Raw genomic sequence first — 144,179 nt, 5'->3', positions numbered from 1 at the left:
AGCTGCTTTCGGGAGAACGTCCTTGATCGCCAGCTCAATGCTTCCTGCCAGTTGAGTAAGTTGGACCCAGTGCTGCCCAGTATTGGACCTTGATGACCAAATGGAGACTGTCTCGGTGAAGAGTCATCAGGAGTGGTGATCATTCTGATGTATGGTTTAGGTCGGATATGGAGAAGGATCAGCACAACAATATTGTGGATGAATAAAGCAGGATTGCAGGATCTCAACAGATTTAGGAGTCACCTGGCCCAGGTATTATGATCACGAGACATGGGAGCAGAATTAGCGTGTAGAACGCACTGCCACAGGTGGTGCTAGAGACAGATACTTTAGGGACATTCAAGGGACTCTCAGATAGGCTCATGGATCATAGGAAAATGGAGCGTTTTGGCCTGCGTAGGAAGGAAGGTTTGACTGATCATTGAGTAAGTTAAAAGCTCGGCACCAGTTGTTGGTTGAATGGTCTGTATTTTGCTGTAGAGTTGGATGTTCTATGTGCTTAATTTAGACCATACAGTCCATCAAGTCTGCTGCGGTATTCGATCATGCCTGACTTATTTTCACTCTTAATTCCATTCTCCTGTCTTCTTCCCATAATGTTTGACACTATTATTAATCAAGAACCTATCAACCTCTGCTTAAAACCCAATATGATCCCAACAGAATACGATAGCTAAAGGCTATCTGGGTGATGAGGTGGAGATACTACTGAAGGTGGTGTAAGGCGCTTCTTCCCTCCGTTAGCCTGCAGTAACCCTTGGGCAAGGTGCAGCACTATTACAGCGCCAGTGACCTGCGTTCAATTCCCACCACAGCATGCTGACCCTGCAACTGCGTGGGTTTCCTCCCACGTTCCAAAGACGTTCCGGTTAGTTGGCCACGTGGGCGTAATGGGGTGTTGTGGTCACATGGGCATAATGGGGTGTTGTGGTCACATGGGCATAATGGGGTGCTGTGGGCTTGTTGGACGTAATGGGGTGCTGTGGGCCCGTGGATGTAACGGGGTGCTGTGGGCCCGTGGACGTAACGGGGTGCTGTGGGCTCATTGGGTGTAACGGGGTGCGGAGGGCTCGTGGGTGTAATGGGGTGCTGTGCACACGTTGGGCGTAACGGGGTCCTGTGGGCTCATTGGGCCTGAAAGGCTGTTACTGGGCTGTATCTCTAAAAAAACTGAGACATACAGTGAAATGCGTTGTTTGCGACCAACACAAAGCAAGGCACTGCTGGGGGCAGCCCACGAGTATCGCATGCTTCCTGCGCTAAAGTCGTGTGCAGACAATTTACTAACCCCAGCTGAATGTGTTTGGAATGTGAAGGAAACTGGAGCACCCGGAGGGATCCCACGTAGCCACAGGGAGAACCCACAAGACAGCAGTGTGAACCCAACAAAGGTCACTGCCACTCTAGTAGTGTTACAGCAACCGCTGAGCTACTGTGTCGGAGGCACTGAGAATGCTGCAGTGTTACTGCTCTTGCCTGTTAGATCAGACGTTAACTACTCCCTCTTTCAGATGAATAACTGTCAAAGGAAGGGCAGCTGAGTTCACCGGGGGCTTGATGAATTAGAGAGCCCGACCAACACCATGAAATCAAAATACCTGGTCACCTCATAGGTTTATAGAGTCATAGAGCACTACAGCACAGAAATCGGCCATTCAGCCTATCTAATCTGTGCTAAACTATTCATCTTCCTAGTCCCATTGACCCATACCTGAACCATAATGCTCCATCCCTCCCATCCATGTACCTATCCAAACTTCTCTCCAATGTTGAAATCAAACCCTCACCCATCAGTTCCATTGACAGCCCTGTTCCACACTCTCACCACCCTCTGAGTGAAGAGATTGCCCATAACCTCTCTCCTCTCACCTTTAACCTATGATCTCTAGTGTCACCCAACCTCAGTGGAAAAAGCCTGCTTGCATTTACCCTATCTATACCCTCTGTAATTTTGTATACTTCTATCACATCTCCCCTCATTCTCCTGTGCTCCAGGAAATGAAGTCTGAACCTAATCAACTCAGGTCCCTGTAACTCAGGTCCTCAAGTCCTGGCAACATCCTCGTGAACCTTCACTGAACTCTTTCAATCTTATTGATACCTTTCCTGTAGGTAGATGACCAGAACTGAACACAATCCTCCAAGTTAGGCCTCTCCAACATCTTGTACTACTTCAACATAACGTCCCATCTCCTGCACTCAATACTTTGACTTAAGAAGGCCAATGTGCCAAAAGTTCTCTTTATGCCCCTATCTACCTGTCAAGAAATTATGGATCTGTAGTCCAATAATATGTGGAAACTTTCCATGAACAAATTGTTGCTTACATTTCAACAGTGACGATATTTGGAAAGCTTAGCTTGGCACTGAGATTTGGAGGTTGTGGAAGGCACAGTACCCAGACCTCTCCTTCATTTGGCTGAGATGTCTGAGATGGGCTCTCCTTGTAGTTGGTGTCAGGACATTTTTGGCCAGTGAGTGGGACAGCTGCCTGGAAATGTTCTAAATGAGAGCGGCTCATTATCCTGTGACTGTCACAAGAATATGTGGTGGGGCAGGTGCTGGGTCAGCCCTTGCCACACACACAAGTCCCTGGTTTAGCGACAGTCTGGCTGAAAGCCTTGAAGCTGGGAGGTTGTGTTGCACAGTATTCCCTTGCTCTGTAGACGGCAAGAGTCAGGGGTTGGATGAATTCTATTCATCCAAGTGGAATGTGCACGTCACCCTGATGCACTTTCACTGCATTCAGCAGCAAGGAGGCTGGGGTGGGGGACACGTTGAATTTGGACGTTTAGTTTGAAACTGATGAGCTTACACTGGCTAAGGGTGACACCTACTGGCTCAGTAGAAACAGGAGTCAGAATTTTGTGGAGGTGTCCAGTTCTCCTGCGGACAGTTCACCCCTCAACAAAAACCTCGGGCCATTTATCATATTGCTGTTTGTGGGAGTTGCCTGCATATTCCCTACTTCATAACACAATGGAACAGCACAATGTCTGTGGTACAAACTCAGGAAATGTAAAAAAAATACTTAAGTGCCAACACCGGACACAATAGAATTTAGGGGTCAACAACCTCTGGGAAGTGTATGTGAAAGAGGGAGCTGGTGGCAGTGAGAAACGAAGTGGTTTGTCTGGGCTTTCAGCTCCTTTATCAGGGGTTTCCAACCTTTTTATGTCATGGACTCCTACCATTAACCGAGAGACCACTGGAACCCAGGATGGGAACTCCTGTCCTACAAGGTAAAGGAGACAGTAGGAGCATCACACACAAAATGCTGGAGGAACTCAGCAGCACAGGCAGCATCAGCTGGCGTTTTGGGCCCAGACCTTTCATCAGGACATGGGTCTTGGTGTGGAATGGTCCAGCATTTTGTGTGTGTTGTGCTGGATTTCCGGTGGCTGCAGAATTGCTTATGTTTCAGAGAAGAGAGAATGGCCAGGGAGCGGGGGCATTCATTCTGCTGATCGTTGGATTGCTCATAATGCACAGGGGAAAGGACAAGCAAATAGACCTCGAGCAGTTCTAACTTGGAATGGAAACACAGTGCACTCGAGGTTTAAAAATTCATTGACAATGAAAGTATCTTGTTAATGAATCAGAGAATATCACAACCAAGTAACAGAGCTTTAAATAATTTTAATTATCTTTGTTAAAAAGTTATTGTGATGTTGCAATTTCTGTTAAGTATGTGCTACTAATAGTTCCAGAGGTACAACAAGCAAGAGTGGAGAATGTGAGCAAGATGCTTGATTGTACACCCTGTGCCCCAGTTTGCCATACAACTCCTCAAAATCCCATATCAGCCACTCTCCCCCCGGCAAACTGTTCACTACAGCAAACACTCTCCATAACTCTCGACAACATTTGCATCTTTAAGTGGCTATGCAAGCATTAATGATTTAATTCTGAAATGTTATTATTGGGAATATATAATTACAAAGCACTGCAGAACGTATTTACGGTTGTTACATCTAAAGCAGATCTTTGGTGGATTGGTCATGAGGATTTGTGAGGTTTTTGAGGGGACAACGGGCAGTGGGCGCTGCAGCTGGGGGACACAGAGACCCAGTGTTTGATCCCAGCCCTGCCCTGCTGATGGAGACATGGGAGGAGAGGCCTGGAACGAGACGTAGATATTCTTGCCCAAATCTCTGGATGTTCCCTGAGTTTTGTGCTGGAACAACTGTTGCTGTTAGACAGCGAATGGGTGAGTGGTCCCTCCGGTTCTTACACACACAGAATGGCTCTCAAACGTCCCAGACTGGCCTGGCCCAAAGTCCAAGCCCCTCTTCAAGGGGAGGCACTGAAGGTAATGGGACAGTGAGGGGGGGGGGCAGATTTTATTGCTGCCCTGCTGCGCTATGCTATGGATCTGTAACCTATATAGGGCCACTGTGAGGCGGTTGAATCGGTTATTGTAATGAGAGAGTAACTGCCTTCTGCACTGAGAGTGCTATGGGACTTGCTCGAGGGCTGTGCACTGTTTTTTTCTGCCAAACGGAGGTGTATTGCACGTTGATTGCAGTGCAATGCGTCTTTGTAAATATTATGAAGAACGCCAAGACTTGGGGAGGAAGGGGTGTGGAATGTGACCTGCCATCTCTGGGGGCAACTCCCATCGCCTGCAAACCACAAGCCTTCCCCATGAAAGGGGCTTTGTGCTCTGCTCAAGTCGGTCAGGTTTGCACACTGTATCATTGTGGGTTGGTGTTTAGCAGGTAGCTGTTTTTCAGATGGGGCAGGGTGGCAGGTTAGATCACGGCAACCCTATCGAGGAGACAGGGAGGCCGGGGGCTTTCTCTGCAGGCTAACGCAGCCTCTGCAATGTCTTCCTTCTGCTGGCAAGTTATCTGAGAAGTGGCTGTAGACAGCTACCTACAACAGGGAGTACAGGTGATGGTGTTCCAGTAACTGTTCACACATCTCTCTTGTGATTTCAATTTCCTTCCCACTGCAGGGCTGTCGCAGCCAGTGGGCCTGATCTCATCCAAAAGCACAGATCCTCCGGCACAGTTAATCAGATGGTTGCTCTTCCACATGGAAGAAACTGGAGTCCTCGGCTTTGTGGCTCAAGTGAAATGTAAGCACAGCTAAACCAGTGAGCAGAAAGCACGGATAACACTGCACTTAACCGTGATAAGCAGTTGCTGATCACTGCTTTTCCTTGACTATAGGCAGGTTGGCAAAATAACTTGCTGCCCTGACCCAGCTTGAGCATACACTCTGGTAAACCTGTGCCCCACAAGAATATACAGACCTCCTCAAAGCTCAGATTCAATGTCTCAATCTTTCAGCCACTGGTAATATTTGACTGGCATTGTTTGGTTTCTTGTCACTGCATTTGTTTCTTGTTATCCCTGCTGCCCACCACACAACTAGAGGACATCCCTGTGTTTTCCTTCCCCACTCACCCTTTTCCTCAGTGTCTCATTACATGATAAAGCTGTAACTTCTCCAAGTCCTGGTGAAAGACTGATGCTCAGAAAGTCCAATTTGGGCCTGCCTTCACCTGCTGAATGTTTCTAGCAGCCAGGAATCCTGAGAGACCTTGAGAACTGTGTCTTTCCTCTCCACCACAATGTCCCTGAATGAAACGCATCCTCGTGTACCATGCAACCTTACATTCTATTACCAGGCAGAGCCTTCTTGCTTCTTCCGTGTGTAGTTTTGGACTGAAGATGACTGGCTTCCTTTGATGGTTTTTCTTTCAGAATGTCCAAACGCAACTCCTCAAAGTATTGGTATTGTTTCTTGTCAAGTGCGGGAAGCACTCTCCAATTCCTGTTCTGCTTAGAATACATTTTGCAGTAGCTGACAAAGAGTGAGATGCAATTATGTGTTAGACAGGAAGGGTAAAAGCCTCCAATGTGAAACCCTGCACTGTCACTGTCAATTAGACAGGAAGCAAACTTCTCCACTGACGTCAGGTTGGACTACAACTAGAGGTCATGAGTTAAAGGTGAAAAGTGAAAGGTTTAAGGGGAAACCGTCACTCAGAGGATGCTGGGAGTGTGGAACAAGCTGCCAGAGCAGGTAGTGGATACAAGCTTGATTTCAAGGTTTGAGAGAAGTTTGGATAGGTACATGGATGGAAGGGGTATGGAGGGCTATGGTCCAGGTCTAGGTTGATGGGAATAGGCAGTTTAAATGGAGTAGATTGGCGGATGGGCCTGTTTCTGTGCTGTACTTTTCTATGACTCCAGTTCTGAAACCCTGCAATGTCAATGCTGAGGAACCCCTGACAGTCCATCCAATGCACTACTGACCACTACTCCATGGCCACAGATCTCTCAGCGCTGCTCAAGCTGACAGTGTGGGTAAGGAGGAGTATGGAGTGTTGGCCTTCATTAATCGGCCGACTGAGTTCAAGAGCTGTGAGTTAATGTTGCAGTTCTATAAAACTCAAAGCAGCGAGAGAGAGAGAGAGAGAGATCATTGCAGGGCAGGAGCCATTTGAAAAGAACAAATCTCATCAGGAGTAAGTTTTCTTTGAGACAATAAAATGAAAGGAGGTGTAAGTGGAGCAGCCATTGCTGGAGTGGGTCAATGTTAGAGTGGGAGGCGTTGGCTCAAGCCACTTGGGGAAGCAGATGTGGCCATTCTAAGGAAGTTTCTAGTAAGTTTTTCTTCTCTTTCTTTGTCCATAAGGACATAGCTAGTACACTGAGAATGGGCCCAGAGTTAGTGGTACATTCTCTGTGTGAGATGTCGGAACTCTGGGAGACCTCCAGTTTCCCTGATAACTACATCTACAGCTCCTTAGAGACCGTGTTAGGGAACTGGAGCTACAGCTTAATGACCGTCAGTTCATATGGAAGACTGAGGCGATAATAGATAGGAGATAGCGAGGTAGTCACACCTAAGTTAGAGGCTGACTTATTATCCCTCTCGACCCCATTCTCCTCACTTCTCTTCGCAAACTTTGACAACCAGACTATTCAAGAACCTATCAAGCCCTGATTTAAATGTACTCGATGATTTGGCCTCCAAAACCATCTGTGGCAATGAATTCCACAGATTCCCTACAAACTGGCCAATGAAATTCTTCTCATCTCTGTTCTAAATGGACATCACTCTATCCTGAGGCTGTGCCCTCTGGTCCTAGACTCATCCACTATCAGAAATATCCTCTCAACATCCATTCTGTCTAGGTTTTTTAATATTTGATAGGTTTCAATGAACTCCAGCAAGTACAGGCCCAGAGTAATCAAACACTCCTCATACATTAACCCTTTCATTCCCAAAATCATTCTCACATATCTCCTCTGGACCTTCCCCAATGTCAGGATATATTTTCTCAGATAAGGGACCCAAAACTGCTCACAATACTCCAATTGCAGTCTGACTAATGCCTCATAAAGCCTCAGCATTTCATCTTTGCTTTTATGTTCTAGTCCTCTCACAATGAATGCTAACAGTGGATTTGCCTTCTTTACAACTGACTTAACCTGCAAGTTATCTTTGGAAAAATCTGGTCAAGAACTTCTAAGTCACTTTACATGTCTGATTTTTGAATTTTCTCTCCACTTAGAAAATACTGTACACCTTTATTCCTTCTAACAAAGTGCATGACCATATACTCCCAACACTACATTCCATCTGTCAATTCTTTGCCCATTCTCCCAATCTGTCTACGGCCTTCTACAGATTCCCTGCTTCCTCAACACTACCTGTCCCTCACCTATCTACGTACCGTCCCCAAACTTGACAACAACTCTATCAATCCAGTCATCCAAATCATTGACATATAACCTGAAAAGAAGCACTTCCAACACCGACACCTACGAAACAGGGGCAGCCAGCCAGAATATGACCCCTTTATTCCAATTCTTTGTCTCCTGCCAAATCAGCCAATTTTCTATCCATGCTAGTATTTTTCCTGTAATACCATGGCCTCTTATCTTGCTTAGGAGCTTCATATGTGTCAGCTTATCAAAGGCCTTCTGAAAATCCAATTACAAAACATCCACCGACTCTCCTTTGTCTATCCAGTTTGTTATTTCCTTAAAGAATCCCAACAGATTACTCAGATAAGATTTCTCCTTATGGAAACCACTCCAACCTAAGCTTATTTTATGATGTGTTCCAAGTACCCTGAACTCTCCTTGTAAATAATGGACTCCAACATCTTACCAACCATTGAGGTCAGTCTAACTGGCCTATAATTTCCTTTCTTCCGCCACCCTCCCTTCTTAAAGAGTGCAGTGACATTTACAATTTTCCAGTCCTCCAGAACCATTCCAGAAGTTAAGAAATCTTGGAAGATCATTACTAATGTTTCCACAATCTCTTCAGCCACCTCTTTCAGAATGCTGGGGTGCAGTCCAGGTAATTCAGACCTTTCAGTTTCCCGAGCACCCTCTTCCTCGTAATAGCAACTACACTCACCTCTCTCCTGACACTCACAAATTTCTGGCAAACTGCTAGAGTCTTCCACAGCGAAGACTGATGCTAAATACTTATTAAGTTCATCCACTATTTCTTTGTCCCTCATTACTACCTCTCAAGTGCCATCTTCCAGTGGTCTGATATCTACTCTTACCTCTCTTTTTCTCTTTATACTGTATATCTGAAAAAACTTCTGGGAACCCCTTTTATAATATTGGCTAGATTAACTTTATATTTCATCTTATCTCTCCTTATGGCTTTTTTTTAGTTTCCTTAGTTGGTATTTAAGATATTTAAGACCTTCCCAATCCTCTAACTTCCCACTAGTTTTTGCTCTATTATATGGCCTCTCTTTTCCTTTTATGTCGTCTTTGCCTTCCCTTGTCTGCCACAGTTGTATCATCCTCCCTTTAAAATACTTCTTCATCTTTTGGATGAATCTATCTTGTACTTTCTGATACAATGCATATCTTTGGATGTTAAGCTCCAAACTGTGTTCTTCTTTCAGTCGTGACTCAGTGATGCCCACAACGTCATAGTACCTGCCAATCTCTAACTGCGCTACAAGATCATCTGCCGTATTCCATATACTGCACACATTCAAATACAACACCTTCAGTCCTGTATCCATCACCCTTGTCGATGTTGCCCCATCATCTGCCTGTCCTTCCTCACAGTCTCACTGCGATGTTGCCCTAACATCCGCCTGTCCTTCCTCACAGTCTCACTGCGATGTTGCCCCATCATCCGCCTGTCCTTCCTCACAGTCTCACTGCGATGTTGCCCCATCATCTGCCTGTCCTTCCTCACAGTCTCACTGCGATGTTGCCCCATCATCTGCCTGTCCTTCCTCACAGTCTCACTGCGATGTTGCCCTAACATCTGCCTGTCCTTCCTCACAGTCTCACTGCGATGTTGCCCCATCATCTGCCTGTCCTTCCTCACAGTCTCACTGCGATGTTGCCCTAACATCTGCCTGTCCTTCCTCACAGTCTCACTGCGATGTTGCCCTAACATCCGCCTGTCCTTCCTCACAGTCTCACTGCGATGTTACCCCATCATCCGCCTGTCCTTCCTCACAGTCTCACTGCAAGCTGCATCTTAGTTGTATACCAACTGCCCCATCCTCAGCCCTATCACTCCGATTCTCATCCTGCTGCCAAATTAGTTTAAACCCTCCCCAACAGCACTAGAAAACCTGTCGACGAGGATATTGGTTCCCCTTGGGTTCAGGTGTAACTCGTCCTTTTTATACTGGTCATACCTCCCCCAGAAGAGATCCCAATGATCCAGAAATCTCAACCCCTGCCCACTGCACCAATTCCTTAGACACACATTCATCTGTCAAATCATCCTATCCTTAACCTCACTAGTACATGGCACAGGCAGCAATGCAGATATTACTACCCTGGAAGTCCTGGAAAGCATGACTTCCTCACTTTTCATACCTATGTTGTTGGTGCCAATATGTACAAAACTTCTGGCTACTCACCCTCCTCATTTAGAATGCCGTGAACAAAATACGAGACAACTCTGACCCTGGCACCTAGGAGGCAAAATACCATCCGGGTGTCTTTTTCACATCCACAGAATCTCCTGTCTGCTCCCTGAACTAGTATTCCTTTTAACTTCTCTTCTTCACCCCCCCCCCCACCCCGCCTTCCATTCTGAGCCACAGATTGTTATGGCTTCACCCAGTAGGTCAATCCCCCAACAATATACAAAGCAGCGTACGTATTATTGCGGGGAACAGCCACAGGGGTATTCTGCACTGACTGACTACTCCCTTTCCCTTACCTAATCAAGAAACTATCGAAGTTCAAAGTTCAAGCTCCATTTTAAATGCACCCAATGACTTGGCCTCTGCAGCCATCTTTGGCATTGAATTCGACAGATTCACCACCCTCTGGCTAAAGAATTTCCTCCCGATCTCTGTTCTAAGAGGATGTTCTTCTTTTTTGAGAAGATGAGAAAATTAAGAGCTTTAATTGAGCTTTGCACGTTTAAGACAGAGGTGAGGTGATTTTTTTTGTTTTGGAATTCTCAAAGTGGAAGCAGAGTTTAAGGCGTAGCTGGGAATGGAGGATTACTGGGCATTGGTGGAATGTAGAGGTGAGGTTCCAGTCATCATATCTAATTTCAATCCTGGTCCTTATCTGTATGTCTGGTTACTGGTCTGGAGGAATGATATGCTCATATAACTGCTTATAACAGGATCCCAACCCACCCAGCTCCCTCCCAGACTGTTACCCACTTACATGATTTCGCCAGTGGCACTTCGCTGAAAAGCACGATCTATGTGCGAGTTGTGATCAATTGCAGCAAGTAAGGTGCGTACGTAGTAATCCTTGTACCTGCAGAACGAGATCAACGAGGGAATTAACCAGCTGAGCCAGAAGGGAATCAGCTTGGTGTCACTGAACACAACTTGCATACAAAAATCACAGTTAACAAATATCAAAAGCAGAAAGTTCAAATTCAAGTTTATTATCAATTACACCATACACATGTACACTGTCAAACAACGTTCCTCCAAACACAACACAGTACACATAACTCACACACAACACATAAAGTAATATTATCACAATTAACAAAAAGTAAAATAAAATGTATTTCAGAAGATATATCTTATTTATAGAAATGTATACAGCCTATATTCATAATCATAAAGCACTACAGAATAGAAAAAGGGCCTTCAGCCCATCTAGTCTGTGCCAAACTGCTATTCTGGCTAGTCCCATAGTCCTCTAAACCCGTCCCATCCACGTACCTACCAAACTTCTCTTAAATGCTCAAAATGAACCTGCATATACAGTACCCCTTTTGCTGACAGCTTGTTCCCCTGTCTCACCGCCAAAAGTCCATAAAACGTAGGAGTAGAATTAGGCCATTCAGCCCATCGAGTCTGCTCCGCTATTCCCTCTCAACCCCATTTGATGCCCTGGCTAATCAAGAACCTATCAACCTCCACTTTAACTATATCCAATAACTTCAAAGTTCAAAGGAAATTTATTATCAAAGTATATATATGTCACCATATACAACCACAAGATTCATAAGATTCATTTTCTTGTAGGCATTCACAGTAAATACAAAGAAACAGCATAGATTCAATGAAAAACCACACACAAACAACCAGTGTACAAAAGACAACAGAATGTGCAAATACAAAAAGAAAAAATAAATAAATAAGCAATAAGTATCGAGAATATACGATGAAGAATCCTTGAAAGTGAGTCCATTGGTTGAGGGAACAGTTCAGTGATGGGGTGAATGTGTGATTGTCACAGCCGTCTGTGGCAATGAATTCCAGAGATTCACCACCCTCTGGCTAAAGAAATTCTCCTCATCTCTGTTCTAAATGGATGTCCCTCTAGTCTGAGGTTGTGACTTCTGGTCCCAGACTCCTCCACTATAGGAAACATTTTCTCAACATCCACTTTATCAAGGCCTTTTAAAATTCAATGGGCTTCACTAACATCCCCCCTCATTCTTCTAAACTCCAGCAAGTACAGGCCCAGAGCCATCAAATGGTCCCCATGCATTAACCCTTTCTTTTCCAGAGTCGTTGTTGTGAACCTGCTAACAACACTCCAAGTGCAGTCTGACCATTGCCTTATAAAACATCAGCATTACGTCCTTGCTTTTATATTCTAGTCCTCTCAAAATAAATGCTACTTCCTCACTACTGACTCAACCTGCAAGTTATCCTTTAGGGAATCCTGCACAAGGACTCCAAAATCCCTTTGTACCTCTGATTTTTGAATTGTCTCCCTGTTTAGAAAATAGTCTACACCTTTATTCCTTCTAGCAAAGTGCATGACCACACATTTCCCTACACTATATTCCATCTGCCATTTCATTGCCCATTGTTCTAATCTGTCCACATCCTTCTGCAAACTCCCTGCTTCTTCAATACGAACTGCCCCTCCACCCATTTTCACATCTTGTCAAACCCAGCCACAAACCCATCAATTCCATCATCCAAATTGCTGACACGTAACTTGAAAAGACTAGGTCCCAACACCGACCACTGTGGAACACCACCAGTCACTGGCAGCCAACCAGAAAAGGCCCCCTTGTTTCCCACTCTTTGCTCAGGTCCTCAAGTCCTGGCAACATCCTTGCCAATTTTCTCTATCTCTTTCAATCTATCCTGTATACAGGTTTACAATAGAACAGTCCAGGTCACTTGGCCCAACGTGTCTGTGCAGGCCATGATGCCTGTTTAATCTATTCCATCAGCTTCGACTCCCTCTCATGACAGCTCACATCAGGTTCCCACCACTCTCTGCGTAAAAACGCTAACTCCTCAAAACCCCTTTAAACGATTTGCCTCTCCTCTTGAATCCGTTCCCCCTCGTATTTGACGTTTCCACACTGTGAAGAAATTCTGATCGTCTATCTATCCATGCCTCAATATTTAATAAACTTCTGTCAGATTTTCCTTCAGTCTCCAATGCTCCAGAGACAAAGTTGCTGTAACCTTTTGGAACCTAGAACATAGAACAATACAGCGCAGGAAGACCATAAGGCCATTAGACATAGGAGCAGAATTAGGCCATTCAGCTCATCGAGTCTGCTCCACCATTTCATCGTGGCTGATCCCAGATCCCACTCAACCCCATACACCTGCCTTCTTGCCAACAGGCCCTTCGGCCCAAAATGTTATGCCAAACCAATTAAATTAGCAATTAAACAGCCAACTAAACTAATCTTGTCTCCCTACACACTGTCCATATCCCTCCATTTTCCTCACATTCATGTGCCTATCCAAATATCTGTTAGAAGTCCCTAATGTCTACTTCTACCACCACCCCAGTCAGCTCATTCCAGGCACCCACCACTTTCTGATGAAAAAACTCACTCCTCACATCTCCCTTGAAATTACCTCTCCCCCTCACCTTAAATGCATGCCCCCTGGTATTAGATATTTCAACCCTGGGAAACAGACACCCTACCCGTCTCTCTCATACTCTTATAAACCTCTATCAGGTCTTCCCTCAGCCTCCACCACTCCAGAGAAAACAACCCAAATTTGTCCAACCTCGTGTTATAGCACATGTCCTGCAATCCAGGCAGCATCCTGGTCAACCTCTTCTGCACCCTCTCCAAATCCTTGACACCCTTCCTGTAACGGGGCAGCCAGAACTCCAAATGCAACCTAACTAGTTTGATAAAGCTACAACACAACTTCCTGACCTTTGAACTCAATGCCTCAACTAATAAAGGCAAGTGTGCCATACGCCTTCTTAACCCCCCTACTGACGAGTCGGACGCCTTCCCAGTGACAAATGGCGTCAAACAAGGCTGTGTTCTTGCCCCGACTCTGTTCAGTATGGTATTCTCTGCCATGCTGACAGATGCCTTCCATAACTACGAAGAAGGAATCCACATCAGGTACAGGACTGACGGCAGGTTGTTCAACCTTAGGCGCCTGCAGACAGTTACAAAGGTGCGAGAGACTGTCATCAGAGACTTGTTGTTTGCTGCTGACTGCGCACTCAATGCCAGCACAGAGCAGGAGATGCAGCGTGAAATGGACTGCTTCTCACAAGCCTGCGACAACTTCAGTCTCACTATCAGCACCAAAAAGACCGAAGTTATGTACCAGCCTGCCCCAGGAAAGTCATACCAGGAGCCGCACATCACGGTGAAGGGCCAGAACCTCCAGGCAGTCGACAACTTCACCTACCTGGGCAGCATACTCTCTCGCACAGTGAACATAGACGCTGAGGTCAACAACAGGATTGCCAAGCCAGCGCCGCCTTTGGGAGACTCCGTGAGAACATCTGGGAGCGGAGAGGACTCAGCCTTACCACCAAGCTGAAGGTCTACTGTGCAGTGGTCCTTACCACCCTCCTTTACGCCAGCGAGACCTGGACTGTCTACAGCAGACACGCCAAACAGCTCAACCTCTTTCACCTGAGCTGTCTCCGCAGACTCTTCCACATCAGGTGGCAGGACAAAGTCCCCGACACGGAAATCCTGGAACGAGCTGGGCTCTGCAGCGTCTACACCCTCCTGCTGAAAGCCCAAGCCAGGTGGGCTGGACATGTGGTCAGAATGCCAGACAGCCGATTGCCTGAGCAGTTGCTGTACGGAGAACTGTGTCAGGGCAAGCACTCAGTCGGGGGGGCAGAAGAAACGTTACAAAGGCTGCCTCAAAGCGTCCCTCAAAGGCCTGGGTGTTGACATCAACACCTGGGAGACGCTTGCCCTCGACCGTCCAGCTTGGCGCAGCAAGATCCCCACAGGAGCCCGTGCAGCTGAAGTCAGGCGCATCATCGAGGCGCAACGAAAGCGTGCTGTGCGCAAGGCCCGAGCAGCACCCACTGCCACGACAGCTCCCACCCACTTGTGTCCCACATGTGGGCGAGCCTTCAGGGCCCGGACTGGCCTCATCAGTCACCTCCGGACCCACAGCCACCAATCTCCCATTTGACTTTGAAACCATGGTCATCTTCGACTACGAAGGACGAACAACACTAACCTGTGTAGTAGCCACTTTCAGGGCGTGATGAACCCAGACCCCTTTTTACAGCTCGAGCCATTTAATCCAGGTAAACATTGTATGAACCCTCTACATTGCCTCCGCATCTTCTCTGTACTGCAGACGTGCTACAGAAAAGGAGTGTTCAGCCATCAGTGGTAACCTGGTTTATCATTGTCACATGTGTAGCAGTCCGGTGAAAAACTTCCTTTTACATCACATCCATCCAGATCATTTCATCACATTGGTACATCCAGGTATGTAACGACCTGGTCACGATTTCTACTGCTATGCTGTGAGCTATTCTTACTTGAGCAGGTTTCTGCAAAAGCAGAGTGTCCTGTCGGTTTCACCTATCACCTTGTGGGTCTTCCTCCCCTTTCTTACTCTAACTCCTCAATTTTTTCTCCAGTCCTGATGAAGGTTCTCGGCCCAAAATTCAACTATACTCTTTTTCATAGATGCTGCCTGGCCTGCTGAGTTCCTTCAGTATTTTGTGTGTGTTGTCCTCTTAGTAAGAGTGCTTTTGGCTTCAGGTAAAGATGTTGTACAACTTAGGAATGTTGTGTCAGCCAATCAGGATTGTCTTGGTAAGTGTTGTAACTTTTTGCCCAGTGGGATGGCATGGAACATACTGGAGAATTGGGCAAGAAGAGTTTTCTGAAGGCTGGTAGCCTGGTTTGAGGCTGTTGGCGGGCGCAGCAGAGCAGGGCACAAGAGAAGGTGCTTCTAAATGCCATTCAAAGAGGAGACCCCGTTGTAAGAAGTGCTTTGTGCAGACGAATGGTCAAAGGAGGGCGTGCCAATACTCCTCAGTTAGCCAGTTCATTCGAGATGGTCTTCAAGGGAAGTTCCATCTGTGGCTGGTGTCCTTCCTGCAGAATGTGGTTTCAGCGTTTGAGTAATCAAAGCATCCCAACTGCTTCAGAAATGAGCTCCAACGTTTATGTGCACATTTGGACTGGTAATGGGCCCTTTTCTCTTTCTTTTCTTTTCCTGTTAACTGTTTGATTGGTAAATATACTTTCTTCATAATTTTATGCTGGTGTATGGTCATTAACTGTGTATTTACACAGCACTTGCTACAATCGATGTTCGTTAATCAGAATACCCCAACTGTCCTAGACGTATATTGTTTATGAAAGGTGGCCTTCTCACCGCTGTCAGCTAACGAGCCAAGTTTGTATATGAGACAGTGAGAGGGTTACAGGTACTACAAGGGAAAAGCTATAACAAAATGCAGAATATACTGTTATATTTAGGGTAAGTACAATGCTGGAGGACTTGAAGACTACTGTAGAAATACGTTATTCTTCCAATCATCATCGTCATATGCTGTATCGTTTGATGTAAGCAATCATGGTCTTTCCATGACCATGATTGTTCTTGGGAAATCTTTCTACAGAAGTGGTTTGCCATTGCCTTCTTCTGGGCGGTGTCTTTACAAGACGGGTGACCTCAGCCATAATCAATACTCTTCAGAGATTGTCTGCCTGGCGTCAATGATCACATAACCAGGTGATCTGCACCGGCTGCTCGTACGACCATCCACCACCTGCTCCCATGGCTTCACGTGACCCTGATCAGGGGCTAAGCAGGTGCTACACCTTGCCCAAGGGTGGCCTGCAGGCTAGCTGGGGGTAGGACACCTTACACGTCCTTTGGTAGAAATGTATCTCCACCCTGCCACACATCCTCTTTGACACTGATTCTTCCAAAGTCAGTGTAAAAGAGAGGCAATGGATGAGGGATTAAAACTGAGACAGTGATGGGGGGTGGGGCAGAGTTTACCGTCTCTGGTGGATCGTGCTGCATTGCTGAAAGTGCACAGTACAAGTGGGTGGTACACACAGACCCATGAGCAAAGTTGTGTGAAAAGCATCTACTGCATTGCTCTTACACACTGCCGGCTCAGAGGACCAGATAGGCCAGTCTGTGTCTGTGTGCTACTTTGACAAGCTACCCATCAAGTCCCATCAACTTGCTCTTTCCCTGGATCTCTGCAAACTTTCCCTTGTCAAAATCTTCAGGATTTTGAACCCTCTATTAGACCTTCACTCTGAGAACTATCTCACCTTCTCTCACTTACCCCAACCCCAGGAGAAGCAACATTTCTTCTGCTTCAGTCCTTTAACTTTTCCACCAATCCCCTCTCAGCTTCTTACTTCATCCCTCCTCCCCCACCGGCCCACCTTCTCCCTTGCTTGGTCTCACCTATCGCCTGCCAACTTGTACTCCTCTCCCTCCCCTCCACTTTCTTATTCTGGCTGACCCCTTCCGCTCCAGTCCTGATGAAGGGTCTGGGCCCAAAACATCGACTGTTTATTGCCCTCCATAGATGCTGCCTGGCCTGCTGGGTTCCTCCAGCATCTTGTGCTCGAGATTTTTGGCACCTGCACAATCTCTAGTGAATATAAAGCTACGAGCTTTAAACTGGTCTTTACTTACTCGTAAGTGAAGTTTTTTGTAGCATATATTTTAATATGTTTGTTAAATATCTCCAGTTCATCGGTTACCCTACAAGAGGATTGGATGAAATAAGAAGATGAGCTTTATTTCTCACAAGTACAATGAGGCATCAAAACATAGAGTGAAATTCATCAATGACCAGCACAATTCGAGGATGTGCTGGGGGCAGCCTGCATGTGTCGCCATGCTTACAGTACCAGCATAGCATGACCACAACTTACTAAACATTCCTAACCCCTCTACCTTTGGAACGTGGGAAGAAACCAGAGCACCCAAAGGAAACCCACGTGGTGACGGGGAGACAATACAAGATTCTTACAGACCACGGCAGGAATAGACCCCCCAATATCTAGTTCCTGGCTTGTAAAGTGTTGTGCTAACTGCTACACTACTCTGCTGTGCTGTTGGAAAGTAACAGACTGGCAGGCCAAAGCATTGAGGATGCAGCCGTTCGGCCAAAAGAGTGAAGTTTACTAACCTGGCGTGGACGAAGTAGTCGAGGTGAGAGGTGAGCCATTTGTCGTAGACCACTTCCCGCAGGGCACAGTGGGCAGGGGAGCCCACCCTCACCCATTTGCAGTCGGCGATTTCCTTTTCTGTGAGAGGGCCGTGCTCACACGCAGCTGAAGTGCAGCCGTCACTAAGCAGCCACTCGTGCACGTTCACTGTGTGATGCAGGATACTACGCCAGCGAGACTTCAACAATAAACACTCATTTTAGATCTCTGGATCTCTGGAGAAACCAGAATTGTTTTATAGTACAGTGTAAAAGTCTCAGGCACATATATAGCTAGGGTGCCTAAGACTTTTGCACAGTACTGTATTTGTCAACATGGAGCGGAGAACGAGTTTTTAAATCTGGTGGGAGCGACAGAATTTGGGAATGGCGAGGGTGGAGCGCCGTGGGAGGGGTGTGGGACAGGTGGCGGAGAAGGAGTGCCGGGGGCAGGATGTGGCACGGGTGCAGACACACCCAGTCCTGAGACACCAGGCATGGTCATTTGATTCTAAACCACTGGCTTATTGATCAGTACAGGGTGTCTCTCTGGTGCTTCCTGCTCCCTCCCCTCTCCCCAGCCATGATTCCCCTCTCCCTGTCCCCTTCCCACTCTCAGTCCACAGTAGAGACCCATATCAGAATTGGGTTTATCATCACTCACATATGTCATGAAATTTATTTTTTTATGGCAGCAGAACAGTTAGATACATAAAATTACTACAGTACTGAGCAAAAGTCAGAAGGCACCCTAGCTATATACAGTACCTATAAAAAGTATTCAGCCCCCTTGGAAGTTTTCATGTTTTATTGTTTTACAACATTGATTCACAATGGATTTAATTTGGCTTTTTTTAACACTGATCGACAGAAAAAGACTCTTTTGTGTCAAAGTGAAAACAGATCTCTACAAAGTGATCTAATTACAAATATAAAACACAAATTGCAGAAGTATTCACCCCCTTTAATATGACACAACAAATCATCACTGGAGTAGCCAATTGGTTTTAGAAGTCACATAATTAGTGAACTGGGGATCACCAGTGTGTAGTCAAGGTGTTTCAATTGATTGTAGTAAAAATACACCTGTATCTGGAAGGTCCAACTGCTGGTGAGTCAGTATCCTGGAAAAAACTACACCATGAAGACAAAAGAATACTCCAAGCAACTCTGCGGAAAGGTTATTGAAAAGCACAAGTCAGGAGATGGATACAAGAAAATTTCCAAGTCACTGGATATCCCTTGGAGTACAGTTAAGTCAATCATCAAGAAATGGAAAGAATATGACACAGCTGTAAATCTGCCTAGAGCAGGCTGTCCTCAAAAACTGAGTGACCGTGCAAGAAGGGGACGAGTGAGGGAGGCCACCAAGAGACCGATGACAACTCTGGAGGAGTTACAAGCTTCAGTGGCTGAGATGGGAGAGATTGCACATACAACTGTTGCCCGGGTGCTTCACAAGTCACAGATTAATGTTAGAGTGGCAAAGAGTAAGCCATAGTTGAAAAAAACTCTCATGAAATCTCAGCTAGAGTTTGCCAGAGGCATGTGGGAGACTCTGAAGTCAGCTGGAAGAAGGTTCTATGGTCTGATGAAACCAAAATTGAGCTTTCTGGCTATCAGACTAAACGCTATGTTTGACATAAGCCAAACAACACATATCGTCAAAAACACACCATCCCTACCCTGAAGCATGGTGGTGGCTGCATCATGCTGTGGGGATGCTTCACTGCAGCAGGCCCTGGAAGGCTTGTGAAGGCAGAGGGTAAAATGAATGCAGCAAAATACAGGGAAATCCTGATGCAGTCTGCAAGAGAGTTGCAACTGATCCCAAGCATAAATCTAAAGCTACACAGGAATGGCTTAACAACAACAAAGTTAATGTCCTGGAGTGGCCGAGTCGGAGTCCAGACCTCAGTCCAATCGAGAATTTGTGGGTGGACTTGAAAAGGGCTGTTCACTCACGATCCCCATGCAGTCTGACAGAACTTGAGCAGTTTTGTAAAGAAGAATGAGGAAAAATTGCAGTGTCCTGGTGTACAAAGCTGATAGAGACCATAGAAACATAGAAAACATACAGCACAATACAGGCCCTTCGGCCCACGATGCTGTGCCGAACATATACTTATTTTAGAAATTACCTAGGCTTACCCATAGCCCTCTATTTTTCTAAACTCCATGTTCCCATCCAGGAGCCTCTTTAAAAAACCAATCCACACAGATTCAGAGCTGTAATTGTTGCCAAATGTGCATCTACTAAATACTGACTTGAAGGGGGTGAGTAATTATGCAATCAATTATTTTGTGTTTAATAATTGTAATAAATATAGAACAATTTGTAGAAATTTGTTTTCACTTTGACATGAAAGAATCCTTTCTGTTGATCAGTGTCAAAGAAAGGCAAATTAAATTCACTGTGATTCAAGGGTGTAAAACAATAAAACATGAAAACTTGCAAGGTGGGTGAATACTTTCTATAGGCACAGTACATTTGCCTAAGAGTTTGCACAGTACTGCATTGTCACAAAACCTCTCCTATTTCCCTTCTGCTCCCGGAGGCACAGGCACATGCCTGAAGGAGCCATTTATCCGATGCTCCTTTCTCTGGCATCTCAAGCAAAGGGCCTTGGGAAAAACCTTTGGAGTTTGATTGGCCACACGCAAAGAAAAAAATGTAAGCAAAGCTCACTTCATTCAGAGAGACGCCACTGCGCTGGGCTGAGAAGTGGCAGATGGAATGAGTCACTGTGGAAGGTCAAACTTGGAGGCAGAGTCCAAGGTTAACGGCAGGATTCTCAGCAGTGTGGAGTGACAGAGGGATCTTGGGGTCCACATCCATGGATTCCTCAAAGCTGTCCGACAAGGTGATAGGCTGGTTAAGAAGGTGTATGTTGCATTGGCATCCATTAGTCGGGGGATCGAGTTCAAGAGCCATGAGGTAATGTTGCAGCTCTATAAAACTCTGGCTAGACCACACTTGGAATATCGTGTTCCGTTCTGGTCGCCTCATTATAGAAAGGATGTAGAAGCTTCAGAGAGAGTACAGAGTAGGTTTACCGGTCTGCTGCCTGGGATTAGACAGCAGGTCTCATAAAGATAGGTTGAGCATGCCATGCCTTCCCCTTTGGAGCGAAGAACGATGAGAGGTGTTTAAAATGATGAGGCTTTGATAGAGCTGACAGTCAGAGACCTTTTCCCAGGGTAGAAATGGCTAATACAACAGGGCACAATTTTAAGGTGATTGGAGGAAAGTATCGGGGGATGTCAGAGGTAGGTTTTTTTAACAGAGAGTGGTGGGTGTGTGGAACACCTCCCAGGAGTGGTGTTAGAGGCAGGTACCATACATTAGTAAGAGGCTCTTAGATAGGTACATGGATTTATGTAAGAGGGTAGGGCTAGGTTGGTCTTAATAAAGATTACGAGGTCAACACAACATGGTGCAGTGAAGGGTCTGTGCTATGCTGGGTTCTACGTTCTTCAATATATTGGATACAAAACACATTCACTGCTAATACCAGGTTACTGGACTTTCCACTTGTAAGGACAGAGAGATTTCAATTTACATTTCTCTGTTAGCTGTAATCACTGGATCCACCTGGCAGGGAACGGAAATAATGTTTGTTTAAGTGTTAGTCCAGGGCTCTATTGTACCTTTGTGCTCATATAGAGCTAAAACTCACCATCAAGGTGTTTGCGTCACCTCCACAGCGCAGGCAGCAGGAGATGAAGTGTCTTACTATGTCTTTAATCCATGGTTGTAGATCTCTGCTATCAGTGGAAGCTGCTGCCTACAGCACAACACAAGAAGCTTTGTAATGATTAGCAAGGAAGAGTGAGGAGGTCCTGAACAGTGAGTATAGACAGCTTGGTAGGAAGTTGAAAAGCAGGACCTCGAGGGTGGTAATCTCAGGATTGCTACCTGTGCTAGGTGCCAGTGAGGGTAGGAATAGGATGCTCTGGAGGAGGAACAAGTGGCTGAGGAACTGGTGTAGGGGGCAGGGTTTCAGATTTCAGGATCATTGGGACCTCTTCTGGGGCAGGTGGGACCTGTACAAGAGAGATGGATTACACTTGAACTACAGGGGGACCAATATCCTTTCAGGGAGGTTTGTTAGTGCTATTGGAGAGGCCTTAAACTAGATTTGCAGGGGGATGGGAACCAGAGTGCCACAGCTGACAGTGTGGCTGGGGTGAAAATAAATGATGTTGAAAGCTTAAGCAAATCCGCTGATAGAAAGGTTGTGAGTGGTGGTAAAAATCTTCTGAGGTGTATATATTTCAATGCTAGGAGTATTGCGGGGAAGGCGGATGAGTTGAGGGTGTGGATTGACACGTGGAATTATGATGTTGTAGCAATTAGTGAAACTTGGCTACAGGAGGGGCAGGACTGGCAGCTTAATATTCCAGGGTTCCGATGTTCCAGATGTGATCGAGGCAGAGGAATGAAAGGTGGGGGAGTAGCATTGCTTGTTAGGGAAAATATTACAGCAGTGCTCAGGCAGGACAGATTAGAGGGCTTGTCTACTAAGTCCTTGTGGGTGGAGCTGAAAAACAGGAAAGGTATGGCCACATTAGTGGGATTGTATTACAGACCACCCAATAGTCAACGAGACTTGGAAGAGCAAATCTGCAGAGAGATAGCAGGCAACTGCAGGAAACATAAAGTTGTGGTGGTAGGGGATTTTAATTTTCCAGACATTGATTGGGACTCCCATACTGTTAGAGGTCTAGATGGTTTAGAGTTTGTAAAATGTGTTCAGGAAAGTTTTCTAAATCAATATATAGAGGGACCAACTAGAGGGGATGCAATATTGGATCTCCTGTTAGGAAACGAATTAGGGCAAGTGACAGAAGTCTGCGTAGGGGAGCACTTTGGTTCCAGTGATCATAACACCATTAGTTTCAATTTGATCATGGACAAGGATAGATCTGGTCCTAGGGTTGAGGTTCTGAACTGGAAGAAGGCCAAATTTGAAGAAATGAGAAAGGATCTAAAAAGCGTGGATTGGGACAGGTTGTTCTCTGGCAAAGATGTGATTGGTAGGTGGGAAGCCTTCAAAGGGGAAATTTTGAGAGTGCAGAGTTTGTATGTTCCTGTCAGGATTAAAGGCAAATTGAATAGGAATAAGGAACCTTGGTTTTCAAGGGATATTGCAACTCTGATAAAGAAGAAGAGGGAGTTGTATGAAATGTATAGGAAACAGGGGGTAAATCAGGTGCTTGAGGAGTATAAGAAGTGCAAGAAAATACTTAAGAAAGAAATCAGGAGGGCTAAAAGAAGACATGAGGTTGCCTTGGCAGACAAAGTGAAGGATAATCCAAAGAGCTTTTACAAGTATATTAAGAGCAAAAGGATTGTAAGGGATAAATTTGGTCCTCTTGAAGATCAGAGTGGACGGCTTTGTGCGGAACCAAAGGAAATGGGGGAGATCTTAAATAGGTTTTTTGCGTCTGTATTTACTAAGGAAGCTGGCATGAAATCTATAGAATTTAGGGAATCAAGTAGTGAGACCATGGAAACTGTACAGATTGAAAAGGAGGAGGTGCTTGCTGTCTTGAGGAAAATTAAAGTGGATAAATCCCTGGGACCTGACAGGGTGTTCCCTCGGACCTTGAAGGAGACTAGTGTTGAAATTGCAGGGGCCCTGGCAGAAATATTTAAAATGTCGCTGTCTACGGGTGAAGTGCCGGAGGATTGGAGAGTGGCTCATGTTGTTCCATTGTTTAAAAAAGGATCGAAATGTAATCCGGGAAATTATAGGCCGGTGAGTTTAACGTCAGTAGTAGGTAAGTTATTGGAGGGAGTACTAAGAGACAGAATCTACAAGCATTTGGATAGACAGGGGCTTATTAGGGAGAGTCAACGTGGCTTTGTGCGTGGTAGGTCATGTTTGACCAATCTGTTGGAGTTTTTCGAGGAGGTTACCAGGAAAGTGGATGAAGGGAAGGCAGTGGATATTGTCTACATGGACTCCAGTAAGGCTTTGACAAGGTCCCGCATGGGAGGTTAGTCAGGAAAATTCAGTCGCTAGGTATACATGGAGAGGTGGTAAATTGGATTAGACATTGGCTCGATGGAAGAAGCCAGAGAGTGGTGGTAGAAAATTGCTTCTCTGAGTGGAGGCCTGTGACTAGTGGTGTGCCACAGGGATCAGTGCTGGGTCCATTGTTATTTGTCATCTATATCCATGATCTGGATGATAATGTGGTAAATTGGATCAGCAAGTTTGCTGATGATACAAAGATTGGAGGTGTAGTAGACAGTGAGGAAGGTTTTCAGAGCCTGCAGAGGGACTTGGACCAGCTGGAAAAATGGGCTGAAAAATGGCAGATGGAGTTTAATACTGACAAGTGTGAGGTATTGCACGTTGGAAGGACAAACCAACGTAGAACATACAGGGTTAATGGTAAGGCACTGAGGAGTGCAGTGGAACAGAGGGATCTGGGAATACATATACAAAATTCTCTAAAAGTGTCGTCACAGGTAGATAGGGTCGTAAAGGGAGCTTTTGGTACATTGGCCTTTATTAATCGAAGTACTGAGTATAAGAGCTGGAATGTTATGATGAGGTTGTATAAGGCATTGGTGAGGCCGAATCTGAAGTATTGTGTTCAGTTTTGGTCACTAAATTACAGGAAGAATATAAATAAGGTTGAAAGAGTGCAGAGAAGGTTTACAAGGATGTTGCCGGGACTTGAGAAACTCAGTTACAGAGAAAGGTTGAATAGGTTAGGACTTTATTCCCTGGAGCGTAGAAGAATGAGGGGAGATTTGATAGAGGTATATAAAATTATGATGGGTATAGATAGAGTGAATGCAAGCGGGCTTTTTCCACTGAGGCAAGGGGAGAAAAAAACCAGAGGACATGGGTTAAGGGTGAGGGGGGAAAAGTTTAAAGGGAACATTAGGGGGGGCTTCTTCACACAGAGAGTGGTGGGAGTATGGAATAAGCTGCCAGACGAGGTGGTAATTGCAGGTTCTTTTTTAACATTTAAGAATAAATTGGACAGATACATGGATGGGAGGTGTACGGAGGGATATGGTCCGTGTGCAGGTCAGTGGGACTAGGCAGAAAATGGTTTGGCACAGCCAAGAAGGGCCAAAGGGCCTGTTTCTGTGCTGTAGTTTCTATGGTAAACCGAATGAACCAGGCTTCCTCATCTTGCATAGGCTTCGATGGGAAATGTCCAGAAACAGAAACAAAACTCAGTATCATCATACCTGACCATTTCTAACTGCGCTGTATGATCCTTTATTCATTATGTGCTGTGTCGTATGACCTGGGCAATCATGGTCCATGGTCTCGATGACCCCGATTGTTCTTGGCAAATTTTTCTGTAGAAATGGTTTGCCATCGCCTTTTTCTGGGCAGTGTCTTTACAAGACGGGTGACCCCAGCCAATATCAATACTCCTCGGAGATTGTCTGCCTGGTGTCAGTGGTTGCATAACCAGGACTTGTGATATGCACCAGCTGCTCATACGGCCATCCACCACCTGCTCCCACGGCTTCACATGACCTTGATCGGGGGTTGGGGACTAGTCAGGTGCTACACCTTGCCTAAGGGTGACCTGCAGGCTAGCAGAGGGAAGCAGCACCTTACACCTCCTTTGGTAGAGACGTATCTCCACCCCGCCACCCAGGCTTCAGGCTTCAAGATCATCTACCTGATTTTGTATAATGCGTACATATTCAAATATTGCACCTTCACTTCTGTATTCACACCATTTCATTTTTTAACAATGGTCAGTACCTACCTACCAACCCACCACATTAGGTGTAAGGGCACTGGAGGTGTGGTCAGGATTGAGTCTGGGTCACTGGAACTATGAGGAAGAAGTTGTATTACCCGTGCCTCATAACAACAGTGACCCACCGTGCCACCCATTAACATGCCCACATCTGAATGTGTGCTGACACTTGTGGGCAGCCCCCAGCACATCCTTGGCTGTGCTAGTCGTTATTAGTCTTAGTTATTAGTCATTATTACTAGTCCAAATTACTGGTCTTTCAACTGAAGCTACAAGTATTCTTCAAATCCTTCCCCATCTTTCATTCTTCAGTCCTGACGAAGGGTTCCGGCCGAAACATCGACTCATCGTTTCTGACTGATGCTGCCCGACCTGCTGAGTTCATCCAGCGTACTGAAAGTGTTGCTGTGCTAGTCGTTAACACAAACAAAGCATTTCACTCTATATTTCCATGTACATGGGATAAATTAATGAATGAACCTATGGCTTTGGTCTTGCACAAACTGAGCACTGGGTAAAGAGCCAGCTCCATCAGGGGAACTAGCATCAAGGGCACCTTCAAAAGGTGATGCCCCAAAAAGGCCACAAGGACCCCACCACCCAGGACATGTCCTCTTCTCATTACATAGAAATCAGGGAGCAGGTACAGGAGCCTGAAGACACACACTCAATGATTCAGGAACAGCTTCTTCCCCTTTGCCATCAGATTTCTGATTGAACAACGAAATCCACCTCACTTCTTCTCTGCTCTCTTTTTGCATGACTTATTGAATATATCTGTATAGTATTTCTTATTGTAACTCATAGTGTTATATTATGTACTGCTGCTTGAAAATAACACATTTCACAACATATGCTGGTGATATTAAACCTGATTCTGATTCAGAAACAGTTCAGTTAAAGACAGTGTAGTACAGCAATAAGAGGAGATTTTCATTCACCCAGAGGCTGGAAAGGGATCTCTATACCAAAGGTGAAGCAGTAGTGTGCAGATCCCCTGTTGCTCTACACACCGTTTCAAAATATTCATTCTCCCTTCATCTTCATCCAGCTTCCCCAACAAGGAACCAAGCAGTATTTACAAACATGCCCGACGATGACCACCAGAGCCGGTATTGGACAATGTTAGAAAATCTCACAGTAGTTGTCCCATCTTCTCTAAACAAAATGACAAGCTGGCACTGAGACACTGATTCGTAATGGCTCCCTTTAGGGAGCGATCCAGGATGGCACATTAGCATAGCGCTAAGCAATTTGGGTCAATTCCGCTGCTGCTTGCCAGGGCCATGTAGGTTTCTCCCGAGTGCTCTGGTTTCCTCCCATAGTCCAGAGATAGACGAGTTCGGGTTAGTAAGTTGTGGGCATGCTGTATCGGTTCTAGAAGCATGGTGACACTTGCGGGCAGACCCCAGCACATCCTCAGACTATAAGTCACAGTTCACTGTGTGTTTTGATGTTTCGATGTACATGTGATAAATAAAGCTAATCTTCATCTGTATTTGTAAAATGTGCTACCCAAGTTGGGTGGCGGGGTGGAGATATGTCTCTACCGAAGGAGGTGTAAGGTGCTCCTTCCCTCCGCTAGCCTGCAGGTCACCCTTGGGCAAGGTGTAGCACCTGCTTAGCCACCCCTACCCCTGAACAGTATTGACAATGGCTGGGGTCACCAATCTTGTAAAGACACTGCCCAGAAGAAGGCAATGGCAAACCACTTCTGTAGAAAAAATTGCCAAGAACAATCATGGTCAAAGACCACAATCGCTCACGTCATACCACGTGACACATAATGATGATGATGATACCTAAGGACATCACATTTGGCAAAGAATTCCACAGATTCACCACTCTCTGGCTAAAGAAATACCTCCTCACCTCTGTTCTAAAAGGATGCCCCTCTATTCTGAGGTTGTGTCCTCTGGTCTTAGACTCTCCCACCATAGCATACATCCTCTCCATATCCACTCTATCAAGGCCTTTCACCATTCATTGAGGTCACCACTCATCCTTCTGCATTCCAGTGAATAGAGGGCCGGACCCATCAAACACTCTTCAGATGACAAGCCTTTCAATCCTGGAATCATTTTTGTGAACCTCCTTTGAACCCTCTCCCGTTTCAGCACATCCTTTCTAAGATAAGGGGCCCAAACCTGCTCACAATACTCTAAGTGAGGCCTCACCAGCGCTTTATAAAGTCCCAACATTACATCCTTGCTTTTATATTCTAGTCCTCTTGAAATGAATACTAACATTACATTTGCCTTTCCTACCACAGACTCGACCTGCAAATTAACCTTCAGGGAATCCTGCACAAGGACTCCCAAAATGCCTATGCATCTCAATTTTTTGTATTTTCTCTCCATTTAGAAAATAGTCAATCATTTCATTTCTTTTACCAAAGTGTATGCCCATACACCTCCCGACACTGCATTCCATCTGCCATTTCTTTGCCCATTCTGCTAATCTGCTAACTTCCTCAAAATTACCTGCCCCTCCACCTATCTTCATATTGTCTGCAAACTTTCCATCGAAGCTACCAATTCCATTATCCAAATCATTGACATATAATGTAAAAAGATTCGGTCCCAACACAGACCCCTGTGGAGCACCACTAGTCACCAGCAGCCAACCAGAAAAGACTCCATCTATTCCCACTCTTTGATTTCTGCCAATCAGCCACTGCTTTATCCATGCTAGAATCTTTCCTGTAATACCATGGCCCCCTAGCTTGTGAAACAGCCTCATGTGTGGCATCTTGTCAAAGGCTTTCTGAAAATCCCAGTGCACAACATCCACCAATTCTCCTTTCTCCATCCTGCTTGTTATTTCTTCAAAGAATTCCAACAGATCTGTCAGGCAAGATTTCCCCTTGAGGAAACCATGTTGACTATGGCCTATTTTATCATGAGCCTCCAAGTACCCCGAGACCTCATCCTTAATAATTGACTCCAATACCTTCTCAACCAATGAGGTCAGACTAACTGGCCTATAGTCTCTCACTTCTTGAAGAACGGAGTGACATTTGCAATTTTCCAATCTTCCAGAACCATTCCCAAATCTAGTGATTCTTTAAAGATCGTTAGTAACGTCTCCACAATCTCTTCAGCCACCTCTTTCAGAACCCTGGGTCTAGACCACCTGGTTTAGGTGACTTATCTACCTTCAGACCTTGCGGTTTCCCAAGAACCTTCTCTTTAGTTATGATAACTTCACACACTTCATGCCCCCTGACACCTGCAACTTCCACCATACTGCTCGTGTCTTCCACAGTGAAGACTGATGCAAAATATTTATTCAGTTCATCTGCCATTTTCTTGTCCCTCATTACTACCTCTCCAGCATCGTTTTCCAGTGGTTTGATATCCACTTTCACCACTCTTTTACACGTTATGTATCTGAAGAAACTTTCATGACTTTTTAGTTGCCTTCTGCGAGTTTTTAAATGCTTCCCTAGAAGGGAGACCAATGATCCAACAATATTATGTCCTCCTTCCTACACCAACTCCTTAGCCACATACTAAACTGTATAATCTTCCCAGTTCTGGCCTCACGAGCACATGGCATGGATAGCAATCCTGAGATCACAACCCTGGAGGTCCTGCCCTTTAACTTAACACCTCAAAGTCTGAGATCTATATCAGTGGTTACAGAGCCAATGGGTGTAGGATGCTGTATCACTGGTAGCTCCAAGGCATCAGATCACGCAACCCTGCAGAGGATAGTGAAACAGCCTAGAGGTTCACTGAGACCTCCCTCCCTTCTATCTTGGACATTTACTGGGTGTGTTGCAGATGAAGGTCCTCAAGCATTGTTGAGGATCCTATCCCACAATCTCTTTGACCCACCACCACCAGGAAGGAAGTATGGGATCATCACGAGTAGGGCTGGCAGACTGGGTAACAGCTTCTTCCCTTAGGCTGTAAAACAAATGCATATCCTGCCACCACTGAGGACTCATAACTAGGACTGTGAGTTTTTACTGCTTACGGGTGCTGTGCACTACATGCAATTTGAATTATAAATTTCTTAACTTACTGATGGTAATATTTTGTTTTACGTGCTGTGTGTGATGTTTTGTGGGTGCACCATGGTCCGGATGAACACTGTTCTGCTTGGTTTTATATACGTCCAGTCAGGTGACAATAAACTTGAACTTGAGATACACATCAGCCTCATTATTGTATTTTCCCAATTTTGTGAAATTATGTAAATTGAGTTCATTTCAGATTACCTTCCTTAACCTCTCCTGAACAGCTCGGATCCCATGCCAGAGATTTATCTGGTGAAGAACATTTGGATATCTGAACTCTAAATAAAAAGAGGAAGAGAATCAGCTGTAAATACAAGGCAGCACTGCAGAACATCCTGCATCGTTGACCATTGTGATTGATCACTGTATTGAGATCCCATTTTAATTTGTTCTCGATTCTTTTCTTTCTATGAATTGGCATAGAGTCATGGAGCACTACAGCACAGAAACAGGCCCTTCAGCCCATCTAGTCTATGCTAAACTTATTCTATCTAGTCCATTGACTCATCCTGGACTACAGCCCTCCATCCCCCTCCTATCCATGTAATTATCCAAGATCCTCTTAAATATTGCAACCGAATCCAGATGCACAACTCCCGCTGGCTGCTTGTTCCACACTCACACTGCTCTCTGAGTAAAGAAGTTCCCATTCAGGTTCCCCTTAAATATTGTACCTTTCACCCTTAACCTAAGACCTCCTGTTCTAGCCTCACTCAAACGCAATGGAAAACAACTGCTTGCATTTAGCATATTTATAATCTTTAAAATTTTGTATACCTCTGTCAGATCTCCCCTCATTCTCCTACGCTCCAGGGAATAAAGTCCTAACTTATTTAACCCTTCCCTATCACTCAGTTCCTCCAGTCCCAGCAAACATCTTTGTAAATTTTCTCTACACTCTTTCAATCTTATTGATATTTTTCCTGTAAGTAGCTGACCAGAACCTTCACTCTAACTAAGTGTGTTGGCATTTTATAAGTGCAGGTGCTTCTATTTGTGAAAATGAGCGAGGCGAATTGTAAAAAGCTCTTTATCACAAGCCTTAATCAGCAGGAGATGAGAACTTTGCCACCTCTTTATTTCCATACCCTCTCTTAACCCAAGACAATTCCCAAGAATTGGTCATCTCCCAGCAATACTCATTACGCTGGAACCAAGGGCAAAGTACACCAGCATAATCCTACATTTGCCCCTACACTTCCTCCCTTACTACCATTCAGGGCACCAAACAGTCCTTCCAGGTGAAGTGACACTTCACCTGTGAGTCTGTTAGGGTCATATATTGTGTCTGGTGCTCCCAGCGTGGCCTCCTGTATATCAGTGAGACCCAACACAGATTGGGAGACCACTTCACTGAGCACTACGCTCCGCCCACCAGAAGAGGCAGGATCTCCCAGCGTCACCCATTTTAATTCCGCATCCCATTCCCATTCCAATATGTCAATCCATGGCCTCCTCTATTGTCGCAATGAAGCTGAACTCAGGTTGGAGGAACAACACCTTAAATTTTGTCTGTGTAGCCTCCAACCTGATGGCATGAACATCGACTTCTCAAACTTCTGGTAATGTCCCTCCTTCGCCATTCCCCATCCCCTATTCCCTCCCTCACACTATCTCCTTGCCCACCCATCACCTCCCTCTGGTAACACACATCAAAGTTGCTGGTGAACGCAGCAGGCCAGGCAGCAAATAGGAAGAGGTACAGTCGACGTTTCGGGTCGAGACCCTTCATCAGGACTCCTGACGAAGGGTCTCGGTCTGAAACGTCGACTGTACCTCTTCCTAGAGATGCTGCCTGGCCTGCTGCGTTCACCAGCAACTTTGATGTGTGTTGCTTGAATTTCCAGCATCTGCAGAATTCCTCGTGTTTACATCCCTCTAGTGCTCCTCACCCCTTTTCTTTCCTCCATGGTCTTCTGTCCTTTTCAGACTCCCCCTTCTCCAGCCCTGCATCTCTTTCCAATCAACTTCTCAGCGCCCTCCCCCTCTCCTAGTTTCACCTGTCACCTTCTGCTTCTCTCTCCTCTCCACTCCCACCTTTTAATCTACTCCTCAGCTTTCTTTCTCCAGTCCTGCTGAAGGGTCTCAGCCCAAAATGTCAGCTGTACTCTTTTCCACAGAGGCTGCCTGGCCTGCTGAGTTCCTCCAGCCTAGAATGAGGTGTGTGAGGTGTTGCTGGATCGCACCTACCCATGATGGCTTTTGTGCTTGCTAATGCAAGGGTAAGCACAGTGAGGGCTCTACAGTGAGGAGTTAAAACCTCCCCATGCATCACCACACTGGCTTACCTGCCATCGAGCACCACAGTGACGCAGCAGTTAGAGTGTCCGAGTTGGGAGTACAATCCCAACATCCTCTGCAAGGCGTGTGTATGCATGGTTCCCTCCAGGTGCTCCGGTTTCGTCCCAGGTTCCTACGATGTACGGGTTGGGGTAGGAAATTGTGAGCATGTTATGTTGGTGTCAGTAGCACAGCAACACTTGTGGGCTGTCACCAGCACATCCTCGGACTGTAATGGTCACTGATGCATTTGACACATTTCACTATATGTTTCAATGTGCATGACAAAAGAAGCCAATCTAATCTTTAGACTTTAAAACTGGACACAAACACAATCAAGAAGATACAGTACAAGGAGGTATAAACAAAACCCTAAACTCTGAAAAGAGAAACAGGGAGGAAAGCAGAGGGTTTCTGGAAGGAGTTTTAGAATGTGGGATTTTGATGCCCAGAGCGAAGACTGATTCCACAGCAGTCAGAGAGGAGGAACAGAATTCCGAGAGTGGGCGAGGGGAGGAAATGCTGTAAGGCTGAAGCAAGTTGGAGAAAGGAAAGCACAAAGACCTAGTGGACTTAAACAAAAATGAGAATTTAAAAATCTGAGGGACTGGGCGGTTATGGAATCACAGAGCACTATAGTGCACAAACAGGCCCTTTGGCCCATCTAGCTCATGCCGATCTGTTACTTTGCCTAGTCCCATTAACCTGCACCTGGGCCATACCCCTCCCCTCCATATACCTATCCAAACTGCTCTTACAGGGATGGTTTATTTTTAATATCGCTCTAGATCATTAATACTTACTCATCAATGACAAGATCTGGGGATCTGCATCAGTCACAATCTCGGAAACAGTGAGGTCATTCTGCATCAGGCACCGAAGTGCATGCTGGAATCCTGAGCTTTCCATAGTTCGTAGCTTCCTGGCATTACTTTGGACATTAACAACCTGAACATCAAGAATCTTGTGAGTGCAATTGTCCATCATTGCACAGGTGAGATATTTCATTGAAGCATCACGGCTGCTCCTGTACTGATCCACCAACACTACAACAGGACCCCCAAGCTCCTGAAATTGTTCTGCTTGCATCTTTTTCCAGTAGTTCACCACTGATGGCTGGATATGCGTCGTTTGGATTTTGAGGAATGGTTGATGACCAATGGGAAGCATATTCAGAAATTTCATCATCAGAGCAACTTTCTCATAATTGTTCCCAGACAAAACAATACTTGATGCCAATTGGATGTTGCCAGCTGGGACGTTCTGCACCAATGGCTGAGACCACCACATTGATTCATGTCCGTAGCCGCAGTGGCTTATAACTTTCATTGCTGTCGCTACAATATGCAGCTGTAAATCTACTTCACCTTCGCAGTCAGGACGCTCACAAGTCGAGAAGGCTTTTCTGGCCAGGGACATGAGGCACGAATCAAAGACAATGCCAGTCCTCATCTTATGTATAGGCTTATGTTTGGTAGAAGCGACGAGGATCGGGACGGATTCTTGCTGTCCAGATATTATGTCATCATCAACAAAGTTTAGTACTTGCTCTTCGATTGTGTAGTCATTTAGACTGCTGTGCTCAAAGCTGTTTATAAATCAAAAGGCAGAGTTACATCTCTAATTTCCATGCCAATAATAAACGATCAAAAATGTTCTCTACTATGTATCAACTTATCATGATAATTTATGAAAACTTTCTGTCATGCTTGGCAAGTTTCAAAGTACAACAGAGAAAAGGCTGGCACAGTGACCCTATTGTAACTCTGGACTACAAAGGCTGACATGGTGAGTATACCGCCTGTTACTCTGGACTACACTGCAGTAAATGCAAAAAGGCTTGATGGAAAATTCAAGCAAGATACTTCCACGTCCAAAACTGAGGACCACCAATGCTGGAGAAACTCAGCAGGTCAGGCAGCATTTGTGGAGAGGAACAAACAGTTGACATTTTGGGCCGTGACCCTTTATCAGGGCCGGAAAGGAAGGGAACAGAAGCCAGAATAAACTGGTGGGAGGGGAAGTAGAACCATCTGACAGATGATAGATGAGATTGGGTGGTTGGGGAGGGGACGAAGTGGGGATAGGTGGTAAAAGTAAAGAACTGAAGAAGAAACAAATAGAATAGGAATTGGATAGGAATATAGGTCAAGGATCAGGGATGCCACACTCATTTAATGTAATAGGAATTTGCTGTGATGTGTTGCTCTGGGCAATCCATGCAACAAAAAAAACAGCATTCAACAAATGCAATACTAAAATGTATATAAAAATAACATTAGAATTACAGATATGGAATAAAATGTGCAAAAATACATAAATCCCAGCATGTATTTACAATGTAAACAGCATTATAAAAGATGGTTTGAAGTGTTTACAGTGTGGTGCAGTGACAGGGGCAATAGATTTGGGGGGGGGGGGTAAATAGAATGATTGATCAGATTAACTGCCTGGGGCAAGATGGTGTGAAGTTTTTGTTTTAATAGTCTGATAGTACTTTCCAGACAGGAGCTTTTAGAAACGGTGATTGGCAGGGTGGGTGGTGCCCACATTAATTTTTCCTGCCCATTTCTTTATCCTGGGCAGATACAAGCCCTGCAGACAATGACCTTTTCTGCTGACCCGACAGTTCACTGTAGTGTTTGTACACTGTGAGAGGGTGTTGCACCAGACCGGACAGTAATGGCTGACGTGAGGATGCTCTCTATGATGGCAGAGTAGAATCACACCAGGATGTTCTGGGGAAAAGGGAACTTTACCAACTGCCGCAAATTCATCCTCTGCCAAACCTTTTTGTTGTTGAAGGAGATATGATGAGGTCCTGTGAAGTAATGCTGACCAGGAAGCTGAATGTTGGACCAGTGCTGTTGATGGTGACTGGGTAGAGAGACATTTCTCCTGAGGTTGATATGCACCTCCACGGTTTTGAGCACATTCAGCTCCAAGTTGCTGGGGTCACACCAGGATTTTTTTTATCACATGGATGAATAAATTTGCAAGAGGGTGCTTTGGAGTCCGGTTTTTAATGCAAAGTATTTAAATAATAGAATGAAATTCCCAAGCTACCATGTTGGAATTCAAATCTATCCCGCCAGGCCATGAATGCACTGCAGCTTGTACACAGCATGGAACTGGCCAGTGCGGGGAGGCACCGGAGGCCAACCTGAGTTGCTAAATCTAAGCACATGTGAAGCAACAATGAAACTGAAAATTACCATATATAAACAGTATACCTCTGTAAACCTGGAACAGTAAGACGGAATCTACCTACTTGTCTGGGAAAATGTATTCAGTCTCATCTGCAGAATCTTCCATGAACTTTAAACTGCCTTCATCATTATCACTGTCCTCCCCTGTGTCACTGGTGCATAAAATGGGGAAAAAACAGATAGACCTTGTATGTGGGAAGATATTCTGTCAGGTCAGATACATCACATCTAGATTGCCATCAGCTATAATTTCCTTATTAACTCTTGGATTCTGCTGCTCAGTTTTAAATTTCCCATCCTTACAAATTCCTCCATGGTCACACAGTTTTCCTGTCTCAGTAGTTCCCTCCACCACCACCTCTATAACTCTCCGAGACTTTTTCCCCTGCCCTGCCCAGTGGCATCTACCCACTGAAGTTGGATGAGACTAGAACTACAGGGCACAAGGGTGAAAGGTGAACTATTTAAGGGGAACATGAGAGAGAGCTTCTTCACTCGGAGGGTGGTGAGTGGGAAACGATCTGCCAGCTGAAGTGGTGGATGTGGGATCGATTGCAACAGTTAAGAGAAGTTTGGGTAAGTACATGGATGGGAAGGGTATGGAGGGCTATGGACCTGGTGTGGGTTGATGAGACTAGGTAGAATAACTGTTCAGCACAGGCCAGGTAGGCCAAAGAGTTTGTTTCTGTGCTGTCGTGCTCTATTTTATGACTTCACCACGAGCAGACAAGACTACAGTTGCTTGGTCTCCAAGCTCACAAAGTCGCTTCTCAGACTACCCCACCTCTTTGCCTCCATCTCCTCTTCTAACACATTCACAGAGAAATCAGCATCCATGAACTTTACATGACTAATTCTTGTTGCGATTTGGAGAGAAACATACCCAACAGCTGACAGTAGATGAGGAGTGCTTCTTTGAGGAATTTTCCCTATGGCTGAAGATTGGAAAGCCTGTTCACTCTGGCCTCCTGCAGAGGATGTGGGCGACTCGCTGCTGATTTTATCTTATTATAAACAAGATAAAACATCATACCCTTTATTAGTTTACATATACGTGTAATGTGTATAAAATTAGAGAGAGAATCTGGGTGAAAGCCTTATCCACTTTCCTGCACAAACTCATATCTTCTGACGTTCTTGCTGTTAAAAGCTCTTTTCTGGGCAGCCTTAAATATACTCAACAGTTTCAGATATGAATCAAAGAGCACCCACTGCTGTGTGATGAAGTTGTGCAGAATCACGTCACAATATGCACGGTCTGCTATCCTGTGCATGATCACGCCTTCTCTCAGCTTTCCCCTTTCCAGAAACCAGAGTCACAGACTGAAATGTGCACCCTCTCAATTCTGAATCTTTGCTACCTCTTTTTCAAAGAGATTTCAGAAGAAGAGAGCACGGGTAGTTGGGCCATTTACGCACCACACATCACTAGGAGATAGAACCATAGAAACTACAGCACAGAAACAGGTCCTTTGGCCCTTCTTGGCTGTGCAGAACCATTTTCTGCCTAGTCCCACTGACCTGCACACGGACCATATCCCTCCATACACCTCCCATCCATGTATCTGTCCGATTTATTTTTAAATGTTAAAAAAGAACCCGCATTTACCACCTCATCTGGCAGCTCATTCCATACTCCCACCACTCTCTGTGTGAAGAAGCCCCCCCTAATGTTCCCTTTAAACTTTTCCCCCCTCACCCTTAACCCATGTCCTCTGGTTTTTTTCTCCCATTGCCTCAGTGGAAAAAGCCTGCTTGCATTCACTCTATCTATACCCATCATAATTTTATATACCTCTATCAAATCTCCCTTCATTCTTCTACGCTCCAGGGAATAAAGTCCTAACCTATTCAACCTTTCTCTGTAACTGAGTTTCTCAAGTCCCGGCAACATCCTTGTAAACCTTCTCTGCACTCTTCAACCTTATTTATATCCTTCCTGTAATTTGGTGACCAAAACTGAACACAATACTCCAGATTCGGCCTCACCAATGCCTTATACAACCTCATGATGTTGGCGTGTGCTTCGCGGTTGGGCATCGAGAGCAGTAGAGCTCTGATCTGGGAATAAACATCCATAATTCCTTAAATCTGGCATCATAAGTAGATAAGCTTGCAAGGAGAGCTTTTGGCCCATTGGCCTTCGTAAATCAAAGTACTGAATACAGGAATTGCAATGCTCTGTTGAAATTGCATAAGGCATCGGTGAGGCCTAATTTGGAGTATTGTGAGCAGTCCTGGTCACCTACCTGCAAAAGAGATATCAATAATACTGAAAGAGTGCAGAGAAGATTTACAAGGATGTTGTCAGGACTTGAGGACGGAGTTACAATGAAAGTTTGAGTAGGTTAGCACTTCATTTCTGAGAGCATAGGAGAATGAGGGGAAATTTGATGGAGATATACAAAATTATGAAGGCTTTAGATAGGGCAAATGCAAGGAAGTTTTTTGCATTGATATTGGGTGAGACTGGAACTCGAGGTCACGGGTTAAGGATGAAAGGTGAATGTTCCAAGAAGAAAGTGAGTGTGGTGAGAGTGTGGAACGAGCCACCAGCAGAAGTGGTGGATGCAGGTTCATTTTCAACATTTAAGAGAAATTTGGATAGGTAGATGGATGGGAGGGGCACATGATTGGCATGGACTAGATGGGATGAAGGACCTGTTTCTGTGCTGTAGTGTTCTAAGACTCTATAACTCTCCAGTGATTAAAGGATTTTTTCCCACAACATCAGGGCACAATACTTAATCAGCATCAAATCACAAATCAGTATTAATTCAGCATTACATAGAGTTGAGGCAATTAACAACACACAAGTGTGTTCTAGTCTAACTTGGCCAAATTTGCCATGAAGCCTCTCAACTCTAATCCCAATTCCCTAATTCCCTACATTATGCTTCTTTTCCACTATTCCTATCTCAGCAGCTGTCCACACACCTTCTCAAAGCAATTATACCTGCCTACAGTACTTCCTCTTGCAGCTTGTTCCACATACCCACCACTCTCATGCACCGTAGATCTCCTTACCTTCCTTCCAGAGTGTTTGATCCAGACAGAAAGAACTTGTGGCCAAATCAAATCATTCCTGCAAGCCCCCCCCCCCCTTAAACTGAAGGATCTTTTGTACTCTTGCTCTATCAACTTCCACAGTTGCTTTTAGCCATGAACTTATCTACATGAACAGTAGCTCGCCATTCCTTTTAGCTTGCAATATTTATTTGCTATTGTTTACAGTGTTTATTTAGTATAGTCTTTATGGTATTAATGTAATACTGCTACAAAACAATCAATTTCACATCAAATACAGTAAGTCAGTGATAATAAACCTGATTCTGATTCTATTTCTAATTACTTTATCCCATTGTGCAATTTGTTCTTTTCCCACATGTTGGGTGTTTGATGCTTTCCTGAACAGGTCCCGTGGTGTCTTTTTGTTTTGTAGCTGCCTGTGGAAGGGTGAAGCTCAGAATCTCAGGGTACACTTGATAATAATGTACTTTGAATCTTTGATTCTACATCCCTCCACACAATTTCCCACCTTACTCCTCTAACCAAAGTGAGCTTGCAGTTAATAAAGACACGATTCAAAACAACCACGCAGTCTCTGCAAAGTGCCTGTGCTTGAAGGGAGAAGAAATTTGAAACCCAAGTGCAGAAACATTAGTACAGCCTATCAAATAGATTCCCCTGAGTAGGCGATAGATACAGTTAGTACTGACTCAGTCAAAGACAAATGAGGTAATAAGACCTTCCTGGATTCTAGGTTCTGAGTAACTGTGCCGTGCTGTGAAAGGCTCCTTTGAGTTCACCACTTCTGAGTCTGTTGTACACTCAATAAAAGTGATTGTTGGAAGCAATTAGTCAACAACCCCCTGCGAGGGTTGGGCTTGACCATGGATGTCGCCTCCCAGGTGTCTATGTGATCTGCATGCCAGCACACAAGCCAGAGCAGTACAATATGGAGAGCACCAGGCTCCCACTCTCCAGACAGCTGATGAACCCAAAGCAACGGCAGAGACCGATAGTTTGGCACCAGTAGCATCACAGGCGTTGCTAGTCACCGTTCGGCGTTGAACTCAATGTTGAATCTTAGATTCTGCCTTGAGGACTCCAATCCAGATTTTTCCTTGGGGTTTACTCCCAAAGTCTTCCCCATCAGTTGGGTATAGCTGCAAGGCAGCAGAAGTTTGAGATCAGAGTTTTCATTCTCCTAGATGAGCTAACAACTTCCATCTGCCCAAAACCACTGGTTTTAAGATGTCAGTATCCCACCTTTGCCCCTTTGCCTGTCAGTAGAAATAGTTCCGCTGGGCTTAGTAGCTAAGTTACATGTGAAGGCCAGGAGCTGGACCTGGTTGTCAGGGGCTATATGAGACACACGTCATTGGGAACATTTAATAGGTGGTTGGAACTTATCCCCAACTACCACCCCCGGCTAGAACAACCTTAAGGAACCACAAGTCAAATCAAGTTTATTGTCATTTAACTATATACATGTATATAATGTATATAAGACCATAAGATACAGGAGCAGACCCATCGAGTCTGCTCCACCATTTCAGCGTGGCTGATCCATTTTCCTCTCAGCCCCGATCTCCTGCTTTCCCCCGTATCCCTTTAGTCCTGACGAAGGGTCTCGGCCCGAAATGTTGACTGTACCTCTTCCTAGAGGCCTGCTGCGTTCACCAGCAACTTTGATGTGAGTTCCCCGTATCCCTTTATGTCCTAGCCTAGCCTATCAAGCTCTACCTTAAATATACATAAAGACTTGGCCTCCACATTATATAACCATATAATGTGTATAGAAATGAGACAACGTTTCAATGAACCAGGAATAAAATATAGTAGTGCACATAACACACAATAATGTATGAAGGCAAGGATAAAATCTACAGATGAATCACACATAAATAACAAATTGAAGTGTATAAATATTAAATATTATACTGGAACAGATTAACCAGTGACACTTTGAATATGATGCAGCAGGGAGTTCAGAATGCTGATGCCCTGGGGGGAAGAAACTGTTTCTCATCCTGACTGTTCTTGTTCTCATGCATCGTAGTCTCCTGCCTGATGGTAGGAAGTCAAAGAGGATGCTGGATGGGTCCTCCTAATAAATGTCTCCAATGGATGGTAGGGGAACCCCTATGATCCTCTCAGCTCTTCTCACAGTCCTTTGTAGGGACTTCAGGTCTGATGCTCGTCTGCTCCCAGACCAGACGGAGATGCATCTTGTCAGGACACTCTCAACGGTGCTCCTGGAAAACGCAGCTAATATGGGGAGGGAGGTGCTGAGGACCCTTGTTTGCCTCAGTCTTCTTAGGAAGTGGAGGCACTGCTGTACAACAGCTCCACTGCCACGTTTTTCACACAGAGTGATGGGCAAATGGAACAAGTTGCCAAAGGGAAGTAACTATCTGGTTTGTGAAGCAATTATTGCCCTGCAATTTTACTTATGGATGTCAAGGGTTTGGAAAGGGTGCAGAGGTTTATCAGGATACTACCTGGAATAGATGCATGTCCTATAGCGAGAGGTTGGATATACGAACCTGGGGGATTTGGAACAGTGCAGTAGCCCAGTGGTTAGCACAATGCTTTACTGTACCAGCGACCCAGGTTCAATCGCCACCGCTATCTGTAAGAAGCTTGTATGTTCTACCCATAACCACATGGGTTTTGTCCAGGTGCTCAGGTTACCTCCCACAGCCCAAAGACATCCCAGTTAGTAGGTTAATCGGTCATTGTAATTACCACACTGTAAATCTCTATAAATAAATAAAAAAGGTTTGGGGGCCAGGAAGCAGCCTGTCCGGATGGGATAGGGGCTTGTTCTATGTTGTTCTACTGAACATCGTGGAAATGTTATGTTGAGAGCGGATGAGTGGTGACACTCGCGAGCTACTCCCAGTACAACTTTGGGCGGGCTGGTTGTTAATGCAAACAACACATTTCACTGTACGTTTTGATGTAAACATCATAAATAAATCTGAATGTGACTGATTGTCTAGCATTGGAATGACCCCATTCCACTAGAGAACCTGGTACACTTGTAACAGTTCTGACATTGAGATGATTTTGTAATTTCAAAGCCACAGTGTGTCAAAACATGATTGTATCTGAGAGCCAAGATGAAGGATATCAATTAATTCCCGGGATGGCGGGACTGTCATATGTCGAAAGATTGGAGTGACTGGGCTTGTATACTCTGGAATTTAGGAGGCTGAGAGGGGATCTTATTGAAACATATAAGATTATTAAGGGGTTGGACATGCTGCAGGCAGGAAGCATGTTCCCGATGTTGGGTGAGTCCAGAACCAGAGGCCACAGTTTAAGAATAAGGGGTAGGCCATTTAGAATGGAGTTGAGGAAAAACTTTTTCACCCAGAGAGTGGTGGATTTGTGGAATGCTCTGCCCCAGAAGGCTGTGGAGGCCAAGTCTCTGGATGCTTTCAAAAAAGAGATGGATAGAGCTCTTAAAGATAGCGGAATCAAAGTTTATGGGGATAAGGCAGGAACTGGATACTGATTGTGGATGATCCGCCATGATCACAGTGAATGGCAGTGCTGGCTCGAAGGGCCGAGTGGCCTACTCCTGCACCTATTGTCTATTGTCATTAAACAGAAAGCGCTACAACTCATGGCAAGTCAGTGAACAGTGTGGGAAGGAAAACTGCTAACATTTCAAATCCAAAGCCCTTTACCAGTACAGTAGAGTTCCCAGAATGTTCTTTTATTCCAGATTTACAACAGCTGAAATGATTCTTTTTATTTCAATTTACTGTAGAGGGTCTGTAGGAAGACGAATCTTAGGGCTGAATGCTGCATGTATATTTTGATGATAAATGTACTTTGAATTTTGAATTTGGCTTTGAGGAGTCTCGAAGAGATGCTGCTGAATTTGTAAGAGAGAGGGAAGTGTCAAAGTCACTGGTGACACTCATTGCTGGGAAAGAGTGACTTTAAAGAGAAGGCAGGAAATGAGTCTTCACTACAATCCAGTCAGGCTACGTGGAGAAAGGTACAACATATAACACAAGTCAAAATTATAGTGAAATACTAACTTCTAAAGCCAACTGCAATACCTCTTGTGTTTGGAATTGAATCCAACTTCATGTGACTGTGATGGGATCTACAGAGAATGAAAGAAAGTTCTTATTAAACTTATTATTGCTTTGGACTCATCTTTACTCCAGACTTGATTTCATGATGTACGTATTCATTATGAATGAAAGGGAAACCGATTGCATGGATCTCACAGGGATATTGATAAAATTCTGAAACCTGTAATAATCCAGGAGAAATTTAGCGAGGGCGATATCATTCTCAAGGCCCAGTTCTGATTTCAGCTGATGCCATCTATCAACTTCCAGCCCGATGTGTATCATCCTTTTCCTCCGCAGTCGGTAACGCTCCAGACGGCGCCTCTTTGCCTCCTGTGGTGGCAAGCGATTCTGCCGACCAGGTCTGCACGAGGATTTTGGTATTACTGAATTCTCCATTCAGGCCTTCTGCACACAAAAACTGAAAGATAAGGAACTGAGTCAGAGTAATAGTTAAATACTGCACTTTATACAATTAAGCCACACAGAATAAACAGCCAGAATCCAGTGTTAATGCAGGCAAACAGACATTGAAAAGAGGAACGCACTTCTATAACCCAATGCTGCTTACAACTTCCACTTTTCAAATTTAAATAATTTAAAATTTTGAAAATGCTACCTTTTGAGAAATAAAATAAACAGGTTGTGAATTTCATAATTTCAAAGTATTCTAAACTCCTGTACAACTAATGAGGGATTTTTTAATGGTTCTTACGGTGGTCATGGATTTTGAACATTGCAAACACCCACAAATAGCAATGGCATATTGATCTGATGATACCAGGATACCGCCTGCCTCAGAGAGAAGGTCTTATGAGGACAGGCTGAGTGAGCTCGGGTTTTTCTCTTTGGAACGAAGGAGGATGAGAGGTGACTTGATGGAGGTGTATAAAATGATAAGAGGCAGAGACAGAGTGGACAGACAGACACTCCTTCTCAGGGCGGAAATAGCTATCATGAGGGACCATAATTTTAAGGTGCTGGGTGGGGGATGGGGAGGGATGTCAGAGGTCGGATTTTTTTTACACAGAGAGTGATGGGTACGTGGAATACCCTACCAGATGCAGAGACATTAGGGACACCTCAGAGTCTCTTAGATGACAGAAAAATGTAGGGCTACGTAGAAGGGAAGTGTTAGATTGATCTAAGAGTAGGTTAGAAGGTCAGCACAATACTGTGGGCCGAAGGGCCTGTACTGTGCTGAGTATCTATGATACAAATTAGTAATATCAAGTGAGAGATAAAGATTGGTCAGTTTACTGGGAAAATTTCTCTTCCTCACACAGAAAAGAAGCAGTTGCCGAAATATTGACTATCCCTCTGACTCCACAGATGCTGTTTGACATACTACGTTCTTCCAGCAGCATGTATTTGGCCACATGTCTCCTGCTGAATCCCCTCTGCACCCTCTCTAGTGTGGTCACGTCCTCCCTGTTGTATGGACCTCACTAATATTCAAATAGCTGCATCACTTACACCTTGCACTCACATTCCATGCCCCAGCTAATAAAAGCAGGTGTTCCTCACGTCTTTTTAAACAACTTCATCAACCTGTGCTGCTACCTGCTTGGGTAGCAGGTCTGTCAAAGGAGGTGTAAGGTGCTCCTTCCCTCCGCTCACCTGCAGGTCACACCTGGGCAAGCTGTAGCACCTACTTAGCCCCCCACAAGTATTAATAACAGTTGGGGTCACCCGTCTTGTAACAACACTGCCCAGAAGAAGGGAAAGACAAACCACTTCTGTAGAAAAATTTGCCAAGAGCAATCAAGGTCATGGGAAGCCCATGATTGTCCAAGTTATACGACATGACACGCGATGATGATGATGATACCTTCAGGGATCTATGGACATTATATCCAAGACCCCTACGTTTCTCAGAACTTCCTGACATTCGTTGTTCATAGTTTGGGCTGACTATTGCTCCAAAAATGTTTACGGAGCGAGTTCCATCTGTCATTGCTCGACCCAGGCTATCACTTCTTTTAAGTGGACTCTTCTTTCTAGGAGATGTCATCCAGCCTTGCATTTCTCCCACATGCCAAATATAAAGTCTACGTATGCTGTACCTCATCAGCCTGGAAGTTAGTATTGTGGCATCGGTTTGAAAGGATGAGCTGACACTGGAGAGGATTCAAAGGAGGTTCACACAAATGACTCCAGGTTTGAAAGGCTTGTCATATGGGGAGCGTTTGATGGCTCTGGGTCTCTACTCACTGGAATTCAGAATAATGAGGATTGACCTCATTGAAACCTATCGAATGGTGAAAGGCCTTGATAGAGTGTACGTGGAGGGGATTCTAACACCAGAGGACACAGCCTCAGAATAAAAGAGTGTCCTTTTAGAATGGAGATAAGGACAAATTTCTTTAGCCAGAGAGTGAAGAATCTATGGAATTTGTTGCTGCAGGTGGCGGTGGAGACAAAGTAATTGGGTATACTCAAAATGGAGTTTGATAGATTCTTGATTGGTCAGGGCATGAAGGGATACGGGGTGAAGGCAGGAGATTGGGGCTGAGGGGAAAGTTGGATCAGCCATGATGAAATGACAGAGCGGTCTCAATGGGCCAAATGGCCTCACTCTGCTCCTGTATCTTACTGTCTCAAACATTGGTTGGACCAACATTTGACGTATTCTGATCACTACGTGACAAGAAGGGTGTGGTAGTAGTAGAGAGAAAGCAGAAGAGATTCACCAGGAAGTCATACAATCAAGCAGTACAGAAACAGAAGAGCATTCAGCCCAGCATGGCCGGCTGGTGGCGCAGTGAGATCAACGCCGGACTCCCGAGCGAAGGGTCCCGAGTTCGAATCCAGGTCCGGCCACCCCCTGAGCACGCTTTCCATCCGTGCCGGGTTGGGCGTCGAGCTAGCCACTCGGCCTCGTTAAAAAAAAAGGGTCGAATCTGGAACGTTTATATTGTGACCCGGTTAATCCGAAAGGAGACCAATCCTGACACCACACACCAGACAAGAGTGGCTGACCGTGGGGCTGTGACACGCTAAAAAAAGGCCCAGCCTGGCCACACTGACCTGTTTGTCCATCTACACTACTCCCATGTTGCCTGCAATGAAGGGTTGGAGTTAGATGGAGATTCGGCATGAGCTGGGTTTACGCTCGTTGGAAGGTAAGTGTGACCTTATCGAGGGTCAAGAATTAACTTTATTCGTCATACACATTTATATGTATTAGAAATTTGCTGTGGTATGTTGCCAAGTCCTGCAACAAAAAAAGACAATATTCAAACATTAGAAAAAATAAAGAACTATGTAGAATAAAGTTAGAAGTATGGATATGGAATAAAATGTGCAAAAATACATAAATACCAGCATGTATTTACAATCCAAACATTGTAAAAAGTGGTTTAAAGTGCAGTAATGGGGATATTAGATAGAGGGGGTGAAGGCTAACTAGAATAGTTGATCATATTAATTGCCTGGGCGAAGAAACTTTTAAGGTGGTGTGAAGTTTTTATTTTAGTAATCCTGTAGTGCTTTCCAGAAGAAAGCAATTTGAAAAGGCAGCTTGCTGGGAGGGTCATATCTGCATTGATTTTTCCTGTCCGCTTCTTTGTGTTGTTCACATACAAGTCCATCAGTGACGGCAGACTGCAGTCAATAGCCTTTCCTGCTGACCTGAGAATTGGCTATAAATTTTGTATAGAAATTGTAGCACAGTTACAGATTGACAGGTATGATGTTGTGGGCATCACTGATTTGTGGCTGAAAGAAGATTATAGCTGGGGACATTATATCAAAATGACAGGTAGGTCGGCAGAGGGGTGGGGGTGACTCTTGGTAAAAAATGAAAGCAAATCATTTAAAACAGGTGACATAAGATTGGTAGATGTAGAATCGTTGTGGGTAGAGGTAAGAAGACCTTGATGGGGTTTATATACAAGCCTCAGAAAGGTAGCCAGGATGTGGTCCACAAATTACAGCAGTAGATATAAAATGCAAATCGAAAGGGCAATGTTATGAATGTCATTGGGAATTTCAATATACAGAAGACTGGAAAATTCAGGTTGGTGCTGGATCCCAGGAGGGGGAGTTTCTGAAGTTCTACAAATGGCTTTTTAAGAGCACCTCATGGATAAACCCACTAGGGCATCAGCTAATCTGGATTGGGTGTTGTGAGATGAACGGAATTGATTAGGAGCTGAAGACAAAGGAACCGTTAGAGGCCAGTGATCATAATCTGAAGAGGATTCACCCTGCAATTTGAGAAGGAGGAGCTAAAGTCAGATATATCAGTATTATTGTGGAGTCAAGAGAATTACAGAGGCATGAGAGAGGAGCTATACAAAATTGATTGGAAGGGGACACTGGCAGGGATGACAGCAGAGCAGCAATGGCTGGAGTTTCTGGGAGCAACTCAGAAGACAGAGGGTAGATACATCCCAAAGATGTATCTAAAAGGTAGGATGACACAGTCATGGCTTACAAAAGAAAAGAGGGCATATATTATGGAGCAAAAATTAGTCGGAAGTTAGAGAATTGAGAAGCTTTTAAAAACCAACAGAAAGCATTTTGGTAGTAGAAATTAATTCATAGACTATTTTCTTAATAGAGAGAAAATTCAAATATCTGAGGTGCAAAGGGACATGGGAGTCCTTGTGCAGGATTTCTTAAAGGTTAATTTGTAGGTTAAGTCAGTGGTGAGGAAGGTAAATGTGATGTTAGCATTCACTTCAAGAGGACCAGAATATGAAAGCAAGGATGTAATGTTGCCACCTTATGTGGCACTGGCAAGGCCTCACTTGGAGTTTTGTGGGCAGTTATATGAGGAGCGTGTGATGGATCTGGGCTTGTACCACTGTAATTCAGAAGAGTGAAGGGGGGGGATGGGAAATCCCATTAAAACCTGTTGAATGTTGAAAGGCCTCGACAAGAGTGATTCCTGGAATCATACTCATGAACCTCCTTTGAACCCTCTCCAACGTCAGCACATCCTTTTTTTAGATAAGGGGCACGACACTGCTCACAATACTCTGGCTGTGTGTACAACCTGGGCGCCACGGTAGCATAACGGTTACTACAATGTTAACACAGCTCAGGGCATCAGAGTTCAGAGTTTAATTCGGGCATCCTCTGTGAGCAAGTCTGTCTGTTCTTCCTGTGAGAGCATGGGCTTCCTCCGTATGCTCCAGTTTCCTCCAACAGTCCAAAGACACACCGGTTAGTAGGTTAATTGGTCATTGTAAGTTGTCCCGTATCTAGGCTAGGCTCAAATCAGAGGATTGCTGGGCAGGACAGCTTGCCGAGCGATCCCCCCTTGAGATACAGCCAGAAGGGCCTATTCCACACTGAAACTTAATAAATAAACATATACATGAAAGTTTTTGTTAAAGAGGGTTCAGGGTCAAACAGGGGAAAATGAAGCCAACTTAGTTGGTGAGGTGGGTACAATCAGTATGTAGACAGTTGGTGAGGTGGGTACAATTAGAGTTTAGACAGTAGGTGAGGTGGGTACAATTAGAGTTTAGACAATTGGTGAGGTGGGTACAGTTGGTGAGGTGGGTACAATAAGAGTTCAGACAGTTGGTGAGGTGGGTACAATAAGAGTTCAGACAGTTAGTGAGGTGGGTACAATTAGAGTTTAGACAGTAGGTGAGGTGGGTACAATTAGAGTTTAGACAATTGGTGAGGTGGGTACAGTTGGTGAGGTGGGTACAATTAGAGTTTAGACAGTAGGTGAGGTGGGTACAATTAGAGTTTAGACAATTGGTGAGGTGGGTACAGTTGGTGAGGTGGGTACAATAAGAGTTCAGACAGTTAGTGAGGTGGGTACAATTAGAGTTTAGACAGTAGGTGAGGTGGGTACAATTAGAGTTTAGACAGTAGGTGAGGTGGGTACAGTTGGTGAGGTGGGTACAATAAGAGTTCAGACAGTTGGTGAGGTGGGTACAATTAGAGTTTAGACAGTAGGTGAGGTGGGTACATTCAATGTTTGAAGACACTTGCAGATGTCCATGGAGGAACCTGGCCGCGGCAGGAGATGTCGGTCAGGCTTTGCCGAGGTGGCGAGGTAGACACCTTGGTCAGCATGGAAAGCGACGGGCCGAAGGTCCCGAGACCGCAGCTGAAGTTAGGTCGCTGACCTTCAGCCGTTAAACCGCTGGTCACGACGTCACTTTCCGTCAGATTATGACGTAAACACACTGGATGTCATCATCACGGCCAACTGGCGGAATCACGCGTGACGTAATGATGTAATGTCTTCGTTCATCAGCAGGTCACTCCGGTGACGTCATCACGCACCCTTCCTACGGGTTTGGTTCCCGCCCCTCGCCCGTGGAGATCACGTGTTATTAATAATTTCATTGACACTACACAGTCACTTCACTCAGCAGCAGCGCGGGCGTTGCTAAGCAAACCTTCCGCGGTTGCCGTGGTAACCAAACAAAGCCGCTTCCGGCGTCCTGCGGTGGAGGCCGGTGGGCGAGGAGCGGCTCCAGGTCACCGACCCTGCTCCCTCCACAGGCCCGCTGTTCCAGGTAACTCCGCGGGCTCCCTCGCCCTGGGCATCCCCGCCGTGCCCCGAGGCTCCCGTTTCTGCCCTTGCCCGCTGGCAGCTGTGTCGATGGGAACGGGCAAACGGCGCAGGCGGCTGCACTCGCCAGGGTTGGGGCAATGTGCGCGGCGTGACTGCCTTGTCACAGCACGGTCACTGCAAACCCGTACGTGTTACAGACAGAGGAAGTGCAGCCGAGATCCCCGGACACGCGGGGAGAACGCTGGCACGGTAGTTAGCGTTCAGACAGTTGGAGAGGTGTGTATGATCAGAAACTCTCCTCCTGAGTTTCCTCCATGTACTTGGATTTTCTCCAGCGTGCCTTTGTCATTGCAGAAGATGACCATAGTATGAGCAGTCGTTGAGTAGACTGGAGAGGGTGTGGGGAAAAGGTTGGTGCCTGGAACCCAGGACCATAGGAGAGTTAAGAGTTATTTGCAAATACCAATGCAACATTAGCAGTTAGTGTAAGGTAACCAGCCACCCGGGTTCAATTTCCACTGCTGGCTGTAAGGAATGTGTGTGTTCTCCCCGTGACCATGTGAGTTTCCTCTGGGTGCTCTGGTTTTTACCGGGGGCCCTAGCAGAGATATTTAAATCATCCGTAGCCACAGGTGAGGTAACAGAGGATTGAAGAATAGCCAATGTTGTTTCACTGTTGACCATAGGCTCTAAAAATAAGCCAGGAAGTATAGGCCGGTGAGCCTGACATCACTCGTGGGAATGTTACTGAACGATATTCTAAGGGACTGGATATATGAGCATTTGGATTGACATGAACTTGTTCAGGACAGTCAGCGTGGCTTCGTGCATGGTAGGTCACGTTTAACCAATCTTATAGAGGTTTTTGAGGAAGTTACCAGTAAAATTGTTGAAGTCAAGGCAGTTGATATAGTCTACCGCGACCTCAGCAAGGCACAGGACAAGATAGACCAAAGTCAGCATGGTTTCCTTAAGGGAAGATCTTGTCTGACAAACCTGTTGGAATTCTTTGAGGAGATTACAAGTAGGATAGATAAAGGGGATGCAGTGGATTTTGTATATTTGGATTTTCAGAAGGCCTTTGACAAGGTGCCACACGTGAGGCTGCTTAACAAGAGCCCATGGAAAATTACAGGAAAATTACTGGATTGGTTACAGCATCAGCTGATTCGTAGGAGGCAGTGAGTGGGAATAAAAGGATCATTTTCTGATTGGCTGCCAGTGACTAGTGGTGTTCCACAGGGGTTGGTGTTCTTTTTATGCTGTGTATCAATGATTTAGATGATGAAATAGATGGCTCTGTTGCCAAGTTTGCAGATGATACGAAGATGGGTAGAGGGCAGGTAGTGTTGAGGAAACAGGAAGGCTGCAGAAGGACTTAGACGGATTAGGAGAATGGACAAGAAAGTGGCAAACGAATACAATGTTGGAAAATGCATAGGCATACATTTTAGCAGTAGAAATAAGTGTGCAGGCTACTTTTCAGATGGGGAGAAAATCCAAAAATCTGAGATGCAAAGGGACTTGGGAGTCCTTGTGCAGAACACCCCAAAGGTTAACTTGCAGGTTGAGTCGGTGGTGAGGAAGGCAAATGCCATGTTAACAGTTATTTCAAGAAGTCTAGAATACAAGAGAAGGATGTGATGCTGAGACTTTATAAGGCACTGGTGAGGCCTCACCTTGAGTATTGTGAACAGTTTTGGGCTCCTCATCTTAGAAAAGATGTGCTGGCATTGGAGAAAGTCCAGAGGAGGTTCACAAGGATGACTGCAGGAATGAAAGGGTTATCATATGAGGAATATTTGATAGCTCAGGGTCTGTACTCGCTGAAATTTAGTATGATGAGGGGACATCTCAGTGAATGTTGAAAGGCCTAGACAGAGTAGATGTGGAAAGGATGTTCTCATAGGGGGGGGAGTCTAGAATAAGAGGACACAGCCCCAGAATAGAGGGATGTCCATTTAAAACAGAGATGCAGAGAGATTTCATTAGGGTGGTGAATTTGTGGAATTTATTACCACAGGCAGCTGTGAAGACCAGGTTATTGGGTGTATTTAAGGCACAGCTTGATCGTTTCTTGATTGGACGTGGCATCAAAGGCCCAGGAGTGGGGCCGAGGAGGGCAGAAAAGAATCAGCCATGATTGATTGGCGGAGCAGACTCGATGGGCCAAATGGCCTAATTCTGCTCCCGTGTCTTATGGACTTGTTTGAAAAGGTCCCACTTGGGAGACTGGTCTGGAAGGTTCAAGCACTTGGCATTCAGGATGAGGTAGTAGATTGGATTGGACATTGGGCTCTGTGGAAGAGGCCAGAGAGTGGTCGCAGATGGTTGCCTGTGACTAGTGGAGTGCTGTTGTTGTTTATCATCTACATCAATGATCTGGATGATAGTGCGATTAACTGAATCAGCAAATTTTCAGATGACACCGAGGTTGGGGTGTCGTGGACAGTGAGGAGGAGGTCGCAGCAGGATCTGGACCAGCTGGAAAAATGGCAGATGGAATTCAATGCAGAAAAATGCGAGGTTTTGAACTTCGGTAGCACCAAGCAGGGTAGGTCTGACACAGCGAACGGTAGGGTAGTGACCTGCCAACAGGAAAGATGTAAACAAGGTTGAAAGACTACAGAGAAAATTTACAAGGATGTTGCCAGGGACTGGAGCACCTGAGTTATAAGGAAAGATTGAATAGGTCAGGACTTTATTCCTTGGAATGTGGAAGACTGAGGGGAGATTTGATACAAAATTGAGGGGTATAGACAGGGTAAATGTAAGCAACATACATCAAAGTTGCTGGTGAACGCAGCAGGCCAAGCAGCATCTATAGGAAGAGGCGCAGTCGACGTTTCAGGCCGAGACCCTTCGTCAGGACTAACTGAAGGAAGAGTGAGTAAGGGATTTGAAAGCTGGAGGGGGAGGGGGAGATGCAAAATGATAGGAGAAGACAGGAGGGGGAGGGATAGAGCCGAGAGCTGGACAGGTGATAGGCAAAAGGGGATACGAGAGGATCATGGGACAGGAGGTCCGGGAAGAAAGACAAGGAGGGGGGGGTGACCCAGAGGATGGGCAAGAGGTATATTCAGAGGGACAGAGGGAGAAAAAGGAGAGTGAGAGAAAGAATGTGTGCATAAAAATGAGTAACAGATGGGGTACGAGGGGGAGGTGGGGCCTTAGCGGAAGTTAGAGAAGTCAATGTTCATGCCATCAGGTTGGAGGCTACCCAGACGGAATATAAGGTGTTGTTCCTCCAACCTGAGTGTGGCTTCATCTTTACAGTAGAGGAGGCCGTGGATAGACATGTCAGAATGGGAATGGGATGTGGAATTAAAATGTGTGGCCACTGGGAGATCCTGCTTTCTCTGGCGGACAGAGCGTAGATGTTCAGCAAAGCGGTCTCCCAGTCTGCGTCGGGTCTCGCCAATGTATAAAAGGCCACATCGGGAGCACCGGACGCAGTATATCACCCCTGCCGACTCACAGGTGAAGTGTTGCCTCACCTGGAAGGACTGTTTGGGGCCCTGAATGGTGGTAAGGGAGGAAGTGTGAGGGCATGTATAGCACTTGTTCCGCTTACACGGATAAGTGCCAGGAGGGAGATCAGTGGGGAGGGATGGGGGGGACGAATGGACAAGGGAGTTGCGTAGGGAGCGATCCCTGCGGAATGCAGAGAGAGGGGTGGGGAGGGAAAGATGTGCTTAGTGGTGGGATCCCGTTGGAGGTGGCGGAAGTTACGGAGAATAATATGTTGGACCCGGAGGCTGGTGGGGTGGTAGGTGAGGACCAGGGGAACCCTATTCCTAGTGGGGTGGCGGGAGGATGGAGTGAGAGCAGATGTACGTGAAATGGGGGAAGATGCGTTTAAGAGCAGAGTTGATAGTGGAGGAAGGGAAGCCCCTTTCTTTAAAAAAGGAAGACATCTCCCTCGTCCTAGAATGAAAAGCCTCATCCTGAGAGCAGATGCGGCGGAGACGGAGGAATTGCGAGAAGGGGATGGCGTTTTTGCAAGAGACAGGGTGAGAAGAGGAATAGTCCAGATAGCTGTGAGAGTCAGTAGGCTTATAGTAGACATCAGTGGATAAGCTGTCTCCAGAGACAGAGACAGAAAGATCTAGAAAGGGGAGGGAGGTGTCGGAAATGGACCAGGTAAACTTGAGGGCAGGGTGAAAGTTGGAACCAGGTAAACTTGAGGGCAGGGTGAAAGTTGCTTCCTGCACGCATGCAGAACTCGTTGACTTTATTAACTTTGCCTCCAACTTTCACCCTGCCCTCAAGTTTACCTGGTCCATTTCCGACACCTCCCTCCCCTTTCTAGATCTTTCTGTCTCTGTCTCTGGAGACAGCTTATCCACTGATGTCTACTATAAGCCTACTGACTCTCACAGCTATCTGGACTATTCCTCTTCTCACCCTGTCTCTTACAAAAACGCCATCCCCTTCTCGCAATTCCTCCGTCTCCGCCGCATCTGCTCTCAGGATGAGGCTTTTCATTCTAGGACGAGGGAGATGTCTTCCTTTTTTAAAGAAAGGGGCTTCCCTTCCTCCACTATCAACTCTGCTCTTAAACGCATCTCCCCCATTTCACGTACATCTGCTCTCACTCCATCCTCCCACCACCCCACTAGGAATAGGATTCCCCTGGTCCTCACCTACCACCCCACCAGCCTCCTGGTCCAACATATTATTCTCCGTAACTTCCGCCACCTCCAATTGGATCCCACACTAAACACATCTTTCCCTCCCCCCCCCTGCATTCCGCAGGGATCGCTCCCTACGCAACTCCCTTGTCCATTCGTCCTCCCCCATCCCTCCCCACTGATCTCCCTCCTGGCACTTATCCGTGTAAGCGGAACAAGTGCTATACATGCCCTTACACTTCCTCCCTTACCACCATTCAGGGCCCCAAACAGTCCTTCCAGGTGAGGCAACACTTCACCTGTGAGTCGACTGGGGTGATATACTGCGTCCGGTGCTCCTGATGTGGCCTTTTATATATTGGCAAGACCTGACGCAGACTGGGAGACCGCTTTGCTGAACATCTACGCTCTGTCCGCCAGAGAAAGCAGGATCTCCCAGTGGCCACACATTTTAATTCCACATCCCATTCCCATTCTGACATGTCTATCCACGGCCTCCTCTACTGTAAAGATGAAGCCACACTCAGGTTGGAGGAACAACACCTTATATTCCGTCTGGGTAGCCTCCAACCTGATGGCATGAACATTGACTTCTCTAACTTCCGCTAAGGCCCCACCTCCCCCTCGTACCCCAGCTGTTACTCATTTTTATGCACACATTCTTTCTCTCACTCTCCTTTTTCTCCCTCTGTCCCTCTGAATATACCTCTTGCCCATCCTCTGGGTCACCCCCCCCCGTCTTTCTTCCCGGACCTCCTGTCCCATGATCCTCTCGTATCCCCTTTTGCCAATCCCCTGTCCAGCTCTTCACTCCATCCCTCCCCCTCCTGTCTTCTCCTATCATTTTGCATCTCCCCCTCCCCCTCCAGCTTTCAAATCCCTTACTCACTCTTCCTTCAGTTAGTCCTGATGAAGGGTCTCGGCCTGAAACGTCGACTGCGCCTCTTCCTATAGATGCTGCTTGGCCTGCTGCGTTCACCAGCAACTTTGATGTATGTTGCTTGAATTTCCAGCATCTGCAGAATTCCTGTTGTTTGAGGGTAAATGTAAGCAGGCTTTTTCCACTGAGGTTGGGTGGGACTACAACTGGAGGTTATGTGTTAAGGGTGAATGGTGAAAAGTTTGAAGGAAACAAAAGGAAACTTCTTCACTCAGAGGGTGGTGAGAGTGCGGAATGATCTGCCAGCACAGGTGATGCACACCAGCTCGATTTTAACATTTAAGAGAAGTTTGCACAGGTACATGGATGATATGGGTGCAGGTTGGTGGGAGTGGACCGCTCAGATGGTTCAGCACAGACTAGATAGACCAAAGGGCCTGTTTCTGTGCTTTATTTCCCTAGGACTCTAAATTTAGTGCTCATGGACCATCCAGAAACCTAATGGCAAAGGGAAAGAAGCTGTTTCTGAATGGTCGTGCATCTTCAGGCTCCTGTAACTCCTCCCCGATGGTAGTAATGAGAAGAGGGCATGGCCCGGAATGTTAGAGTCCTTGGTGATGGATGCCACCTTCTCAAGTCACTGCCTCTCGAAGATGGTTCAATGAATCAGAACCAGGTTTATTACCACCGGCATGTGGCGTGAAATCTGTTAACTTAGCAGCAACAGTTCAATGCAATACATAATCTAGCAGAGACAGAAATAATAATGAGATAATAATAAATAAACAAGTAAATCAATTACACATATTGAATAGATTTTAAAAAGGTGCAAAAACAGAAATACTGCATATTTAAAAAAAGTGAGGTAGTGTGCAAAGATTCAATGTCCATTTAGGAATTGGATGGCAAAGGGGAAGAAGCTGTTCCTGAATCGCTGAGTGTGTGTCTTCAGGCTTCTGTACCTCCTACCTGATGGTAACAGTGAGAAAAGGGCATGGCCTGGGTGCTGGAGGCCCTTAATAATGGACGCTGCCTTTCTGAGACACCGCTCCCTAAAGATGCCCTGGGTACTTTGTAGGCTGGTACCCAAGATGGAGCTGACTAGATTTACAGCCTTCTGCAGCTTCTTTCAGTCCTGTGCAGTAGCCCCTCCATACCAGACAGTGATGCAGCCTGTCAGAATGCTCTCCACGGTCCAACTATAAAAGTCTGAGTGTATTGTTGACATGTCAAACTTCTTCAAACTCCTAATAAAACATAGCCGCTGTCTTGCCATCTTTATAACTACACTGATATGTTGTGACCAGGTTAGATCCTCAGAGATCTTGACTCCCAGGAACTTGAAGCTGCTCACTCTCTCCACTCCTGATCCCTCTATGAGGATTGGTACGTGCTCCTTCATCTTACCCTTCCTGAAGTCCTCAATCAGCTCTTTCACCTTACTGACGGTGAGTGCCAGGTTGTTGCTGTGGTATCACTCCAGTAGTTGGCAAGTCTCACTCCTGTACGCCCTCTCGTCACCACCTGAGATTCTACCAACAATGGTTGTATCATCAGCAAATTTATAGATGGTATTTGAGCTATGCCTAGCCACACAGTCATGGGTATAGAGAGAGTAGAGCAGTGGGCTAAGCATACACCCCTGAGGTGCGCCAGTGTTGATTGTCAGCAAGGAGGAGATATTATCACCAATCTGCACAGATTGTGGTCTTCCGGTTAGGAAGTCAAGGATCCAATTGCAGAGGGAGGTACAGAGACCCAGGTTCTGCAACTTCTCAATTAGGATTGTGGAAATGATGGTATTAAATGCTGAGCTGTAGTCGATGAACAGCATCCTGACGATTGTGTTGTCCAGGTTGTCTAAAGCCGTGTGGAGAGCCATTGAGATTGTGTCTGCCGTTGACCTATTGTGACGATAGGCAAATTGCAATGGGTCCAGGTCCTTGCTGAGGCAGGAGTTCAGTCTAGTCATGACCAAACTCTCAAAGCATTTCATCACTGTTGATGTGAGTACTACTGGGCGATAGTCATTAAGGCAGCCCACATTATTCTTCTTAGGCACTGGTATAATTGTTGCCTTTTTGAAGCAAGTGGGAACTTCTGTCCATAGCAGTGAGAGGTTAAAAATGTCCTTGAATACTCCCGCTAGTTGGTTGGCATAGGTTTTCAGAGCCTTACCAGGTACTCCACTGAGACCTTCCACCTTGAGAGGGTTCACTCTTTAAAAACAGTCTAACATTGACCTCTGAGACGGAGATCACAGGGTCACCAGGTGCAGCAGGGATCTTCACAGCTGTAATTGTGTTCTCCCTTTCAAAGCGTGCATAGAAGGTGTTGAGTTCATCTGGTAGTGAAGCATTGCTGCCATTCATGCTGCTAGGTTTTGCTTTGTGTCACCAGTGGTGGGAGGATTGTGTCTGTGATGGAACTGGTTGCGTCTACAACACTCTGTACCCTCTTGTGATCCTATGCAATAGAGGCTACGTACCAGGCGGTGATGGAACACCAGTGTACCTGTATCCAGGTTCACACAGGGTCTTGTGCAGCTCAACCTTTGTGGTCAGATACAACAGCTTTGTACCTGAAGGTCAGTTCCCCATTGGACTTGCTGCTGTTACTGCTTGGGGAAATCCCGGTGTGTTAGGTGAACTGACTGAGGATGTGTGTCTAACATTGCCTGACAAACAAGCTTCTCACTACTGGTAATTCTGTTTAGGTGCCCAGCCTGTTGGAAGAAATATCCTGAAACATGGCTTCTGCATCTCAGCTTCAGACCTCGCAGTCAGTGGAGATGGAAAACTTGCAGAAAGGCTTGAGTAATATCGTCAATACCTCTTTAATTCTGTGAATTCAATTGCAATTCTTGTGATGTTCTTCCCAAGCAGCAGGATGTTCCAAATTCCACTCAGTGATCCAGTCAGGGACCAAATGACTAACATAAAGAGGAGAGTATCTGTTACCCTTTCCCATCTTTCCATCACAGGGTATGGATACCATAAGTGGGTAACAAATGGGCACAGAGTGAAGCTCCCTCCCCACTGTCCCATCACACACTCCCGGGGTCAGACACAGAGTGAATCTCCCTCCGCACCGTCCCATCACACACTCCCGGGGTCAGACACAGAGTGAAGCTCCCTCCCCACTGTCCCATCACACACTCCCGGGGTCAGACACAGACTGAAGCTCCCTCCACACCGTCACATCACACACTCCCGGGGTCAGACACAGAGTGAAGCTCCCTCCACACCGTCCTATCACACACTCCCGGGGTCAGACACGGAGTGAAGCTCCCTCCACACCGTCACATCACACACTCGTGGGGTCAGACACAGAGTGAAGCTCCCTTCTCACCGTCCCATCGCACACTCCCGGGGTCAGACACAGAGTGAAACTCCCTCCACACCAGCCCATCACACACTCCCGGGGTCAGACACAGAGTGAAGCTCCCTCCACACCGTCCCATCGCACACTCCCGGGGTCAGACACAGAGTGAAACTCCCTCCACACCGGCCCATCACACACTCTCGGGGTCAGACACAGAGTGAAGCTCACTCCACACCGTCCCATCACACACTCCCGGGGTCAGACACAGAGTGAAGCTCCCTCCACACTGTCCCATCACACACTCCCGGGGTCAGACACAGAGTGAAACTCCCTCCACACCGGCCCATCACACACTCCCGGGGTCAGACACAGAGTGAAGCTCACTCCACACCGTCCCATCACACACTCCCGGGGTCAGACACAGAGTGAAGCTCCCTTCTCACCGTCCCATCACACACTCCCGGGGTCAGACACGGAGTGAAGCTCCCTCCACACCGTCCCATCACACACTCCCGGGGTCAGAGACAGAGTGAAACTCCCTCCACACTGTCCCATCACACACTCCCGGGGTCAGTCACAGAGTGAAACTCCCTCCACACCGTCCTATCACATACTCTCGGGGTCAGTCACAGAGTGAAGCTCCCTCTACACCGTCCCATCACACACTCCCGGGGTCAGACACAGAGTGAAGCTCCCTCCACACCGTCCCATCACACACTCCCGGGGTCAGACACAGAGTGAAGCTCCCTCCACACCGTCCCATCACACACTCCCGGGGTCAGACACAGAGTGAAGCTCCCTCCACACCGTCCCATCACACACTCCCAGGGTCAGACACAGAGTGAAGCTCCCTCCACACCGTCCCATCACACACTCGTGGGGTCAGACACAGAGTGAAGCTCCCTTCTCACCGTCCCATCGCACACTCCCGGGGTCAGACACAGAGTGAAACTCCCTCCACACCGGCCCATCACACACTCCCGGGGTCAGACACAGAGTGAAGCTCACTCCACACCGTCCTATCACACACTCCCGGGGTCAGACACAGAGTGAAGCTCCCTCCACACTGTCCCATCACACACTCCCGGGGTCAGACACAGAGTGAAACTCCCTCCACACCGTCCTATCACATACTCTCGGGGTCAGTCACAGAGTGAAGCTCCCTCTACACCGTCCCATCACACACTCCCGGGGTCAGACACAGAGTGAAGCTCCCTCCACACCGTCCCATCACACACTCCCGGGGTCAGACACAGAGTGAAACTCCCTCCACACCGTCCTATCACACACTCCCGGGGTCAGTCACAGAGTGAAACCCCCTCCACACCGTCCTATCACACACTCCCGGGGTCAGTCACAGAGTGAAACCCCCTCCACACCGTCCCATCACACACTCCCGGGGTCAGACACAGAGTGAACCTCCCTCCGCACCGTCCCATCACACACTCCCGGGGTCAGACACAGAGTGAAGCTCACTCCACACCGTCCTATCACACACTCCCGGGGTCAGACACAGAGTGAAGCTCCCTCCACACTGTCCCATCACACACTCCCGGGGTCAGACACAGAGTGAAACTCCCTCCACACCGTCCTATCACATACTCTCGGGGTCAGTCACAGAGTGAAGCTCCCTCTACACCGTCCCATCACACACTCCCGGGGTCAGACACAGAGTGAAGCTCCCTCCACACCGTCCCATCACACACTCCCGGGGTCAGACACAGAGTGAAACTCCCTCCACACCGTCCTATCACACACTCCCGGGGTCAGTCACAGAGTGAAACCCCCTCCACACCGTCCTATCACACACTCCCGGGGTCAGTCACAGAGTGAAACCCCCTCCACACCGTCCCATCACACACTCCCGGGGTCAGACACAGAGTGAATCTCCCTCCGCACCGTCCCATCACACACTCCCGGGGTCAGACACAGAGTGAAGCTCCCTCCCCACTGTCCCATCACACACTCCCGGGGTCAGACACAGAGTGAAGCTCCCTCCACACCGTCACATCACACACTCCCGGGGTCAGACACAGAGTGAAACTCCCTCCACACCGTCCCATCACACACTCCCGGGGTCAGACACAGAGTGAAGCTCCCTCCCCACTGTCCCATCACACACTCCTGGGGTCAGACACAGAGTGAAGCTCCCTCCACACCGTCACATCACACACTCGTGGGGTCAGACACAGAGTGAAGCTCCCTTCTCACCGTCCCATCGCACACTCCCGGGGTCAGACACAGAGTGAAACTCCCTCCACACCGGCCCATCACACACTCCCAGGGTCAGACACAGAGTGAAGCTCACTCCACACCGTCCCATCACACACTCCCGGGGTCAGACACAGAGTGAAGCTCCCTCCACACTGTCCCATCACACACTCCCGGGGTCAGACACAGAGTGAATCTCCCTCCACACTGTCCCATCGCACACTCCCGGGGTCAGACACAGAGTGAAACTCCTTCCACACCGTCCCATCGCACACTCCCGGGGTCAGACACGGAGTGAAGCTCCCTCCACACCGTCCCATCACACACTCCCGGGGTCAGAGACAGAGTGAAACTCCCTCCACACTGTCCCATCACACACTCCCGGAGTCAGACACAGAGTGAAACTCCCTCCACACCGTCCTATCACATACTCTCGGGGTCAGTCACAGAGTGAAGCTCCCTCTACACCGTCCCATCACACACTCCCGGGGTCAGACACAGAGTGAAGCTCCCTCCACACCGTCCCATCACACACTCCCGGGGTCAGACACAGAGTGAAGCTCCCTCCACACTGTCCCATCACACACTCCTGGGGTCAGACACAGAGTGAAGCTCCCTCCACACCGTCCCATCACACACTCCCAGGGTCAGACACAGAGTGAAGCTCCCTCCACACCGTCCTATCACACACTCCCGGGGTCAGACACAGAGTGAAGCTCCCTCCACACCGTCCCATCACACACTCCCGGGGTCAGACACAGAGTGAAACTCCCTCCACACCGTCCTATCACACACTCCCGGGGTCAGTCACAGAGTGAAACCCCCTCCACACCGTCCCATCACACACTCCCGGGGTCAGACACAGAGTGAAGCTCCCTCCACACCGTCCTATCACACACTCCCGGGGTCAGTCACAGAGTGAAACCCCCTCCACACCGTCCCATCACACACTCCCCAGGGTCAGACACAGAGTGAATCTCCCTCCACACTGTCCCATCACACACTCCCGGGGTCAGACACAGAGTGAAGCTCCCTCCACACCATCCCATCACACACTCCCGGGGTCAGACACAGAGTGAAACTCCCTCCACACCGTCCCATCACACATTCCCGGGGTCAGACACAGAGTGAAGCTCCCTCCACACCGTCCCATCACACACTCCCAGGGTCAGACGCAGAGTGAAACTCCCTCCACACCACCCATCACGCACACCCGGGGTCAGACACAGAGTGAAGCTCCCTCCATGCAGTCCCATCATACTCTCCCGAGTTTAGACTCAGAGTGAAACTCCCTCTCCACCATCCTGTCACAAACTCCCAGAGCACCTGTACACTGAGGGTCCAGTAATTAGTACCGATGTATTGATGTCCAACTTCTTTCCTGTCAATATTTTGAACAAGGTCCCATTCGGACCAATGAGATTATTCTGATGTATTTGCCACTGAATGTTATAGATCAGGTACCTCTCTGCAGTGTTCTCTGTCTCATTTTTCTCCTTTCTAGTATCCCATGCAAGCTTACAACAAGTGGAGAAACCAGCAGAAAAGTCAGAAATGCCCAAAATCCCAGGTAACTAATAATGTTCTGTTGCTGGAATTGGATTTGGTTTTGGAATTTGTTTATTATTTACAATACTCCAATTCCAACTCATGGTATTTTTTTCCAAGATATAGTCTTGCATTACTGTTCATACAAATCAGATCACTGCACAGTGCATTGAGTTAGAACCAAGGAAAACAATAACAGAATGCAGACTAGAATGTCACAGTTAGAGAGAGAGAGAGAATGAATGAGAATGAATGACAATAGAGTGCAAGGGCATAAAGAGATAGATTGAGAGGTCAAGAATTCATCTGATCATAATAGGGAACTATTTAATGGTCTTGTAACGGGGGTACGAGCCTGGTGGACCCTGCTTTCGGGCTTTGGTGTCTGGTGCCGATGGGAGAAGTGCGAGTGTCTGGGGTGAGTGGGGTTGATTATGTCTGCTGCTTTACTGAGAAGTGTACAAAGAGTTTATGGATGAGACGCTGGTTTCCATAAAAATATTGACTCTTTATTCCTCTCTGTTGTCGAGACATGCCCTGCTGAGTTCCTCCAGTACTGTGCATTCCTCCCTCATTCAGACTGAAGGCGCAATACCTTATATTCTGTCTGGGTAGCCTCCAGCTTGATGGCATTAACATCAATTTTTCAAACTTCTGGTAGTGCCTCCCCCACTTCACCATTCCCATTCCCATTTCCCTCTCTCACCTCATCTCCTTGCCTGCCCATCACCTCCCTCTGGTGTCCCTCCCCCTTTCCTTTCTCCCATGGCCTTCTGTCCTCTCCTGTCAGATTCCCCCTTCTCCAGTCCTTTATCTCTTTCACTAATCAACTTCCCATCTCCTCACTTCACCCCTTCCTGGTTTCACCCATCTCTTTGTATTTCTTCTTCCCCTCTTCCCTCCTCCCTCCTTCTTACACTGACAGCTCATCTTCTTTTCTCCGGTCCTGCTGAAGGGTCTCGGCCCGAAACCTCGACTGTACTTTTATTCCATAGATGCTGCCTGGCCTGCTGAGTTCCTCCAGCATTTTGTGTGTGCGTTGCTCGGATTTCCAGCATCTGCAGATTTCCTCTTGTTTGTGACAGGAATTCATTACCTTCCTTCTCTGGTCACAGGTGCAGCTGCATCTACAAGTTTGTAGATGTCACCACTGTAGTGGGTTGTATCTTTATAACCATGAGAGAGGTGAGAGCTCAGTGACTCGGTAACGATCTATCGCTCAGTAGTCATAAAGCACAACAGCCTGCAAACAGGCCACTCAGTCCGTGCTGCCTAGTGATGTGGACCGTGGCCCTCTGTACCCGTCTACCTCTCCATACACGAGACAATAAATGAACAAATGATAACAGTCCTATTCTGATCCACAGCATGTAAACAACGGCTGAGTGAGAAGCACAATCCCTTCAAGATGCCTCGTGATTGTGACATTTTTACCCTTCGGGACATCGAGAGAGAAGAGAAGAAGAAGGTAGTTATTGAGCCCCAGTCATCAGGCTGTGAACTCCACAATTACTCAGTGGTCAGACACACCTTACACAGACTGCAGGAGGTTTAGAAACTGTGTAGAAGAAATTTCTTTGGCCTATTATCATTACAGTAAAATTTTAATTGGAATCTGTAATTTTCTGCGTATATAGTGGTTGACTTCAAGTTAATTTACAGTCCACTTTTAGCCATATTCGGAACATGCCCCGGCCCCTCCTTGCTCCGGACTTGACACACATCCACCCCCGCCCCCACAAGGTCCAGGACTTGACCTAAGCCCCACCACCCCTGCCCACCTCCCTCTCACCCCTGCCGGCGCCTTGCCACCCCATGCCACACCCTGCCACCCCTCCTCACCTCCTGCCCTCGCTTTTGGAACCCAGCAACAAGAGGAACAAAAGAAACTCAAGGTCTATGAGAAGACCACATACACGGCTCGTGCCAACGCCAAGTGTGGCAAAGCGCTGAAGGCAGAGGAGGAAACAGAGATGGACCCCGAGGCAGTACATCAAACCAACGTGAAAAAACTCGCCGCTCTCAAAGGTGACCCAACGTGGAAGGTTCAAGTCACCAGAGGTACTTCCTCCTTCTTACCGTCTGTGTGAGAGCTAGGGAGAAAGCTGAGAAGCAGGACCTCCAGGGTAGTAATTTCTGGATTGTTGCCTGTGCCATGTGTTAGTGAGGGTAGAAACAGGATGATTTGGCAGATAAATGTGTGGCTGACAAGCTGGTGCAGGGGGCAGGGCTTCAGGTTCTTGGATCATTGGGATCTCCTCTGAGCGAGGTATGACCTGAACCTGAGGGGGAATGATATTCTCACAGGCAGGTTTGTTAGAGCTGCTGGGGAGGGTTTAAATTCATTTGGCGGGAGGGGAATCAGAGAGGAGGGACTCAGGTCTGGACGAATGATAAAAAAGCAAAGATAGCATACAGTCAGACTGTCAGGGAGGGCAGGCAGATGATAGGACAGAATTGAAGCCAGCAGGGTGAGTATCAGTGCATTAGGGATGCAGAATCAAAAAGGGTAGTAAATACAGCACTCAACTGCTACATCTCACTGCACAGAGTATAAGAAACAAGGTGGGTGATCTTGTTCCACTATTACAGATTGTCAGGTATGATGTTGTGGCCATCACTGAACCATGGCCGAAGGATGGTTGTAGTTGGGAGCTGAACGTCCAGGATTACACATTGTATCGGAGGGATAGGAAGGTCGGCAGAGGGGTTGTCGTGGCTTTGCTGGTAAAGAATGGCATCAAATCAGTACAAAGATGTGACATAGGATTGGAAGATGTTGAATCCTTGCAGGTTAAGTTAAGAAACCGCGAGGGTAAAAGGACCCTGATGGCAGTTATACACAGGCCTCCCAACAGTAGCTGGGATGTGGACCATAGATTACAACAGGAAATAGAAAAGGGTGAGTCAAAATGACAATGTTATGGTATTCATGGGAGATTTTAACATGCAGGTCAATTGGGAAAATCAGGCTGGTAATAGATCTCAAGAGAGTGTTTGTTGAATGCCTAAGAGATGGCTTTTTAGAGCAGTTTGTCGTGGGATCAGCTATACTAGATTGGGTGTTATGAAATGAACTGGACATGATTAGGGAGCTTAAGGTAAAAGAACCCTTAGGAGACAGTGATCACAATATAAGAACCCTTAGGAGGCAGAGTTTGATAGATTCTTGATTGGACATGGCATCAAAGGTTACAGGGAGTGGGGTTGAGGAGGAGAAAGAAAGGATCAGCCATGACTGAACGGTGGAGCGGACTCGATGGGCCAAATGGCCTAATTCTGCTCCTATCTCTTGTGGTCTTATCACACACTCCTGGGGTCAGGCACAGAGTGAAGCTCTCTCCGTACCATCCCACCACACACTCCCAGATTAAAAGTTTGGCACAAACATTGTGGTCCAAGGACCTGTACTGTTGTTTGTTCTATAAACCCTTGTGTCACTACCCGTCACAGTGGAGATGAACCATATGGGATGATATTGAGCCTGCATTAGCATAGAAGGAAACATCAGATCACGATGTTTTTGTAATGATCAAGTTGTAGTGTGTATGGATTTCAGCAAGGCATTTAATAAGGTACCCCATGCAAGGCTTATTGAGAAAGTAAGGAGGCATGGGATCCAAGGGGACGTTGCTTTGTGGATCCAGAACTGGCTTGCCCACAGAAGGCAAAGAGTGGTTGTAGACAGGTCATATTCTGCATTGAATACACCAGTGGTGTGCCTCAGGGATCTGTTCTGGGACCGCTACGCTTTGTGATTTTTATGAATGACCTGGATGAGGAAGTGGAGGGATGGGTTAGTAAATTTGCTGCTGACACAAAGGTTGGGGGTGTTGTGGATAGTATGGAGGGCTGTCAGAGGTTACAGCAGGACATTGATAGGATGCAAAACTGGGCTGAGAAGTGGCAGATGGAGTCCAACCCAGATAAGTGTGAGGTGGTTCATTTTGGTAGGTCAAATATGATGACAGAATATAGTATTAATGGTGAGACTCTTGGCAGTGTGGAGGATCAGAGGGATCTTGGGGTCCGAGTCCACAGGACACTCAAAGCAGCTGCGCAGGTTGACTCTGTGGTTAAGAAGGCATACGGTGTATTGGCCTTCACCAATCGTGGGATTGAATTTAAGAGTCAAGAGGTAATATTGCAGCTATATGGGACTCTGGTCAGACCCCACTTGGAGTACTGTGCTCAGTTCTGGTTGCCTCACTACAGGAAGGATGTGAAAACCATAGAAAGGGTGCAGAGGAAGTATACAAGGATGTTGCCTGGATTGGGGAGCATGCCTTATGAGAATAGGTTGAGTGAACTCGGCTTTTTCTTCTTGGAGCGACGGAGGATGAGAGGTGACCTGATAGAGGTGTACAAGATAATGAGAGGCATTGATCGTGTGGATAGTTAGAGGCTTTTTCCCAGGGCTGAAATGGATAACACAAGAGGGCATAGTTTTAAGGTGCTTGGCAGTAGCTACAGAGGAGATGTCAGGGTAAGTTTTTTCACAGAGAGTGTGAGCGCATGGAATGAGCTGCCGACGGCAGTGGTGGAGGCGGATACGATAGGGTCTTTTAAGAGACTCCTGGGTGACTACATCGAGGGCTATGGGTATGCCTAGGTAATTCTAAGGTAAGGACATGTTTGGCACAGCTTTGTGGGCTGAAGGGCCTGTATTGTGCTGTAGGTTTTCTATGTCTCTATGTTTCAAGTTTAATTGTCATTCAGTGATACACAGGGATACTGCTGAACAAAACATCATTCCTCCAGGGCCAAGGGCAGAACACAGTACATACAGTCAGACCTAGCGCATATAGTTACAATAGCACATACATTCACAAAATAATATTAGCATCAAGTCCGCAGATGCCGTGGTCTGAAGATTGATAGCTTATGGGCTGTTGTCCTGGGGCCACTTTTCTGCAAGAACAAGTACATATAATGAAGGGGTTATCCTATGAGTAGAGATTGAGTCGGCTGGGACTTTACTCTCCGGGATACAGAAGAATGAGAGGGAATCTTATAGAAACATACACAATTTTGAAAGGGATAGATAAGATAGAAGTAGGAAAGTTGTTTCCATTGGTGGGTCAGACTAGAACTAGGGGACATTGCCTCGAGATTCAGGGGAGAAGATTTAGGACGGAGATGAGGATAGAATGTTTTTCCCAGAGAGTGGTGAATCTGTGGAATTCTCTGCCCAGGGAAGCAGTTGAGGCTTCCTCACCTAAATATATTTAAGAAGCAGTTAGATAGGTTTTTACATTGTAAGGGAATTAAGGGTTATAGGGAAAAGGTAGGTCGATGGGGCTGAGTTTACGGACAGATCAGCCATGATCTTATTGAATGGCGGGGTAGGCTCGATGGGCTGGATGGCCGACTCCTGCTCCTATTTCTTATGTTCTTATGATACATCAACATTAGTCTTTCTCCAATTTAAAATCTCAGTCTGCAGAACTGACCTATCTTTTACCAACGCAAACATCCACGGCCTCCTCTACTGTAAAGGTGAAGCCACACTCAGGTTGGAGGAACACCACCTTATATTCCGTCTGGGTAGCCTCCAACCTGATGGCATGAACATCGACTTCTCTAACTTCCACTAATGCCCCACCTTCCGCTCGTACCCCATCCGTTATTTATTTTTATAGACACATTATTTCTCTCTCTCTCCCTTTTCTCCCTCTGTCCCTCTGACTACACCCCTTGCCCATCCTCTGGGTTTTTTTTTCCCCATACTCCCTTTCCTTCTCCCCAGACCTCCTGTCCCCTGATCCTCTCATATCCCTTTTGCCAATCACCTGTCCAGATCTTGGCTCCATCCCTCCCCCTCCTGTCTTCTATCATTTCGGATCTCCCCCTCCCCCTCCCACTTTCAAATCTCTTACTAGCTCTTCCTTCAGTTAGTCCTGACAAAGGGTCTCAGCCCGAAACATCGACTGTACCTCTTCCTAGAGATGCTGCCTGGCCTGCTGCATTCACCAGCAACTTTGATGTGTGTAGCTATCTTTTTCCAAGTTTACTTTGAAACTAATGGCATTATGATCACTAGCTGCAAAGGTGCTCCCCTACACAAACTTCTATCACCTCCCTAATGGCAGATCCAGTATCTCACATTCTCTCGTTGGGACTTCTGAGAACTGATTGAGGAAACTTTCCTGAACACATTTGACAAACTCTATCCCATCTAGTCCTTTTACAATATGGCAGTCTCAGTCAATGTGTGCAAAGTTAAAATCACTTCCTATAACAACCTTGTGTTTCTTCCAAAAGTCTGCAATCTCTCTATAATTTGTTCCTCTAAATCCCTATGACCGGTGGGTGGTCTGTACTATAGCCCCAATAACGTGGTCATAACTTTCTAATTCCTCAGTTCTACCCATAACGTTTCACTAAATGTGTTCTCCAGTCTGTCCTCACAGAGCACTGCCGTGACATTTTCCCTGACTAGTAACACCACCCCTCCTCCTTTAATCCCCCCCCCCACTCTGTCACAACTAAAACAACGGAATCCCGGAATATTGAACTGCCAGTCCTGCCCCTCCTGCAAACAAGTCTCACTAATGGCTACGAAATCATAATTCCATATGTTGATCCATGCCCTGAGCTCATAAAAAAATACTATAAATGGCAATAAGAATATGAAGAAAAATAGCGTAAAATTGTGAGGTGATATCCATGGGTTCATAGTCCGTTCAGAATTCTGATGGTAGAGAGGAAGAGGCTGCTCCTAAAACATAGAATGAGGGGATGAGATTTGAAAGAGGGATGCAAAATTTTGAGAGGGATAGATTATTCTGGCTTCTGTTCCCTTACTTTCTGGTCCTGATGAGTCTCCCCTCGAAGCGTTGACTGTTTACTCCTCTCCATTGATGCTACCTGATCTGCTGAGCTATTACCAGCAGTGTGTGTGTGTGTCAGTGTGTGTGTGTGTGTGTCAGTGTTAATGTGTGTGTGTGTGTGTGTGTGTGTTAATGTGTGTGTGTGTCAGTGTTAATGTGTGTGTGTGTGTGTGTGTCAGTGTTTGTGTGTGTGTCAGTGTTAATGTGTGTGTGTGTGTGTGTCAGTGTTTGTGTGTGTGTGTCACTGTTAATGTGTGTGTGTGTGTTAATGTGTGTGTGTGTCAGTGTTAATGTGTGTGTGTGTCAGTGTTAATGTGTGTGTGTGTGTGTCAGTGTTTGTGTGTGTGTGTGTGTCACTGTTAATGTGTGTGTGTGTGTCAGTGTTAATGTGTGTGTGTGTGTCAGTGTTTGTGTGTGTGTGTCACTGTTAATGTGTGTGTGTGTGTCAGTGTTAATGTGTGTGTGTGTCAGTGTTAATGTGTGTGTGTGTGTCAGTGTTTGTGTGTGTGTGTGTCACTGTTAATGTGTGTGTGTGTGTCAGTGTTAATGTGTGTGTGTGTGTTAATGTGTGTGTGTGTCAGTGTTAATGTGTGTGTGTGTGTGTCAGTGTTAATGTGTGTGTGTGTCAGTGTTAATGTGTGTGTGTGTCACTGTTAATGTGTGTGTGTGTCAGTGTTAATGTGTGTGTGTGTCACTGTTAATGTGTGTGTGTGTGTGTGTGTGTTAATGTGTGTGTGTGTGTCAGTGTTAATGTGTGTGTGTGTGTGTTAATGTGTGTGTGTGTCAGTGTTAATGTGTGTGTGTGTGTCAGTGTTTGTGTGTGTGTGTCACTGTTAGTGTGTGTGTGTGTGTTAATGTGTGTGTGTCAGTGTTAATGTGTGTGTGTCAGTGTTAATGTGTGTGTGTGTGTGTTAATGTGTGTGTGTGTTAATGTGTGTGTGTCAGTGTTAATGTGTGTGTGTGTCACTGTTAATGTGTGTGTGTGTGTGTGTTAATGTGTGTGTGTGTGTCAGTGTTAATGTGTGTGTGTGTGTGTTAATGTGTGTGTGTGTCAGTGTTAATGTGTGTGTGTGTCAGTGTTAATGTGTGTGTGTGTGTGTGTCACTGTTAATGTGTGTGTGTGTGTGTGTTAATGTGTGTGTGTGTGTCAGTGTTAATGTGTGTGTGTGTGTGTGTTAATGTGTGTGTGTGTCAGTGTTAATGTGTGTGTGTGTTAATGTGTGTGTGTGTGTTAATGTGTGTGTGTGTCAGTGTTAATGTGTGTGTGTGTGTCAGTGTTTGTGTGTGTGTGTGTCACTGTTAATGTGTGTGTGTGTGTGTTAATGTGTGTGTGTGTCAGTGTTAATGTGTGTGTGTGTGTTAATGTGTGTGTGTGTCAGTGTTTGTGTGTGTGTGTGTGTCACTGTTAATGTGTGTGTGTGTGTGTTAATGTGTGTGTGTGTGTCAGTGTTAATGTGTGTGTGTGTGTGTCACTGTTAATGTGTGTGTGTGTCAGTGTTAATGTGTGTGTGTGTGTGTTAATGTGTGTGTGTGTGTTAATGTGTGTGTGTGTCACTGTTAATGTGTGTGTGTGTGTTAATGTGTGTGTGTGTGTCAGTGTTAATGTGTGTGTGTGTGTGTGTGTGTGTGTGTGTGTGTGTGTGTGTGTGTGTGTTACTCTGGTTTTCCAGCTTCTGCAGCTATCGTGTTAATGTGTGTGTGTGTTACTCTGGTTTTCCAGCTTCTGCAGCTATCGTGTTAATGTGTGTGTGCCCTTTCAGACCGTCACATTGAGAAGGAAACACTGAATGATTACATCAACAAGAAGCGGGAAATGTTTATGCTTCAGGTAACTCTCTAATTAACACTGTGGAGAATCTATTTGATGTAGCATCTTCTCCAGGCTAAATTCAAATTGACAGATTGGTTTATTATTGTCATATGCACCGAGGTACAGTGAAAGCCACCTTTGGTTTGAATGCCATCCATACAGTTTATTTCATCACATCACTGAGGTGGTCCGGGGAAAACGAGAACAGAATGCAGTATATTGCTGTTGGAATTGGTTTATGATAGTCACGTGTACTGGGATACAGTGAGAAGCTAGTCTTGCACCCTGTTCATACAGATCCTATCATTAAGCGGTGAGTGAGGGAGAACAAGGGAAAACAATAACAGAATGCAGAATAAAGAGTAACAGCTACTGAAAAGGTGCAGTGCAGTTAAGTTCATAACTGGCCAGGCTGTGAGGCCAAGAGTCCATCGTATTGTACAAGGGATCTTTCAATAGTTGAATAACAGTGGGGTAGAAACTGCCCTTGGGCTTGGTGGGGCCTGTTTTCAGGCTTTATCTTCTGCCTGATGAGAGGGGGGGAGAGAATATGGAATGTGTAGGACGCTTTGGGGTCAGCGAGAAGTGCACACAAAGTCCACGCAGGTACGGCTAGTTCCTGAGTTGTGGCCGTAACTCTGCAGTTTCTTGCAGCTGTGTGGGGAGGCAGATGAGATGGGCGTAGTGTTGTCCTAGTTCTTAATGCTCCCTGGGCAATTGTTTGTGTCCAGTACTCGCTGACCATGAAGAAGGACGAGATCGGGAAACTGGAAGAAGCCGCAGCTGCCGAGGAACAGAAATTGCAGATGGCGGAGCGATTCCTGGAGGAGGACGCCGCCATGTTCGACGAGTTCTTGAAGGAGAACGACAAGAATTCAGTGCAAGCAATGCAAATGTAAACGTGGAACCTTTTCTATTCTCCACAGGAGCTAAAGTCTCCAACCAATGTCCGATTCAGAAACAGGTTTATTATCACTGACTTTTATAGCTTGATATCAGATGTTTACTGGTTGCAGTACAGTGCAAGGGCCTAAGTTACAAACAGAGATACTAAATATACAAGTAGTGCAAAAAGAGAGCGAAATATTGAGGTCATGTTCATGGACCGTTCAGAGATCTGACGGTGAAGAAACTGTTTCTGAAACATTGAGTGTGGGACTTCAGGCTCCTGTACCTCCTCCCTGACGTCGGTAATGAGAAGAGGGCATGTCCTGAGCGGTCAAAATCAGAGTAAGAATCGGATTTTTTATCCGTAAGACCATAAAACTGGAGCACAATTATGCCACTCGCCCATCGAGTCCACCATTCCATCATGGCTGATTTATTATCCCTCTCAAATTCCTTTCTGTAACCTTTAACACACGCTGGCCAATCAAAAATCTTTCAACCTCTGCTTTAAATATACTCAGTGACTTAGTCTCCATAGCTGCCCATGGCAATGGATTCCACAGATTCACCACAATCTCTCTGAAGAAATTCCTTTTCATTTCTGTTCATCTCTAGATGGACAACCTTCTGTTCTGTGGCCCCAGAGGTGAGACAGGACTCTCTGCTCCCCAGGATTACGTGTTGACTCTGTTTGTATTTGCCTAGCGGGTGGTGATGGGGGAGGAGTTCTCTGTAGGACGTTGGCTGTTTGAGTGTGCTTGGAGACAGGTTTTCGCCCTGTAGATTACTAGATGGTTCAGCTCGCATGGGGAATCTCTGTAGGTTCTGTGGCCCCAGAGAGGGGACAGAACTACTCTCTGTCCCCCAGGATTGAAGTGTTGACCCTGTGTGTATTTGCAGAGCGGAGCAGGAGACCAAACTGAAGCTGGAAAAAGTTGCAGAGATAAAGAAGTTGACAACGCAGATGATGGCAGTGAAAAAGTGAGTGCTTTATTCGATCAGATTCACTTATCACGCATACGTTGAAACGGAGTGAAATGTGCCGCTTGTGTTAACAACCCACAACAACCCGAGGCTGTGCTGGGGGCAACTCGCCAGTGCCAACATACATTCCAGTTCCAGAGTAACATGCCCACCGTGCCCAGCAGAGCAAGACAAGCAACAACAACACGAACCATGTCCTACCTCCCACCCAACCACGCAGACAGTCCTCCCACCCCAGGGGAGGCCTCCAGACTCTAGGCTTTGCTTCAGTTTTTGGGATGGGGATGTTGGTTACAAATGTCCTTCAGAGGTGGGAGTGAGCCTCTTTGACCTTCTCTTGTCCTACTGATTGGCAAGTTAGAATGAAGGGTCGAAGAACCGGACAACACTGGGGTCTGCCGCACGATTTAGACACCAGGGTCAGAGATGGAATGGCAATGTATTTTGAAATCGGGATGGTGGTGAAGTGGTGGTTTTCCTCTGTAACCCACACGGAACATTGGAGAAACTCCAGGTTAGGCAGCATCTGTGGAGGGGAATAAACAGTCAGCATTTCAGGCCGAGACTCTCTGTAACGACTGGAAAGGAGTGGGGAAGATGCCAGAATAAGAAAGTGGGAAGGAGGGGCAATGGGTGGAAAAGGCTGAAAAAGATGGGACAGGGGAGTGAGCCATGGAAGAAGAGCAAAGAGGAGGGGAACCAGTGGGGGGTGAGGAGAGGAGAAGGGATAACAGGGGCCAGACTAGGGAATGGAAAAGGAGAGGAGGGGGAGGGGAGAAAAATTACCGGAAGTTAGAGAAATCTATGTTCATGCTGTCTGGTTGGTGGCTACCCGAGTGGTACAGTATGTGAGGTGTTGGTCCTCCAGCCTGAGAGTGACCTCATCATGGCTGTAGAGGATACTACGGACTGACGTCTAACCTTTCCCAAAATGCAACACATCTGGATTTAACTCCACCTTCCATGTCTTTGCCCATGTTACCAAACGGTCCACATCCTGCTGAATTCATTTGCAATCTTCCTCACTCTCCACAGTTCCACCAATTTCTGTGTCATTTACAAACTCAGTGATCAGACCGCCTCTATTATCATCCAAATAATTTCTATATATCACAAACAAAAGAGGTCCTACCAATGATCCCTGCAGAACACCATTGGTCCTTGTCAAAAGCTTTACTAAAGTCCTCAAACTCCACACCCTTCCTGTAAAGGGGTGACCAGAAATACACACAATACTCCAAATGTGGTCTGACCAAAGGCCAACATGACTTCCTGACTCCTTTACCCAAGGTCCCAACCAAGAACACAAGCATGCCATCTGCATTCCCCACCACCTATCCACTTGTGTTACCCCTTTCAGGGAGATGTGGACTTGCACCCCGAGATCCCTCTGGACATCAGTGCTCCTGAGGGTCTTGCCATTCACTGTACACTTTCCTCTTGCACTTGACCTTCCAAAGTGCAACACATCTGGATTTAACTCCACCTTCCATGTCTCTGCCCGTGTTACCAAACGGTCCACATCCTGCTGAATTCATTCACAGTCTTCCTTACTCTCCAGAATTCCATCAATTTTCATATCCTCTACAAACTTCACTCCTACATTTCCATCCAGGTTAATTAAATATTTCACAAACATCAGATGCCCCAGCTCTGATGCCTGTAGACACCATTGCGCACAGACCTCCTGCCAGAACAACACATCTTCATCACTGCCCCCGTTTTCTAACAGCCAAACTAATTGTGAATCCAACTTGCCAACTCACTGTGGATCACCTGTGACTTAATCTTCTGGACTAGCTTACCACCAGAGACATTATTTATTTTATTAACATAGAACACAGCACACAATGTTGTGCTGACCCTTTAACATTCTTAGATCAATCTAACCCTTCTCTCCCCTTAGTCCTCCAGTTTTCTATCATCTATGTGCCTATCTAAGAGTTTCTTAAATTCCACTGATGTATCTATTTCTACTATCACCCCTGGCAGTGCATTCCATGCACCCGCCGTTCTCTGTGCGTCTGTGTGTATAATATAAAAAAAGCTGCCTCTGACATTCTCCCCCCACCCCTACACTTTCTTCCAATCGCCTTAAAATCATGCCCCTTTGTATTAGTCATTTCTGCCCTCCGAAAAAAGTCTCTGGCTCTCCACTCGATCTCCCTCTTATCATCTTGTACACCTCTGTCAAGTCACCTCCCATCCAAAGGGAAACACCCTAGCTCGCTCAAGCTAGCCTCAGTGAAGTTCATGTAGATAAAGTTCATGCAGTTCATGTAGGTACAGAGGAGATTTACCAGGATGTTGCCTGGTTTAGAGAGTATGCATTATGATCAGAGATTAAGGGAGATAGGGCTTTACTCTTTGGAGAGAAGGAGGATGAGAGGAGACATGATAGAGGTGTACAAGATAATAAGAGGAATAGATAGAGTGGATAGCCAGCGCCTCTTCCCCAGGGCACCACTGCTCAATACAAGAGGACATGGCTTTAAGGTAAGGGGCGGGAAGTTCAAAGGGGATATTAGAGGAAGGTTTTTTACTCAGAGTGGTTGGTGCGTGGAATGCACTGCCTGAGTCAGTGGTGGAGGCAGATACACTAGTGAAATTTAAGAGACTACTAGACAGGTATATGGAGGAATTTAAGGTGGGGGGTTATGTGGGATGCAGGGTTTAAGGGTCAGCACAACATTATGGGCCGAAGGGCCTGTACTGTGCTGTACTATTCTATGTTCTATGACACCTACCGCCCTAACCTCATCAGTCACTTTCATCTCCTTAACAAGCTCAAATCACATTTGTTGGACATGACCTCCTCAGACACAGATACCTAGCTGTCCCCAATAACTCCACGTTGTTTTCTATAGTGGGGAGTCTAGGACCAGAGGACACAGCCTCAGAATAGAACGAAGATGAGGAGGAATTTCTTCAGTCAGAAGGTGATGAATTTGTGGAATTCATTATCACAGATGGCTGTGCAGTCCAAGTTATTGGGATAGATTCTTGATTAGTAAAGGTGTCAAGGGTTACAGGGAGAAGGCAGGAGAATTCTGCTCCTATATCTTGTGCTTTTCCAAATACAAGTAATCCTGTTGCTAAGGAATCCCTATCAATAATGTTCCCACCACAAGAGTAAATCACAGGCCAATGTCCCAACTGGTCGCTTTATTTTCAGATTTTGTTTCAGCATTCCAACATCTGCAGGTTGCATTCACTCTGGCTTCAGTGTCCTGATGCCCCCCTCCCCCACCCACCTTACTGTCCGCAAAGCAGAGCGCGAACCAGTGTCACTTACCTCTGTCCTTCTCACTCCTCCAGCGACATTGTCAAGTATGAGGAGACGCTGAAGGACTACCGGGTGTACAGGGATTTCCTGATGAAACTGTCTCCAAAGGAGTGGAGGGAAGAGAGGGAGAGGAAGAAAAAGGAAATAAAGTTGGCAAAAATCAGTTCAAGAGAAGCATCCAGGATTGCACCACTGCCTGTCGTAGACCGTGCGTATCAGCCAAATGACTTGTTGTTTTACTTGGGTGCCCAGAACCGATCCCAACGGAACACGAATTGTCACAAACTACCAGGCAGAATTGACTGCATCCTCAACCTCTGTCTGGCATCAGTGGGCAAGCCAGTTCTGAGTTTTCCCTGGATCCCATGCATCCTCGCGTTCTGAATGAGCCTACCATGGGGAACCTTATTAAACACCTTACTAAAATCCATACACACCACATCCACTGCTCCACCTTCATCAATGTGCTTTGTCAAATACGCAAAGAATTCAATCAGGATCGTGAGGCATGACCTGCCCCCCACAAAGCCATGCTGATTATCTCTAATCAGGCAATACTTCTCCAAATACTTTTAAATCCTGTCTGTAAGAATTCTCGCCATTAATTTGCCCACCACTGGTAAAATTCACTGGTCTGTAATTCCCAGGATCATCCCTACTCCCTTTCTTGAACAAAGGAGTGACATTTGTCAGCCTCCAGTCATCAGTGAGGACACAAAGATTATTGTCAAGAGCTCAGCAATCTCTCCCCTTGCTTCCCGTAGTAACCTGGGGTACATCCCATCTGGCCCTGGGGACATCTATCCTAATACTTTTCAAAAGTTCCAGTACATCCTCTTTCTGAACATCAGCATGTTCCATCATATCAGCCTGTTTTACTCTGTCCTCACAAATGTCTATGTCCCTCTCACCGGTCAATACCGAAGCAAGGTATACATTAAGGACCTCCCCTACCTCCTCCGACTCCAGACACATGTTTCCTGTTCTATCCCTGATTGATCCTACCCCCAGTCTAGTCATGGTCCTTTTCTTCATGTACTTGTAGAATGCCCTGGGGATTTCCTTGATCTTCCTCACCAAGGTCTTCTCATGCCCCCTTTGAGCTCTCCCAAGATCATTCTTCAGCTCCTTCCTGGCTACCTTGTAACTCTCCAGAGCCTTGTCTGATCCTTGCTTCCTAAACCTTAAATAAGCCTCTTTCTTCCTCTTGACGAGGTGTTCCATATCTCTTGTTAACCATGGTTCCTTCACCCCACCGTCCTTTCCGTCTCAATGGGACTAGCCTATCGAGAACTCCGTGCAAGTGCTCCTGAAACAACCTCCACGTTTCCACTGTCCAACTCCCCAAGTACAACTGTTCCCAATTCACATTCATAGCATCATAATTGGCACTCTCCCAGTTAAATATTTTTCCTAACCATCTGCTCATATACTGTAGCTCTCCAAGTCTATGGTAAAAGTCAGGGGGTTGTGGTCGCTGATACCTGACCCAGTTCATTATCTACTGCAGATCCAGTGTAGCCTCTCTAGATGGCCTGTTTACATATTGTATCATGAATCCTTCCTGGCCACACCTAGCAAATTCTGCCCATCGAAACCTTTTGCACTAAGGAGGTGTCAATCAATATTTGGGAAGTTGAAGTCACCCATGATAACAACCCTGTTATTTTTGCACCTTTTCAAACTCTGCTTCCCAATTTATTCCTCAGTGTCTCTAGTGCTATTGGAGGGTCTGCAGAGTACTCCCAATAGAGTGATTGCTCCCTTCCTGTTTCTGACTTCCACCTACACTTGACTCGGTAGACAATCCCTCGACAGCATCCTCTTTTACTGCAGCTGTGATCCTCTCCCTGAATGGCAGTGAGACTCCCCAGCTCCTTCACCCCTCTTCCCCAGTGAAACATCTACACCCCAGAACATTCAGCAGCTACCCCCCTTGAGAATGCTGTGTACCTGGGCACCTGGGAGGCAACATACAGCCCAGGTGTGGCTATCACATCCACAGAATCTGCTTTCATTTCCTCTAATGATGGAGCCTCCAATCATTACTGCAGATTCACCCCCACACCCCCCTTTCCTAACGAGCACAGGGCCAGACTCACCCCCACCCCCCCTTTCCTAATGAGTCACAGGGCCAGACTCACCCCCACCCCCCCCTTTCCTAATGAGTCACAGGGCCAGACTCAGTGCCAGAGACCAGGTTGCTGTCGTCCTCCCCAACAGTATCCTCAACGATATGCTGTACCTTTCATTAAGGGGAAAAGCACAGAGTTCCCCTCACTGCCGAGTAAGCGACGGCCAGTCGGGGAATGGGGGCCTTTGTGGGGCTGATGAGCTCAGGCTTGTGTTAATGGGGCCTCTCCCTCCTTTCCGCCTGCAGGAAAGGGCAGTCGAATTGGCGTGCAGTCAGTCATAGGGATGCGGTCTCCGCTGCAGCGATCCAAGGACTCTGCCAAATGGAGGAAGTAAGTACACAGTACAGCGAGGGACCCCGGCACCTTGAGGGCGAGGGGGCAGTGAGACTGCAGCAGGAATGCATCAAAAGCACAGGGCACAGTTCCAGCATACAGGAGGGGTGTTACTTTGTGTGTGATGGGACGGTGTGGAGGGAGTTTCACTCTGTGTCTGACCCCGGGAGTGTGTGATGGGTCAATGCGGAGGGAGTTTCACTCTGTGTCTGACCCCGGGAGTGTGTGATGGGACAGTGTGGAGGGAGCTTCACTCTGTGTCTGACCCCGGGAGTGTGCGATGGGACGGTGTGGAGGGAGATTCACTCTGTGTCTGACCACGGGAGTGTGTGATGGGACAGTGTGGAGGGAGTGTGTGATGGGACAGTGTGGGGGGAGTGTGTGATGGGACAGTGTGGGGGGAGCTTCATTCCTGCCACGGCCTATGATTCAGTCTCTGCTGGATGTGTCGTCCCCAATGAGATTACTAAGAATCCCATTGTTGAACTGTGTCTCCTCTGGTGACTGTTGATGTCACATTGAGCCGATCTGGGGTGAGGGGGTGAGTGGGTGAGGCAAGGGTGTACATTTCACACCCTAGCTACTCTGTTAACCCTTTGTGTCCTGTTTCCTGTTAAGGACCAGTGCTGTTTCCATTGAGGCGAAGTCTGAGGAGTTGGACTGGTCAAGCAATGACGAGGTTTGGTTGACTTTTCAGTCATACATCATTTCACGGTATCAATTGCTTGCTGACACCATTGTTCCAGCCAGCTCATCCTCCCTGTCAGCATCCTTTTATTTTCATTACGTTTAGCAAGACATAGAAACATAGAAACATAGAAAATAGGTGCAGGAGTAGGCCATTCGGCCCTTCGAGCCTGCACCGCCATTTATTATGATCATGGCTGATCATCCAACTCAGAACCCAGCCTTCCCTCCATACCCCCTGACCCCTGTAGCCACAAGGGCCATATCTAACTTCCTTTTAAACATAGCTAATGAACTGGCCTCAACAGTTTGCTGTGGCAGAGAATTCCACAGATTCACCACTCTCTGTGTGAAGAAGTTTTTCCTAATCTCGGTCCTAAAAGGCTTCCCCTCTATCCTCAAACTGTGACCCCTCGTTCTGGACCTCCCCAACATCGGGAACAATCTTCCCGCATCTAGCCTGTCCAATCCCTTTAGGATCTTATACGTTTCAATCAGATCCCCCCTCAATCTTCTAAATTCCAACGAGTACAAGCCCAGTTCATCCAGTCTTTCTTCATATGAAAGACCTGCCATCCCAGGAATCAATCTGGTGAACCTTCTTTGTACTCCCTCTATGGCAAAGATGTCTTTCCTCAGATTAGGGGACCAAAACTGCACACAATACTCCAGGTGTGGTCTCACCAAGGCCTTGTACAACTGCAGTAGTACCTCCCTGCTCCTGTACTCGAATCCTCTCGCTATAAATGCCAGCATACCGTTCGCCTTTTTCACCGCCTGCTGTACCTGCATGCCCACTTTCAATGACTGGTGTATAATGACACCCAGGTCTCGTTGCACCTCCCTTTTTCCTAATCGGCCACCATTCAGATAATAATCTGTTTTCCTATTTTTGCCACCAAAGTGGATAACTTCACATTTATCCACATTAAATTGCATCTGCCATGAGTTTGCCCACTCACCCAACCTATCCAAGTCACCCTGCATCCTCTTAGCATCCTCCTCACTGCTAACACTGCCACCCAGCTTCGTGTCATCCGCAAACTTGGAGATGCTGCATTTAATTCCCTCATCCAAGTCATTAATATATATTGTAAACAACTGGGGTCCCAGCACTGAGCCTTGCGGTACCCCACTAGTCACCGCCTGCCATTCTGAAAAGGTCCCGTTTATTCCCACTCTTTGCTTCCTGTCTGCTAACCAATTCTCCACCCACACCAATACCTTACCCCCAATACCGTGTGCTTTAAGTTTGCACACTAATCTCCTGTGTGGGACCTTGTCAAAAGCCTTTTGAAAATCCAAATATACCACATCCACTGGTTCTCCCCTATCCACTCTACTAGTTACATCCTCAAAAAATTCTATGAGATTCGTCAGACATGATTTTCCTTTCACAAATCCATGCTGACTTTGTCCGATCATTTCACCGCTTTCCAAATGTGCTGTTATCACATCCTTGATAACTGACTCCAGCAGTTTCCCCACCACCGACGTTAGGCTAACCGGCCTATAATTCCCCGGTTTCTCTCTCCCTCCTTTTTTAAAAAGTGGGGTTACATTAGCCACCCTCCAATCCTCAGGAACTAGTCCAGAATCTAACGAGTTTTGAAAAATTATCACTAATGCATCCACTATTTCTTGGGCTACTTCCTTAAGCACTCTGGGATGCAGACCATCTGGCCCTGGGGATTTATCTGCCTTCAATCCCTTCAATTTACCTAACACCACTTCCCTACTAACATGTATTTCGCTCAGTTCCTCCATCTCACTGGACCCTCTGTCCCTTACTATTTCTGGAAGATTATTTATGTCCTCCTTAGTGAAGACAGAACCAAAGTAATTATTCAATTGGTCTGCCATGTCCTTGCTCCCCATAATCAATTCACCTGTTTCTGTTTGCAGGGGACCTACATTTGTCTTTATCAGTCTTTTCCTTTTTACATATCTATAAAAGCTTTTACAGTCCGTTTTTATGTTCTCTGCCAGTTTTCTCTCATAATCTTTTTTCCCCTTCCTAATTAAGCCCTTTGTCCTCCTCTGCTGAACTCTGAATTTCTCCCAGTCCTCAGGTGAGCCACTTTCTCTGGCTAATTTGTATGCTACTTCTTTGGAATTGATACTATCCCTAATTTCTCTTGTCAGCCACGGGTGCACTACCTTCCTTGATTTATTCTTTTGCCAAACTGGGATGAACAATTGTTGTAGTTCATCCATGCAACCTTTAAATGCTTGCCATTGCATATCCACCGTCAATCCTTTAAGTGTCATTTGCCAGTCTATCTTAGCTAATTCACGACTCATACCTTCAAAGTTACCCCTCTTTAAGTTCAGAACCTTTGTTTCTGAATTAACTACGTCACTCTCCATGTTAATGAAGAATTCCACCATATTATGGTCACTCTTACCCAAGGGGCCTCTCACGACAAGATCGCTAATTAACCCTTCCTCATTGCTCAAAACCCAGTCCAGAATAGCCTGCTCTCTAGTCGGTTCCTCGACATGTTGGTTCAAAAAACCATCCCGCATACATTCCAAGAAATCCTCTTCCTCAGCACCTTTACCAATTTGGTTCACCCAGTCTACATGTAGATTGAAGTCACCCATTATAACTGCTGTTCCTTTATTGCACACATTTCTAATTTCCTGTTTAATACCATCTCCGACCTCACTACTACTGTTAGGTGGCCTGTACACAACTCCCACCAGCGTCTTCTGCCCCTTAGTGTTACGCAGCTCTACCCATATCGATTCCACATCTTCCCGGCTTATGTCCTTCCTTTCTATTGCGTTAATCTCTTTTTTAACCAGCAACGCCACCCCACCTCCCCTTCCTTCATGTCTATCCCTCCTGAATATTGAATATCCCTGAACGTTGAGCTCCCATCCCTGGTCACCCTGGAGCCATGTCTCTGTGATCCCAACTATATCATAATCATTAATAACAATCTGCACTTTCAATTCATCCACCTTATTACGAATGCTCCTTGCATTGACACATAAACCCTTCAGGCGCTCTTTTACAACTCTCTTAGCCCTTATATCGGTGGCCGATTAGGAAAAGGGGAGGTGCAACGAGACCTGGGTGTCATTATACACCAGTCATTGAAAGTGGGCATGCAGGTACAGCAGGCGGTGAAAAAGGCGAACGGTATGCTGGCATTTATAGCGAGAGGATTCGAGTACAGGAGCAGGGAGGTACTACTGCAGTTGTACAAGGCCTTGGTGAGACCACACCTGGAGTATTGTGTGCAGTTTTGGTCCCCTAATCTGAGGAAAGACATCCTTGCCATAGAGGGAGTACAAAGAAGGTTCACCAGATTGATTCCTGGGATGGCAGGTCTTTCATATGAAGAAAGACTGGATGAACTGGGCTTGTACTCGTTGGAATTTAGAAGATTGAGGGGGGATCTGATTGAAACGTATAAGATCCTAAAGGGATTGGACAGGCTAGATGCGGGAAGATTGTTCCCGATGTTGGGGAGGTCTAGAACGAGGGGTCACAGTTTGAGGATAGAGGGGAAGCCTTTTAGGACCGAGGTTAGGAAAAACTTCTTCACACAGAGAGTGGTGAATCTGTGGAATTCTCTGCCACAGCAAACTGTTGAGGCCAGTTCATTAGCTATGTTTAAAAGGAAGTTAGATATGGCCCTTGTGGCTACAGGGGTCACGGGGTATGGAGGGAAGGCTGGGTTCTGAGTTGGATGATCAGCCATGATCATAATAAATGGCGGTGCAGGCTCGAAGGGCCGAATGGCCTACTCCTGCACCTATTTTCTATGTTTCTATGTTTCTATATACAATTATGTTGAAAAGTGGCCCTTTTTAATGCTTGCCCTGGATTTGTCGGCCTGCCACTTTTACTTTTCCCCTTTGTACTTTTTGCTTCTACGCTCACTTTACACCCCTCTGTCTCTCTGCACTGGTTCCCATCCCTCTGTTGTGAACTAACCTCCTCACACCTAGCCTCTTTAATTTGATTCCCACCCCCCAACCATTCTAGTTTAAAGTCACCTCAGTAGCCCCCGCTAATCTCCCTGTCATGGAGTAGACCCTGTACCCTTTCAACCACACCACCCCGCAACCTCAACAACCACGAGTAACCCTACCCTAATCACCAATTCACCTACCCAGTTTGTGGGAGGAACCTGGAGCACCCAGGGAAAACCCAGACATTCCACAGTGGGGAACGTACAGACACTCCTCACAGAGCAGCTCCGGAATTGGTCTCCGATCTCCGGAATGTCCTGTGCCGTCATTGCGTTGTGCTAACCACCACGTCGCTGTGGTGCCCCATCACCCCCACCAGTGCCTCTGCACGCACTGACGATGGGACAGCGCGATAGCGTAGCGGTTAGTGCAGGGCCGTACAGCACGAGAGATCAGACTTGAATACCACCACCTCAGTAAGGGCTTTGTACATCCTCCCCGTGACCAAGCGAGTTTCCTCCGGGTGCTCTGGTTTCCTCCCACACGCCAAAGGGTGAGTAAATCGTGGCACCGGAAGCATGGCGACGCTCGCAGGCTGCCCCGCGCACATCCTCAGACTGTGCTGGTTGTTGACGTGTTGCACTGTACGAATGACAAGTAAAGCTGGTTACTCGGATCAGTGTCTGTTCACAAGCTGGATCAATAAGGGATCCACGTTTCTATTTCCAAGTTTGCTCATGGTTCACGCAGAGATGCGTTTGTGAGCAGCAGGCAAGGAGACGTCCACGAGCTGTGTGAGTGGGGAGAGCATGGCAAGAGCAGTTAACCTTCAGTGGGAGTCCGAGATGTGGAGGGAGCAAAGGGGAGGAGTAGGGATGTGGAGGGGGCGGAGGGAACGAGCCAGGGGGATACGGAGGGGCTGAGGAGGGGAGGAGTCAGGGACGGTGGGGAGTAGAGGGTGTGGAGGGGTCGAAGGGAGGATCCACTGTCTGAGCTTTGATCTTGGACAGGAACCGGAGATTTACTTCACCGACCCGAAGCAGTTGTTGGACATCTACACTGAACTGGAGGAGCACAACCTGTCACTCATCCTCAACTCGCAGGAGACCGAGGAGGCCGTGGAGGAGATCAAACAGGCCATGGCTGATGCGCAGGTTAAAATGTACATCCACCTGCTGTGATCACTGGCGTCCGTGACCTCCTCCCAACAAGCCGTGAAACCTCCTCCCTTCTTCCCTCCCTACCCATGTGAACCTCCTCCCCCTCCAGTGTGACCTCTCAAACTCCTCCCTGTCAGTGGTGCCTTCACCTACCTGAGCCCTTAGCTCGGGAATCCTCTGGGCCACCCTCTGCTGTCTGAACCCACCCCCTCAGTTACAACCATCTGATGCATGTTTTAGTCACATTTAATTGCCCAGTGTTTTTCTCCCCCGGATCCCATTGTGTTTGAAGTGTTGCTCAGAACTGCAAATTTGATCTCTTCAACCTTTCCCAACCGAGCAGGCTCCCAGGGTGAATGGCTACTCCTGTCCCCCAGACTCGGGAGGTGAGGGGTGCTCGTCCTGTTTCCTGGGGATGGTGGGAGGGTCCCCAGGACTGTGGACATGATGACCAGAGTCTACTGGAAGTGGTGGATACGGCCCAGTCCACCACAGGCAAATGCCTTCCCACCATGGAGCAGTGTCTCAGGAAAACAGCATCTGTCATCAAGGACTGCAGCCATCCAGGCCACGCTCTCTTCTTGCTACTCCATCGGGGCGGAGGTACTGAGTGCTTGGCTCCCACACCACGAGTTTCAGGAAAAGTTATTCCCCCTCAGACTCCTGAACCGGTGTGGATAACATCACTCATCTCAACTCTGAACTCATTCCACAACCTACAGACTTTACAACTCTTGTTCACTTTATTATTTTATTTGCAGTCTGTCGTCTTTTGCGGTATTTGTTTATGTATAGATTTTCATAAATTCTATTGTATTTCTTTATTTTCCTGTACGTCCCTTTAAGACAATGAATCTTAGGGTGGTATACGGTGACATGTATGTACCTTGACAATAAATTGACTTAACGCTCTGGCAGGAACTGTGAGATGGACTTTCTGAAACAGCAGCTGAGTGTTTTGACTGAGGCTGTGGCGAAGGAGGAGAGCAGAGCAGCCGAGCTGGAGCTCAAAGCCAAGATGTTCTCGTTCAGCCAGAGCACAATTGAAGATCAGGTACCGGGCTTGTCTGTGGTTGTAACTCCATGGGAATTGCTCCTCTCCCACTAAACGCCCCCTCTCTTCCTCCACCAGCGCACAGCTAATCTATCAATAAAACTGAAAGAATACAGGGAACATTTACAAGGATGTTGCTGGGAATTGAGGACTTGAGAAAGGTTGAAGAGATCGAATTTGGAGTACTGAGTACAGTTCTGGTCACCTACAGGAAAGATATCAATGAGCTTTAAAGAATGCAGAGGAATTTTGCAAGGATGTTGCCAGCACTGGAGGACTTGAGTGTAGGGAAAGATTGAATAGGTTAGTAGTTTATTCCCTGGAGTGTAGGAGAATGAGGGGAGATTTGATAGAGATATGCAAAATTATGAGGGGTATAGATAGGGTAAATGCAAGCAGGCTTTTTCCACCGAGGTTGGGTGAGACCAGAACTAGAGGTCATAGGTTAAGGGTGAAAACAGAAATAACGGGAACATGACAGCCAGTCCTGCCGAAGGGTTTCGTCCCGAAATGTCGACTGTACTTTTTTCCATTGATGCTGCCTGGCCTGCTGAGTTCCTCCAGCATTTTGTGTGTATTACTCAGATTTCCAGCATCTGCAGATTTTCTCTGGTTTGTGATTGGATTACTACTCTGCGAAGTCTCTTCCAGGGATGCCTACCCTGAAGAAGTTTAAATCTTCAGGAGTGGGTTTTGGCCCGAAACATTGACTGTACTTTTTTTCCATAGATGCTGCCTGGCCTGCTGAGTTCCTCCAGCATTTTGTGTGTGGAACATGAAGGGAAACTTTTTCACTCATAGGATGTGAATGTGGAATGAGCTGTCAGCGAAAGTGCAGGATGCGGGTTTGACTGCAATGTTTCAGAGAAGCTTGGATAGGTACATGGCTGGGGCGGGGGTGTATGGAGGGGTATGGTCCGGGTGCGGACAATGGAGCTAGACAGTGGAAGCTAAATCATTAGGTTCTTGATTAGTAAGAGTGTCAAAGTCGTAGGAAGAAGGCAGGAGAAAGGGGCAGAGAAAAAAAGCGTATCAGTCATGATAGAAGGGTGAAGGAAACATGCTGGGCTGAATGGTGAGAGTGTGGGCCGAGCTGCCTGTGGACGTGGTGGATGTAGGTTCAATTGCAACATTTAAGAGGAGTTTCAATAATGACTTGGATGGGAGGGTTAAGGAGGGATATGGTTCAGATGTGGGTCGATGGGACTAGGCAGTGTAACAGTTTGGCAGGGACTAGATGGGCTGAAGGGCCTGTTTCTGTGTAGTAGTGCTCGAACTCAATCCAGTTTCTCTCTGGTAGCACTCACTGACACAGCATCTGCTACCACTGATCTCCCCCTCCCAGTGAGCCCAGAAGGTGGAAGACCAGGGCTGGAGCCCCGAAACAGTCTCCAAGGCCCAGCTCACTGGGGTGGAGGTCCGTGCTAGTTTGGACGTTGAAGGCCAAAGTTCAAACCCATGACTGGCAAGTCCTGGGGCAAAGTCCGAAGTTGGACACGTGATGTCTGAGACTCCGGGGCCAAGGAAGGGTCTTGTTTTGCTGTTATCATCTTATTCTGTTCTGCTGTTGTTGTTTGAGGGTGGTGGGCGTGGTCTGTTGAACACTCGCAGGCTGCCCCCAGCGCATCCTTGTTAACATTTCACTGCACCTTTCGATGTACATCTGCTAAACAGATCTGAAGTCTGACAACTGTGCAATCTGACCACAGGATAAAATGCTGGAGGCGCTGGATCAGAAGGTGATGGAGGTTTACCACTCCTGCATTGGAGAGAACGAGGCAAACATGACTACTCTGCAGATGCTGACCAGCATCGAGAACTACCTGGAGGACCTGTTTGAAAACCTCGAGAAGCTGCCTCGGGAAAAGGTGGAGCTGGCCGAGAAGAACAAGGAGAAGGAGAGGAGGATGAGGTGAGGGGTGCCCAGGGTGGTAGGCCATGTCGGTTAAAGCACCCAGCATCTGGTGCCAGGCTATCAGAGCTGGCAAAGTTATCACAAGGCTGCAGCAAGAACGTGGGCCAGGTCGTCCATGGAGTTTAACACAGGTCAATGTCAGGCTATCTAGCTTGGTCAGGAGAATACAGCAAAGTACTTCTAGAACAACAACAGCATGAGCTGCAATGTAAAACGTAGACAAAATCCAACAGAGTGAATACAGAACTGAAGATTTGAATGCACCCACTATACAGAATAAGGTGGATGAACCTGTAACACAGTTGCAGACTGGCAGGAATGATGTTGTGGGCATCACTGAATCATGGCTGAAAGATGGTTATAGCTGGGAGCTTCATGTCCAAGGATACACATTGTATTGGAAGGACAGGCAGGAGGGCAGAGGGGGTGGTGTTGCTCTGTTGCTTAACAATGAAATCAAATCATTAGAAAGAGGTGACAGAGGGTGAGAAGGTTTTGAATCATTATGGATAGAGTTAAGAAACTGCAAGGATAAAAAGATCCTGATGGGAGTTGTATGATCATGCACTTTGGTTGAAAAAAATGAAAGGGTTGACTATTTTCTAAATGAAGATACAAAAAACTGATGTGCAAAGGGACTTGGGAGCCCTCAAGCAGGATCCCCTGAAGGTTAATTTGCTGGTTGAGTCTGTGGGGCGTAGGAGTTCAGAGTTCAATTCTGGCATCATCTCGAAGGAGTCTGTACTCATAGAATGCATGGGTTTCCTCCCACAGTCCAAAGACATACCTGGTAGGCAATTGGTCACTAAATTGTCCCGTGATTGGGTTAGGATTAAACCAGGGTTTCATGGGTTGCTGGGTTGGTGCAGCTTGACGGTTCTATTCCACACTGTATCACTGAATAAATAAAAATTAAATTCTGCTGTTGTGTGCTATTCTGATTGCAGCATTACAAGATTGCAGTGCAGACTTTGTAGAAGATATTCACCAGGGCATTGCCTATATTAGAGGGCATAGAGGTCAGACAACTTGGGTTGTTTTCTCTGTAGCAGCGAAGGCTGAGACTTGTCACAGTGCCAGAATGTCTGGTGACACTTGGGGGCTGCCCCCAGCACTTCCTTAGGTTGTGCTGGCTGTTAACACAAACAGTGCACTCCACTGTGTGGTTCAACGTACAGCTGATAAATACATCTGAATCTGAAGCGTTTTACAAGATTATGATACACATAAAGAGTAGAAATGTCAAATACTGGAGGGCAGGTATTTAAAGTGAGAGGGGGAAAGTTTAAAGGAGATTTACAAGTCATTATTTTTATACACATGTAGGATTGTGAATGCTGGAACGTGCTGCCAGAGGAGGTGGTGGAAGCAGATAGGATGGAAGCGAATTTAATTCAATGTTGTGTTTGGGCCAAATGGAATGTTGCTATACTGAACCATAGGGCCAAAAGTCAAACAAGCAAAATTAACCCATTCAGTTCATCAAGTCTGCTCCATTGTTCTACTTTGACTGATTTATTAACCCTCTCAACCCCTTTCTCCTGCCAACTGCCTGTATCCTTTAACACCTTGACCTACCAAGAAGCTATCAACTTCCACTTTAAATACACCCAATGACTTGGCCTCCACAGCTGTCTGCCACAATGAATTCCACAGATTCACCACCCTCTGGCTAAAGAAATTCCTCCTCATCTCTGTTCCACTGGACATCCCTGTATTCTGAGGCTGTGCCCTCTGGTCCTAGCCTCTCCCACTACAGAAAACATCCTCTCTATGTCCACTCTGTCTAGACCTTTCAATATTCGATAGGTTTCATTGATTCTTCTAATCAGATTCTTGTAATCAGATGAAGGAAATGTGTAAAAGTAAGAGGGTCGTTGTCATGGGGGTTTCAACTTTCCCAATATAAACTGGGACCTTCTTGGTGTAGGGCTTTAGATGGGGTAGAGTTTACGTATATCCAGGAAGGTTTCTGAAATCAATATGTGGATGGTCCAACAAGAGGAGGAACCATATTGGACCTGGTGTTGGGTAATCAGCCTGAGCTTTCACTGGGTGAACAGTAACCACAACTCCTTATCTTTCAGGATAGCTATAGATAGGATAGATATGGTCTTTGTGGGAGTTTTAAATTGGAGTAGGGCAATTTCGGAGGGCATTAGGCAGGAACTAATCAATGTTAATTAGGAACACCTTTTCTCTGGCAAATCCACATCACATATGTGGAGGGTGTTTAAAGGTCAATTGCACAGAGTACAGGAAAGGTATGTTCCTGTTAGAAGGAAGGACAGGGATGGAAAGATAAGAGAGCCTTATGTAATGAATTTATGAATGATGAATCTAGTGAAGAAGAAAAACTATGTAAAGCTTCGGAAGTTAGAAACAAATGAAGCACATGAGGAGTATCAAGGAGCCAAAAAAGAACTAAAGAAGGGAACTAGGAAAGCCAGGAGGGGCCATGAAAAGTCATAGAAACATAGAAACACAAAAAACCTGCAGCACAATACCGGTCCTTCAGCCCACAAAGTTGTGCCGAACATGTCCCGACCCTAGAAATTACTAGGCTTACCCATAGCCCTCTATTTTACTAAGCGCCATGTACCTATCTAAAAGTCTCTTAAAAGACCCTGTTGTATTTGTCTCCACCACCGTTGCCGGCAGCCCATTCCATGCACTCACCACGCTCTGAGTAAAAAACTTACCCCTGACATCTCCTCTGTACCTACTCCCCAGCTCCTTAAACCTGTGTCCTCTTGTGGCAACCATTTCAGCCCTGGGAAAAAGCCTCTGACTATCCACAAGATCAATGCCTCTCATCATCTTATACACCTCCATCAGGTCACCTCTCATCCTCTGTAACTCCAAAGAGAAAAGGCCGAGTTCACTCAACCTGTTTTCATAAGGCATGCTCCCCAACCCAGGCAACATCCTTGTAAATCTCCTCTGCACCCTTTCTATAGTTTCCACATCCTTCCTGTAGTAAGGAACTGAGCACAGTACTGAAAGTGGGGTCTGACCAGCGTCCTATATAGCTGTATCATTACCTCTCGGCTCTTGAACGCAATCCTACGGTTGATGAAGGCCAATGCAGCTTTGTGTCCTATGGACTTGGACCCAAGATCCCTCTGATCCTCCACACTGCCAAAGAGTCCCGGCCCGAAACGTTTTTACTGCACTTTTTTCCACAATATGCTCGTGTTCAACTTGAAATTTGATAGGGAGAAAGTAAAGTCTGATGTAGCAGTATTTCAATGGAGTAAGGGAAATTACAGTGGTATGAGAGAGAAGTTGACCAAAGTAAATTGAAAGGAGATGCTGGCAGGATTGACAGCAGAGCAGCAATGGCATGAGTTTCTCGGAAAAATGAGGAAGGTGCAGGAGATGTGTATTCCAAAAATGAAAAAATACTCAATGGTAAAGTGGCTGACAAGGAAAGTCAAAGTTATTGTAAAAGCAAAAGAAAGGGCATACAGCAAAGCAAAAATTAGTGGGAAGATAGAGGATTGGGAAGTTTTTAAAAACCTGCAGAGGGCAACTAAAAAAATCATTAGCAGGGAAAAGATGAAATTTGAAAGCAAGCTCAAATAATATCAAAGTGGATAGTAAAAGTTTTTTTCAAAAGAGAGATGAGAGTGGACATAGGACCACTAGAAAATGAGGCAGGAGAAATAATAACAGGGACAAGGAGATGGCTGATGAACTAAATGAGTATTTTGCATCAGTCTTCACTGTGGAAGACACTAGCAGTGTGCCTGATGTTGTAGTGTGTGGGGGAAGAGAAGTGAGTGCAGTTACTGTTACAAGTGAGAAGGTGCTCAAAAAGCTGAAAGACCTAAAAGTACATAAGTCATCCAGACCAGATGAACTGCACCCTAAGGTTCTGAAAGAGTTAGCGTTAGAGATTGTGGTGGCATTAGAAATGATCTTTCAAAAATCATTGAACCCTGGCATGGTGCCAGAGGACTGGAAAATTGCAAATGTCACTCCACTCTTTAAGAAAGGAGGGAGGCAGCAGAAAGGACATTATAGACCAGTTAGCCTGACCTCAGTGGTTGGGAAGATGTTGGAGTCAATTGTTAAGGACGAGGTGATGGGAGTACTTGGTGACACAGGACAAGATAGTACATGGAGCACGGTTTCCTTCAGGGAAAATCCTGCCTGACGAACCTGTTGAAATTCTTTGAGGAGATTACAGGTAGGATAGATAAAGGGGGTTCAGTGGATGTCGTATATTCGGATTTTCAGAAGGCCTTTGACAAGGTGCTTGGCCTGGATGGTGTGATCTTTGATGATGGATGCTGCCTTCTTGAGCAGCAACTGCACAAGATGCTTTGTAGTTGCACAGGATGGGAGACTGAACTCCTTCTCAATGTAGGTCTCACTCCCACTTGTTCATTCTGCAGGCTGAGGGAGGAGAAACTGAGGGAAGAGAAACTGCACCAGGAGGAACGGATCCAACGGGCGATGATGAGGTCACAGGCAGAGCACCAGAAGAAGGTAATCAGCTGAGCGTTAAGACGTCGGGTCCCCACCGCACTGTTCACAGAACCAGTGACACCGGTGGGGTCAGAGCCCCTGCCCCACACAGAACCACTGATGGTTAGAGTCTCTGACACCAGGCAGACATCTCAAAATGTGGCAGAAACCTTTGGTAGGAAGCATAGGACCATAAGACATCAGAGCCACATCAGGCCATTCAGCCCATTGAGACTGCTCTGCCATTTCATCATGACTGATTTGTTACCCCTTTTCCCCATAACCTTTGCCACCCTGATTAATCCACTTTAAGTATACCCGATGACCCCACCTCCGCAGCTGTTTGCAGCAAAAAATTCCATAGATTCACCACCTCTGGTTGAAGAAATACCTGAATATTCAATAGGTTTCAATGAGATCCTCCTCCATTCTTCTAATCTCCAGCAAATACAGGCTCAGAGACATCAAATATTTCTCATAAGTTAACCCTTTCATTCCTGGAATCATTCTTGTGAGCCTGCTCTGGACCCTCTCCAATGCCAGCACATACATTCTGAGATAAGAGGCAAAATAAACTAGTGGTACACTTATAAAAGGAACAAAGCGTCATCTGGATTACAGATGAAAATGACGGCAAAATTGAATTGTACAAAAATCATCCCAAACCCTGGGAATCAGAGAGGGTAGTGTGCAAGAGAGGGTACTGGTCACACCATTTCTGCTCCAGGCTTCATATTTAGAAAAAATGCAAAGAATTTGGAAAGGGTGTTGAAGAGATTTAGCAAAATGATTGCAAATATAGGACCGTATGACATGGGAACAGAATTAGGCTATTTGGTCATTGAATCTGCATTGCCATTCCATTATGGCTGATTTGTTACCCCTCTCAACCTCATTCTCCTGCCCTCTTCCCCCGTAGCTTTTAACACTATTACTAATCAAGAGCCTATCAACCTCCACTTTAGATATACCCAATGACTAGGCCTTCACACCTTTCTGTGGCAATGAGTTCCACAGATTCACTATTCTAATGAAACTTGTGTTGGGCATGTGGCCAAGTGGTTAAGGCATTCGTCTAGTGAACTGAAGATCACTAGTTCGAGCCTCAGCTGTGGCAGCGTGTTTGTGTCCTTGAGCAAGGCACTTAATCACACATTGCTCTAGTGTCTGTGTGAGGAGTCTTCCAGTCTGCGTCCTGTAAGGCATGAAAATGCCCAACGCAGGCCTCTCATGGTTTGAGTCGACGTTCCTTCCCTCCCCAATGAAATTTAAAATGGAGACGAGGTAGTTCTTTAGTCAGAAGTGGCTAATCTCTGTTCTAAGTGGACATCCTCTGTTCTGAGGCTGTGCCCTCTGGTCCTACTCTCCACTAGACACTCCACTCTATCCATGCCTTTCATTATTCGATAGTTTTCACTAAGATTACCCTCCTCCCTCCCCCCACCATTCTTCTAAACTCCAATGAGTACAGGCACAGAGGGATCAAATGCTCCTGTGTTAACCCTTTCATTCCTGGATTCATTCTCGCAAACCTCTCCAATGCCAGCAAACCTTTCCTTAGCTAAGGGGGCTGAAAACTGCTCACAATACTCCAAATGTGGCCTGACCAATACCTCATAAAGCCTCAGCATGTCCTTACTTTTATATTCTAATCCTCTCAAAATTAATGCTAACATTACATTTGCCTAGTAGACTTGGAGCAGGACCTTGGTTTCTCTGGAAACTGTGAGATATTTAGCATTCTGTAGGATGTAGACAAAGGATGTCGTCTGCATTAGTCAAGGGGCAAGAACCAGGAGATTAAAGGGAAGTGTAGTGAATGGTTGGGCTCAGGTGAGCGGTGGCGACAGATAACTATCGCATTGAGTGAATGTAGAACATTACCACTGTACAAGCCCTTTATCTCACAATGTTGTGCTAACCTTCTAACCTACCCTCCCACACAGCCCTCCATTCTTCTATCAATCATGTGTCTATCTGAGAGTCTCTTAAATGACCCTAATGTATCTGCCTCTATCATCCCCCTGGTAGAGTATTCCACACATCCTCCACTCTCTGGGTAAAAAAAAACTTAACACTGACATCTCCCGTATAATTTTCTCCAATACCTTAAAATGATGCCCTGTCAAATTAGTCATTTCTGCCCTGAGGAAAAAAGTCTCTGGCCATCCAGTCAATCCATGCCTCTTACCATCTTGTACATCTTTGATCAAGCCACCTCTCAGCTCCTTCGCTCCAAAGAGAAAAGCCCTGGTTCTCTCAACCTACTCTCATAAGACATGTTCTCTCATCCAAGCAGCATCCTGGTAAATTTCCTAGGCACCCTCTCTAAACCTTCCACATCCTATGAGGTGACCAGCACTGAATGCAATATTCCAAGTGTGGTCTGACCAGAGTTTTATAGAGCTGCAACATAACCTCACAGCTCTGGAAGTCAATCCCCCGACTAGTGAAGGCCAACACACCACCTCGTCACCTTTGAAGGTTAAGTGTGGCCCACCCGTACGTTGGGGCTGATGTTGTTTGGAGTCAGTCTGGAGATAAGATACTGGCTGTTCTAATCTGGGTGAACCCTAACCCTTTTCACCTCTGCAGTTGGGTCGGAGGTTGGTGTACCGTTCGGAGCCACCGCTGATAAAGGAGCATAAAAAACAAGTCCAAGACACCACAGACCAGGAGAAGGAGGAGGAAGAGTATTACTTCAGTTACTGAGCAGCAGGCGCGGTGAAGGAAAATGAACTCGTGCCTCACTGGTGATACTCCGCCTACTGAACTGAGCAGCTCAGATGGGCCAATGCAGACGCTTTCTCTCACTTCCCTCCAGAATACACCCGCACTAGTTGAGGGCCTGTTTATGTACATGTGAAAGTTTGTATTTTTAATAACTATTGTCATTATGGGGAATAAAATCTTTTTCACGAGTAAAAATGTGCCTCATAGTGTAATCAAACCAAGTTAAATACCACAGCCCTATCTGAGGATTGTCACCTTGTCATGGTAGAAAGGCTTGTGAGTTCATCAGATCCCTAGAGCAATGCCATGTGGAGCTTAACTCCAGGTAGGGTCACCCATGGCAGTAAGATCAAGGGGTAGGTTCCAAACAAGACAAAGGGTCCCTATCACCTTGCTAACCAGGCCACTGGAGCTTGACCCCAATCTGTCAAGAACTGTGTGGTAGCTGCCCATTAACCAGCACCCCCACCACCATAGAAACATAGATAATAGGTGCAGGAGTAGGCCATTCAGCCCTTCGAGCCTGCACCACCATTTATTATGATCATGGCTGATCATCCAACTCAGAACCCCACCCCAGCCTTCCCTCCATACCCCCTGACCCCCGTAGCCACAAGGGCCATATCTAACTCCCTCTTAAATATAGCCAATGAACTGGCCTCAACAGTTTCCTGTGGCAGAGAATTCCACAGATTCACCACTCTCTGTGTGAAGAAGTTTTTCCTAATCTCGGTCCTAAAAGGCTTCCCCTCTATCCTCAAACTGTGGCCCCTCGTTCTGGACTTCCCCAACATCGGGAACAATCTTCCTGCATCTAGCCTGTCCAATCCCTTTAGGATCTTATACGTTTCAATCAGATCCCCCCTCAATCTTCTAAATTCCAACGAGTACAAGCCCAGTTCATCCAGTCTTTCTTCATATGAAAGTCCTGCCATCCCAGGAATCAATCTGGTGAACCTTCTTTGTACTCCCTCTATGGCAAAGATGTCTTTCCTCAGATTAGGGGGCCAAAACTGCACACAATACTCCAGGTGTGGTCTCACCAAGGCCTTGTACAACTGCAGTAGTACCTCCCTGCTCCTGTACTCGAACCCTCTCGCTATAAATGCCAGCATACCATTTGCCTTTTTCACCGCCTGCTGTACCTGCATGCCCACTTTCAATGACTGGTGTATAATGACACCCAGGTCTCGTTGCACCTCCCCTTTTCCTAATCGGCCACCATTCAGATAATAATCTGTTTTCCTATTTTTGCCACCAAAGTGGATAACTTCACATTTATCCACATTAAATTGCATCTGCCATGAATTTGCCCACTCACCCTGCATCGTCTTAGCATCCTCCTCACAGCTAACACTGCCACCCAGCTTCGTGTCATCTGCAAACTTGGAGATGCTGCATTTAATTCCCTCATCCAAGTCATTAATATATATTGTAAACAACTGGGGTCCCAGCACTGAGCCTTGCGGTACCCCACTAGTCACCGCCTGCCATTCTGAAAAGGTCCCGTTTATTCCCTCTCTTTGCTTCCTGTCTGCCAACCAATTCTCTATCCACATCAATACCTTACCCCCAATACCGTGTGCTTTAAGTTTGCACACTAATCTCCTGTGTGGGACCTTGTCAAAAGCCTTTTGAAAATCCAAATATACCACATCCACTGGTTCTCCCCATCCACTCTACTAGTTACATCCTCAAAAAATTCTATGAGATTCGTCAGACATGATTTTCCTTTCACAAATCCATGCTGACTTTGTCCGATCATTTCACCGCTTTCCAAATGTGCTGTTATCACATCCTTGATAACTGACTCCAGCAGTTTCCCCACCACCGACGTTAGGCTAACCGGTCTATGTTATACAGTCACGCATAGGGATTTTCCATCCTAACACGTGGATCCCAGATAGGCTTCTTCAGCCACCTGAGGCCCCACCAATAGACAATCCCTTAGGAGAACATCATAATGGACTTGAGTGATCACACTACTAGAAGCTCAAGCTTAGAGGGGCAGTTAATTGGAAAAACCCTCAGGCCCTCCCTAAGGCACAATGACTGAGGTGACCCCCCCCCCACTACCCTCGCGGCTTCCTGTCACTGTCAAGGATACAGCACAACACTAAAAATTATAAATGAAGCATTATTCCTACTCCTGGGGTTTTCTCATCAAATACCACCAAGCCCAATTATAGCCCGACCAATTATCTGCAGAGGTTTTTCTCAATTGCAGCTTGCTCACTACAATTCATTTAACCCTGACAAAGGGACTCAACCCATAATGTTTATTCCCCTCCACAGATGCTGCCTGACCTGTTGAGTTCCTCCAGCATTTTGTGTGTGTAGCGAGATATATATCGAAACATCAAACCACTAAATGAAATGCATCATTTGCATCAGCAACCAACAGCCTGAGGGTTGTGCTGAGGCTGCCCACAAGTGTCACCGAGCTCCTGACGCCAAGATAGAATGTCCACAATTACTAACGCTTACCCATACGTCTTTGGAATGTAGGAGGAAACCTATTTGATCACAGACAGAATGTACAAATTCCAGACAGGTGGGAATTAAACCTGGTTTGGGGGGTGTCACTAGCACTGTAAAGTGATGCGCTATCTTACCCTCAATTTAACTCCAGGAGTCTGGCTTAAGCCCAGTTATAATCCTTTAACCCCAAAAGTTCAGTGTTAGGCTCTGGTGCTATCCCTACTCCACTGAGGGTGGTGCTCTGAGCTGCTGAGTACCCAAGTTCCATGTACCACCTCTTCTATCAAAGAGTCCTCAAATTATACAGACTAACGTTCCATTAACTATTACACATTTCCCCACAGAAACATGCCTCACACTGTCTTGCACTCATATTAAACCAATAAACAGCTAAGTGCCGTGGAGCCCACAATTAAACAGCCTTCCCATCACAAAGCAGCCATCCAGCACCACCGTTCACCTCCTGCCACCAAGCCAACTTTGGATTCAATTTGGGCTCTCCCCAGATCCCATGGGCCCGCAGCTCCTGAACACAATCCCCTGGCTAGTGTAGGCCAGAACATCGTCACAATGATCAAATGCACTCATCACCTGGACAGTGTGGTCTTCACAATCTCCTCCCCCTCTTCACTAATTTAAACATACCTGCTTTGACAGTTCTTCCACCTCTGGTGAAGTGTCTCTTTCTCCACAGACGCTGCCTGACCTGCTGAGTGTGAGAGCTTGGAACCAACTTTTCACGTTGAAACTTATTAAAAATAAAAATTAAATTGGGAGAGCATTTTGGAGATAGTGATCACAATTCTATCTCCTTTACCATAGCATTGGAGAGGGAAAGGAGCAATTTCAGGAAAACGTTTAATTGGAGTAAGGGAAAATATGAAGCTGTTAAGCAGGAACTTGGAAGCATAAATTGGGAGCAGATGTTCACAGATGCACAGCAGAAATGTGGCAAATGTTCGGGGAATATTTGCGTAGTATTCTGCATAGGTACGTTCCAATGAGACAGAGAAAGGATGGTAAGGTACAGGAACTGTGGTGTACAAAAGCGGTTGAAAATCTAGTCAAGAAGAAAAGCTTACCAAAGACGCAAAAAACTAGATAATGATAGAGAGCTAGAAAATTATAAGGCTAGCAGGAAGGAGCTTAAGAATGAAATTAGGAGAGCCAGAAGGGGCCATGAGAAGGCCTTGGCGAGTAGGATTAAGGAAAACCCCAAGGCATTCTACAAGTATGTGAAGAGCAAAAGGATAAGATGCGAGAGAATAGGACCAAGTGTGATAGTGGAAAAGTGTGTGTGGAACCGGAGGAGCTAGCGGAGGTACTTAATGAATTCTTTGCTTCAGTAGTCACTATGGAAAAGGATCTTGGTGATTGTATTGATGACTTACAGCGACTGAAAAGCTTGAGCATATAGACATTAAGAAAGAGGATGGAGCTTTTGGAAAGCATCAAGTTGGATAAGTCACCGGGACCAGATGAGATGTACCCCAGGCTACTGTGGGAGGCGAGGGAGTGGATTGCTGAGCCTCTGGCAATGATCTTTGCATCATCAATGGGGCCAGGAGAAGTTCCAGAGGATTGGAGGGTTGCAGATGTTGTTCCCTTATTCAAGAAAGGGAGTGGAGATAGCGCAGGAAATTATAGACCAGTGAGTCTTACAAGTTGATGGAAAAGATCCTGAGAGGCAGGATTAATGAACATTTGGAGAGGCATAATATGATTAGAAATAGTCAGCATAGCTTTGTCAAAGGCAAGTTGTACCTTATGAGCCTGACTGAATTTTTTGAGGACGTGACTAAACACATTGATAAAGGTAGAGCAGTAGGTGTAGTGTATATGGATTTCAGCAAGGGATTTGATGAGGTACCCCATGCAAGGCTTATTAAGAAAATAAGGAGGCATGGGATCCAAGGGGACCTTCCTTTGTGGATCCAGAACTGGCTTGCCCACAGAAGGCAAAGAGTGGTTGTAGACGGGTCATATTCTGCATGGAGGTTGGTGACCAGTGGTGTGCCTCGGGGATCTGTTCTGGGACCCCTACTCTTTGTGATGTTTATAAATGGCCTGGATGAGGAAGTGGAGGGATGGGTTAGTAAATTTGCTGATGACATATAGTTTGGAGGTGTTGTGGATAGTGTGGAGGGCTGTCAGAAGTTACAGCGGGACATTGATAGGATGCAAAACTGGACTAAGAAGTGGCAGATGGAGTTCAACCCAGATAAGTGTGATAAGTTCATTTTGGTAGGTCAAATATGATGGTAGAATATAGTATTAATGGTAAGATTCTTGGCAGTGTGGATGATCAGAGGGAACTTGGGGTCCGAGTCCATTGGATACTCAAAGCTGCTGCGTAGGTTGACTGTGTGGTTAAGAAGGCATACGGTACATTGGCCTTCATCAATCGTGGGATCGAGTTTAGGAGGCTGCGAAGTAATGTTACAGCCATATAGGACCCTGGATTAGGGAGCATGCCTTATGAGAATAGGTTGAGTGAACTTGGCCTTTTCTCCTTGGAGCGACGAAAGATGAGAGGCATTCATTGTGTGGATAGTCAGAGGCTTTTTACCAGTCTGAAATGGCTAACACGAGAGGGCACAGTTTAAGGTGCTTGGAAGTAGATACAGTGGAGATGTCAGGAGTAGGTTTTTTTTTACACTGAGATTGGTGAGTGTGTGAAATGGGCTGCCAGTGACGGTGGTGGAGATGGATACGATAGGGTCTTTTATAAGATTCCTGGATAGGTACATGGAGCTTAGAAAAACAGAGGGCTATGGGTAACCCTAGGTAATTTCTAAAGTAAGTAGTACATGTTCGGAACAGCATAGTAGGCGGAAGGATCTGTATTGTGCTGTAGGTTTTCTATGTTTCTATGCAAATTCAAGGTCTTAAATATTACACGGTAAGATTAAAATTATAATTAAGAAAAAAATTACATGTTAGTAATTGGAGACAAATGCCAAAATTCTATTTATTTTTTAATACAATTCTGCTGAACTGGAGCTTGGGTCATAATGCTTTAACCCTTAGCAGACAAATCCTTAACAAAGTAAAGTTTGAAAATTGTAAGTGGTAACCAGACTGTGTTAAAACGGTTTTAGCCTGTGAACTGTGAACTGTGAACTGTCAGTGCAAGAATCCCCTCGCCACCCACCCCAACAGTTTTGATGCAAAAGTTTAAAGTTGTCAGAGGCAGTTTCTGGTCTTGCTGAGAGTTAACATCCTATGAAGGTACACTGCCCACCTTCCTCACTGCCTGTATTTCAGAGGTGTGCATGTTCACCCTTTGCCATTCACTCAAGAACCTCCCCAGTCAACAAATATTCCTTAGAAATGTACAAAATAAATAAATATACATACTATACAATATAAAACTTTTAAAAAATATACATATTTAAATGAAAGGTTTGCAGTGACTGAGCCCTCACCCTCACCCTCAAGGAGAAACACACGCCGATGATGCCAACCTGATGGCTACCCAGACCAAGTGCCAATGACCCACTACCACTTGAGCTGCACTCTGTCACACAGAGGCCAGACAGGGATGTAATCAGAGAACAGATCTACAGTTGTTCCACAATCTCTCCTGCTTTTGTGGAACAGACTCAGAATTGAATGGCTCCATCTCTGGGGATCTGACTAGCACATCGTTTGAGGATGATGAAACAGTTAATTTGTTTTCGATCTGACAGCAGAAATCAGACTTGATCCAGAGACACTTGCTCTGACATGACATCGTACTCCCAGTTGCTCTTCAACAACCTCCTTTAAGGCAGATGTCAAGAATCCATGTACAGTCCGTTGCTCAAGTTGTCAGTGCTGGAGAGATACTCTTGAGTCATGTTGTCCAGGTGAGTATAACTGTTTACAACCTGGCTGTGCTTGGGGAAAGGAGAGAAGACAGCAGTGATTCGCAGCTTGTGTGTGTGCTCTCTCAGAGTAGCACACTACACAGCCCCCCACCCCCTCCATACTCCCTACAAGTAGAGTCACTGACTGGACCGTCGTCTTTTGGCTCTCCAGTTGCAGCAGTTATTCCTGCTGGTGCTGTCCCCATTCCGGGGACCGGATATCCTCGGCTCACAGTTCCACTCTCCTCTCCAGGATTGTGGTGCAGAATCGAGGCCTGTCATCCCACAAGCATTCAAACCCTCTGCACTTGACTTACTGTTTCCTGATCGCAGGATCCCGGCCCCGGGTCCAGATGTATGGTTGGACCCACAGGCTCCTGTACTAGATCACACTGCAGAGTAAGTAGACATCTTCTGAGGAGCCGCAGGATCCCCCGCTGGGCTCACCAGCGACGTTACTCCAGGTCCTGCAGGTTTATAGTGCTCCCTGTAAACTGCGAGTTGCTGGAACCGTCATCTTCAGCCGAGGGATTAGATTCCTGTGGAGGTTAAAGTCAACAGTCACTCTCACAATTCCACCGATACGTCTCATATTCCAGTTTATTTATCACAGGTCCATCAAATCATAACAGTGAAATGCGCCATCTGTGTGGACAACCACCAAAGCAACCCGCAAACGTCAGCACACATCCCTGAGTTAACATAGCGTTCCCACGATGTTCAGAACACCATAAACTCAAAGAACAAAGGAGCAGAATTAGGCCATTCAGCCCATCATAGCTGATTTATTATCCCCCTCAACCCCATTAATCCCTGTAATCTTTGATGCCTTACCTAATCAAGAACCTATCAACCTCTACTTATATATACCCAGTGACTTATCCTCCACAGTCATCTGTGGCAACAAATTCCAAAGATTCACCATCATCCTTCTCATCTCTGTTCTGAATGGATGTCCCTCTGTTCTGAGGCTGTGTCCTCTGGTCCTCAACTCCCCCACCACAGGAAACATCCTCTCCACACCCACTCTGTCTGTATCCTCTGGTCTTAGACTCCCCCACCACAGGAAACATCCTCTCCACATCCACTCTATCTGTGCCCTCCGGTCCTCAACTCCCCCACTATAGGAAACATCCTCTCCACATCCACTCTGTCCGGCTGTCCGGGCCTCTCAATATTCCAGAGGTTTCAGTGAGATTCCCTTCATTCTTCTAAACTCCAGCAAGTATAGGTCCAGAGGCATCAACGTTTTTTTATTATATTTTAAACAAAGAGCCATCAAAAACTCTTCATTTTGTACATCAACCCTTTCATTCCCAGGACCATTTTTGTAAACCTCGAATGACAGCCCATCCTTTCTGAGAATGGTATGCTGGCATTTATAGCGAGAGGATTCAAGTACAGGAGCAGGGAGGTACTACTGCAGTTGTACAAGGCCTTGGTGAGACCACACCTGGAGTATTGTGTGCAGTTTTGGTCCCCTAATCTGAGGAAAGACATCCTTGCCATTGAGGGAGTACAAAGGAGGTTCACCAGATTGATTCCTGGGATGGCAGGACTTTCATATGAAGAAAGACTGGATGAACTAGGCTTGTACTCATTGGAATTTAGAAGATTGAGGGGGGATCTGATTGAAACGTATAAGATCCTAAAGGGATTGGACAGGCTAGATGCAGGAAGATTGTTCCCGATGTTGGGGAAGTCCAGAACGAGGGGTCACAGTTTGAGGATAGAGGGGAAGCCTTTTAGGACCGAGATTAGGAAAAACTTCTTCACACAGAGAGTGGTGAATCTGTGGAATTCTCTGCCACAGGAAACTGTTGAGGCCAGTTTATTGGCTATGTTTAAGAGGGAGTTAGATATGGCCCTTGTGGCTACGGGGATCAGGGGGTATGGAGGGAAGGCTGGGGCGGGGTTCTGAGTTGAATGATCAGCCATGATCATAATAAATGGCGGTGCAGGCTCGAAGGGCCGAATGGCCTACTCCTGCACCTATTTTCTATGTTTCTATGTTTCTATGAGATACAGAGCCCAAAACTGCTCATAATTGCTAAGTGTGGTCTGACCACTGTCTTATAAAGCCTCAGTATCACATCCTCGCTCTTATATTCTAGTCCTCTCGAAATGAGCGGAATTGACCAGGTTCCTTCTGAATGCTGCTGAGCATTTTTCAACACAAGGATCCGATCACAAGTCCCTGTTAAACACCGTTCCCCCTCTGCCCACTCCAGCAGGCTCTTCACCATTATCCCTCAGCGTGCCAGCCTTGCACTGAGAGCCAAAACCTTACACTTCAAACTATCCTTAACCGTCTCTAAGTGAGGGAGAACACAGAGGCAGACAATAAAATCAAACACAGAAAATAATCCAGTCACTGAATTGAAATACTAACAGCTTCTTTCCACGGGCCATCTCCAACCTTCAGCTTAGAGACACAATCACTCAGAGGGCTGGAGGAACTCAGCAGGTCAGGCAGCATCTGTGGAAGGAAATACAGAGTTGACATTTCGAGCTGGAACACTTCCTCAGGACTGGAAAGGAGGGTGGGGGTGGGGGGGGCAGAACGACAAGGTGAGGGAGGGGTCACAAAGCAAGAAGCTGTAAGGTGGTAGGTGAAAAAGGTAAAGGTAAAGGAAGAGGAATCTGATAGGAGAGCAGAGTGGGCCATGGGTGAAAGGCAAGGAGGAAGGGAACCAAAGGGAAATGATGGATAGGTGTGGAGAAGAGAACAGGTGAGAGGGGAATCAGAATGGATTTTGGAATTGGGGGGAGAAATTGGCAAGTATTTTACTCCATTTCCCCTCCACCTCCCAGGTAAGGTTATTCCCTTCCATAGATGCTGCCCGACCTGCTGAGTTCCTGCAGCATCTTGCATGTTACTCTGGTTTTCCAACATACGTTAATGCAGACAACGTTCATGTTTAGTCTCAGGGACCTGTGGAAACACAGCGTTGTGCTTTAGGAGGCTGGTACCTGCAGGATGTTGACTGGAAGATCGACAGTGAGCTGTGCGTGCGAGGTTGAAGACTGTGCCGTCAGCTGGAAGGCCAGATCCCCATCTCCAGTTGGGTCGTCCTGAAACAGAAAGGGTTCCATTCAATAAACCGGAGCGTGACAGGTGAGTCTCCACACCACCAATACACACACAAAATGCTGGAGGAACTCAGCAGGTCAGGCAGCATCTGTAGAAATGAATAAACAGTCAATATTTCAAGACTATTTATTCAGGACCGAAAGGAAGAGGGAAAACACCAAAATAAGGTGGTGGTGGGGGGGGGGGGGGTAGGAGGACAAGCCAGAAGGTGATATGAGACAGGGTGGGTGGGTGGTTAAAGTAAGAAGCTGGGAGGTAAAGGGCTGGAGAAGAAGGAGTCTGAAAGGAGAGGAGAGTGGGCCATGGGAGGAAGGCAAGGGGGATGGGCACCAAGGGGAGGTGATAGGCAGGTGAGGAGAAGAGGTAAGAGGCCAGAGTGGAAAACTGAAAAAGAGGGAAGGGGGAAAAAGTTACCGGAAGTTGGAGAAATCGAAGTTCGTGCCATCAGGTTGGAGGCTACCCAGATGGAATATGAGGTGTTGCTCCTCCAACCTGAGAGTGGCCTCATCATTGCAGAAGATCAGGCCGTGAAATGGGAATGGGGGGGGTGGAGGGGGGATAGAAATTAAAATGACTGGCCACTGGAAAATTTTGCTTTTTGTTGATGGGGCAGAGGTGCTTGATGAAGTGGTCCCCCAATCTACGTCGGGTCTCGCCATTGTAGAGGAGACTGCCTTGGGAGTACTGGATACAGTAGACCACCCCAAAAAGATTGACAGGTGAAATATTGCCTCACCTGGAAGGACTATTTGATTGTGAGAATGGGCACAAAAGTGGCAGATGGAATATAGGGTCGGGAAGTGTATGGTCATGAACTTCAGAAAAAAGGAATAAAGGTGTAGACTATTTTTTAAACAGGGAGCTGATTCAGAAATCAGAGTTGCAAAGGGACTTAGGAGTCCTCGTGCAGGATCCCTTAAAGGTTAAGTGGCAAATTGAATCAGTGTTGAGGAAGGCAAATGCAATGTTAGCATTCATTTCAAGGACTAGAATATAAAAACAAGGATGTAATGCTAAGGCTTTATAATGTATTGGTCAGACCACACTTGGAGTATTGAGAGCAATCTTGAGCCCCTTATCTATGAAAGGATGTGCTGGCGAGGGTCCATAGGAGGTTCATAAGGATTATCCCAGCAATGAAAGGGTTAAGGTGCAGGGACCGTTCGAAGGCTCATCGGAGTTTAGAGTGTCGGGGATCTGGCTGAAACACCTCGAATATCGAAAGGCCTAGTAGAGTGAAGATGGAGAGTATGTTTCCCGTAATGGGAGAGAGAATAAAAGGACATTCCTCTAGAACAGGGATGGAGGAATTCACTCAGTCACAGGGTGTTGAATCTGTGGAATTTGGTGCCACAGATAACCATGAAGGCCAAGTCATTGGATATAGTTAAGGCAGAGAGTGAAAGGTTCTTGAGTTTTCAGGAGTTAACAGTTACAGGGAGGTGGTGGAGAGAATGTTGTGGAGAAAAAAATGGTTGAAGAAACTGGACAGGCCAAATGGCCCAATTCGGCACCTACATCTTATTTCACTGGATGACTGAGGAATTCAATTCACTCCCCCAGAAGACCAGTGCAGCCCAGGGTCACTATTTAACACAGTCACATCTAAAGAGTGTTGACTCCTGCTGGGTGAGAGGATACAGAAAGGTGGAATGGAGGCAGGGGAGCCTACCTGGAGCAGTTGCGGCTGGACGTAGTGAGCTGTCATGTTCGGCTCACGCACAGCCAGGGCACTAGGAGGCATCATCAGGTTCCCAAACCGACTGGGCTGGCTCACGGCAGCTGATGTGGCAGCCGGTCCTCTGCAGGATTTCTTTCTTTGGTTGGTACAGCCAGATCCCTCTGGGGCAGCGGAATGAAAGAAACCAGTTAGTGCAACACAGACAAAATGCTGGAGTAACAACGCGGTCAGGCAGCATCAATGGAAATGAGTAAACAGTCAACATTTCAGGCCAGACCCTCCATCGGGACAGAAAGGAAAGGGACAGATGCCAGAATAAGCTGGTGGAGGGAGAGAAGAAGGAATCTGATAGGAGAGGAGAGTGGACCATGGGAAGAAGGGAAGAACGAGGGGCAGATGAGAAGGGGTTAAGAGGCCAGAGTGGGGAATTGAGGAATAGGGAAGAGGGAGGGGAAAAGTTACCTGTTAGTGTGTCGAGAGCAAAGAACAGAGAAAGAAAGAGAGACTAACCGACTGATTGACCACTGGAACAACAGTTAACCAGCTGAGTGTTTAGCATTAGGACGTGACAATATCCACGACAATGTATAACATTCAAAACTCAGCAGATGGGAGCTCAACCTGGAAAAGTATGAAGTGATTCACTTTGGAAGGTCGAACTTGAAGGCAGGGTACAGGGTTAATGGCAGGATTCTTAACTGTATGGAGGAACAGGGGAACCTTGTCCATAGACGCCTCAAAGTTGCCTCACAAGTCAATAGGGTGGTTAAGAAGGCGTACGGTGTGTTGGCCTTCATTAGTTGGGAGTTTGAGTTCAAGATTATGTTGCAGCTCTGTAAAGTCCTGGTTAGACCGCACTTGGAATATCCTGTTCAGATCTGTTCACCTCATTATAGGAAGGATGTGGAAGCTCTAGAGAGGATGCAGAGGAGATTTACCAGGATGCTGCCTGGATTAGAGAGCATGTCTTATGAGGACAGGTTGAGTGAGCTTGGGCTTTTCTCTTTGGAGGGGTGGAGGAGGACAAGAGGTGACTTGATAAAGGTGTACAAGCTGATAAGAAGTATAAACAGAGTGGACAGCCAGAGACTTTTCCCCAGGGCAGAAATGGCGAATATGAGAGAGCATAGTTTAAGGTGATTGGATGAAAGTATAAGTTGGAATGTCAGAGGTAGATTTTTACACAGAGAGTGCTGGGTGTGTGGAACGCACTGTCAGGGGTGGTGGTAGAGGCAGATATCTTAAGAAACTCTTATATTGGCACATGGATGATAGAAAATCTTCCTATTGGGAGAGAAGGGTTAGATTGATCTTGGAGTAAGTTAAAAGGTTGGCACAATATCATGGGCTAAAGGGACTGTACTGTGCTGTAATGTTCTATGCTTTAGACTGGTCTCCCCACAATAGGAAGGATGTCGAGACTTTGGAGAGGGTGAAGAGGTTTACCAGGATGCTGTCTGGATTCGAGGGCATGTTCTATAATGAGAGGTTGAACAAATTTAGCTTGTTTTCTCTGGAACGGAGGAGGCCAAGGGGAGATCTGATAGAGGTTTCTAAGATTATGAGAGGCAAAGATGGAATAGACAGACAGTATCTTCTTCACAGGGTTGAAAAGTAATTCTAGAAGCCAGGCAATTAGAGGGTAATTTTAAAGGAGATGTGGGGGCAAGTGAGAGTCGTGGGCATTTCATATGTGTTGTCTGGGGTGGTGGTAGAGGTAAATATATTAAGAAAGGCTTACATAGGCACATAAATGTGAGGAAGATGATGGGATATAGACATTGTGTAGGCAAAAGGGATGAGTTTAGTTGGCCATTTGATTACGAATGTAATTGTGGGCTAAAGGGCCTGTTCCTGTGCAGTATTGTTCTATGATACTGTGCTGTGATGGGGCTAAGACTGCGAGACAACAAGTAAAATGGAAAAAACATGAAACCAATCCAGCTGGAGACCACAGGTCTCACCACAACCCAAGCAGTCTGCTTGCTGACAGGAACCTTACCTGGGCTGGCCCCCACTCCCTTCTGCTTCCTCTTCTTAGCAAGCTGTATGGCTCGATAGTCAGTCCGTGCCGAGCCCCCACTTTCCTGCATATATAATTTCATCAGTTAGTGACAGAATGTAACAACCTGTTTGGCTCGGTAGTCAGTCCATGCTGCGTGTGACTGTTGGTACTGTTGAACTGTATGTGCTGTGTGCTGTCGATACTGCCTTCTGCCCCTTGGCTCCACAGTAACTGTTTCATTCGGCTGTATTCATAGACGGTTAAATGACAATTAAACGAACTTGCAGTGCTAGGTTTAGCCACAATTCAGTCAATTACTTAAACAACAAAAATCAAGTTTGATTTCTCTGAGCAGTATTTACTGCCACCGAAGGTTATTCTACAGAAAATCCATAGCAATGCTCGTGGTCTCCCCACCTCACTGAGTCTGCAGAAGTCTCCCAGTGAACTTTCATCTCCCATAGTATGACCCATTACCAGACCCTCTCATCCAGCCTCTACCCTGTGTGCTAATCTCTCACTACTTTCCATCCCCAAAGACCCCCTCCACTTCAGTTTACTCCTTCTGTTTCTCTACACCATAGAACTTGTATCATCTGTGATATTCCCCTGCTCTGATGAAAGATTGCTACCCTGATGTTTTGTCCCTACGGACGCTGCCTGACCAGAGTAGGCCCAGCATTCTTTTTAATTCCAAACTTGCAGGACCCTTAGTATCTGAGAATCCCACCGTCCTGCACCTCCTCTTTTACAGAATTTATTCCCTTGGAAATTTTGAGTCTGCTTCCAGACACTGTGCTCAGCTCATACCTGTAACACACACACAAAATACTGGAGGGACTCAGACCAGGCTGCGAGAATAGAAAGGAATGAAAGGTCTTGGCCCGAAATGACAGCTGTTTATTCCTCTCCATAGATGCTGCCTGACCTGCTCAATTCCTCCACCATTTTGTGTGTGCTCTGGATTTCCAGCACCTGTACAATCTCTAGTTCCTAGATCGTACCTTGCCTTGTCTGCGTGTCACTTTACCAATGTATCTGCTTTCTCACCTGCTAAACCCTTGAATATTAACACTTCTGAAACAAAAGCCAGCACTATAGGAAACCTCACACCAGAGACCCACAGTTCACGAAAGGAACCTTCTGCCAACCCATCATTAGAATGTGAATCTAGAGCAATATTATTAGCAGGTTGTGGGGAAAACAGGGTGGGGCGCCATGGAAGTGTACCAGTTAGTGCAACGCCATTACAGCTCAGGGTGTCAGAGTCAGAGTCATACTTTATTGATCACGGGGAAACTGGTTTTCGTTCAATTGCGACGCTGTCCGTAAGCAAGTTTGTATGCTCCTTCCTGAGTGCGCGTATATTTTTCATTCAAATACATAACCTGTTACTCAGTTAAGATTAGCTTGTCGCTTTTATACCACGTGCATCAAAGAATTTTACAGATTCACCACCCTCAAGTTGAAGAAATTCCTCCTCGTCTCTGTTCTAAAGGGATGTCCTTCTATTCTGAGGCTGTGTCCTCTGGTCCTCGACTCTCCCACTACTGGAAACAGCCTCTCCACATCACTGTCTAGGCCTCCCCAAAATGTGTTACCCCACACGTGTTTTAAAATGCAGAAACACAAGAGGTTCTGCAGGTGCTGGAAATCCAGAGTAACACACACAAAATGCTGGAGGTCAGGCAGCATCTACGGAGAAGCTGAAATCCTGACGAAGGGACCCAGTCCAAATTATCGACTGTTTATTTCTCTCCATTGATGCTGCTTGATATACGAGTTCCTCCAGAGTTCTGTCATTGTACACTTCAGAAAGATGTAGACAAACCATCCCCCTCTGCAAAGATGAGACAATGCTCCTCCGCAGAGAGGGTTAAGTGCAAGTTCCTGGGAGATCACATCATGGATGACCTCACTGTCGCTTACTATCACGTCCCTGAACAAGGCAGCACAGCAGCATCTCCTGTTCCTAAGAGGATTAAGGCAAGCGCTCCCCCCTCCCCCCACCATCTTAACTGCATATAGGAGCACCATTGAGAGCGTCCTGACAGGTTGTATCTCCATCTGGTAAGGGGCAGTCAAGCATCGGACTAGAAGTCCCTACATAGGACTGTGAGGACAGCCGAGAGGATCATAAGGGTCTCCACTGGGGACATTTATCAGGAGCGCTGCATACGCAGGACACTTAGTATTATTAAGGATCCCACCCATCCATCCAGCATCCGCTTTGACTTTCTACCATCAGGCAGGAGGCTCTGACACATAAAGTCAAGAACAGTCAGGATGAGCAACAGTTTCTTCCCCCAGGCCATCGGGCTTCTGAAGTCTCGGCCACATTGTACTCGAAGTGTCACCAATTAATCTGTACTGAACCTTCAATACTAATGCAATTTAGTTTGTTATTTACGTGTCATTCATCTGTAGATTTTATCCCTACCTTCATAAGTTATCATGTGTTACGTCTACTCCTGAGCTTCACACCTGTCTGAAGAAATGCTGTCCAGTTTCTCTAAGCATTATATGGTTATATACATATTCGTAGTTAAAAGACAGTAAACTTCTCTTGATTTTGTGTGTTACTCTGTACCGAAATCCATTTGCCATTCCTTGGCCCACTCCCCTAACTGATCAGGATCCACACCCCCCCACCCCACATAATCTGACTCATCCCCTGTGGCATACCACAGTCTCTCATGTCTGTGAATCTAGAGTTCAGAGTTCAAAGTTCAAAGTGGATTTATTATCGAAGTACATACTGTACAGGCTCTGAGATTCATTTTCTTACAGGCATTCACAGTAGGTACATGGAAACACAATGGAGTCAATGAAGAACCTCGGACGAAGACAGACAACCAACTGATGTGCAGAAGAGGACAAATGTGCAAATACAAAAACAACAGATAATATTTATTACATGACTGAGTTCCCAGGTACCTACCAGAAAGGAGCACCCAGACACCATGTTCAGCTCCAGCTCTTTCTGTGCGTTGAAGGTGCTAGTTGGGGTGTTTAAGTTGGAGAAGACGTACTGGGTGACCACTTTGTTCCCCTCCTGCTGACTCATCACGTCAGACACGCTCAGCATGTGACACTCCACCTTGGTGGGAGTCAGCAGTTCAGGGATGTGGCTGTTCCCCAGGCAGCTGGAGGGGCTGAGGGCTCCGCTTGATGATAACCCCTGCAGCTCCTGGCAGCCACCGGACCCCCTCATCGACAATGCTCCCAGTGCCTCTGTGCTGACCGCTTGCACTCCCTCCATATTCAGCGTGCCCTGCTGCAGGATGCCGGCGGGGAGCCCCAGGCCGCTGTCCATCGTGTGCGAGATGTCCGGCGCAGCCACGATGAGCGGGTCGGTGCTCTGCGCCATGGCGCTGTTGCTAACAGAGACGTTACCGCCCAGGGTGGAACCCACAGACGAGGCGTCAATGGTCAGGATGCCTGAGCTCACCAGCGACATGTCGGGCGAGATGCTGACCGGAGCGACCGGCACGGCAGAGAACAGCGAGGTGATGTCCACGTTGCTGAGGTCATTCGGGCTCGAACTGGTCAGCTCATTGCTTGGGGTCAGGGAGCCAGTCAGTTCCAGCTGGGACAACAGATCTGAAACAAAATTCACTGCCCGTCATTCAGCCGATCAGAACAACTCAGCTCAGAATCACAGCACCGAGAACATTCTCAGTGCCAGCTCCTTCATACAGCTCTCTACTTAGCATGGGAGCAATTAGATCACATAGGAACAGTATTAGGCCATTCAGCCCAGCGAGTCTGCTCACCATTCCATCATGCATGACTTATTATCCCTCTTGACCTTATTCTTCTGTCTTCTCCCCATAACCTTTGACCTTACTATTCAACAACCGTCAAAACCGACTTTAAATATGCCCAATGATTTGGCCTCCACAGCTGCTTGTGGTAATGAATTCCACAGATTCACTATCCTTTGGGTAAAAAAATTGCCCCTCACCTCTGTTCTAAAGGGACGTACCGCTATTCTGACACTGTGCCCACTGATCCTAGACTCTGCCACTATTGGAAACAGCCACTCCATATAAGACCATAAGACATAGGAGAACGAGGCCATTCAGCCTATCAAGTTTACTCCTCCATTCAATCATGGCTGATCCTTCTTTTCCCGTCCTCAGCCCCACTCCCTGGCCTTCTCCCTGTAGCCTTTGATGCCATGTCCAGTCAAGAGTCTATCAAGCTCTGCCTTCAATACTCCCAACGACCTGGCCTCCACAGCTGCCTGTGCTAATAAATTCCACAAGTTCACCACCCTCTGGGTAAAGAAATTTCATCGCATCTCTGTTTTAAATGGACACTGCTCTATCCTGAGGTTGTGCCCTCTTGTCCTAGACTCCCCCACCAGGGGAAACATCCTTTCCACATCTACCATGTCTCGCCTTTCACCATTCGAAAGGTTTCAGTGAGATCCCCCTTCATCCTTCTAAATTCCAGCGAGTACAGACCCAGAGGCATCAAACGTTCCTCGTACGATAACCCTTCCGGACCCTCTCCAATGCCAACACATCTTTTCTAAGATGAGGAGCCCAAAATTGTTCACAATACTCAAGGTGAGTCCTCACCAGTGCCTTATAAAGCCTCAATGTCATATCCCTGCTCTTGTATCCTAGGTCTCTTGAATTGAATGCTAACAATGCATTTACCTTCCTCACCACTGACTCAACCTGCAAGTTAATCTTTAGGTTGTTATGCACAAGGACATGCAAGTCCCTTGGCATCTCAGATTTTTAAATTTTCTCCCCATTTAGAAAATAGTCTACACATTTATTTCTTCCACCAAAGTGTATGACCATACATTTTCTGACGTTGTATTTCATTTGCCACTCTCTTGCCCATTCTCCTAGTCTAAGTCCTTCTGCAGCCTACCAGTTTCCTCAACACTACCTGCCCCTCCACCAATCTTCGTATCATCTGCAAACTTGGCAACAAAGCCATCTATTCCATTATCTAAATCATTTATACACAGCATAAAAAGATATACCAATCCTTGCAGAACACCACTAGTCACCGGCAGCCAACCAGAAAAGGATCCTTTTATTCCCACTCTTTGCCACCGACCAATCAGCCAATGCTCTATCCGTGCTAGTATCTTTCCTGTAATATCATGGGTTCTTAACTTGGCAAGCAGCCTCATGAGTGGCACCTTGTCAAAGGCCTTCTGAAAATACAAATATACAACATCCACTACATCCCCTTTATCTATCCTACGTGTAATCTCAAAGAGTTCTAACAGATTTCTCAGGCAAGATTTTCTCTTAAGGGAACCATGCTGACTTTGTCCTGTCCTACCTTGACACCAAGTACTCCATAAACTCATCCTTAACAATTGACTCTAACATCTTCCCAACCACTGAGATTAGGCTAACTGGTCTATAATTTCCTTTGTGCTGCCTTCCTCCTTTGTTAAAGAGTGGAGTGACATTTGCAATATTCCAGTTCTCTGGCACCATGCCAGAGTCCAATGATTTTTGAAAGATCATTACTAATACCTCCACAATCTCTAACGCTACCCTTTTCAGAACCCTAGGGTGCAGTTCATCAGGTCCAGGTGACTTATGTAGCCTTAGTTTTATTTTTTACATAGTTGAAAAAGCTTTTACTATCCACGTTGATATTGTTTGCTAGCTTGCTTTCATATTTCATCTTTTCCCTCCTAATGACTTTTTAGTTACTTCCTATGGGTTTTTAAAAACATCCCAGTTCCCTATCTTCCTGCTAATTTTTGCTTTGTTGTATGCCCTTTCTTTTGCTTTTACATTAGCTTTGACTTCTCTTGTCAGCCACAGTTGTACTATTTTGTCATTTGAGTATTTATTTGTTTTTGGCCTACATCTATCCTGCGCCTTCCTCATTTTTCCCAGAAACTCGCCATTGCTGCTCTGCTGACATCCCTGTCAGTAACTCCTTCCAAATTACTTTAGCCAACTCCTCTCTCATACCACTGTAATTCCCTTTACTCCACTGAAATCTGAAAGTCAGACTTTACTTTCTCCCTGTCAATTTTCAAGTTGAACTCAATCATATTGTGATCACTGCCTCCTAAGGGTTCTTTTACCTTCAGCGCCCTAATCACCTCCGGTTCATAGAAACATAGAAAACCTACAGCACAATGCTGTGCCAAACATAGACTTACTTTAGAAATTACCTAGGGTTACCCATAACCCTCTATTTTTCTAAGCTCCATGTACTTATGCAGGAGTCTCTGAAAAGACCCTATCGTATCCGCCTCCACCACCGTCGCTGGCAGCCCATTCCACGCACTCACCACTCTCTACGTAAAAATCCTCCACACCGCCAACAGTCCGACCATTAATACTATATTCTGCCATCCTATTTGATGAACGGCCTCACACTTATCTGGGTTGAAATCCATCTGCCACGTCTCAGCCCCGTTTTGCATCCTATCTATGGCCTACTGTAACCTCTGACAGCCCTCCACACTATCCACAACACCTCCAACCTTTGTTTCATCAGCAAACTTACTAACCCATCCCTCCACTTCCTCAACCAGGTCATTTATAAAAATCACTAAGAGTAAGGCTCCCAGAACGGATCCCTGAGACACACCACTGGTCACCGACCTCCATGCAGAATATGATCCATCTACAACCACTCTTTGCCTTCTGTGGGCAAGCCAGTTCTGGATCCACAAAGCAATTTCCCCTTGGATCCCATGCCTCCTTACTTTCTCAATAAACCTTGCATGGGGTACCTTATCAAATGCCTTTCTGAAATCCATACACACTACATCTACTGCTCTACCTTCATCAATGTGTTTAGGCACATCCTCAAAAAATTCAATCAGGCTCATAAGGCACAACCTGCCTTTGACAAAGCCATGCTGACTATTCCTAATCATATTATGCCTCTCCAAATGTTCATAAGTCCTGCCTCTCTGGATCTTTTCCATCAACTTACCAACCACTAAAGTAAGACTCACTGATTTATAATTTCCTGCACTATCTCTACTCCCTTTCTTGAATAAGGGAACAACATCTGCAACCCTCTAATCCTCCGGAACTTCTCCCGTCCCCATTGATGATGTAAAGATCATTGCCAGAGGCTCAGCAATCTCCTCCCTCGCCTCCCACAGTAGCCTGGGGTATATCTCGTCTGGTCCTGAAGATTTATCCAACTTGATGCTTTCCAAAAACTCGAGCACATCCTCTTTCTTAATATCTACATGCTCCAGCTTTACAGTCCACTGCAAGTCATCAATACAATCACCAAGATCCTTTTCCATAGTGAATACTGAAGCAAAGTATTCATTAAGTACCTCTGCCACCTCCGGTTCCACACACACTTTCCCACTGTCACACTTGATTGGTCCTATTCTCTCGCATCTTATCCTTTTGCTCTTCACATACTTGTAGAATGCCTTGGGGTTTTCCTTAATCCTGCTCGCCAAGGCCTTCTCATGGCCCCTTCTGGCCCTCCTAATTTCATTCTTAAGCTCCTTCCTGCTAGCCTTATAACTTTCTAGCCAGGGGATTGTGTTCAGGAGCTGCGGGCCCATGGGATCTGGGGAGAGCCCAAATTGAATCCAAAGTTGGCTTGGTGGCAGGAGGTGAACGGTGGTGCTGGATGGCTGCTTTGTGATGGGAAGGCTGTTTAATTGTGGGCTCCACGGCACTTAGCTGTTTATTGGTTTAATATGAGTGCAAGACAGTGTGAGGCATGTTTCTGTGGGGAAATGTGTAATAGTTAATGGAACGTTAGTCTGTATAATTTGAGGACTCTTTGATAGAAGAGGTGGTACATGGAACTTGGGTACTCAGCAGCTCAGAGCACCACCCTCAGTGGAGTAGGGATAGCACCAGAGCCTAACACTGAACTTTTGGGGTTAAAGGATTATAACTGGGCTCAAGCCAGACTCCTGGAGTTAAATTGAGGGTAAGATAGTGCATCACTTTACAGTGCTAGTGACACCCCCCAAACCAGGTTTAATTCCCACCTGTCTGGAATTTGTACATTCTGCCTGTGATCAAATAGGTTTCCTCCTACATTCCAAAGACGTATGGGTAAGCGTTAGTAATTGTGGACATTCTATCTTGGCGTCAGGAGCTCGGTGACACTTGTGGGCAGCCTCAGCACAACCCTCAGGCTGTTGGTTGCTGATGCAAATGATGCATTTCATTTAGTGGTTTGATGTTTCGATATATATCTCGCTACACACACAAAATGCTGGAGGAACTCAACAGGTCAGGCAGCATCTGTGGAGGGGAATAAACATTATGGGCTGAGTCCCTTTGTCAGGGTTAAATGAATTGTAGTGAGCAAGCTGCAATTGAGAAAAACCTCTGCAGATAATTGGTCGGGTTATAATTGGGCTTCTGGTCCTGGACTTTGGGGTATTCAACAAACTCACTCTCTTGAGATTCCTTACCGACCCAATATTCCCAATTGATTTGCATGTTGAAATCTCCCATGACTATCATAACAGTGCCTTTTTGACACGCCTTTTCCATTTCCCACTGTAATCTGTAGTCCACATCCCAGCCACTGTTGGGGGCCTGTATATAACTGCCATCAGGGTCCTTTTACCCTTGCAGTTTCTTAATTCAACCCACAAGGATTCAACATCTTCTGATCCAATGTCACATCTTCCTACTGATTTGATACCATTTTTTACCAGCAGAACCACATCACCCCCTCTGCCTACCTTTCTATCCCTCTGATACAACGTGTAACCTTGGACATTCAGCCCCCAACCACAGCCATGATTCAGTGATGGCCACAACATCATTCCTGACAATCTGTAATAGTGTAACAAGATCATCCACCTTATTTTTTGTACTCCACGCATTGAGATATCACACTGTGAGTACTGTATTTGCTACCCTTTCATTGATTCTGCATCCTGAATGCACTGATAGTCACCCTGCTGGCAGCAATTCTGTCCTATCATCTGCCTGCCCTTCCTGACAGTCTGACTGCACGCTATCTTTGTTTTTTTAACCATCCATCCTACCCTGAGTCCCTTCACTCCGGTTCCCGCATCCCTGCCAAATTAGTTTAAACCCTCCCCAGCAGCTCTAATGAATCTGCCCGTGAGAATACTGGTCTCCTTCAGGATCAGGTGCAACCTGTCAATTTTGAACAGGTCATACCTCCCCCAGAAAAGATCCCAATGATCCTTATCCATTCCATATAGGTCTTCCAGCATTCAGTTGGTAGATAATTCCCGAGGATTGGAGGGTGGCTAATGTAACCCCACTTTTTAAAAAAGGAGGGAGAGAGAAACCGGGGAATTATAGACCGGTTAGCCTAACGTCGGTGGTGGGGAAACTGCTGGAGTCAGTTATCAAGGATGTGATAACAGCACATTTGGAAAGCGGTGAAATCATCGGACAAAGTCAGCATGGATTTGTGAAAGGAAAATCATGTCTGACGAATCTCATAGAATTTTTTGAGGATGTAACTAGTAGAGTGGATAGGGGAGAACCAGTGGATGTGGTATATTTGGATTTTCAAAAGGCTTTTGACAAGGTCCCACACAGGAGATTAGTGTGCAAACTTAAAGCACACGGTATTGGGGGTAAGGTATTGATGTGGATGGAGAATTGGTTAGCAGACAGGAAGCAAAGAGTGGGAATAAACGGGACCTTTTCAGAATGGCAGGCGGTGACTAGTGGGGTACCGCAAGGCTCAGTGCTGGGACCCCAGTTGTTTACAATATATATTAATGACTTGGATGAGGGAATTAAATGCAGCATCTCCAAGTTTGCAGATGACACGAAGCTGGGTGGCAGTGTTAGCAGTGAGGAGGATGCTAAGACGATGCAGGGTGACTTGGATAGTTTGGGTGAGTGGGCAAATTCATGGCAGATGCAATTTAATGTGGATAAATGTGAAGTTATCCACTTTGGTGGCAAAAATAGGAAAACAGATTATTATCTGAATGGTGGCCGATTAGGAAAAGGGGAGGTGCAACGAGACCTGGGTGTCATTATACACCAGTCATTGAAAGTGGGCATGCAGGTACAGCAGGCGGTGAAAAAGGCGAATGGTATGCTGGCATTTATAGCGAGAGGATTCGAGTACAGGAGCAGGGAGGTACTACTGCAGTTGTACAAGGCCTTGGTGAGACCACACCTGGAATATTGTGTGCAGTTTTGGTCCCCTAATCTGAGGAAAGACATCTTTGCCATAGAGGGAGTACAAAGAAGGTTCACCAGATTGATTCCTGGGATGGCAGGACTTTCATATGAAGAAAGACTGGATGAACTGGGCTTGTACTCATTGGAATTTAGAAGATTGAGGGGGGATCTGATTGAAACGTATAAGATCCTAAAGGGATTGGACAGGCTAGATGCAGGAAGATTGTTCCCGATGTTGGGGAAGTCCAGAACGAGGGGTCACAGTTTGAGGATAGAGGGGAAGCCTTTTAGGACCGAGATTAGGAAAAACTTCTTCACACAGAGAGTGGTGAATCTGTGGAATTCTCTGCCACAGGAAACTGTTGAGGCCAGTTCATTGGCTATATTTAAGAGGGAGTTAGATATGGCCCTTGTGGCTACGGGGGTCAGGGGGTATGGAGGGAAGGCTGGGGCAGGGTTTTGAGTTGGATGATCAGCCATGATCATAATAAATGGCGGTGCAGGTTCGAAGGACCGAATGGCCTACGCCTGCACCTATTTTCTATGTTTCTATGTTTCTATAAAGCAATAAAAAGATTTAGAACACAAGTTCCAGGAGTTTAGAGATATGGATATCACTCCGGATGGGGAGCTGGAAGAGTTTACAGAGATGGAAAGGGGAAATAGGGAGATACTTTAATGCAAGGATATGCCACAGAGTCACAGAGACACCCTATGGAAACAAGCCCTTTGGCCCACTGTCCATTGTGACCATCGAACACCTATTTACACAATCTAGTAAGAATGCCTTTTCTTTTTACATAAACTCCTACAAATACTACCACTTATAATCACACTACTGGTGATTTACAGCTGCCAGTTGCCATAGCAACCTGCAAGGCATGTGGGAAGAGACAGAAGTAGAAATCAGCCACTTGGCCCATCGAGCCTGCCTGGCTGTCCAATAAGGTCATGACTGATGCGGCTGTGGACTCTGCTTCACAGCCAATACCTGTCTTTTCCCGATAACCCTTCGTTCCCCCGCTTCACCTATCACCTTCCCCTTGCCCCACCTTTTAACCCTGGCATTTTCCCCCTTCCTCTCCAGTCCTGAATAGTCTCAGCCCAAAATGTCAACTATTCCTCTCCACAGATATAGCCTGACCTGCAGAGTTCCTCCGGTATTTTGTGTGTGTTGTTAAGGACTTAAGCTTTATTTGTCACATGTACATTGAAACGGGTCAATGAACGTCAGTCTGAGGCTGCTGGGGCAGCTCACAAGTGCTAACACAGCATGCCCACTACTTATTAACCCTAGCCTGTACGTCTTTGGTGTGTGGGAGGAAACCAGCGCAGGCAGAGGAAATCTACACAGTCACAGGGAGAACACACTAACTTCTCAAAGACAGTAGTGGGAATCGAACCTCACTCTTTCAGCTTGCGTTGTAAAGTATAGCAGTTAGCTTAACACTACCATGGTGCCCTGATCTAACAGTGTTTTTAAATTTTCTAAATACATATTTAATGAGAGGACCGCTTGGGGGCAGAGAATTCCACAGATGCACTACTCACTGGGAAAAGCAGCTCCTCCTCATCTCCATCCTAAATCTACACCCCATGCATTTTAAGGCAATGTCCTAGTCCGTGCAGATGGCACCGGGGGTCAGGATCAAACCCAGGCCGCTGGGGAGGCGAGGCAGTTCTCCTAGTGGAGATGTGAATAGTTGCATGCAGCCAAAGAACTCTGGGCAACACCAGTGCCCGGAGTTGTGAGGGAGGGTACTGTACGGGCTGGGATCTGGTACAGTCCCTGGGAACCATTATGACCAAAGGGCAGCCTGGGGAACAAAGCTGACCAACGTACCGGGGCTGATGTTGTGCTGTTTCATCATGTGAGCCTTGATGCTGTTCTTGGAGTTGAAGAGCTTGCTGCAGTTGGAAAGAGGGCAGCGGGTTTTCACCTTGTCCGCGTCCTCCAGGTGCTTTTTGGAGTGGATGTAGAGACTGCTGCGTGCCGAGAATCGGGCCTCACAACCTGAGCACACAAGAGACACTAGTTACCAAGCAGTGTACTGCATCCCGCAACCCCCGCTGAACAGAATTACAACGGACCTGTACCGCAGAAATCATTCAGTCCCTCCACACAGTGCCAGCTTTAAAGCTGCAACATAACTTCCTGAGTTGTGAACTCAATTCCTCGACTACAAAAGGTACGCATGTATACCTCCTTCACAGCTTATCAACTCATGCAAGCCACTTTCAGAGACCTTTGGATTTGAACAAAATCCCTCCGTATTATCAACACTTCTGAAAGTTCTGCCATACCACACACAAATCGTTACAGGAACTCAGCAGGTCAGGCAGCGTCTGTGGAGAGAAATAAACAGTCAACGTTTCAGGCCGAGACCCTTTATCAGGAATGTCGACTGTTTATTCCGCTCCAGAGATGCTGCCTGATTTGAGTTTCTCCAGCATTTCATAAGTGCTACTCAAGATTTCTGGCATCTCCAGAATCTCATGATTATGACTGTACTGCCTTTTTGCATTTAAACTTTCGAAGTGCAGTATTTCACGTTACAGTCGTAGAACACTACAGAATGAAAACAGACCCTTCATCTCATCTGGTCCGTGCCAAACTATGAATCTGCTTAGTCCCATTCACCTGCACATGGACCGTAGCTCTCCATACCCCTCCCATCCATGTACCTATCTTACCTTCTCTTAAATGTTGAAATCAAACCTGCACCCACCACTTCTACTGGCAGCTTGTCCAACGCTCTGAGTGAAGAGGTGCCCTCTCATGTTCCCCTTAAACATTTCACCTTTCACCCTTAACCCATGACCTCTAGTTCTAGTCTCAAACATTCACAGAGGACAAAGCCTGTTTGCGTTTACCCTATCTATACCCCTCTTAATTTTGCATATCTCTATCAACTCTCCTCTCATTATTCTACGTTCCAGGTAATAAATCGTGGCAACATCCTTGTACATTTTCGCTGCACTCTTTCAATGTTATTGATACCTTTACTACAGGTGGTGACCAAAACTGCACACTCTACTCCAAGTTAGGCCTCACCAATATCTTATACAACTTCAACATAACATCCCAACTCCTGGACATAATGCTTTGATTTGTGAAGGCCAATGTGTCAAAAACTCTCTTTAAGACCCTATCTACCTGTGCTGCCACTTTCAAGGAATTATGGATCTACGTTCCCCGATCCCTTGGTTCTACCTCACTCCTCAACATGGGTTGGTCCTTTGAAGTGCAAAACCTCGCACCTGTCTGCATTAACTTCCACCTGCTATTCTTCAGCCTATATTTTTCATCTAGTTCAGATCCTGCTGCAAGCCTTGATAGTCTTCCTGGCTGTCCACTCCACTCTCTATTGTGGTGTCATCTGCTAATTTGCTGATCCAGTCAACCACATTATGACCAGATTGTTGATATAGATGACAAACAACAATGGACACAGCACTGATCCCTGCGGCAGATTGGTCAGGTTAAATTCCATCTGCCGTTTCTCTACCCATATCTATAACTGATCTATAAGCCACTGTACGGCCACCTTGCACACTATCCTCAACACCACTAACTTCGGTGTCACCCGTAAACTTACTACCCAACTTACCAAGCAACCACGTCTTCTCCAAGTTATTTTTTAAAGTTTAGAAATGCAGCATGAAATCCAGGCCCAACGAGCCATCACCTCCAATTACACCCATGCGACCAATTAACCTATTAATCTGTACAGCTTTGGAACGTGCAAGGAAACTGGAGCACCCACAGGCAACCCACACAATCATGGGGAGAACATACAAATTCCTCACGGGCAGCAGCAGATTTGAACCCAGGTCACTGGTGCTGTAAAGCGTTACACCAAGATGCTACACTAAACATCACCAACAGCAGAGGTCCCAGTATAGATCCCTGAGGAACACCACTGGTCACAGACCTCCAGCCAGAATAAGTCCCATTGACAACTACCTGAGTCACCATGGACTCTAATGCACTGTAAACTTCAGGATGATTTTCCCCCGAGGGACCTTATCAAACTCCTTACTAAACTCCACGTAGACAAATTGGATCTTCCCCCGAGGGACCTCATCAAACTCCTTACTAAACTCCACGTAGACAAATTGGATCTTCCCCCGAGGGACCTTGTCAAACTCCTTACTAAATCCTATGTAGACAACCTGGATCTTGCCCTGAGGGACCTTGTCAAACTCCTTACTAAACCCCATGTGGACAACCTGGATCTTCCCCCGAGGGACCTCGTCAAATTCCTTACTAAGCCCCATGTAGGTAAGGTGGATTCAGCAAAGCCTGTGAAAGAGGTGACAACTTCTACATCAGGGAGGAGGCTACGAAGCATCCACACCAGGACCACTATGAATCTGCTTAGTCCCATTCACCTGCACATGGACCGTAGCTCTCCATACCCCTCCCATCCATGTACCTATCTTAACTTCTCTTAAATGTTGAAATCAAACCTGCACCCACCACTTCTACTTTCCCCAGATAGTAAGGCCAGTCAACACCTCCACCCACTAACCCATCCCTCCGACCACCACTACTTAATCATTGCTCGTCAGTCCCCTTATGTACAGACACTTCTGTGCCTAGCGTCACTTTATGGACACACAATCAATGTATATAAGCTAACATGTGTGCTTATTGTTTTTTTTATTATTATGTTCCTTAACTTATTGTGTTTTGTTTGTCGGCTGCATCGGATCCGGAGTAACAATTATTTTGTCCCCTGTGTACTGGAAATGATACTAAATCTAGACGTTCTGCAGCGCAGTTCACACATACCATCGACGGGACAAACAAACGGTCTGGTGCCAAGGTGGGTGATGCTGTGCCCTTTCAGATGTTCGGCCCTGGTGAACGATTTCCCACAGCCATCCACGGGACAGACAAACCTCCGGTCATCTTCGTGTGTCCTGGGCAGAGGGAGAAACCAGATTTTGGTGAGCAAATCCATGGCTGTCGCTCTCCGGTCAGAGACCGTGGGCACGGATCACCGAGTCTGTGCCAACTATCACCCTGATCCATTTTATTTTCCAGCCAGAGACAGTGGGCACAGATCACCGTGCCAACTATCACCCACCTGTCACCTCAATCCATTTCATTCTCCCCGCATTCCTTTTAAAGATTTTTTAAAGTTTACCTTTCTTTGTCACATGTACATCAAAGCATAGTGAAAAATCATTTGTGTCAACGACACAGTCCGAGGATGTGCTGGGGGCAGCCTGCAAGTGTCACCAAGCTTCAAATGGCAACATAGTAGCTCGAAATTTACTAACCCTAACCCATACATCTTAGGAACGAGTGAGGAAACTGGAGCACCCAGCGAAAACCCATGCAATCACAGGGAAAATGTGTAGACTCCTTAGATAGTGGCAGGAACTGAACGCCAATTGCTGGTGCTGTAAAGTGTGACACCCTATGTTAGAACAGAGACTCTACACCATTACAAATAGGATTGTGGTTCCTACGTTAGAACAGAGACTCTACACCATTACAAATAGGATTGTAGTTCTTACGTTAGAACAGAGACTCTACACCATTACGAATAGGGTTGTGGTTCCTACGTTAGAACAGAGACTCTACACCATTACAAATAGGATTGTAGTTCTTACGTTAGAACAGAGACTCTACACCATTACAAATAGGATTGTGGTTCCTACGTTAGAACAGAGACTCTACACCATTACAAATAGGATTGTAGTTCTTACGTTAGAACAGAGACTCTACACCATTACGAATAGGGTTGTGGTTCCTACGTTAGAACAGAGACTCTACACCATTACAAATAGGATTGTAGTTCTTACGTTAGAACAGAGACTCTACACCATTACAAATAGGATTGTGGTTCCTACGTTAGAACAGAGACTCTACACCATTACAAATAGGATTGTAGTTCTTACGTTAGAACAGAGACTCTACACCATTACGAATAGGGTTGTGGTTCCTACGTTAGAACAGAGACTCTACACCATTACAAATAGGATTGTAGTTCTTACGTTAGAACAGAGACTCTACACCATTACAAATAGGATTGTGGTTCCTACGTTAGAACAGAGACTCTACACCATTACAAATAGGATTGTGGTTCCTACGTTAGAACAGAGACTCTACACCATTACAAATAGGATTGTGGTTCCTACGTTAGAACAGAGACTCTACACCATTACAAATAGGATTGTGGTTCCTACGTTAGGACAGAGACTCTACACTATTCTACTTGGATCGGGAACTTGAAACGTAACTATATGATGGTTGTCCATCGTATTTGACATTGACAGGAAACCTGTGCAGGAGAGTTTTTAAAGTGAAAAGCCACTTTTTGCACTGGGGCGGTTCCACTCTCTCGACCTCAGCAGTCCAGGTCCAGTGATAAGAGTAGTTGTCACAACTGGGGTCCTCCTTGGTTGCAGTGGATGACCATGACATCCTCTGGTGCTTGTGATGACCTTGACTCTCCATGGAGCGTTGTAGAACTGCCTTCCAGGCTTTTCGATTTCATGGACGATCTCTTCGCTCAGTCTACTGCAGCTGACTTCACAGCCATTTCCCTAACTCACTGGGGTACGAGGTCTGCCGGCTACCCTCACCTGCTTTAGCCCACCAGTCGAAGCAGTGTACTGGAGTGTGGCCGCTGTCGCGTGCAAATAGCAACTTGGAGCCACAGGTAGGAGTGGAGTGTCTGGTGGGGACCAAAGGTGAATTGAGCTTTCCCAGACAGGATACATCAAGCCCCTTCACCAGAAGTGCTACCCCTCCCTGGACAACCCACACAATAATTAATTCTACGGTACTTACAGAAACTCTGTAATAACCAGTGCCAGGAGTCTGCTTACCTTTTGTGCCGGAGTAACTTGGACATGCAGGTGAACGACCAGCCACAGCCATCAAAGTCGCAGATAAAGGGCCTCTCACCTGCAGCGGAAACATCAGTCTTTTAGTAATCTGGAGCAACACATATCCCGATGAAACTCAGATCTGCCTGCTTTCAAACAAAGCCAGAGCACTGCACATTGTGTTTTAAAGAACCAAAGCTACTTATGCAGCTGATTTTGGTGGGGGCCCAGCATCCAGGCCATGCTCTCTTCTCACTGCTACCGTCAGGTCCCACACCACCAGGGTCAGGAACTGTCAGGCTCCTGAACCAGCACAGACCTCTTCACTCATCAAGACAGATCACTGAACACACCCTATAGACTCACTTTCAAGGACTCTACAACCCGCTTTCTCAGATTATTTAATTTATTTATTTCTTGCTATTTGTTTGCCGTTTGTCTTTTGTACATGGGTTGATTATCAATCTTTGTGTGTAGTTTTTCATTGATTCTATTGTAGTTCCTTCTCGTATTGCAAAGGGCAGTATACCATGATATAGCACATGGAATTTGATAATAAATTCACTTTGATCTCTGAGCAGATTTGCTTTGTTGCAATGGCACTGGTCACAGTCACAGGCAGACCTTCTGAAACAGCTGAACAAATGCAGCTCAACAACAGAGTCACAGAGCATTACAGCACAGAAATAGGCCCCTTGGTTCTCCACACCTGTTGTCCTTGCTTTTTATTCTGACAGAAACATACAAACTCTAAATTTGTACCCTCTAAATTTCACATCTGAAGGCCTCCCACTGACCAAGCACCCCTTTGCCAAAAGACAACCTGTCCCAATCCACACTTGCCAGGTCCTTTCTAAAGCCATCAAAATTTGGCCTGTCTCCAATTGGTAAGTCACCAAAGACACACAGATTACTAAGATGTACTGAGGAGAGCATTCTAACTGGCTGCGTCACTGTGTGGTATGGCAGGAGGGAGGAACTGCAGAGGGTCAAAAGTAGTGTAGAAAGTCGTGAACTCATCACGGCCACCAGCCCCTCCAGCATCGAGGACATCTTCAAAGAGCGATGCCCCAAAAAGGCAGCGTCCATCATTAAGGACCTTCATCACCCAGGACATACCCTCTTCTCATTGCTACCATCAGCGAGGAGGTACAGAAGCCTGAAGACACACACTCCGATTCAGGAACAGCTTCTTCTTCTTCTCACACACTCTCTCTCTCTCTCTCTCTCTCACACACACACACACACACACACACACACACACACACACACACACAATATATATATGGTATCTTACAATTTTTATTATGTATTACATTGTACTGCAGCTGCATAACAATGAATTTCATGACATATGCCAGTGATATTACACCCGATTCTGATCGAGAATCTACCCAAGGACCAGACCTATCCTTCTCCACAATTATTTTAAAACTAATGGAATTATGGTCATTAAATCCAAAGTGTTCCCTACATACATCCTAGAAAGAACTGCATTTAACCGGCTTCCTACCTGGCAGACTCATTTCCTCCCAAATGGTGCACAAGGGCTGCATTGTTTGGTCTTGCAAATTCCCTGCAGTTTTTCATCTGGACTGCTCTGCTCTTGACAGAACCTTCCATACAGACAAACTTCTTCCAGTGGGGTCAAGGGTAACTGACGTTAAGAACATCAAATCCAGCAATTTCCCCTCAAAAGTCAAGTACTATTTTGATTTCAGATTCAAACATCACACTTATTTCAAAACATACAGTGAAATGCACAGACGAGGAATTCTGCAGATGCTGGAAATTCAAGCAACACACATCAAAGTTGCTGGTGAACGCAGCAGGCCAGGCAGCATCTCTAGGAAGAGGTACAGTCGACGTTTCCGGCCGAGACCCTTCGTCAGGACACAGTTTGTGTCTACACTTTAAGAGTTTGCTGTGTTTCTTGGTTTATTTGCAAGGACACCATTTATTGCCCACACATCCAAGGATGTACTTCCTTCATATTTTCATTGCCATGGAACTCACCCCTTGCCTGCTCCCTCCAACAGCACCGTGTGCATACCTTCACCAGAGGGACTACAGCCACCGATGAGTCAGGATCAGAATTAACGTCACCGGCATATGTCGTGAAATACGTTCCTTTACAGCAGTAGTACAGTGAATACATAATAAAAACAAACTACAAATTACAATAAGAAAAATAGATCTAAAAATGTAATTAAATAGTAGTGCCAAAAGAAAGCAAAAAAAAGAGGTAGTGTACATGGGTTCATTGTCCATTCAGAAATCTGACGGCTGAGGGGAAGAAGCTGATCCTAAAACATTGAGTGTGTGTCTTCAGGCTCCTGTACCTCCTCCTTGAAGGTAGGTAGGAGAAGAGGGCATGACCTGGGTGATGGGGTCCGCAATGACGGATGCTGCCTTTTTGGGGCATCGCCTTTAGAAGATGTTGTTGATGCCTGTAGCTCACCTGCACTGTCCCAGGACAGTGAAGAATGGGCAATAAATGGTGTCCCTGCAAATGAACCAAGAAACACAGCAAACTCTTCAAGTGTAGTCAGTGCCCAGTTCCAGGCCTGTGTTACTTCAATGGGAGCTGATGAACCTGTTGCAGCTGTCAATAACTAATGACTTTGATCCTAAAGTTATCCAGGCAATACCAGGCCACGCTTTTTTCTCCCTGCTGCCGTCAGCTAGAAGGTACAGGAGCCTCAGGACTCGACCACCAGGTTCAAGAACAGTTACTACACCTCGACCATCAGGCTCTTGAACAAAAAGGGATAACTACACTCACTTACCCATCCATTGAGATGTTCCCGAAACCAAAGATTTCACTTTGAGGACTCTTTATCCCATATTCTAGTTACTTGTTACTATTTATTTATATTTGTATTTGCAGAGTTTGTTCTCTTCTGCACTCTGATCTTTCACGGATCCTGTTACACTTACCATTCTATAGATTGCTGAGTAGACCCACAGCAAAACGAACCTCAGGGTTGTATGTACCCTGATAATAAATTAAACAAATTGTCATTTGGGACTGTACCTGTGTGGCTCCTGAGGTGAATCTTCAAGCGGCAGGCTTTGTCGTAGCGCTTGTCACAGCCCGGGAAAGAGCAGGTAAAGTGTTCCTGGTCACGGAAGTGTGAGCGGTTGTGCGAGCCCAGCGCACTGACAGTAATGAACGTTTTCTCACAACCTGCAATGCAAAACCACGGTCACCGGCTTTCAAGTATCTGACCACGTTTCCCTTCACCATTTAAATTCACAAGTCTACAACATCGCCTGTCAGGAACAGAAGAGTGAGCCCTAAGAACAGAGAGGAGTACAGCACAGGAACAGGCCATTCGGCCCACAATGTTGTACTGAACCAGCTGAAAAGGAAATCAAGCACACCCAAACACTAATCCCTCCTCCCCTACACCTTGTCCATATCCCTCCACCTTCCTCACATCCATGTGCCTATACAAATATCTCTTAAAAGCCTCTAATGTGTTTGCCTGTGCACATTCCAGATATCCACCACTCTCTCAATGAAAACTTACCCTCACATCCCCTCAAACCTACCCCCTCTCTCCTTTGATGCATGCCCTCTGATATTAGATATAACCTTCGAACATAATAAAACTCCACATCTGTGGAGAGAGACAAACTGCCTGCCTCAGGCAACCCTCCTCCACAACTCCCTAACCTCATCTCTGAACAATTACGTCCCCATGAAGCTTTGAGATCCTTTAAACCTTTCCTCAAACCAACTGTACAAACAAAAAATGCTGGGGAAAAAACCCAGGTCAGACAGCATCCGTGGAGAGAGAAACAAGTGGGGAGTCCCAGATCCAAACGTTAACTGTTTCTTTTCAGAGGCACTGTCTGATCTGCTGTCTCTCCCAATCAGCCCTTTAAAAACCTGATCTAAAAATTTCCTGTTTAATTCAGACTGGTAAGTCTAAAGATGCTGTACAAATGCATGTTTCTGTTTGTGCACAAGAGGCCATCTTTCTCTCCTATTCCAATCTCCCCCGTCAGGATCGGAGCAGGTTTATCATCAGTGACATTTGCAGGAGGAAATTAGACTGATTGGAGTATAGATTAAAAGGTTGGCACAATATTGTGGGCTGAAGGGCCTGTACTGTAATGCTCAGTGTACAACAACAGTTACCTACAGCCCTGAAAAAATCTGGCTGTTTGGCCCTTCTATCGCTGCTAGCCCCTGCCCACCACAGCATTTAGCTCAGCTACCCCACCTGTAATGATTACAAGGAGCCCCTCCAAAAAGCCGTTTGCTTAGACCCCTAATCCCATACCCCCCACACTCACCCTGTAGCTAAACTACAGCCCCCAACAGTCTGACTGTTTGGCCCTTTAATCCCTACTAGCCCATACCCCCCACACTCACCCTGTAGCTAAGCTACAGCCCCCAACAGTCTGACTGTTTGGCCCTTTAATCCCTACTAGCCCATACCCCCCACACTCACCCTGTAGGTAAACTACAGCCCCCAACAGTCTGACTGTTTGGCCCTTTAATCCCTACTAGCCCCCGCCAGAGGCTCCCTTTGTATTGTGTGCCTAGAGAACCCCCCCCCCGGCCGCCAAAAGTTGGACTATTCGGCCCGCTACCCCTGCTAGCCCGTTTCCGAGAGTCTCACCGGGGAAGTCGCACTTGAAGGGCCGCTGCGGCTCGAAGTGGCAGCGCCGGTGGCTGCTGAGCCTGGGCGCGGTGGCGAAGGGCTGCGAGCAGACGTCGCAGGCGAAGGCGGGCTCCCGGGCGTGGGCCTTCATGTGGGCCCGGAGGTTGTAGACGGTGGTGAAGCGCTTGCCGCAGCGCTCGGCCTGGCAGCCGTAGGGCCGCAGCTTGCCGTGCGAGCGCAGGTGACGCTTCAGCTTGTAGGCCGTGGCGAAGGCCCACTCGCAGCCCGACACCGAGCAGCGGAACGGCCGCTGCCCGTGCGACACCAGGTGCAGCCGCAGCCTCTGCTTCTTCTCGAAGGCCTGCTGGCAGTCCCGCTCGGGGCAGCGGTGTAGCGTCGCGGGACCCTTCGGCGGCCCGGCCCCAGACTCCAAGCTCGGGGCTCCCGCTAGCGGAGGAACCGAAGCCGGGGCCGGCGCCGCCGCGGGCTCTTCCTCGGGTTTGGCCGGCCCTCCGGCTCCTGCCTCGGGCGCGGCTAGCAACAGTAGACCGTCCTCCAGGCGCAGAAGTAGGTCGCGGCCGCTGAGGCCCAGGGTGGCGGCCAGGCCGCCAGACGAGGTCGAGGCCGAGGTCCCGGGCAGGCTGTCAAGGGCGGCGGGCGTCTCCAGCAGGAGTCCGGGCCCGGGCGGAGGAGGAGGGGGCGGCGGCGGGAGTGTCTGCTCAGCCTCCCCGCCCTGCTCGGCCGGCGGGTGCGCCGCGGCAGCTACCCGAGCCGCAGGCCTGTCGGTCCTGGCCGCCGTCTGCACCGAGCTCAGGTAAAAGACGGTGTCCGCCGTGGCTGCCGCCGCCTCAGCCCCGCTGTCCGGCTCCAAACGCGGCTCGGTCTGACGCCGCTCCTGTCCCGGCTCCGGTGGGGCGGCAGCGGCCGCGGCCTCCGCCTCGGGCTCCAGGTTGAAGACAACGAAGATCTCGGGGTCGGTGGCCGGGCCCCGCAAGTCGGGCGCGTCGTCCAGAAAAAGCGAGTAGCGGGCGGGCGGGCCGCTGGGCGGAGGGAGCTCGACCCCCGGGGCCTCCTGCCCGAGCCCCAGGCCGAGCCCGAGGCCCAGGCCCAGGCCCTGCTGCTCCATCCCCGGTGTCCCCGCCGCAGCCGCCGGCCGCCGCAATACCCGGCCCGGAGTTCGGCGCGGCGGAACGGAGCCGGGGCGCGGCGGATGCGAAACCCGGACCGGAGTTCCAGTGGATCCGGATTCCTCGCCGTACATCCATTTCATTATCAAAGTACGTAGATGTCGCCGAGATTCATTTTGCTGAGGGCGTAAATTTACACAATATAGATCAACCAGAATACAGAAAACAACAAACTGTGCAAATGTGAATATGAATAAATAGCAATAAATAAATAACGAGAACACGAGGTACTGAGATATATGTCCTCGATGGCGGGTAGGCTGGTGCCACGGATGCCCTGGGCAGTTTTGACTAACAGCCGCAGATCCTTCCTGTCTGTCCCAGTGTGGTTTCCATGTCATACAGCTAAGAGCTGAGGTACCGGCGACTCCTGTTTCCATCCAGGGGGTCAGTGTGGACATGGTGGCGGATTACAAATACCTGGGGATACGAATTGACAATAAACTGGACTGGTCAAAGAACACTGAGGCTGTCTACAAGAAGGGTCAGAGCCGTCTCTATTTCCTGAGGAGACTGAGGTCCTTTATCATCTGCCAGACTGTGCTGAGGATGTTCTACGAGTCTGTGGTGGCCAGTGCAATCATGTTTGCTGTTGTGTGCTGGGGCAGCAGGCTGAGGGTAGCAGACACCAACAGAATCAACAAACTCATTCGTAAGGCCAGTGATGTTGTGGGGATGGAACTGGACTCTCTCACGGTGGTGTCTGAAAAGAGGATGCTGTCCAAGTTGCATGCCATCTTGGATGATGTCTCCCATCCACTACATAATGTACTGGTTGGGCACAGGAGTACATTCAGCCAGAGACTCATCCCACCGAGATGCAGCACAGAGCGTCATAGGAAGTCATTCCCATCAAACTTTACAACTCCTCCCGTGGAGGGTCAGACACCCTGAGCCAATAGGCTGGTCCTGGACTTATTTCCTGGCATAATTTACATATTACTGTTTAACTATTTAACTATTTATGGTTTTATTACTATTTAATTATTTATGGTGTAACGAAAACCAATTTCCCCCCGGATCAGTAAAGGATGACTATGACTATGAAATGGCAGTGCAGCTTGCGCGGATGCGCTCTGTCGGTACAATGACACGAGTGTAGGTGTGCGTAGCCCAGCCCTCTTCAGCCTCCCCAGAAAGCAGAGGTTTCCTGATTGTGTCGAATGTGCTCTGGGCCTATGAGAAGTTGTGCCTGTGGTGAGCTCTCAGGAGTTGGTACCCACTCGGTTTCAGCTGTGCCGCCGATGTGAAAAGGTGAGGGAGTGGTGTGATGGAGTGCGCTGTCTGTAAGGGCAGAGAGATGAGCATTCAGCCTCTCGCAAAGGGCTGGCACCAGAGTCACTCCCCCCCTTCAGGCAGGAGATGCAAAAGCCCGAAAGCCAGGACAGCTTCTATCCCACTATCGATTGATCCTCTAGTACCTGTAGCTGGACGCTTGACTTCACAATCCACCTCATTATAACCTTACACCTCATTGTCGGTCTACACTGCACTCCCTGTGTGACTGTGACACTTTACTCTGCATTCTGTTATTGTTTATCCCTGATCCAGCTCTGTGTAATGATCTGATCAGTATGAACAGTGTGTGAGACAAACTTCACTGTATCTCTGTACATGTGACAATAATAAACCGATTTACCATTGGCAAGTTCCTATGTACTATCACAGACAGAGACAGTGCTGCATCCCCTCCACACTGTACTAGGGAGAGTGTTTCTCCTGAGCAGATTACCACATCTGTGCAGCACCCCTAAAGCTGAGAATAAATCAGACACAATTGGAGACACAAAAGATTCTGCAGATGCTGGAATCTGGAGCAACTCAGCTGGTCAGACAGCATCCATGGAAAGGAGTCGAACAGTTGACCAACAGGGCTGATGTATCTGCCTCAGCCACCAAGTTCCACACACCCACCGCTCTCTGTGTGTTGTGGAACTCTGACATCTCCACCTACAGCCTGGTGTCTCCTTTCAGGAGTCTAGAATGGAAAAACCTACAAAATGTAATGGATACAGCCCAGACCATCATAGGTAAAGCCCTCCCCACCATTGAGCACATCTACACTGAACACTATCATAAAAAAGCAGCATCCATCATCAGGGACCCCCACCACCCAGGTCACACTCTCTTCTCACTGCTGCCATCAGGAAGAAGGTACAGGAGCCTCAGGACTCACACCACCAGGTTCAGGAACAGTTACCCCTCAGCCGTCAGCAAGGATGGTTGTATATGGTGACGTATACTGCATGTACTTTGATAATAAATTTATTTTGAACTTTAATTCATTACTAGGACAATGCCACTGTTGGCATTGAAGTCCATCGCCAACTCCCCTTGGTGGCTGTGAGTTATGCTGGTGTGCGTTTAACCAAAGTGCTGACACCGCCATGCGTCAGCACAGATGCTGCTCAGTCCGCTGAGTTCCTGCAGCAGATCACTTGTTGCACCTTCTGGTGAACGGGCTCCCTTGGTGTGGCTGCAGGGGAAGTTCCAGAGTTCAGATCCAGTGACAGTGAACAAACAGCGACGTGTGTACGTGGGGTTTTTTGTTTCCGGAATGGACTCAGTAAAACTCCAGTAACTCAGCGGGTTGGCAGATTTTTAGATTTTCTGGCATTGTGGATATCAGTATTCCATACTAACTTTCTGGAATTTTGGATATCAGTATTCCATACCAACACCCCAACATGTTTCAATGGCTGCCACAGTAGCGTATCAGGCAACTAAAAAAGTTGTAAGAAGCGAGAAGATGAATTATGAAGGCAAACTAGCAATAATATAAAAGTTTTTTCATTGATATAAAGAGTAAAACGGAGGTGAGAGTTGATATTGGACCACTGGAAAATGATGCTGGTGAGGTAGTAATGAGGGACAAAGAAAACTTTGCTTCAGTCTTCACTGTGGAAAGCACTAGCTGTGTGCCAGAGGTCCATGAGTGTCAGGGAGCAGGAGTGAGTGCCATTGCTATTATATTAAAAAAAAGTACTAGGCAGACTGAAAGGTCTTAAGGCGGATAAATCACCTGGACTAGATGGATTACATCCCAGAATCCTGAGAGAGGTTGCTGAAGAGATAACAGATGCATTGGTCATGACTTGATTCTGGCATGGTCCCGGAGGACTGGAAAATTACAAATGTCACTCCATTCTTTAAGAAGAGAAGAAGGTAAAAGAAAGGAAATTATAAGCCAGTTCACCTAACCTCAGTGGTTGGTAAAGTGTTGGAGTTTATTATTAAGGATGAGGTTTCAGGGTACTTGGAGACTAATGATAAAGATAAGACAAAGTCAGCATGGTTTCTGTAAGAAATCTTGCCTGACAAATGTGTTAAGAGTTCTTTGAGGAAGTAACAAGCAGAGTGGACAAAGGAGAGGCAGTGGATGTCAGTTACATGGATTTTCAGAAGGTATTTGATAAGGCGCCACACATGAGGCTGCTTAACAAGATAAAATCCTATGTTACAGGAAAGATACTGGCATGGATAAAGAATTGGCTGACAGGCAGGAGGCAACAAGTGGGAATAAAGGGGGCCTTTTCTGGTTGGCTGCCAGTGACTAGTATTGGGACCACTACTTTTCACGTTGGTTGTCATTGATTTAGATATTGGAATTGACAGATTTGTGGCAAAGTTTGCAGATGATAAGAAGGTAGGTGTTACTGTGGAAGCAATGCGATTGCAGCAGGACCTAGAGAAATTGAAAGATTGGGCAAAAAAGGTGGCAAATGGGAAAGGTGCCAAGTGTTGGGAAATGTACGATAATGCATTTTGGTAAAAGGAACAATAATGCAGATGATTATCTAAATGGGGGAGAAAGTTCAAACACTAGAGGTGCAGAGGGATTAGGAGTCCTCGTGCAAGACTCCCGGAAGGTTAATTTACAGGTTGAGTCTGCGGTAAAAAAGGCAAATGCAATGTTGGCATTTATTTCAAGGGGAATAGAATATAAAAGCAAGGAGATGATGCTGAGGCTTTATAAGACACTAGTCAGGCTGCACTTGGAGTATTGTCAATGATTTTGGGCCTCTTATCTCAGAAAGGATGCGTTGTCATTGGAGAGAGAGCAGAGGAGGTTCACATGGATGATTCTGAAATTTAGAAGAACGCTGGGGGATCTCATTGAAACCTACCGAATGTTGAAAGGACTAGATAGGGTGGATGTGGAGAGGATGTTTCCTATGGTGGGGGTATCCGGAACTAGAGGGCACAGCCTCAAAATTGAGGGGCAACCTTTTAGAACAGAGGTAAGGAAGAATTGTTTTAGCCAAAGAGTAGTAAATCTGTGGAATGTTCTGCCACAGATTGTGGTGGAGGCCAAGTCCGTGGATATCTTTAATCTGGAAGTTGATAGATTCCTGATTGGTCAGACATCAAGGGATACGGTGAGAGGGCAGGTGTAGGAGGTAGAATGGGATCTGGGATCAGCCATGATGAAATGGTGGAGCAGATTCGATGGGCCGAAAGGCCTAATTCTGCTCCTATGTCTTGTAGTCTTATCAGTTAACGTGAGACTATTACAGCCCGGGGCTTTGGAGTTCAAAGTTCAATGCAAGCATCCTCTGTGAGGAGGTCTGTACATTCTTCCCACGTGCTCGTGGGTTTCCTCCTGGTGCTCAGATTTCCTCCCATAGTCCAAAGACGCACTGGTTAGCAGGTTAATTGGTCACTGTAAATTGTCCGGTACTCAGGCCCGGGTTAGATCAGTGGGTTGCTGGGCCAGATAAGCCTGTCTCATGTTGTATTTCTAAACAAAATTAATTAACTAAATCATCAGGTGAATCAGTGATCCTCACCACCCAGGTCATCCTCTCTTCTCACTGCTGCCATCAGGAAAGAGGTACAGGAGCCTCAGGACCCACACCACCAGGTTCAGGAACAGTTACTACCCCGCAACCATCAGGCTGTTGAACAAAAGGGGTTAGCTACACTCATTTAAGGACTCTGTTATATTGTTCTTTCATGTTGGTTATATATTGCTATTTATTTATTCTCTGCATTTGCAATTTATTCACAGTTTACAGTTCCTGATATTTACAGTTTACAGTTACCGTTCTATAGATTTGCTATGTATGCCCACAGAAAAAGAATCTCAGGGTTGTATGTGGTGATGTGTATGTACTTTGATAATAAATTTCACTTTGAACTTTGAAATAAATAAGAACAGCTGGTCACAGACAATGGTGGTGTAACAATATTCATTTTTATTCCTGGATGTTTGTGACCTTTTGATTACAGGAAGTTGTTAACAAAGTTCTTGTGCACAGAAAAAAAAGCCTTTGACTGTTTTGTTCTGATCACTTTGTCAGAGTCAAGAGGAGATGGTGGGTGACTGAAGAAGAGTTAATAATCTCCAGCACATTCCCTTGTTGTCAGAGGATGGGATCAGTCAGGATGAGGTTCACCTGGGGAGAAACTCTCACCACCCTCAGAGAAGATTCACGAGAATGGTCCTGGTAATGAAAGGGTTAACATATCGGGAGCGTTTGGTGGCTCAGGGCCTCGACGCAGTGTTTAGAAAAATGATGGGAGGTCTCATTGAAACCTATTGAATACTGAAAGGCCGAGATAGAGTGGACATGGAGAGGATGTTTCTTACACTGGGGGAGTCTAGGACCCGAGGGCACAGCCTCAGAATCGAGGGACGTCCATTTAGAACAGAGATGAGGAGGAAATTTCTTTAGCCAGAGGGTGGTGAATCTGAGGAATTCATTGACACTGATGTCTGTGGAGGCTGAGTCATTGGGTATGTTTAAAGCAGAGGTTGATAGGTTCTCGATTAGGCAGGGCGTCAAAGGTTACGGGGAGAAGGCAGGAGAATGGGGTTGAGAGGAATAATAAGTCAGCCATGATGGAATGGCAGAGCAGACTCGGTGGGCTGAATGGCCTAATTCTGCTACAAACTCAGTGGGAAAGCCTGCTTACATTTACCCTGTCTATACCCCTCATAATTCCGTATATCTCTATCAAATCTCCCCTCGTTCTCCTACGCTCCAGGGAATAAAGTCCTAATGTATTCAATCTTTCCCTGTAACTCAGGTTCTCCAGTCCCAGTGACAACTGTCTAAATTTTCTCTGCACTCTTTCAATCTCATTTACATCTTTCCTGTAGGTAGGGGACCAGAAATACACACAATACTCCAAAAGGGCCTCAGCAATGTCTCCAACATAACATGCTGTCAGCAGGGGCATGAGAGAGCTATTAACACTTGCCCATAACTTCAAACAGCATGTCCGCCCAGGTGACCCCCTTATCTCGTCAATACAGACCATCAGGGAGGAGGTACAGGAGCCTGAAGACACACACTCTGTCATTCAGGAACAGCTTCTTCCCCTCCGCCATCAGATTTCTGAACGGACATTGAACCAATCCCGAGCAATACCTAACTATTTTCTCTACTTTTGCACCACTTATTTAATATATTATAAATCTACTTCTTATTGTCGTTTACAGTATATTTAATGTACTGCTGCAAAACAACAGACTTCACGACATCTGCTGGTAGCAGAAGGATCTGGCGGGTGTGGATTGGGACAGGCTGTATTCTGACAAAGAGGTACTTAGAAAGCAGGATGCTGTCAAAAGTGAAACTTTGAGAGTACCGAGCTTGTATGTGTCTGCCAAAATAAAAAGCAAGGATAACAGGTTTAGGGAATGTTTGTTTTTGAAAGATATTGAGGTCCTGATTAAGAGACTAAAAAGGAGGTGCATAGCAGGTATAGGCAGGTAGGAACATGAGGTGCTTATGGAGTACAAGAAATACAAGAGAACAATTAAGAAATAAATCAGGATGGCTAAAAGAAGGCATGAGGTTGCCCTAGGTGAGGGAGAATCCTAAAGGATTCCGCAGCTATGTTCAGAGCAAAAGGGTTGAGAGGGACAAAATTGGTCTTCCGGAAGACCAGAGTGGAAACCTATGCATGGAGCCAAAAGAGACGGGGGGATCTTAAATGTATTTTTTTGCATTTGTTTTTACTTGGAAAACTAACAGTCCATAGAAGTGAGGCAAAGCAGCAGCGAGGTCATGGACCCTACGCAGATTACAGGTGAGGAGGTGTTTGCTACCCTGGGCAAACCATGGCCTGACAAGGTGTTCCCTCAGACCCTACAGCAGACAAATGCAGAAATTGCTGGGGCCCTAGTAGAGATATTTAAATCATCCTTAGTGACAGGAGAGGTACCAGAGAAATGGAGGATAGCTAATGTTGTTCCGCTGTTTAAGAAAGGCTCTAAACATAAACCAGGAAATTATAGCCAGTAAGCATGACATCAATTGTTGGAAAGTTATTGAGAGGTCTTCTAAGGGACCCGATATATGAGTATTTGGCTTCCCCCAGCCGTGTTGGACCCCACCATGCCCCCGGATCCGGGAGGGGATGTTGAGAGGCTGGGTCTGGACCTGTGCAACCCCCTACTCACCTAAAATCCATTCACACACACGCTGTTCCTTTCTGAGGAGTGGGGTCAACCCCACTAACTGATCGAAAGGAACCATCATCATCCTATGGGATGGATAGCCAGAGAGAGAGATTCAGACAGACAGGGACTGATTAGTATTCGGATGGACGGGGTCAACATTGCTTTGTGCGTCATTAGTCATGTCTAACCAACCTTGTAGAGTTTTTCCAAGGAAATTACCAGGAAAGCTGATGGAGGCAAGGAAGTGGACTATAGCAAGGTACTTGGCAAGGTCCCACATGGGAAATTGAACAGGAAGGTTCAGTCGCATGGCATTCAGTAAATTGGATTATACATTGGTTGCCTCTCTGACTGGAGGCCTGTGACTAGTGGATTGCTGCAGGGATCGATGCTGGGTCAGTTGTTGTTTGTCATCTGTACCAATGATAATGTGGTTAACTGCAGATGACATCAAGATTGGGGGTTGGTCTTACACAGTGAATGAAAGGACACTGAGGAGTGCAGTAGAACAAAGGATCTGGGACATTTTCCACTGAGGTTGGGTGGGACTACAACTAGAGGTCATGGGTTAAGGGTGAAAGGTGAAACGTTTAAGGGAAACTTCACTGAGAGGGTTGTGAGAGTGTGGAATGGGCTGACAGTGCAAGTGAAGCATGCGAGCTCGATTTCAACGTTTAACAGAAGTCTGGATAAGTACATGGATGGTAGGGATATGGAGGGCTATGGACCCAGTGCAAATCGATGGGAGAAGGCAGTTTAAATGGTTTGGTATGGACTAGATGGGCCAAAGGGCCTGTTTCTCTGCTGTACTTTTCTATGACTCTATGTCTATCAACCGGACTCTGATTCTGATCTTGGTGACTGATGGGGCAACGTTCAAATGGACTCCTCCTACCCCAGTGATTACGTGCTTGTGATTGAAGATGATAACATTGGTCACTGATCACGAACGGATTAGGCCGGCCGTTTTGTGGCGTGGGGTTCAGACAAAACTGGGTCACGGAGGCTGTCAGTTCGGGAACGGTCACACGGTCTCTCTCTGCAGGGCTCGATCGAGCATGGCCTCATCCTCCACCCTGTGGGGGAGAGTGACCCTCAGGCGGTCGTTCTCCCTCATCGTCCTGCGGATAGTCTGGTAGGCACTGAGGCTGCCAGACCAGCAGCGGCGTGAAACCTGCAGTACCGAGAAAGAAACATTCAAGATTGTTCAACGTCATTTCCAGTACACAAGTGTAATGGAGAATGACATAATTTTTACTCCAGATCCGACGCAGCACAAAAAAACACAATAATTTTAAAAACACATAAGATAGCTTATATACATAAATTGTATGCCCATAAAATGACTCTAGGCACAGGGGTGTCTGTACATAAGGTGACTCTGACTGGAAATGGTTGGGGTGGGTTAGTGGGTGGAGATGTTGATCAGTCTCACTGCTTGGGTTGTTGGAATGCAAACGAGATGGCTTTCTTGAACAGCATGTTTCTGAACCTACAAGGGAATGTGCTATCTTGGTTCTGGTCCCATGCAATGAGACAGGTAAAATTAGCAATCTTGTAGTTAGCGATCCCCTTGGAAAAAGTGATCATGGTATGGCTGAGTTTCTCATACAGATGGAGGGTGCAATAGTTCGATCTAAAACCAGTGTATTATGCATAAACAATGGGATGAGGGAGGAGTTGGATAGGGTAGACTGGGAACACAGACTATATGTTGGGACGGTTGAGAAACAGTGGAAGACTTTCAAAGATATTTTTCACGGTGCTCAACAAAAGTATATTCCAGTTAAAAACAAGGACAGTAAGGATGGGGAGAACCAGCCATGGATAACTAAGGAAATAAACGAAGGCATCAAACTAAAAGCTTGTGCATACAAAGTCACCAAGAGTAGTGGGAAATTGGAAGATCGGGAAAACTTCAAAAAGCAACAAAGAACCACTAAGCAAGCAATAGAGAAAGGGAAGATAGTTAATGAAAATAAACTAGCACAAAATATAAAAATGGACAGTAAAAGTTTATAATAATTATATAAAGTGGAAAAGGATGGCCAAAGTGAATGTAGGTCCATTGGAGGACAAGAAGGGAGACTTGATGTTGCGTAATGAGGAAATGGCCGAAGTATTTGTGTGGTCTTCACGGTGGAGGACACATCTAACATGCCAAAGAGAGATGATATAGATGCGATGGGAGGTGAGGACATCGATACAATAGCTATCACTGAAGAGGTAGTGCTGAGCAAACTTGTGGGTCTGAAGATAGACAAGTCCCTGGTCCTGACTGAATGCATCCCAGGGTACTGAAAGAAATGGCAGAAGTTGTAGTACAGGCTTTGGTGATAATTTACCAAAATTCTCTGTACTGTGGGCAGGTCCCAGTGGATTGGAAGATGGCGAATGTCACAGCACTGTTCAAAAAAGAATGTAGGCAGAAGGCAGGTAACCATAGGCTAGTTAATTTAACATCTGTAGTTGGGAAAATGCTTGAAGCTTTCATTAGAGAAGAAATAGTGAGGCATCTGGAAAGAAATGGATCCAAAAAGCAGACGCAGCATGGATTTGGCAAAGGCAGGTCCTGTTTGACAAACTTACTGGAGTTCTTTGAGGATATAGTGAGCACAGTGGATAGAGGGGAACAGATGGACGTTATTTACTTGGATTTCCAGAAGGCATTCAATAAGGTGCCACATAAAAGACTTATCCACAAGATAGAGTTGGTAGTGATGTATTAGTATGGATAGAGGATTGGTTAACCAATAGAAAGTAAAGAGTTGGGATACATGGGTATTACTCTGGTTGGCAATCGGTGGTGACTGATGTGCCACAGGAGTTGGTGCTGGGCCTACAACTGTTCACAATATACATTAACGATCCGGAAGAGGGGACCGAGTGTAATGTATCTAAGTTGGCTGATGACACTAAACTGAGTGGAAAAGCAAATGTTGCAGAACATACAGAGGGTCTGCAGAGAGATATAGATAGGTTAATCAAGTGGACAAGGGTCTGGCAGATGGAGTACAATGTTGGTGAATACAAGGTAATCCACTTTGAAAGGAAAATGGAAGATCAAATTATTATTTAAATGGTAAAAGATTGCAGCACGCTGCTGTGTAGAGGGATTTGGGAGTGCTTGTGCATGAGTCACAAAAGGTTGGTTTGCAGGTGCAGTAGGTTATCAAGGTAGCAAATGGAATGTTGGCCTTCATTGCGAGAGGGATTGAATTTAAGAGCAGGGAGGTCGTGCTGCAATTATACAGGGTACTGGTGAGGCCGCACCTGGAGTACTGTGTGCAGTTCTGGTCTCCTTACTTGAGGAAGGATATTCTGGCTTTGGAGACGGTGCAGAGGAGGTTCACCAGGTTGATTCCAGAGATGAGGGGGTTAACCTATGAGGACAGATTGACTCACCTGGGACTGTACTCACTGGAAGTTAGAAGAATGAGAGGAGATCTTACAGAAACATACAAAATTACGAAAGAAGTAGATAAGATAGAGGCAGGAAAGTTGTTTCCATCAGTCGGTGAGACTAGAACGAGGGGACATTGTCTCAAGATTCGGGGGAGTAGATTTAGGACGGAGGTGAGGAGGAACTGCTTTTCCCAGAGGGTGGTGAATCTGTGGAATTCTCTCCCAATGAAGCAGTGGAGGCTACCTCAGTAAATATATTTAAGACAAGGTTGAATAGGTTTTTGCATAGTAGGGGAATCAAGGGTTATGGGGAAAAGGCAGGTTGGTGGAGATCAGCCATGACCTTATTGAATGGTGGAGCAGGCTTGACGGGCCAGATGGCCGACTCCTGCTCCTATTTCTTATGTTCTTGAGGAAAGCAGCTGTTTTTGAGTCTGGTGGTCCAGGTGTGGCTGCTACTTGGCCTCCTCCCTGATGGGAGTGGGACAAACAGTCCATGAGTGAGTTACATCATTGCAGGAACTTCAATGGGCCCCACTGAAAACCCAGCGAACAGCTTGGGGCTCTCTCCAGCGCTATCAGCAGTACAGCCCATCATGTCTCTGCTGACCGCAGTACCCATCTGACTAACCCCATCTGCTTGCACGTGGCCTGTATCCCTCCAGTTCCTCCAGGGGCAACGTGGTAGGGTAGCAGAGTTCAAATGCTCAAAGCTGAAAGTAAATTTATTCTCAAGGTACATACACGTCACCATATAGAACCCCAAGATTCGTTTTCCTGTAGGTAAAGTCAGTAAGCACAAAGAAATACAATACAATCAATGAAAGTCCACATCCAACAGGACAAACAAACAACCAATGTGCAAAAAACAGCAGTGAACAAATACTAAAAGATAAAAAAAAAGGAAAATAATCTAAATAAATAAATACAGAGAACACGAGACAGCAAAAGTGAGCTAGTCCATGGGCTGGGGGAACAGCTCAGTGACGGGGCAAGTGAAGTTGAGTGAAGTTATCCCCTCTGGGTCAAGACCCCAATGGTTGAGGGGTAGTAACTGAACCCGCTGGAGTACTCCCGAGGACACAGCGTGAAGAGGATGAGACAGAGGAGCAGATGGGGGAGGACGGGGAGGGTTTCCCCCCTGGAGCTACCGTGATCTGGGACACAGTGTCTGAAAGCGCATTGGAAGTGGATTCAACAAGAGTTTCCACAGCGAATAGGAGAAATATACAGGTAAAGATTAGCTTTATTTGTCACAAACCTTGAAACATGATATAGTGTCATTTTGTGTCAATGACCACCACGGTCTGAGGGTGCGCTGGGGGCAGCCCGCAAGCGTGGCCGTGCTTCCAGCACCAACACGATATGTCTACAGCTGACTGACTCTAACCCGTACGCCTTTGGAATGTGGGAGGAAACCAGAGCACCCGGAGAAAACACAGGCCGTCACGGGGAGAACATACAAACTTACAGAGAGTGGCGGGATTTGAACCATGAAATTCCAGTCACTGGCGCTGTAAAGTGTTACACTAACCACTACGCCAGCCCACCACCCCGAACCCGGGCGGTCAGCAGGGAGCAGACAAGTGTGACTCATTAGAGAGCTCACTTCATGAGCCACTCCACTCCAACGGGCAGATGCAAATACTTCCTAAGTTCAAGCACCCTGTTTCCGCAGAAGTGGAAAAAGAAGAGGACACAGAACTGAAAAATATCTGTCACTCACCCCATTGGACACATCCCAGTTTAGCATCACCTTCGCCCGCTCCTCAGCATCCTTGGAACCATCGAGCACCAGCCCAAACCCTCCATTCACTGCCTCTCCCCTGTGTATCAGGAAGAAAGTTGTGAACCCGTGAAGATCTCCCCCCACACTGACTCATCACACACTCCCTCTAAACTGTCCCATCACACACTCCCTCCACACCGTCCCATCACACACTCCCCCACACTGTCCCATCACACACTCCCTCCACACTGTCCCATCACACACTCCCTCCACACCGTCCCATCACACACTCCCCCACACCGTCCCATCACACACTCCCTCTACACTGTCCCATCACGCACTCCCTCCACACCGTCCCATCACACACTCCCCCACACTGTCCCATCACACACTCCCCCACACCGTCCCATCACACACTCCCTCCACACCGTCCCATCACACACTCCCCCACACCGTCCCATCACACACTCCCTCCACACCGACCCATCACACACTCCCTCCACACCGTCCCATCACACACTCCCTCCACACCGTCCCTACACCGTCCCATCACACACTCCCTCCACACTGACCCATCACACACTCCCCCTACACTGACCGATCACACACTCCCTCCACATCGTCCCATCACGCACTCCCTCCACATCATCCCATCACACACTCCCTCCACACCGACCCATCACACACTCCCTCCACACCGTCCCATCGCACACTCCCTCCACACCGACCCATCGCACACTCCCTCCACACCGGCCCATCGCACACTCCCTCCACACCATCCCATCGCACACTCCCTCCACACCGTCCCATCGCACACTCCCTCCACACTGTCCCACCACACACTCCCAAGGTCAGACACAGAGTGAAGCTCCCTCCCTACCGTCCCATCACACACTCCCGGGGTCAGACACAGAGTGAAGCTCCCTCCACACCGTCCCATCACACACTCCCAGGGTCAGACATGGGATTAGATCCAGATATCGAACCTAACCTTCTGTCATACTGGATCTGAAGCTTGGCGATGAACCTGCTCAGGTGTCAGGTCTCTCGATGGGAGAGCATTTTAGAGATAGTGAGCACAACTCACTAATATTCACCATGATGTAGGAAGAGGATAGGAAGAGTCGGTTTGGGAAAGTGTTTAATTGGGAGATGGGGAATCAGAATGCTATTACGCATGAGCTGAGGAGCATAAATTATGAACAGATGTACTTGGGGAAATGGACAGTGGAAATGTGGAGGTTGTTTTAATCAGGTGAGGTGAGAGAAGGAAAGGAGGAACTCTTGTAAAATTATTCTGCTCTTCAAACTTCAAAGTTCTTTTCACCCTCACTAGCCACTGAACTTGTACCAGATAACTGGAGGGTGAAAAATTGTTACTCTTTTGCTCAAGAAAGGTAGTAGTGATAGGTCTGGGTGGATTCAATAGGCCATTTAAGAGACTCTTAGACAGGCACATGGATGAAAGAGAAATGAAAGGTTATGGGCTGTGTAGGTGGGATGGTCTTGGAGTAAGTGAAAAGGTTGGCACAACATCGTGGGCCGAAAGGCCTGTACTGTGTTGTAATGTTCTGTGTTCTACATAACCTGTTTACAACCGTCTGTCACTGTACAGCTTCCATTAACCACAGCCCAATGGCACACCCCGCTCTGGGTGCCACACTCACCAGCCAACGCCCCCTCCGTTGTGCAGGGACACCCACGTCGCTCCTCGAACAGAATCACCAACAAAATTCTGTACCGCCATGTCTGGGGAAGGAGAGAGCACAGCCGTGGTTAGTAACCGGACCATCCCTCAGCCAGTCAGGTCAGACAGGCATCTTGCAGTGTAAGTCCATAGGCTGCTGAAAATGGGAACACACGTAGTGTCAGCAACACACACAGAACACTGGAGGAACACAAATAAACACTCAGCATTGGTGTGTGTGTGTGTGTGTGTGTGTGTGTGTGTGTGTGTGTGTGTCTGTGTGTCTGTGTGTGTCTGTGTGTGTGTGTGTCTGTGTGTGTGTGTGTCTGTGTGTGTGTCTGTGTGTGCGTGTGTGTTGCTCAAGATTTCCAGCTCCTGCAGAATCTCCTGTAACTCAATCATACGAGTGGAGAGGGGTAAAGAGGCCTTCAGCTGTCGAGCCACTGAGCACGGAGTCAGGAAGCCATGTTACACTGGTATAAAACTTCAGTCAGGCAATGCAGCAGAGAGGAG

At 46.6% G+C, this 144,179-nt stretch overlaps 3 protein-coding genes across 6 annotated transcripts in view; 1 reads left to right on the top strand and 2 right to left on the bottom strand.

Annotated features, from left to right (window-relative positions):
* The first annotated feature begins 48,635 nt into the window (after positions 1–48,635).
* cfap100 (cilia and flagella associated protein 100) lies at positions 48,636–93,692 on the top strand. The gene is made up of 16 exons (XM_063068272.1): positions 48,636–48,717; positions 56,947–57,046; positions 61,270–61,335; positions 62,681–62,781; positions 63,182–63,374; positions 69,907–69,974; positions 70,688–70,851; positions 71,745–71,825; positions 75,147–75,322; positions 77,495–77,579; positions 78,201–78,261; positions 83,210–83,361; positions 84,278–84,413; positions 86,123–86,325; positions 90,732–90,825; positions 93,400–93,692. Exons 2-16 carry the CDS (start codon positions 56,980–56,982, stop codon positions 93,514–93,516), a joined length of 1,764 nt encoding a protein of 587 aa, XP_062924342.1. The 5' UTR covers positions 48,636–48,717; positions 56,947–56,979; the 3' UTR covers positions 93,517–93,692.
* Positions 71,956–129,370, bottom strand: LOC134356979 (zinc finger protein ZXDC-like). 3 transcript variants are annotated; one of them, XR_010020478.1, is made up of 12 exons: positions 128,263–129,370; positions 126,663–126,815; positions 123,626–123,704; positions 121,575–121,705; positions 118,620–118,790; positions 109,591–110,252; positions 106,647–106,731; positions 104,636–104,805; positions 102,843–102,944; positions 100,187–100,408; positions 75,124–75,210; positions 71,956–72,354 (listed from the first exon to the last, which is right to left on the bottom strand). XR_010020478.1 is itself a non-coding variant. In XM_063068269.1 (10 exons), exons 1-10 carry the CDS (start codon positions 129,368–129,370, stop codon positions 100,325–100,327), a joined length of 2,745 nt encoding a protein of 914 aa, XP_062924339.1. In that variant the 3' UTR covers positions 98,852–100,324. The 3 variants fall into 3 exon arrangements, 1 of the variants encoding a protein (XP_062924339.1); XR_010020479.1 differs by lacking the exons at positions 71,956–72,354; positions 75,124–75,210 and adding an exon at positions 82,684–82,841; XM_063068269.1 differs by lacking the exons at positions 71,956–72,354; positions 75,124–75,210 and having other exon boundaries at positions 98,852–100,408.
* A 5,239-nt stretch (positions 129,371–134,609) lies between these two features.
* uroc1 (urocanate hydratase 1) overlaps positions 134,610–144,179 on the bottom strand; it is a 67,705-nt gene continuing 58,135 nt past the window's right edge. For both annotated transcript variants that reach the window (XM_063068270.1, XM_063068271.1), the window contains exons 18-20: positions 143,647–143,728; positions 141,977–142,076; positions 134,610–138,019 (exon numbers count right to left, since the gene is read on the bottom strand). In XM_063068270.1, coding sequence (XP_062924340.1) covers positions 137,870–138,019; positions 141,977–142,076; positions 143,647–143,728 — 332 coding nt within the window. In that variant the 3' untranslated portion in view covers positions 134,610–137,869. The remainder of the gene's footprint in view (positions 138,020–141,976; positions 142,077–143,646; positions 143,729–144,179) is intronic.

This window comes from Mobula hypostoma, chromosome 15 (genome assembly GCF_963921235.1).
Source record: "Mobula hypostoma chromosome 15, sMobHyp1.1, whole genome shotgun sequence".
Lineage (NCBI taxonomy): Eukaryota > Metazoa > Chordata > Chondrichthyes > Myliobatiformes > Myliobatidae > Mobula > Mobula hypostoma.
Note: the sequence above shows the minus strand (reverse complement) of the source record. Positions and strands in the feature narration are given on the sequence as shown.

Excerpts from the sequence above, each read along its gene's own strand:
- cfap100 (XM_063068272.1), top strand. The coding sequence starts at position 56,980 with ATGGCTTCTGCATCTCAGCTTCAGACCTCGCAGTCAGTGGAGATGGAA. Across the intron at positions 62,782-63,181 it reads AGAGAGAAGAGAAGAAGAAG|CAACAAGAGGAACAAAAGAA; the intron begins GTAGTTATTGAG and ends TTTGGAACCCAG. Across the intron at positions 69,975-70,687 it reads GGGAAATGTTTATGCTTCAG|TACTCGCTGACCATGAAGAA; the intron begins GTAACTCTCTAA and ends GTTTGTGTCCAG.
- LOC134356979 (XM_063068269.1), bottom strand. The coding sequence starts at position 129,370 with ATGGAGCAGCAGGGCCTGGGCCTGGGCCTCGGGCTCGGCCTGGGGCTC. Across the intron at positions 110,253-118,619 it reads ACAGCACAACATCAGCCCCG|ATCTGTTGTCCCAGCTGGAA; the intron begins GTACGTTGGTCA and ends ATTTTGTTTCAG. Across the intron at positions 104,806-106,646 it reads GGGAGTGGGGGCCAGCCCAG|AGGGATCTGGCTGTACCAAC; the intron begins GTAAGGTTCCTG and ends CCGCTGCCCCAG.